Source organism: Protopterus annectens, chromosome 5.part0, assembly GCF_019279795.1.
Source record: "Protopterus annectens isolate FY-2018-M chromosome 5.part0, PAN1.0, whole genome shotgun sequence".
Lineage (NCBI taxonomy): Eukaryota > Metazoa > Chordata > Ceratodontiformes > Protopteridae > Protopterus > Protopterus annectens.
Genome location: NC_056735.1, coordinates 1340884574 through 1341028752, shown reverse-complemented (window position 1 = coordinate 1341028752; position 144179 = coordinate 1340884574).

Here is a 144179-nt window from a genome sequence, read left to right as displayed (position 1 = left end):
AGAAGTTGTCCTCATATATGTGACCTGTGGTGGAGATCATGTGAGACTATGTGATGAGTGGGATGTGCTGTGAATGTTACACATCCCCACATGACTGTCAGGTGCAGTCAGGGTTGGTGACAGCATTACCCCCAGCAGGGCTGCATAAGTGCATCCCCCACAAGCTGTAGTGTCGTATGTTTGGAGGTCAGCATTGAATGTGTACATGAGACAATTGCTCTATTGCCACATGTACAACATATCCATCATATAGACAGGCAATAGCACTGGTACGTGACGGTTGGACATGCCTGTATATACGACCATGTCTCACAGGATATGTGCGTTATGTGTGTACAACAGCTGTTGTACCATAAGCAAGCTAGAAATTTTAGGACAGCCAGTGTACCTGTGGGAAATGGTGTGGAATGGGTGCTATATTAATCAGTAGCTCATGACATGCTCACAAGTTCTGAACACATGTCTAGCATGACCATACAATACAGATAGGGTGTTGGATAATATCAACCCACAAGTGGTGACAACAGTCATAATGGGTGGCACCGCACTATAACCCTGATGAGTATGGTGTGCATGTCCATGAACCATTATCACTGTAGATGTTAGCAGTACAGATGTACAAGACAGTACGGATGTTTGATTACAAATACCTTTGTATGTCACAGGAGTGTTCTACCAGTGGCCTGTTGACAGACTCACAACTACAAAAGGTGCCAGAGTGACATGTGCATATCACACCAGTACCAGCTACAGTAGAACAGGGTTAATGTGTTGTACTCCACCCTCATTGTAGCCCATACCACACAGACAAATGTTAGGCATCTGTGTATGTAAGGATGTGAATGGCCATGACCTATGAGGAATAGCTGTGTCAGTGTTGTGAACAACATACAGAATGGGCTGTGTGGGTGAGATGTTTGACATATGTGCACATTCTGATGGATGATATCAGCATTGTCACCGCTAGGTGAACATCCCTGTACCCATTAACTACCACCTAGGCTGTAGTCAACATTATGGACACTGTGTAAGGGATGGTGATGTGTAGTACACCTCCCTGCCTTGGTGATGTCTCCAGGCCCCTTGGGTAGTCATATGAGGTACCCATGTCATGACAGGGTGCCATCCATGAGCACGGAGATCATTGGACAGGCATATACAGCACTGGGGGGACCAATATTGGATCACATATCACCTTTAAGGGGTAATGGCCATGCGTGGATGGGCGATACCAGCCTTCACAATCCTCACCTCCACTATGCAGCATGCTGTCTACCTTGCATAAAGACATTTGCTACACCATGATGATGGACATGCTACATGTCCATATCCTGATCTGTAAGACATACGTCATGGACAGCCACCATCCTAATACTAGGATCGCCACATGCTGGACAGATCCCTGTGCCATACATGTGACATACTCCCGCCAAACCATGCAACCCTGTCCATCAAAGCTGCACATGTCATCTCAGTCATACATGGTGTGATGGCCGCATGGTAGATGTAGTATCAACTGTCCGGATCAGTAATGTGGCACTGATGCACCTCGCAGTGGCATACTGGTTGTCTGTTACAGCTAGGAAACCTTGCCCGTACATGCTATGGTTGATAACCATCCCTGTGAATGATGTCCGACTAGCCATTGTCCCATGTCTATCACATGTGCAACACAGGCGATCCGTGGCAGGATGTTTAACAGCTGTACAGTGCTGTGTAGATGTATATGGCAAAACACATACATGTACAGGTGTCCATGTGTATGTGTGCATTGTCACTGCTCAAGTCCATTAAGGCTGTGTCTGTGTTGATATGTGACATATACACAGCATCAAGGTCAACAGCAGTAGAGTGGACACATCCAGGTATGTGCAGATAGGTAAGAACACCAGTGCAGGCAAATAGACATGCCCACATCAAGACAGCATTCACATGGAGTATGAACACTGTAATGAGGTGACACACATATGGTGATGATATCCAATGCATAACGAGTGTTACATGTGTGTGACACAAACACGTCAGTCGTGTCAGTGTCATGATGATTTGCAAAGATTACTGTGCAGATGTACTAGATGTCATAGAAATGTATGTGCAGCAGTATCTCTGTACATCTCTGAAACTGTGACCTGTCACCATCATTATGTCTTACAGATAATGCCTCGTACACGCCTTCCAGCGTACAGCCACCAGGAGGATGATGTCCTCATCTCGTACCTCCATGAGAACTATGAGGTGTTGTTCAGCCATGTGCCACAGCATGCCCAGCAGTGGGACAACCTGTGGCAGGATCTACGCAAGAGGGTGAACGATGTGGGTGGCCATAACTGCACCTACCAGCAGGTGCACAGACACTTCACAGACTTGATATGATATGCAAAACAGCGTGCCACTGCAATCACCAGGGAACAAGGTGGAACAGGTGGTGGGCCATCAATCCAGCCCCCACTCACACACACCGAGGAGCTACTGGCCAGTCTGGGGACACCCCTCAGAACAGCATCCACACACACTAGCTGCCATCGTAGAGGTGGGTGTCTCCCAACCAATGAGCCTGGAGTTGCCTGGTAAGTCAGTACTGCACAAATGGCTATTATATCCCATTTAGTTGCATGTGTCACTGTACATTATGTAAAGTAACAACATATGCCAGGTATGTGGACACACATGCCGCATACTACAGTATGCTACCCTGTGTATGCACACATGTGCATACTATATGCTATTATACAGGCGAATGTGTTAACATGCACAGTGCACCCTGTGGCTGTCAGACAGTCAGGGATAATGTTCATACTGCTGTGTCACCCCTATACAGGTACCTCTGGTGTGCCGCACAGACATGAGTCCATTGCAGGTGAGACTGTCATCAGTATCAGTCATGTTAAAGCATAGATCTATTTGCGATGTGGCCAGTTAACAGTTGCACACTTTTTTGTTTGTTCCAGTCACGATATACAGGTCGCATCACTCATCATTCACACAGGCCACCCATGTGCAATATATGCAAATGAAATGATACACCGACTTGAAACCACAGTAGTTGTCATTGCTACATGTGTGGTCAGCTGTGCATACAAAGGTGGAGGTGTTCTACAATGGAGGCATATGTAGTATGCATTGGAACAAGATGTGTGGTACGCAAACAGTACCACACAATGAGCTGTAATATGGGCAGCCCACAGGTGTCACCATTGTGTTATATGCCCCAGCATTGGGTGCACACATTGTGATCTGCCATCTGACATGTCCCAGACAAGTAGTGTTCTGGCTGCAATATTGTCACACTATCCCATGACCCATACCCCACATACCAAACATACAACCCATTGTCTGTATAGCCCTGTGGATGGTGACATATCTGACATCTATGGGTGTATGTCATATGGGACAACACAGACATGTGAGATAGATGGCCATCACACACATTTGGTCAACACATGTGCACACATTGCCATGGGGGATGGCCAGAGACACGTAGCCACACAGTAGATGTGATGTGTACACATCCTGTTGCACATTGTCCACACATGGTCCAATTATAGCCTTAGTTGACTGATTATACAGTTGATGTGGTACACTGGACATCCTAAAAGCCTGTGTACAGCTAGTGGAGGTGTCACTGAAGTCTACCATATAAGATCTGTTGAACATCACAACTGTGTCATAGCATGACAGTAGTCACCTGTACAGCTTCCACAGACATTGACACCACATCAGGCCACAGACACTGTACATTTCCCTTGCTGCTGTAGGACATCACCGTTAGCTGTGCACCTCGTGTGTGTGGTACATCAATGTCCTGTGGGAAATGATGAATTGACATGTCCACTATGTGTGGACATGGTTTCCAGGCAGCTAAGACCCTGTAGTTGTTGTGCAGTGGTGTCATCTGTAGGTCCTCCACTGACCTGTCACTTGATACAGCATGGTTTGGTGTGTATACACCTCAGCATCGTGGGTCACAATCCACAGTTATATTGTGGGTATGCATGCAGTTATGGCTATGCAATGTGTCCATATTATGCATTGTACAGCAATATAGATGCCTCATGATGCAATGCAATGGCACATTGTCTGTACTTCACACTGTATACCAATGTAGACGGCTCACACTACCCTTCCATGTTTATGCACATTTGCTAAACATGCATTCTGTCTGTAGGGCATACAGACAACACCGCAATGTGATGCCCATTACGATGGTGTACATGTGTCAGGACACCATTGTGTCAGAAATGTATGCATGTTAATGCACACGTCAGCAGATTACATGTCAAGGTCACGTCAGCCATGTGTACTGTTATCCTGTTCTGGTTCACATGGTGTATCACGGGGATGCATGCATACTACCATGATTGTGTGAACTGCATGGCTACTGATATGACACCTGCTTGCTGCAGTGTGCACCCCAGGAAGGTATGCTTACTAACACTATTAATGTCTGAGCTGCATGCCCTCTGCCGTATCACAGGCATGCTGCATGCCATCTGTCAAATCACATGCATGGTGTGTGTGTGTGTGTGTGTGTGTGTGTGTGTGTGTGTGTGTGTGTGTGTGTGTGTGTGTGTGTGTGTGTGTGTGTGTGTGTGTGTGTGTGTGTATGTCTGTGTGTGTGTGTCTGTGTGTGTGTCTATTGTAATTTAGAGTCTTTCTTTGCATTCACAGGTGATGTAGGTGCGTTACCCTCCTGTGGTCCATCTGATGTTAGTGTCCCCACAGATACTAGCAGTGATGAACATATGCATGAGGTACAGGCAGGGTTGTCAGGGGCTGAATCTGTGCCAATGGTTGCCATCCCAGCTATGTCCCCCTCATCCCTGCACACAGTTCTGCTGCCAACACATACCACATCACCAGTGGCCATAGAGGAAGGATCTGTTAGCATGGAACAGGAATGTGTGGTGGCTACAGAAGGTATGCTACACACCATGGTGTCAGTATAATGACTGCAGATGTGCCACACAGGCATGTGACCGGTGCTGCTCGTAGGAGGACCTCTGGCAGACATGCACCTGCAGGACAGAGCTCAGCAGCTGTGACTGTCCCACAACCTCCTGTATATGGCTGACACATGCTTTACCTGTGTATATGCAGACACACACACTTACCACAAACAGCTATGGCTATCACATACACACACCCATTGCACCACCATTGGGCCATGCAATAACCATTGTCCCTCACACACACACACCTACATGTACATTGGATGGCTCTATGACAGCTCTGGACATGTTAACACAACACCCTGTGCATATGATGTCACCTGTGCCACCACCTGTGATGTGTAACATTGATGCAGGATCTGACTAACCTGGTGCTGCTGCACATGGTGGCTTTATTCCACTGTATTGATTTTAGCGTGCTGTTAACACACAGTGTGTTACTTCCGGGTGTACTTCAGCAGGCATGATGCATTGCAGCTATGACCATCACTGTAGCATAGTTTACAGCACTGTTACTTCTGATGATGTAGTCTCGATCCATGTGCCATTTCACTGATGTGTGCAGTATTGTCAGCATGTGTGTCTGTGTGTGCAGTACGTGTGTGATGTGTGTAGTACACATGTATACATGCTTACAAACGCATACACGACATTACACGGGCTTCACCATTCGTTCACTAGCTTACTCATTCTTCCACACGTGTACACAGGCTAACATGTGAGCACACATGCTTACTCAGGCTTACTGGCGCACATGGGCGCAGACACACTGTGGGCAGGCTTGCAGGTCACATCGGTGGTATCCATGGCGTACACTGTCAGTCTCCTGACGTTCCCTAGGATAGCTCATGACACGTCTCTTCCACTGAGTACTGACAGCACATATGTGACACTGCTCCGGTGAGGTTACAGTGTTTTGTACATACACACTCATGTTGTCACCTATCTTCTACTCTAATAGTCCCCTTAATCTTCACTACACTGTAGAGGCTTGGCCCATATGGCATGACATGTTGTGATTCACTATCCTCAGCCTCACTTGCCTCACATTGCCTACACATGCTTTGTTACATCTCTGACAGAGCGCTTCCACACATAAGTACCAGTACACAGTAGCCATGTTGTCTCCAGCTTGCCATTCATCTGCATGGCATACTAACATCTAACTAAACCTACATTTTGTATGTATATTATCCATATGTCTTGTTTTGAAGTGCAGCGCGTTCTCATGGCACTGCGCTATGCTTCCACACCAGGGATCAGGGGAGGACAACTACTGGTTCATTGATATCCAATGGAGAAAGCCGCCACTGGCCTTGGACTTGGACATTGGCATGCTTCTTCGACTGTATTCATACTGTATTTGCAGCTGTCATTGCTCCATTTAGCAACGTGCAAAACATTACTCGCATAACATCCGGGTACATTTCTGCACATAACTTTGCTGTTGCACGGACAACTTACTGTTTCATGTATCGCGTAATTACCGTACCACCTGTCCCACTTTGTGAGGGACAGTCCCTCTCTGGGCAGTTGTGTCCTGCAAAAAATGTGAGAAAAGTGGCAAATGTCCTGAGAGTTTAGTACAAAATTATTTTCTATATTTTATGTTATAGTTGCATAAAACAGTTATTCTGTATCTGAAACACCTAAATGTTATAAGAAACAGAATAAGGAACTAAAATGCTATAAGAATAGACTTTTATTCAGGCAAACAACTGAAGTTCTGTCCTTTGTACTGGCCGTGGGTATGTTTTGCCCTGCAAAATCTGATGTTTGTAGCACAAATGTCCCACTTTGGGCATTTGGAAAGGTGGCAACCCTATCATGACATCATTTGCATAGCTTTCACATACAAATGGGGTATGTTGCAAATCCCAACATTGTCCGTGCAATGTTCATGTTACGGGCGGTCTTGCACCCCCCTACAGGTGTTTGCTGAATAGCCTGGCAGTCATCTTTCCTTGCTGTACTCTCACTGAATCTGGAGGCTTCATGTATCATGGCCTAGGCTTTGCTATGTGCTATGTCTATTTGTGGTGTATGCATGGCTGTGGGTATGTCCCACTGTCATCATTGGTAAAGGTGACACTCTATAGGTACTTCCTGTAGACTGCTGTGTCATTTGACATGTCAGCACATACCTGCGGATGAACTTCCTACTTTAGCGCTTTTCATACCTTCTGAGTTATCTTGCAGTCGATAATGCTGTTTCCTCAGACATGTATCTGTTTCAGATCATACCTATCACCCTCCTAGTGTAAAACATCTGTACAAAGCCTAACATGATGGGGGGACAGATAGGCGCAGATTCTACATATTGCTCTTACAAATGTAGATAGTTGACAGTATTATAGGTTTTGCATTAGTATGACCTTTCTGAGGGATTTGGGATCTTAAACACATATGTTTATCATTATTTAATGACGTCAGTTCCCTGGTATTTGGCAGACAGGTACAGATTGTGAGAGGAACACACCACACATATGAGGCATACATCTGCACATTTGCGAGGTATGTTTCTGATACTGGACATCAATTTCCTTACGCCAATACACACAATACATGGCACCATCACAGGCCAGTTACCATTACATTCCTATTGCAGGACACACCCACTCACTGGGTTATATTCCTCACACAGGCCAACAGGTGCTTATCCACACTAATTATTCCATCATGTACCTTATGTGTACGCCGGTATTTGCGCTTTCCGTCAGTAGCAGAGCTCACGTACGAGTATGGGGGACTGGACACTGTATCGGTGACACTGCATGACAGACTGAGGGACACATGTCTTTTGAGTCTACTAACCTTCCACATTGACTTTTACAGGCCATACATTGTAATTCACATTTGTGGACAAACATGCTTATGACTTGTACATGTTTTGTCATTTGTGCTGATGTCTTTCTTCTCACCTGTCCACCTAGTATCACTAGTTCTGTACATTTCATTAGGACGGGTTACCTTCATGCCTCTCACCTGTACACATTATGGGTATACGCCCTGGGGTTTGACCTGTGATTCTGTTACATTTGTCATGATAATGTGACTTTCTGGTAGATTGCTGGAAAGCCATGATGGACTGTGTGGTTAGGTAATCATGACTGACATTTCTATTTCAAGATTACTAACTCTCATAACATTCATATTCCTGACTATGCAATTATTCTATCAACGGTCTGACTTTGTCTGAGGTATATTTAATATAGTCCCTATTTGTCTGTCGTGTACTATGCCTTAGTCCAGCTGTCTTATTCTGACATTCTGGCAGGTATGGTTACCATCTTGGTCGTACGCATGTCCATCCATGATAATTGCCTACATGACACTGATATAGGTCCCTACGTCTTTCCCCAATGGTTTACACAATATCCAGTAGATGGGTTGCACCTTTTTGGAGAATGTAGGCGTGTGCTATACCCACATAGGTATATTGATCATTCCCATGGGGCGTACCTAATAGATCTGTGCCAACCAGCACCTTGACCCAATTCTGCATACCCATGATTCCCATACCTGACACACCTCCGCAGTACCCATTAGACATGTTTAATGTGAGCGATAATAAAGTGTGAGGACATTTCCGAGCACTCCCCACTCTGTGGATATCAGCTCGTATGTCATACATTCAATCGACCCATGTGTTATTACCCTTGCACCTGTTACTGTTGCATGTACACCTATATCGTAGTTGCAGGTGTGACTTCTTTTGCATCAATGACGGTTGGCACTTCATACAGGATCAATTTTTGGGGTCCTGCAAAGGACACCTATATTCATGTTTAACGTGTAGAACTTGTAGGCCCTGTCACACTGGTACTTTCCGGGCAATGGTTTGGAAACCATCGGTGTATTCTCCTTTCATGCATGTCTGTCTGTCTATCCATATTAGCTATACCATGACCTATTTATGTACATGTGTTATATGTACAGGGACATATGTTTGTTGTGTATATATCTATTCATGTATCGTGTGTGTATAGATTTATATATGTACATATATACATATGTCTGTACATTCCCCATCTCGTAATTTGCTTTGGATTATGTCTGTGGATATATGTGTATATATATCTCCATATCATACCTTTCAACTGTACAGATTTCCGCTGCATGTACAGCTGTTTGCCTCTTATCTTTGGTCCGTTTTTCATAACCTTGTGTCTATCTGGCAAGTTAGTGGCATATCATTAAAGACTGACATTGGCAAATAATGACAAACATTTCAGGTTACGACTTCATACCCTTCAGAGAATCCATGCTAGTGACACACCTGTTATTCTATCCACTTTCTATGTTTGTTAGGGCAATATCTGGGGATTGTCCCTATTTGTACCAGTTGTTGTCATGGCTTTGTCCGGTTTCGTACTTTACGGGTTTAACAGGTATGAGCCATGTACATAGAACGTGGGGAAAACACCATTCATTTTCTATTCTGTGAGCGGATTACATACGCGCAGGCGCATTTGCATATCCTTATTGTGAGTTACATGTGTTTCATAGATAATTGTACTTCCATGAACTATCATAATTCTGACCGTAACAGTTACATATCTGTATTCCAGTTTACGGACTACTGCGAAACACACGTTCACCTTTACATATTTAAATGTGTGTACTGCACGAACGCTTTCATTACACTTTCAAGTTATATGTGCAGTGGTCGTAGGTCAACCGGGACTGCATTCACGTTGGCCAGATACCGGAACCACTATTCTATTGGTGTTCTCCCTCATTGATATGCATACCCATAGTACTTAGCTACATCAACATATGCCTCACCGCTTCACCTACGACACAGGCATCCATTCTCCTGCTGGGAAAAAGGCAGTACTACATATTACACATTCCCTATTGCCTACTGCTGTGGACTCCGGCTGCATTGTTAATCACTCCGAGGATATGCAGAACACCAAGGCATATAGTCCAGCCACATACAGGTCTTTGATTGTCAGGGTGTTCATGTAGTGATCTGGATTTGGGCTTGTCCACCTGGTGAACGGAACTTCCCTGGCCGAGGTCAAATGTCAGACGAAGCATATGGACAGGGATTATCTCCCTATTTTGAGGTTTTACCTGTGTTTATAGACACAGGTGTTTGGGCACCTGTCAGCAGCTTATTCTGTTGGCATTACATATTATGGGCGGGGTTGTTATAGTCCATACTCCACGGTGAGGGGTGTTCCCATTCACATTTAACTATTACCTGTATACAGTCATACGGGGATTATTATTTTTGGACATGACATGACTACAGGTATGCAGTTGTACATTACACAAGTGTGAAGGGCTATTCCTGTAAATATGTATGGACCATACCTCTCAACCTCTTAGAGCACCGAACCTGCACAAAACCTACATGATGGGGGAACAATTAGGGACACATTTTAACAATTGCTCTTACAAGCTTAGAACATTGATAGAATGCTAGGTTTTGCATTAGCATGACTTTTCTGCAGGTTGTGGAGTCTTATACTCAGGATATTTCTCATTATTTAGTGACGTCAATCCTCAGCTATTTACCACACTGGTGCAGATTGTCGGAGGCACACACCAACACTATGGGGTGAACCTGTGGTCATTCTTAGGGTTGCCACCTTTTCAACTGCCCAAAGTGGGACATGTTCTGTAGAGATGTCAGATTTTCCAGGACAAAACATACCTACAGCCGTGCATAGTACTGAACTTTAACCTTTTTTGTACATATAATAGCTTATTCTAGTAACATTTGAATTGCTTATGCTACTTCACATAACATATTGAGGATTCATATATAAAATAACCATTTTATGCGACTATTAAAGTAAATTAGGAAATAAACTCTGAGGACATTTGCTATGTCTTGATTTTTTTCACAGGACACAACTGCCTACAGAGAGATTGTTACTCGCAAAGTGGGACAGGTGGTGACCCTAGTCATTCTGCAAATATCCGGACAGTTGAGTGGCATGGCACGGACCTCTGTAATATGCTGTTGTGTTCTGGCACGGCAGTAGCTCAGCATTAAAGACTGCAGTCAGAATGTGCTGACAGACAGTTGGGTTTCAGACTTCATACTCCAGACATTAATGCCAATGTGCAAACTGTTATTCTATCAAATTCTATGTTTCTAAGAGATATGTTTACAGATTGTCCCTGATTTTGGCCCTTTGTCTCACTTATATTCACAGCTCTGTCCAGATATCTTGCTCACACAGGTTGACAGGTATGGTCAGTCATGACTGCACACAGTCAGTGTCCCTCACACTTAATCAGGGTTGACCTGTTTATGTAGTGTCTTCCTCGCCCTCATGCCGTTTTCCACTTTGCAAATGTGTGCATTATATTCTCCCTCCTATTCGTGTCTGGACACGTGCGTCACGGGAAGGTATTTTATCCTGGGTGATAGGTTATGCATGCCCACTTAGGGCTGGACAGTGTCATGGACCTCCACTGCACGTTCTGACTTGTGTCCAGATATCTACTGGATTGGACATCATGTCGTCATACCCATTCTACTATTTACACAAGTTGGTCATCCCATGAGGGATATCCCAAAAATTGGTTAAAACCAAAACAAGTTAGATAACGGAGATTTTTTTGGCTGCACGAAAACGTGCAGGGGGTTTTACCTGCAGGGGATACATGGTTTGCAATCCTGACACTGCCTAGGATGACAATACCTACTACATATGTGTAGGGGTCACTGTGTGTAGCTGTTTCTGCAACAAACCAGTGGACCAAGAACGGCTGGATTTGGTGGACGTTCTGGTATGGTGGCAGGTTGTGTGTTGTGGAGAGTATGCTGGGTAGGCTATTATGCATCCAGGTGTGTTGCGTTTGTTATGGCCAGTTCCATCAGGACCCATCTGCGGTATGTGACGGTGCCGTATCTATACATTTGTCTCGCATATTTCCATATTCATATGTTTGTGGGATTGTGTTCTACACTATGGCCTGTCTGCTTGTCTTGCAGCTGTTTCTACATGAGGTTGTGTTTCTTTCCACTTCACCCGCTGCCCCCTCATACACCTCTGGTTCACCTTTTCTCCATACGACACAAGTATCGCCTTTGAGGAATTTACCATTAAACACACACCCCTCACACGTGAATTACTCACACCCCATAGAGCACTACTTTGGTTGTTGGCCCATGACACGGCCAGAGTTACACATTGACTACCCTACATGTGTCTGGTACCTTTATGGTTGTGTGGACTACCCTGCCATGTTTGCTTTCCACATGCTATACCTCACGCACATAGGTATATGCCCTTACTTCACTTTCATTACTTGGTTGGTGTATCCGGGTACTACCTGTTCGACTGTGTAACATGCATGTTCAGATTATACAGCTGACTCCGGAGTTTGCCAGCCTGTTCTACTCATTGGTAGGATGGCACATTTTCCTATGTCCAAGCTATTCCTTACACATGTATGACCGTTGTGGACATTGCCTCCCCACAGTCAACGGTTGTGTTTCCACCTTTTCAATTGGCCACAGTGTGACATAGGGTTACCACCTATCCCACTTTGCGAAGGACAGTCCCTCTTTGGGCAGTTGTGTCCTGACATGTAATTGTCAACATGGCAAATGTCCTGAGATTTTAGGACAAACATATTTCTTATATTTTATGTGATAGTTGCATTAAACAGTTAATTCTGTATCTGAAATAACTGACTGTTATGAGAAACAGAATAAGCAATTAAAATGCTACAGGAATACGCTTTTCTGTAGGCAAAACAGTTATGTTCTGTCCTTTGTACTGGCCATGGGTATGTGTCAGCCTGTACAGTCTGATGTCTGTACCAAACATGTCCCACTTTGGCCATTTGTAAGGGTGGCAACCCTACTGTGACAGTTGCGGTGAACACAGCATATTTTACAGGCCGACACATACCCACGGTCAGTTCGGCAGATAGAACTTACAATTCATGCCTATATCTAAGCTTATTCTTGTAGCATTTCGGTATCTTATTCTGTTTGTTATGACATTTATGTATTATACGTCCAATGAAATATGTTTAATGCAACTATTGCATGATGTCTATGGAGGAATTATGTCCTATATTCTATGGACATTTGCAAGTTTTACATGTTTGTGTCAGGACACATCTACCCACAGAGGGACTGTCGCTCGCAAAGTGGGATAGGTGGTAATCTTGGTCGACGGCACGGATCATACTGTTCCTTTCGGCCTACATGTGTCCGTGTTGTTATGGCTTGTTTATATGCTCCTTCTGTTTCGTTTACATGCATAAGCTATTTCCTATCACATTTGGTATGTGAAATACGGACATACCTTTTGTATGTGACTATTACATGGCTTGTGGGATATGATTCAGACATACGGTCACTACCTATATCTACATTTCTCCTTGTGTATTTTGTTATGGACACATCTGCACAGCTATGTTCCCTCCCTCAAATTATGGGTCGGCTGGTGACCCTCTCCATTGGACTGGACGTACCTACTGGCGGCGCACTAACATCTGATGCATTTCACTTCCACATGGTATAGCTATCAACACTATGTTGGACTACAGGCACACGGTTTTCCTGTCATTTGTTCATGGGTAGGGACCCGTTATTCCCTACCATGCATTTGTGTTTGACTCTTCATTTTCTGTTCGCAGGGACTCTGCTTTGCATACGTTTCAGCCTCCATGGACACTGATAGGTACGATTACTATTGCTGGCAGAATATAATATTCAGCAGTTTAGGTTGCTCCCCGAAAGCCGACATTGACATGCCTCCCTGCGCAACTTCGATATGCCCCTTGCACTCGCGCACATTTCCTATGCATGTGGCTGTGGTGGCTGCGCGCCTTCATTAATATGCATATGGCGCGTCTACTCCACATCTATGCCGCACGGCCGGCGCAAGCCTTACGCCAGACTTGCGCCGAGCTTCATGAATCCGGAGGACTGTGTACATATTGGTCAGTGTTCATTACTACTAGACCCCCTCCCTTGTCACTTTTCATTATTCTGAGTTTCTGATTATTTCTTATTTCCAGCAAACATTTTCTTTCATCTATTGTCATATTAAATATTTGTAACATTTACTTTTTGCTAATAGAGCTCTAATTTCAGTCTCACAGATGCTAACAAGAAGGTTTTACAAACTAAGAAACACTGGTTTGCACATTATGTAATAAAAAATTCAAATTTAACTTTCTAGTGTATTGTTTCAGTTCCAACAAAGTTCGTCCACAGTCTGCCCTTCTTGGGTACAAAATTAAGTCCAAGAGACAACACCTTAATATGCAATGAAGTTAAATGAAAATCAGATAAATTAAAAATACAAGTGTTGTCATTACTGTTTGCATTCAATTGTACATTATGATCCAGAAAGTGTTGATTCCCTGGTTCTCATGGCTCTTGTTTTCACCCCTCTCTTCTCAGTTTGAAATAAAAAGGTTTTAGACTTAGCACCATTCATTTCATTAAGTATTCCTTCATGATTAACGAAGCAATTATCAGTTTCCCTCACCATTTCAGCTCCTCTTAGGCTAGTTTCATTTGAAGTGCTGGATGTACTTATAGAATTGCCACAGGAACTACTCTGTATATTTTGCCCCCATGGAATTCTTATAGCTGATTTGTTATGAGAGCTGTCAGTCATTGTTTTACTCATAGAAGCATTTAAACGAAAATTACTGTTGGAAATAAAACTCTTCTTGTTATTGTTTTTATTTTTAACCATAGAGTAAGAATAAGCTGCTGAATTTTCATAAGCAGCTATATCCCTCACTAACTTATTATGTTTATGTGTAATAATGGCTTGTTCATGTTGTTCAACATCACGAAGACAAGCAGAGTAATAGACATTCTTACTGCTTTGGGTACATAACTATTGATCTAATTTCATAATATCAGCTCTTAGGTTATCCATAATCTTTTTTATTATTGTCTATTAACGATGCTAGCAATTTTAAGCCACCCTGGTTGAAAAAATCAACCATAACAATATAAAAAGAGTCAGTCACATTAATTCCATTAGTGCATTTAAAAAATCTTAGTCCTTTAAGTACTATTTTCAGTTCAAAACATCTTTCTAGATATTTATTCTCCAAGTCTAAACTTCTATATTTTTTCAACAGTCTGAACATTTTATCACAGGATTCTTTATATTTATTATTAATTCTGGACATGGTGTTAAAGCTAGAATAAGAAAATGGATCTTGTCTGCTATTAGGAGCTGAAGCAACATCCACATATTGGATATTTTCATGCTGTTCTTGTTCATGATTAACTGTGATACTGGTCTCTGTATTCTGGTCAGTTCAATAACTGTCACTCTATCATCTTCAGAACTGATGGCCACCTCTTCAGGTCTGCTGTTTATAGGTACCAATTTCGTTAAGGTTTTCTGAATGCCCAACATGGTATTAAGTAAAAGTTGAATAACATAAGAACTTCCGGTGCCAGAATTAGCTAATAAGGTAGAATCCATCGCAGTGTCAGGAGCAGCCTCGGCCATGAAAAGCAAAACCATGAACCACAGGAACACTTCAACCAGTATAATAACCAGAAACAAAACCAAAATACTGGCGATGGCAAGAGGAATGAAACAATAACCAAACTTCTTTAGCGTATAGTTTATTTTCAGCACTTTCATCTTACGACTTCTTCAGAACTAAAAACAGCACTTAAAAACTTCTGTACTTATATATACATACTCATTAACACTTCATTACATCACACCATTAACCAATTTCTATTTAAAGTGTCACAGTAAAATTTAAAATCTTAAACCTATAAAAAACATTATTTATTTACACACAATTTCCTATATTTCAAAAGCATTTGCTATTAATAACTTTATTCAGTCCTGGTGTTTTATCTGCCTGAAGTTGTATCTGTCACCAGGTTTCTCTTTGTTCTAAAAAATTATTAAAATCACCTCCTCTTGCATCTAACTTAACTATTTGTAAGACTGAAAAAATACATTTTTTTGTATGTCCTGCACTCGACTGTGTGCCTGTATAGTGCTTGAAGTGTTAATGAGTATATAAGTATGGAAGTTTTTAAGTGCTGTTTTAGTTATTGTTTCATTCCTCGTGCCATCACCAGTATTTTGGTTTTGAATCTCATACTGACACCAATGTTCTCCAGGAGGGGCTGACACAGACAAACAACTGGTGTCAAGGTCATGGACTAAAACTAAATGTCAAGAAATGCATAATATTATCCTTTAGGAAGTCATCCATCCCTGGTAACTATCATATTGACAGCACACCCCTTAGAGCTGACCCAGTAGTCAGGGACTTAGGGAGACACATAGATAGTAATCTAGCCTTTGATCATCACATGTCTACAGTGGTGAGGAAATCATTCTATGTTTCGCAACTTATAAACAAATGTATGGCATCTAAGTCCAAGGAAGTCATTGTTCCACTGTATTCATCATTCATCAGACCAGTCATTGAGTACAATGCCCCCTTTGTTATGTACCTAACCAGGCATATCCAACAATTGGAAAGTCCACAGACGTTCCTCACTAAAAGAATACAGAGTGTAAGTAATATGTCCTATGCAGACTGCCTCACAGCCCTATCACTGTATTCTGTCTCCTACAGGCTTTTGAGGGGAGATCTATGCCTGGCATACAGGGCATTGTCAGATACCACTCTGATGGACCTCCTGCATATACACAAAACAAGCAGTACCAGAATTATCTTGCCTGTCATATAAATAGGACCTGCTGGAGAGACAGTTATGTATCCCAGATACTACCCCGTCTATGGAACAGGCTCCCCATCCATGTGAAGCAGACTTCCTCCCTAACCCAATTCAAGTGCAACTTGGACAATTTGATGGGAAACTGGAAATTCATCCCTGGTTTGGCACCTATGTCTCTGATGGAAACAGGTAACCTGTAAATGATTCATCTCACAGGCCCATGCTTACACTTATCAAGGGTATCAGAACTTTTCAGAGATTTGGGATGCATGGCTATGCCTAAAAAGACCCTTGTGGTCTTTAGCCTAGTAAATACCTATGAACCTATATTAGCACTCTCATGTACGTCATGTGAGCAGTATGATACTGCCTGGCGGAACGGAATTGTTGTTAGTGAGAGGTAGGACGCTGCTAATATGTGTGTGGACAGCATTCTAACTGCTACCTAGTTTGGGAATATGTGCTGTTGAATTTATTAAAAGAGCTTATGATGTAGGTGAGCATTCAGTCACGTTGTTAAGTTGTTTGATGTATGGCTATGTTGATGTGTTACCATGTTTGTTAATAAAGTTGGTCAAAGTCATGATCATTGGTCTTTCTGTTCTTTATGGGTGGGAATGTTCAGCAATAAATCAGATACTTATCTCAGACTTAATAATCACTATAGTGATCATCTTTATTTGGTGTTATATTACTAACATCTGAAATGTTTTGCCTCCAGATCTAAGACAAGAAAAATGAGCATAATATTCTTAACACAATTAAAAACTGCTTTGCTCAAAATTAGATTTACCAAATATGTAATACATAATTAAAATATTATAACAATGTATGTCTTATGTATTTATTATTTATTTATTATGTTTTTGTTTACCTGGTTTGTCAGACTAGGTTCAGTCAAAAACCTGGGTAGTAAATATTTAACATATTACCAACATTTTTAAACAGAAATTCAGTAATGCAAATGAACAGACATTAAGTAATACACAATTACATGTACATTTGTGAATTAGATTCCATTCGTATGAAAATAAAGGCAAATATTACAGTAGTAAAGACACTTATGCATTAGTAGATGTTGAACATTGAGCATTTGAAGAAGTGTATTAGTGGGTTTGTCAGACTAATAGATCATTTTGTTAAGGCTTATAAATTCAAATGAAATGGAGTTGAAGGAAGTAACTAGGTAGAGCGGAAAATGTTATTATTGTAGTTAAGTGGTGGGATATTAAGCAGGTTCAGAGACAATTTTACATCGACATGATTATTGGCAAAGGTTTTATATTAGAAGTGTAGAAGTGGGGGGTGAGTTGTGCTACAAAACTATGTATATAGCTGGGTGATGCTAGTAAAACTATTCTGGTATTGGTTTAGACTGGTTTTGGGACATGGGATTTTAAATGAAGAGAAATGGTTTGACAATATGTTAAGCTGAAGATAACAATGGCATTTATCCTAGAAATGTACAGGAGCAGAAACATTGATTTGATTGGTGATGTTTTAGTTGTGTTTTAAATGAATAAGCATTTTGAATGGATTTCAGTGTTAGTGCAATGTGGTTCCATAGTTTTTATATAACTTAGAAACTGATGTAAACAACAGGTCAAATTAGACAAAATTGCATTCTTTCACTTACTTCAAGTCAAACATCACCACAATTCCGAGCAATTCTGGACAACCATAAAAACTCTGCTATCGCCTGGTCAAACCACCACCCCATCTCCTATCACAAACAATGACACAGACCCCACAGCCACCCAATTCAACATACTCTTCATTCAATCTGTCCTCTCTCTACTAGAATCTAAGCCCCCCTCCCAACTCTGTATCACACCAGCAATACTCACAATACCCCTCTCTTTTCTTTCCACCAAATTCTTACCTCAATTATCAAAAATTGCTTTCAAATATTTAAAAACACTGCATCAGCTGCATACAAATTCCCAGCCGCATACCTTAAGTTAGCTCCCTATTTCCTGCCATAACTTAATCTCAATACTCATAAACAGATCTGCCACAGAAAACTATATACCCACTATCTGGGAAAAGTCACATATTATACCACTTCACAAAGGTGTATCAGCCACAGACCTCTCCTTAGCATTATTTTACTTTCTCCCCATCCTTCTCGATGCATCGCCTATACTAACCAATGTTCAAACAATCCTACTAAATAAATTAGAGGCAGCTTTAATAAACTATCCAGGTTCACAGCTAATGTACCCTACCATACACACCACTGCTTAAGACTAAAGAAGCTCAGCTAGCTAGAAGTGCCTAATCACCTTACATTCACTCAGTATCAAATTGTCCACAAAATAATACACAAACCACACACATGTCCTTCTCTGCAAAGCATTCTGAAGCAATACTCCCCGTCACATTGCCTTCACTCAGGTAATTGGAGCCTACTATTAACTTCCAGATCCAGTGGTATAGCTGGTGACTTTCTGTACTCTTTCTATGTCACCAGACAGTGGAACTTCTTGCCTATCCCACTAAAACAGGACAGCTGTGCATTTAGCTTTAAGCACAACCAAAAATAACACAGACTCCTCCTGGCTCTGTTCTTATTCACACCCTGACTGACTCCCTCTCTCTCTCTCTCTCTCTCTCTCTCTATCTATCTATCTCTCTCTCTGTCTCTCAGACCTCTAGACTATCACCAACCCCTAACTTTCCATCTCTTTTATCTTATCATATAAATGTAAATAAATCCTATCTATATTTATAATTGTATACTGCTTTCATCACTCCCATGTAAATGCTATACATGTAAATGCAGCCTGTTTATTAGTGTATAATACTCCTACAGAAATCAAATTGTATTAACCTCTGTCTTGATTGTATTACCCATTGCGTGATTCTAAAACCCAGTTTCTGCTGACATTGTTTTTTCTCTGTAATTTTTTTGTAATTTTTGTAACTTTAATGGAGCTTTTCTCACCTGGTCTTCAGCTGAAAATGGGCATGAGTATACAGTCAGACCACCCCACCAAACAAAAGGCAATAAAATAAATAAATAAATAAATAAATAAATACATGTTTGAATACAGAGAGTCAACTGCAGTATTAGATGGTTTGGTTACAGTGATTAGTGATTTTTCTCTAGAGCATAAAATTCTTCTGGGAGAGTAGTATTGTATTACGTTGTTAAGGGATGAACAATTTTCTGGCTTATATTGAAGTCTGTATATTGTACTTAGTTAAGAAAGAGCTAGGTGATGTGGTAGTTTTAATCAGTTTAATTCTCTAAATGGTCAGTTGTTGGTTCTGTTGTTATAGTTTACTGCAGATTTGGCTATTTCATTATAAGTTTGGACAGTTGTGAGACTTGAAGGTTAGTGAAGATTGGAGCAGCACAGAGGAGAGATGGCAGTGAGAGAGTTGGGTCTGTACATCTTCGGACTATGTTAGTGAGGTATAATGTACCTAGTTTTTGATGTTTTTTTAACCACATGTGATACATGGTGGTTGAATTTCAACTGATCATCTATGACAAAACCCAATCATTTTGTGTTGTTTACATCACCATCTATGAGATGCAACCAGTGTTGTAGTATAGATAGTGGGAAAATTTTTATACATTCAGACACTGGGAAGCAGTTTAAGTTTTGTGTAACAGCGAACTGCAATAGTATGAATGCGGTATACCTGGCAACATGCAATCTCTGTTCTTGCTTCTATGTGGGCAAGATGAACTGAGAACTTCGATTCAGGATAAGACAACATCTCCTGAGCATTAAGAAGTTAGATCTGAACAATGCATTGGTTAAACATGTATCCATGAAAGGTGCTTCACATACCTTTAAATTTTTGGTTATGGAAAATATAAGAGAGAACATTAGGGGTGGAGACATAATTAACAGGACAGAAACCTCTTAGACCAGATGGATTATTAGATTACAGGCAGACAGAGGAAGAAGCTTGAATGATAGGATTCCCATTAAGCCTATATTGAGGAATAGGACACTTCATAAGTACCTGTGCGATGTGGGAAATATATAAAATATGTTATAACTGTGATATGTGTCAAGTGATTTTGGACATAAATTGATATGTTCATGTATGTTTTTTATATATATATTTTATACATCTTCTTATATATATTCATATGCACATATATACTTTTATATATATGGTTGTGCATTTGTATATATATATATATATATATATATATATATATATATATATATATATATATACAGTTTTGTATATATTGTCTTTTGGTATGTATTTTTGTGAATGCATTTAGTCTATGTAAAGTGCATTTTCTGAAGGTGTAGTGAGTCTATTGTATTAATTTGAATGTTTTAATTGCCTAATTAATGGAGTACTTTGATAGGCTGGTTTGCTTTGATTTACTATTTAAGTGTATGATCTATGTAGTTGGCTGTTCAAGGTCTGAAGAAGTGGTGCTTAGGCACCATGAAAGCGCTAACCGAATAAAATTTTCTTCATTTTAGTTGTGGCCTCTGTCATTTGGATGGATCTTTGGATGTTATTGTGTTGCTTTGTTTTTTTTTATTTTATTCATTCCTTGTTGACTAGGGTAAGGTACTGATCCAAATGGAACATTTTCAGGCTTATTGCGATAGTGTACATGTTGACACAAAAGCACAAGGTGCATGCAAGACCACATTAAGTAAAGATAGAATTAATAAAAAATGAAAATATCAAATCACTTAATCACTTAAAGAGATATATATTTTGGAGGTTAGTAACCAATAGTAGAAGAACAGAACAGTAGTAGCAAGTTAACTAATGTAAAACAAACAGAGTAAATGTAATAAAAGCTTAGATTGGCTTATGCAATACAATTTAATAAAATGTAATGACATGGATACAATTGCAACATTTTTATTTAAAGTATGCACAGGAAGAGTACTTCCAAAATAGGTGGGGCAGGAAATGGTGGTGATAGTGGATTAAGGGGCTGGTGGGGTAGAAATGAGTTAAAGTTGAAGAAGAAAGGGTACTGAAAGTTATTAAATATAAACAAAGTTGCTGAGTTTCTCACTGTTTCTAATAGAAAAATTAGGATAATATCTGATATAAAATATAGTTCTCAGTGAAAAGGAAAGCTGGAATGAGCTTTTGTATGTCTGTGAGTACCATTATAGGTTTGATTTTGAAACCACTGAAGTTAGCCTTAGGGGATGGTTGCAGTAAAGTGTAAGACAAATTATCAAATCATGACTTCAAAATGTCATTGCTGGGAAGTATAAACTGCTTGCTACAGACTGCAGAATATTTGGTATCAATGCTCCACTATGGTCAAACATCTGATAACAAAAAGTATTTTAAGGAGTGATTTCTGATAGCTGTCATTTGGAACTGCATATCTTTGGGGGGCATGCTATATATAAAAGCCAAGGGCAATTACATTATTATTGTTAGACAATCACTGATATGGCTTGTTGGATTCATGGCTTGTTGGATTCCATTGTAGGTCTATCTGACTGAGATCAACCAACTTGAGATAGGTTATTGTGGCCAACAATTCTTTCACTTTCTTTACAATATGATATCAGAAATGCACATAAACAGAAAGTAGTTATCTTTTTTTAGGGGGGGATGATTGGGCTATATGTAATGTAAGGAGCAGTTATTTGAATTCTGTTAAATGATAATTGATATGACTTTGTCATAATGAAGTTTATGTTTATGTCTGAAATGAACGTCCCTTCTCAAATGAGCGCTGGCTCTCAGTATGAACACTGATATTGGAAGACTGTGTAGTAGTATATGATAAGTTACTTATTTAGCTCATTAATGCCTACTGGCAGTGAATTAGTTAAATGTGACATTTCTGATGGCTGGCAGACTGGATTGCAATTGGCTAGAGTTGTGAAACAGAAAGAAAATTAAATATAACATATCTTTCCTATCAACAGGAAATTCAGCATTTTGGATTTCTTGTTCAGCTGACATTATTTTTTCACATTTAACATGCTTAAGCATGGCACTGAATAAAACAAATTCAGTACCACAAAAAACACTGTGTGTTCTTTACCCTACAAGCAGCATTAACTTGACTAGAACAATGTGACTCATGTAACTAGTGTTAAAGGTATGGTTAAATTCACAACATGATCAGCATTATTAGTCAGTAAAAATACAATCATGTTTAAAACTAAACCTACACTAATATATAGTCCCACCTCATTTCAGCTATGCCCATCCCATTAAAATGCTCCCTGCAGCACCATCTTACTTTAAAGTTAATAGCTGCTGGTTATACCAGTTGCTTCAATAATGACATGCACAAGGACTACAGATCTACTCTGAGAGAGAGAGCTACTACTAGTTTACATCTAGCAGAACTTACCAGAGACTAATAGAATGCTACCTGCAAAAACAACTCACCTGAAAGTGACAGTATGAAGAGACAGCAGAAGAACCACATTTAGAACAGTTGTCAACATTCCTAGAATATGTTATAATCTCAAAACATACTATGACTGTAGCAATGATAGAAAAGACTGATTAATGCATGCTGTTACTAAATGATCATGTTATTTTATTTAAAATATGAAATGTATATGTATCTCACATAACAAGCATAGTGCAGATAGTATTAATTTATATTTATTTATTTATATTTGTTTACCGGGGTAGTGCACTAATCAATATTGACCAATTTCAGACTCAGCTTGGGTGAAATGCAAAACATTTGACAAAGAAAAAGTACAGACATGTAAGCAACAGCTGAATAGTTCAGACTAATTACATAGAAATAAATGTATATATACATTCTAGGGAAAAAGCACAGTGCAATGTACAATCAAGCAGAATGTAATGTACAATATATGCATTAGTTTTTAAAGTGTGTCAATCTTCAGTGAATCTTGAGAAAGGAAGAAAAAACTCAAAAAGGAGATAGGTTAGCAGGAGCAATTGGCTTGGATAAAGAAATGCTTTTTGAGTTACACTCTGAATTTGGAATAAGTAAGTGTTGATTTCCTTAATGTCAATAGGGAGAACTTGCCAAAGACTAGCCCCAATATTTAATAAAATCTGTGTAGGCACATTATAAAGCCTACACAGAATGTCACCCATGTCCGTGTACATTGTTCCTTCTAGGCAGCACAGCATGCATATTAATGATGGTGCATTGCTAAGGGAGAGCTGAGAAACATGGGTATTGAATCAGTGTAGGGTGAGGTGTATTGCTTACTGTGTCTGGAGATGAGTAAGAGACTCCCCGGACTTTCCTTTAGTGTTATGTTATTTTGTTTTTTTAATAAAAAAGCATGTTTGCTTGGTGCTACTCAGAGTGCAGCAATGCTAAGTGGTACCCAGACAACTGCCAGACATCTAAAAATAGAAACAGGATCTATTTAATTATTTAAATGTATGTTTAAGCATATCTGAGCATGTTTGTGCAGCGAGGTACACAGACCTGCTTATAATTGGCTCAGTGTTATATGTAAAGGTATACCTGATATCTGAATATCCATGTAGCTTAATGGGTAAAGTCACGGCTCCATGTGTAGTAGGTCCAGGGTTTGAACACATGGAAGGCAAATAAGTATTTAATTTTAATATACACATTTTGTAGACTAATTTAAAATATAGCTCCACTGCCCTCTGCTAAGCTCTGCTGAGACCTGTTAAGACCTGCTAGGTGCCGCATAAACATGACAATCGCTGCCAATGTTTATGCACTGCTCGGCACTGTTTGGCTGGTTTGTGTGCTATTAAGCACCGCTAAGACTATGGCTCTGCAGTTTTTTGCACTTCTCAGCTTAGCTGTGCTGGTTTGAGCAGTGCTAAGTGATGCAGTGCTTTCTGAATGTTGCCCAATAACATGTAAGGGCAGGAAAACAGCCTATATTAAGCCCAATAGGTGGAAATACAGCAGAAGCCATTGGAGCTCTGTCTCTGAAGGGTACTACGGCTGGTGTTGGTGAAGGTGCATATTTTCAGGCACAGTGTTGGGGCATTCTGGAGTCCAGGGACATGGTTGAACTCATAGTTAAAAACCATGATGACCGGTTGCTGCAGGTAAGTTTCCAGGGCTTAGAGTGTAAGGCAGAGGCCTGGGACTGGCTGGCCAGAGAACTCACTAGTGTTAATGGTATCCCCCACACAGGTGAGCAGTATCATCATCACCATGACAGCCTGAAATGTTGAAAGGGGTACCTCTTGGACACCTGGGTCCTAGAAGTATGTAAGTCATTTTACCTGTCTTTCACCAATATCTAATCTGAATGTCTGCAAAACTGGAATGCATAATGATGTGCTTCTTGCCCAACAGCTGCAGAGGAGAGACCTACAATGTTGAGTCACATGCCAGGCACCTGGCCAGGTTACACCATGATTGTGGTGAGTATGGATGTATTATGATAACTGTAGTGAAATAAGCAAGAAAAGGTAAAGCATTAACTGCAATAAAGTATGTACAATAAAGTCTGTAGTGCAATAATTCTGGAATTAGAGCTGTTTTGCAAGAAATGAATAATGCCAACTGTTATGCAATAAAACACTAAACAATACCAGTAACTACATTAAAGTATATACAATGTAGTCTGTAGTGCAATAGTTGTGGAATTAGAGCTGTTTTGCAAGAAATAAATAATGCCAACTGTTCTGCAATAAAACATGAATTAGTACCAATAACACCAAGGAAAATGGTGTACATCCAGGATTGTCTTGTTGTAACCACTGCAGTAGAGCTGTTTGCATTCATTCTGTAAGTTAAGGTGCTGCAGTCAAGTATGACACTGGACTAGTTGTAGAATGCAAATTTAATGGCTGCCAGTTGTATTGTTTAACACGTATAGTACTGTTTAAGGCTGTTTCTAGGCCAATATTTATCACATAATGCCCTATTATCTGTAAACATCAGGTAAGTGAGTTATATGGGTGAGGTAGCCCACTCCATGATCTGATATTGTTTGTTGACTTCACAGATATTTCAGCCCACTAATAATAATGTGTGTACTCCAGCATTGTTAGACTGATATATAGCATACCTACTATCTGTGGAGTACTGCCAGGTCATATTTTGGTTCCAGTTAAGCTCTAGGAAAACATCAGTCAGTCATTAATCAGCAATTACTCAGTAGCTCAGTTTGTTAAATGCTCTTTATATAGTACATTTTGCCACACACATACCTGTGTTCGAATTTGGTGCTAGGTTGGACTAAATATTACTGTAGCAAGCATGTAATTCTCTCTCCACATGAACTAAAGGTAAATGGGTGAGGTAGCCCATATTATGACTAGATAATTGTGTATTTAGATTTCCCAGATTGTTAAAATCATAAGCAAGAATGTGAAAAATCAGCAATGTGCAGTCAGAAATAATATGTGTAATCCTGGTATGGCTGTATGCCTGGAGTGTCTGTTAAAAGTTGCTGCAGTTGCAGTCACTGCTATTGGGATCTATTCCCATGCCTGCCAACCAAGGCATGACTGTTGTTTAGTGTCTGTACTGTAATTAAGTGTCATGATTTCATGTTATATAATTAATAGTGTGTAATCTGCTTGTTACAGGAATACCATGGCAATGAGTACCTAGATTGCACAGTATCACCACTTCATCCCACAGAACACGTTGGTAGTTATATAGGTCCACCTGATGTGCAAGTGTTCTGTGTAGGTGTGTACCTGCAGTTGTTATCGTTTGGCCTATAGTGTCCCATGCATATAGCTTGAGAGGTATGTACGTGCTACATCAGCTACAGGAGACTTGTACTCACTGTAAACATAAAGAAAACACAGACCTGTAGAGTAAATAGTAGTAATGTTGTCAAGGAAGTAAGCTGCAATGTTACTAATGGACTGATTCTCTCTCTCTCCCCACTCCTTATCTTCATTTATTTATTACTGTTATTCATTGGTTATGGTTTACTGTTAACATATGTTGTTACATTAACTGTTTTTTGAGGCATGTGTCATTATTGTTATGTATTATAATGGATGTATATTAATATATCTTGTTTAATTACCTATTTTGTTAGCCTTATGCTGTAACTGTTACCGGTATGCTGTTACACTGTTCAGTTATTTATTGTTGTGGTTCACATAATTTGCATTGGTATGTAATTGCATTATTTCCAATATTCTGCCATGCTGTTATTACTAACAATGTTTTGTTAATAACTAACCTATACTTATTGCTATATCGCTATTACCACAGCACTTTGGGGTTGTCCGGTTCCTAGTGATCTGCCTACTTTGCCTCAACTGGCCATGGCACTGGGTCCTATCACATCTGGGGCCCAAGCCGGTAGTGCCCCCTCTGTTGCCCCTGCACCACCTGAGGTGTTGGATGGAACTACCTCAGGAGATGGGCCCCTGCCTCCCCCTGGGACTAGTGGCAGAGGGGCTGCAGTCACCCAGGATTAACTGTCAGTCATGGTGCACAGGATTGTTCATCAGAGCTATGGATGCTGCCTACACCAGATTGAGAGCACATTTGCTGACCTGATGGGGCAGGCTCACCCTGGCACTCAGCCTCTAGCACAGTCACCCTTGGAGCAGTGTCAACTGTCCCATAGGTGGGGGACATGAGTAAGGCTGCTGCCATCTGGAGGCATGTGCGACTTGGTTCCACAAACCCCTCCCCATCTAAGGTGCTTACCCTCCTCATGTGTCATACACTGCCCCTGTCTGCTGTCTTGTCTGTCTTATCTGTCTGCAAACCCATCCTCTCCTACCCAACTTACCTCCCCATTTGTACCTATGTCCCTTCCGCTACATTCCACTCACACCTTAAAAAAAAAGGGCACATGTCCTCAAAAGAAATATTGCCCCATACGTAGCTCTCCATGTTGCACAAGTGTCCACTGGACACCACTAATCTTTTCTAATTGGCTTGACAACACAGTTATGTTGTCCTCACCCCTCTCTCTCTGGGGTTTGAGGGTCCAAATTCATTAACAAACTCTGTCAAAATGCACAGCTGTTGCTGTATAAGATATGGATAGCTATGGGTCTTTCCTACACCATTCCTGCAAATTCCTAACTGCCTTTCACTATGCTTTTCCCCCTGCTTGCACCCATTTCACCACTTTCTTATCACCCCCTTTTTCTTTTCTTTATGTTTATTTAGCATGGGTTTGTGTGGAGCTAAGCAAAGAGGCATGCCTCGCTGCTTAGCTAAGCTTAAATGAGCTTTAATGATTAAATATGTTTATTACATAGGTTCATGGGTTCATAGTTAGGTACTAGACTATCTGCCCAAAGGCATTTATAAGCCTAGCTGGAATGTATTCGCTTTCGCCAGCACTTAGATTAGTTCCCTATGCTTCTGTGCAGCAGAGCCATTGAAGTGATTCCTGGGGTAAACTTTCTGTTTCCCATCCACTTGTCAAGGTTTCTCTTGAAGAGTGTTAGCTAGCAGCTCTGCCTAATGTAGATTGGAATCTTGTTCTAGAGCATGGGAAGTCTCGAGGACAGTAATCTATCCCTCCGGCACATTCTATTTATTGTTGTGGTGAGGTTTAGATCCCTAGAGCATGTGGCTCGAGGAGATATGGTTTTCTTTAGGTGGAGCATGTCCATCAATTCTGGGTTGGACATGGCCTTGTATGTCAGGCAGAGATCACCTCTGAGTAGGCGCATATAACCAAGTACAGCTGGAGTTTCTTCAGTCAAGCTGCATAGGGCATCTGTTTGAGGCCAGTGATCCTCTTATTGAGGTACTTCTGTGGTCTTTCCAGCTGTTGCAGGTGTCTTGTAAGGTACATCCCAAATGGGGTGTTGTACTCTATGATGGGTCTAATGAGTGATGCATAGAGGGGCACAATGACCTCTTTTGATCTGGATGCAAACCCTTTTGTGATCATGTGGGCCACATAGAAAGATTTTCTAACTACTTTGGCAATGTGATTATCAAAGGAGAGATTACTATCTACTTGGGTCCCCAGATCCCTTATTATGTCTTCTGTATTTAGGGGGCTACCACCTATGTGGTAGTTTGTGGGTACTTTGTTTTTTCCAAAGGGGATGACTATGCACTTTTTGGCATTTAGCTTGAGGCCATGATATTGACACCAGGTATCTATCTCAGTGAGACCCTTTTGGAGGATGTCTGTGTAAGCCGGAGAGTCAGTTATAGCCCCTAGTTTGCAGTCATCTGTGAACCTGGTCAGCCATAGTCCTCCTGTGCTTGCCTGTACCTCTGACAAGTTTATGCCGAACAGGAGGGGTCCTAGGACTGAGCCCTGGGGAATGCCACTTGTAACTGGTTTAGTCAGACATAGCTCCCACTACTCTTACCATGTGGGTTCTGTCTATGAGTCAGTTGGTAACCCATCTTGTGATGTAGGGGTTTATGTTCAGGCTGGTGAGCTTGTCTATAATACCAGAATGGGGAATGGTGTCGAAGGCCTTTGTGAGGTCTAGGTAGGCTGTGTAGGCCACCTTTCCCTTGTCTATAGCCTTGGTAACTGTCTCAAAGAAGTCCACCATGTTTAAGAGACATGATCTGCCCTTAACAAAGCTGAACTGGGTAGGGTCCAGTGTTTGGAGGTTCCCAATGTCTCTGTTAATGAGATCCATGATGATGCATTCCATAGCCTTGCTAGTCAGACTTAAAGGGCGATAGTTCCCGGGGTCTGTTGTGGCTCTATCTTTGTGGAGCAGAATAACCATTGCTGTGCACCACTCTATGGGCATGTAGCCTGTGGAGAGGTTGAGTTTGAACAGTGTGTTTAGGTGAGGTGTTAGTTCATTGTTGAGCTTGTGTAGGACACAACCTGGGACACTGTCAGGTCCCATTTATGCTGTGGTTTTGGCTTTGGAGAGGGCTGTTCTAACCTGAGTGTCTGTGATTTCAGGGGCAGTACATTCTTCTGATATGGTTATGGGCCGTTTTGGGGGTGAGAGGGGGGTGAAGTTTGCACTGAACCTATCTGCTAGGATGTTTTTTGTGTATTTTGTGCCATTCTGTACTAACTCCAAGCAGATCTGAGAATTGCCACTTAGATTCTTGACATAGCTAAAGAATGCCTTGTGGTTATCTTTGGAGTCCTTGACAATTTTTCTTTCGAAGCTAGACTTGGATGATTTTATGAGGGATTGTAGTTTATTGCTGATACTGATTAGGGATATCTTCCCTTCTTGAGATTTTACTCTTTTCTGTACTAGTTTCCTCCTTCTATTGTATAGCTTGTTTATGGCAGGGGTCCACCAGACTGTTTCCCTTTTCTTGGAGGAGTGAGTCTTGGTTTTGCTTGGGATAGCATGATCCATGCATTTTTGTAGGTGCCTGTAGAGTGCATTAGTAAAAGATTTTGCAGCTTGGACAGCGTTATCCTTTAGCGTGGGGACTTTGAAACTTTCCACCTTGGTCTTAAGTAACGTGAAGTTTGCTTTTGAAAAGTTTTTCACGGTGGTTTCTTTGACCGGGGGTGGGGCGGAATGTGGATATCCAGAGTGGTTAGTTCACGGTCAGATCTAACCAGCGAGGGGTTGACAACTGTAATTCACCCCATCATTTGGAGTTACAGGAGTGTACACCCTTACTCATTGTCACTATGTATTATGTGTAATCCACTAGCTTTCCTACAACGGCCAACTGTTGGAGGGATTGACAGGGATAGAGCTGAGATGTGATTAAAAATCAGGGACATTTAAGAGGCATGCGTGTAGGTGTAGGACAGCAGAGTATCACTGACATGTCATCGCCATAGATCTACGACAGGCTTACTGTTGTAATCTCTATTACCCTTACCTCCATCCTCCCACCCACATCCTGTTATATGGAGAAATCTATTATATGCCTGCTGCAGTGCAATACTCCTTTTTGAATTTTGCTTCTGGTATAGTTTTGGAAATCCACTCTCTGTGTGAATTAAGTCTCATACAGAGCTGTTCCCCATAAGCAGCTGCTTACCTTTTTAAGATACTGCTCATTAGCAGGTAATTGCCTCTGCACCAATCTGTGGCTTAGAATTGCTAACTGCCACCAAAACAACTAAATTACACTATCCTTGGCCAGTGACATTCTTCCCCAGTGCAATATATAAGACCTTCATATAGACCTGGGCCCCTTCTTAGGTGTTAAGATGGACATCGCTGAGCTGTGGAGAGTACAGTATCGCAGAGGGTAGGTACCATAACTGTCAACTGTAGAGATTTATGGGGTATGCCCACAGTTTTGTCTCATATGTGTGGTCAGTGTCCCATGACATAGTGATCATCTAGCAGTTCACTGCCAAACATTGTGGGTTGAGGTCAGTAAGGAAAGAGACACACTTGAGTGTCAGACTTTATACCCATCAGAATATGCATGCTAATGTAATAGCTGTTATTCTATTTACCTACTATCTTTGTAAGGGCAAACCGTTACACATGTCCCTATCTGTGGGCCTCAGCCCCCACCCCCCCATTACATATAGCTGTGTCTGGATCCCATGTTCTAGGGGGTTGGGAGGTATGGTAGGTCTGTAGCAGCTACCTTTACATGCAGCTTTGTATGCTACAGGCTGCAGCTGCTGCAGCCTAGTGCACATATGGAGGAATGTGGACACTTTTGAGGACAGCAAGCTGTGAATGTAACTATGGCAGCTGTGGCAGCCCTGTCATTACGGCAGAGCTAGGGTAAGGGTACCCTGTACAGTCCAATTGAGGCATGTGATTAAGGTACGTCTGTTATGCAACGGTGCCAATAACAGAGTAGTAGGCAACATATAGTTAGGCTATACGGATATTTGTAGTGTGTCCCTACTCGCAGGCCTCTGACTTGCAAAACTGGGTAGCAGTTCATTAACTAGCAGTAACCTGTGCAGATTAGGATTGCATGATTCAGTCATTATTTGCTGTCTTCACAATAATGTAATTGAACTGCTAGACAAAACTGGATTTGAACCCAGGACTGTCTGTGGCAAAATGCACTGTATCCAAGGTATTTAACAGAGTGCATGTATTTGCAAGATATATGTGCACATATACAGGCTGTGAGAAACATTTCTACATCCATCAGTATGTGCATAGCTTTATACGGCTGTATTTCTGCACCAGGGTCCCAGTTGTACATGTACTTTGCCATTGCTGCCTTAGCAGGTGTCTTTCCACAAGTTACTGATAAAAGGGTACATATACCTGTGATCACAGGCCTCACATACATCCATTATTATGTCTTTGGCTGTCTACTGTGTATTATTGCACCAGAGTCCAAGGTACACTCCCATTTTTCCCATTAGTTTTTATTTGAGTTACATGCCTAATAACTGTAAGTGGCAATCAGTATGTTTTGCTGGAAATACCTGTCACGCATCAGATCTGTGTGGCATGGTGGGTTAATGCAGTAGGCTGTAGATGACAGGGGCCTGGGTTTGAAACTTGTCAGAGATGTTTATTTTCTACATGTGGTCCTGTAATGTGTTCCCCTTTTGTTGTCTTTCAGGAACCATGTCTCAGAGGCAGGGACTGACATGATAGTGGATGGACTGAGATTGCACCACTGGATCTTGTTGTCCAGTGGGAAGCATAATAGGGAGCAGCAGGCAGCATTGTGGGCAGACCTTGTGCAGAATGTCAATCAGATTGGCTGACAGGACAGGACCTATGAGTAGGTCTGACACCGGGCCACAGACATGCATGCCAAAGGGCAGCTGATGTTGCCAGGGATTGTGCCACCATCAGTGGAGGGCCTGCAACAGAACATCCACTCACAGCCATACAGGAATTCCTGGTGAACCTAGGAACACACAACAGCTCCCAGGCATCCATCACACCATGCATCATGGAGGTGGATACCACAGTGTCCATAGCAGAGAAGTGTCCAGGTAAGCATACTGCATTCACCAGTGTAATACTGTATCAGTCATTGTGGCAGTCTGTATATACCTGTACATGGATGTTAGGTCTATCTGCATTGGGGAGGGGTGAGTTAGGGTTTATGCACAGATGTGCACACATACTCAGAATGTCAGCAATACAGCCAGTATTACAGTAAGTACTGTACATGTGGATATATGCACATATTACCATGTAGTGCTACAACATTTGGTGGTGCTGACAATACCTCTCCTTCACCTTTTCATAGGTTTGTCAGGAGTGACCCAAGCCCATGGTCCTGTACCTGGTAAGTGTGATACAGTTTTTTATGGATCATATATACCCTATAAAAGTTAAGGGCTGCCATATCGCCCTATGTAAAAATGTTGTGTTTAGCCAGAGTAGAATATTTGTATGTTCCATTCTGGAACAGATAACTACAGTTCATAGACTGGTTAGTCACTGATGTGTATTTGAATGACCATTGATGTGTCTGCACTGATAACTGTGAGTGGCTACACAACCTGGTATACATGAGGCAGTTACTCCAAGATGCTTGTTCAAACACAAAAGGGAAATGCTACATACCTGAGGCAATGACACTAGTACTGGCATATCATTCTCCAGATAGGTATACTGGGTTTTATGTGTAGATCTATCACATATAGTGTCATATTTCATACCTTACAGGCAGATTGTCCTGGCAACTTTACCTGGATGTGGCTGCTGTGCATGTTATAAAGGGCTTGATTTGCCTGTGTATGTTGGTGTGAGGTTGTCTGTTGTGCATGGGAGCAGAGATGAGATGTGTGACTGGTAATGCAGTTGTGGATCCTCATTTGTATGAGTCTGTGTGTATTAGCATACATAAAAGTGCAGGTAGTAATGTACTGCTTTTGTCTTGGCTTCACAAGTGACTGTGGGGGGTTGGAGTCTGTCCCCCTCACAACCTGATGTCAGTGTTTCATTGGACTCTGATGATGATGGTGGCCATAGTGAGGCACATGTGGGGATGTTGGGATGAATCTGTCCCAGAGGTTGACATCCCTCTTCTGCCTCCATTGTCACTGTACACACTCAGTATGCCCAAACATATCCAGTCTCCAGAAGCCACAGATATTGGAGAGTCAGAGAGTGGTGACATTGAGCAGGACAGTATGGCAACTATGACATCAGTGAGTCTAGACACTGGCCATAGCCAGAGGGCTGGTGAGCTTCCACAAAGGTAGATTGACAGGGGTACTTGTAGGAGGACTACTGTTCTTCCACAACCTGTTGCAGGTGTCACATCATGGGTCACTCAGCACATGTTTTGGGCCTTCATGGAGGCACAGGCACGTTCTGAATGCAACACCAGATGGATGCTTAGAGTTGTGGACACAGCACAGTCTGGCATCTGTGACTGCCTCCACCGCATTGGGGACACTCTGGATCAGTTCACTGATGCAGTGGACAGACAGTGGGCTGAGACAGTATCTGTCTTGGACTGCACATTGTCTATGCTGGAACATCTGGTTGGAGTTGAGCATCAGACATGTGGATGTAGGTCAGCAACACCATCTGCTGAGAGTCCACGTGGCTATGCACAGTCACGGTCCTGTAGTGGCAGTACTTCCAGTGCTACAGATGTAAGTGTGCTGTCCACACCACAATTTGGGTGGCCATGGGCACGTGGTCCTGGGTGGTCCTGTGGGGGACACAGCACCAGAATTTTGCAGTCACCATCAGGTACTAACAGCACATCTGACCTTGGGCATGGTGGTGCCAGTGCTACTCCTGGCAGAGCCAGTTTCTGTGTTTGTGGCCAGAGATGGTGAATTGTCCAATCTACCATATACAGTCCACAGCTGTCCACCATACACATATGCAGGGATAGCACTGGGGATGACTGTGTACACGCACCCACTGAACACCACTGTCACATGCAGGTCACCTATAGACACACACGGCACCTCTCCATGGCCCATTTAACTTGCACCCCTCCTGACTCACACACAGTCTGTCAATTGTTTGGCACAATCTAGGCCTCTGGCATCCCACACCACACCCTGTGCATGTGATGATACATGTGCCACATCCCTGCCATCCATGCAATCGATGCAGGGACATGCTACCATGTGTCTGATGCACAGGGTGTCTATATCACTTGACATATACTTGTGTAGTGCAGTATAGTTTGTCATGCCACTTGTGGGCCACAACAGGTACTGTATGCTGGCATGTGTCATGACTACACATCACACTTTGTGTATCTTTGTTGCATGATGTTGGACTGGCGGTAGTGTTACAGAATGACAGTTGTGTCATGGACTTGTGTATGTTCCTGTTACAGGAGTCTGAGGGGATTCACTATGAACACATGGGGTAATACAGTGGCACAGAATGGCATGGCAGCACAGCAGAAATAGGACATCAGCCAGATATGGAAGTATATGTTCATGGCACCCTCGATGCATATGTGTAGAACAGTCTATCAAGGACTATGGGGGCAGTCAGCATATTCATGCATTCATACTTCGTGATAAGGTCTGCTACCCTGGCTACATGTCACCCGGGTTATCTGAACTTACAAATTTAGAAGGTATGATGATGGAGTTGACACATCTACAGATATCCTGTGTCCAGGTCAGACAGGTGGGGGACATCAGTTCTGATTATGTATAGGAGGGCGATTTAGGGCCAGCATCTAGTCACAGGCTCAAAGAGTGCATAACCATTGCATAGGAATAAAACATAAGGCCATGTCTGTGGTGTTGCACAGGAATATATTTACATACACACACATTATTGCTTACCTCTACACACACACACACACACACACACACACACACACACACACACACACACACACACACACACACACACACACACACACACACACACACACAAACACACACAGTTGGTTGATGTGAGATTAAAACCCCTACCTATCTACAATTACATACTATAGCTTGCAGTACTTATTGCATGTCCCACAGAGTTTATCTGATATTAGATTGTCAGCCAGCACTCTTGAAGTGGATGACATCAGCAGGCCTTGTACAGGAGGCCAATATAGAGGTGATCAGCTAGTCAGAGGGACATAAAATGCATGACCATTGCACAAAATAGCCCATCTGAGCTTGTCCGTAGTGCTGCATGGGGATATATTCACACACACACACACACACACACACACACACACACACACACACACACACACACACACACACACACACACACACACACACACACACACACACACACACACACACACACACACACACACACACACACACAGTTTTCTGATGTGAGATTAGAACCCCTACCTATCTACAATTGCACATTGTAGTTCACAGTACTTATCACATGTGCCACGGGACACATCTGTTGCATATGTCATTATAGACACAGTACTTGTAGAGTATGCAAAGTAGCCTTGTGTTAGACAGCATGTGTGGCCTGCAGAGTGACATTGCTTGGTACTGTTATTGTATTTAGTGTCCTAGGAGTGGGGTATCTGTCGCTATCCCTGCTATTTGTGTACAGTTAGCAGTATGGCCATATATGACTGGTTGCAGTTAGATAGGCAAACATGTGGCCAGGAAGAGCATAACCTGTCCAAGGCATGCGTTGAACCATTGTACAGTACAGCACCTTCTCACCTGTGCCTGTCTACATGGTGACATTCCATAGACACAGGGGTCTGTGATTGAGTGGATTATGTGCTGTCACAGCCTTGGTTTGGTTCCTTTGGGCAACTGTTTTGATGTGTTAGTGCAGATAATCTCAGCATTCCGATGGTATATGGTGAAATCCATACATCACAAAAACACATCCAAGAAAAGCAAAAAAGAAACACCAAACGAAGAATGCAGCCAACTGGATAAATCTTTACTTCTTTACTTCACTTTACTAGATTCTGGTACCTCGGCCTTCGCCTTCAATGGAATAAATTACTTTGTGCAAAGCCAGTTTTTAAATACACCAGTTAATTACATAATCCAACAATTAAACAATTAAGTAAATTCATTAATTAAATAATCTTTGTTAAAGAACTTTTTCCATTTATCACAAACCAATATTACAATTCATTTTAATATAAATATGAATATTATAACCTTCAGTGTTAAATTTCATATTTAAATTTCTAAATTCATCCCATTTGGATACAGGGTTTTATAATTTATTATAAAATTTGATTCCATTCTCAATAGTTTTTTCTGAAAATTAAGGTTTGCCCCCCCACCCCCATCAGGTTTGGCCAAAATACTAAATATTAGATCTGCACATCCACCATCATGATACTGATGAAAATGATTAGCTACTGGACTATCCAATCTACCATTCCTAATATCTCCCAAATGTTCCATAATCCTCAATTTTACCTTTCGTTTTGTCTGTCCTATATACCATTTTTTAATCTCACAATTACAACCTATTATATAGATTACCCCAAAGGAATTACAATTAAAGTAATCAATGGCATTATATTTAATGCCATTTATTTTACTACCATCCAAATTCACAATTTTTCTACAAACTTTACACCGTCCACAGGCAAAAGCACCTGCATTATTAGCTCTGTCCCTCCTGCCTTTATATCTGACCAACTCTTTTAAATTGCTACACCTGCTATAGGAAAAAATAATATTATTAGGGACTACAGTTTTTAAAAAATCATCACCAATAACAATGGGCCACATATTTAACACCGTTCTTTTTAAAATGGGCGAAAAAAGTGAAAACCTATTTACAAAAAATATTTTATCTCCATCATCTGGATTACTACCACCATTATAAGTTGTTTCCAAAATTCTTTTTTACTAAGTATTGTTTCCCCACTTGTTTTACCACTACATCTTGTTCTCAAACATTGATAATCCATAGGATCCAAATTTAATTCTCTTTCCACTTTTTTCCTATGTAACATAATATTATCCCATTGATATCCTCTGTTTTTTAATTTTTCACAAATTACATCAAATTCCCTCTTAATATTCCTAACCTCTGATGTATTTCCAGCAATTCTTTTAAATTCTCCTAAAGGTAAAGAGTTGATCAAATGAAAACTATGCATACTAGTAGCATGTAAAAAATTGTTTATTGCTGTTGCCTTGTGAAAGGGTTTATGCTGTATTTTTCCATCACAACCAACATAAAACTTTACATCCAAAAACTGGATGGACCTTACATCCACAACAGAAGTAAAATCCAAACCACAAGAATTTAGTTTCAAATTGGATATAAAACCATTGAACCCCCAAAGGATCACCCTTGCACAAAAACAACAAATCATCAATAAACCTTTTATAAACAATCACATTTTTTTTAAAAAAAGTAGTAGTATACAAAAATAAATTTTCAAAATACCCCATGAAAATTATGGCATAAGAGGGAGCAAAACTAGCGCCCATTGCCGTACCTTCCTTTTGCAAAAAATATTTTTTATCAAATTCAAAATAATTGTGAGTAAGACAAAATTCCAAAAGGGAAATAATAAATGATGTTCTAGGTCCATCACCCAGAAGCTTGTGCACTGCATCCAAACCCCACCTGATATGGTGAAATCCATACATCCCCACATTTATATATATATATATATATATATATATATATATATATATATATATATATACACACACACACACACACATGCACACACTACACACACACACACACACACACACACACACACACACACACACACACACACCTTGCACACACACAAACACACACACACACACACACACACACACACACACACATATAAATATAGATATATATATAGACATATAGATATATATACATAAACACACACACACACACACACACACAAACAAAAATATATAGACACACACACGTGTGTATATATATATATATATATATATATATGTATATATATATATATATATATATATATATATATATATATATATACATGTGCATAACAGGGATGTCTCTATAAATGTTGCTGTGTATGTATGTTATGTTTATGACTTCTATAGATATATGTTGTGAGTCTATGTATCATTCTAATATATATATATATATATATATATATATATATATATATATATATATATATCGGTTCATAGATTTTTACTAGACTAACGACCGCAAGGGCCTTTTTAAGCTTAGTCATGCATCCCAAATCTCTGACAAGTTCTGATACACTTGAGATGAACCATTTACAGGTTACCCATGTCCATTAGAGACATAGGTGCCAAACCAGGGATGAATTTCTGGTTTCCCATCCAGTTGTCCAGGTTGCACTTGAATTGGGTTAGGGAGGATCTCTGCTTCACGTGGATGGGGAGCCTGCTCCATAGACAAGGTAGCCTCTGTGATACATACCTATCTCTCCAGCAGGTTCTATTTATATCACAGGCAAGGTTTAAGTCTTTAGGATGGGCAAGTATCATGCTGTTTGTTTTGTGGATATGTGGGAGTTCTATTAGAGTGGAGTCTGACAATGCCCTGTATGCCAGGCATAGACTTCCCCTTAAAAGCCTGTAGAAGACAGAATACTGGATAGGGCCTTGAGGCAACATGCATAGTACATTTTACCTTTATCCTATATTCTTTTAGTGAGGAACTTCTGTGGACATTCCAATTGTTGGATAAACCTGGTTAGTTACATACCAAAGGGAGCATTGTACTCAATGACAGGTCTGATGACTGCTGAATACAGTGGAACAATGACTTACTTGGAATTAAATACATACCTTTGTTTATAAGTTGCACAACACAGAATGATTTCCTCACCACTGTAGACACAAGATGATCAAAGGCTAGATTACTATCTATGTGTGTCCCTAAACCCCTGACTACTGGGTCAGCTCTAAGGGATGTGTTGTCAGTATGATAGTTACCAGGGATGGATGACTTCCCAAAGAATACTATTATGCATTTCTTGGCATTTAGTTTTAGTCCATGGCTCTGACACCAGTTGTTTGTCTGTTTCAACCACTCCTGGAGAACATTTGTGTCAGTGTGAGATTCAATGAAAGCTCCTAATTTACAATCATTTGCAAATTTATTCAGCCAGAGGCCACTGACATTGGCCTTGACCTCTGAGAAGTAAATGCCAAAAAGGAGCAGTCCAAGGACTGATCCCCAAGGGACGTCACTTCTGACTGGCCTCTTTGTAGAGGTGGACTCCACAGTTCTAACTTCCTGGGTCCTATCTGTGAGCCAGTTGGCTATGCACTGGGTGACATATGGGTTTGTACCTAACCTCTTGAGTTTGTCAACAATGCCTAAATAGGGTATTGTGTCAAATGCCTTGGCCAGGTCAAGGTAGGCAATGTGAATGATTTTGCCCTCATCCATTGCTTTGGTGACCTTCTCAAAGAAGTCCACCAGGTTGAGTAGGATGATCTGCCCTTGATGAAACCAAATTGGGTTGGGTCCAGTGTCTTGAGGTTTATTATATCTCTATTGATCACCTCCCTGATAATTTTTTTTATGGCTTTACATATAAGACTAGTGAGACTTATGGGTCTGTAGTTTCCGGAGTCTGTAGATGGCCAACCTTTGTGCAGAGGGATGAATGTTGCCTTTCTCCATTCATGAGGCACAAAGCCTGTTTGCAGGCTACAGTTAAATAGTAATTCCAGAGGCCCTGATAGGTCATATTTCATGCTATTTAAAAGGCATCCTGGGATATTGTCTGGGCCCATTGATGCAGTGTTCTTGGTCCTAGAGAGAGCATTAAGGACCTGTTCCCTAGCGATAGTAGGGGCAGTTATATTTGATGATATTTCCTGAGAGGCGGTCGGGAGAATGGGTAAAGTTGGAGCAGAATCTATCAGCCAGGAGGTTTGCTATATCTTCTGTCTCAGTATAGGTGGATTCATTCACAATTAGCTCTGCACACAATTGTGTATTGCCTTTGAGGTTTCAGACATAGCTAAATAATGCTTTATGGTTGTCCTTGGCCTGGGAGGCCAAAGTAACCTCAAATTTGGCTTTGGTAGACTTTATTTGTCCACTGAGTTGTTTGTTTAGTTTGATGAGTGTGCTTTTATCCTGCTGGGTGCTGCACCTCCTAATTTTTGCCATGACATTCTTCCTCCTGTTATAAAGCCTATTGATTTTGTGATTCCAACAGGGTGGCTTGCTTTTTGAGTTAGTTCTGTACTTCTTCCTGGTGGGTACAGCTGCCTCTATGCAGCTATTAATATGCTTGTACAGGGTTTCAGGGAACAGTTCTGCATAGGCAGCAGTGTTCTCAGGGTTTATGGGGGCTTGACATTTTGCCAGGTACTCACTTAATAGCAGGAGGTTAGCCTTAGAATAGTTCCTGAATATTCCAGGTTTAGCTGGTGGTCCAGGTTTTATTTTTACTTCAAAGGAGACCATTTTCTGCTCTGACCTTATCAGGGAAGGCAGTACAGTTGGGGGTTTGCAGCAGTCCCTCATATTGTTGAGGACTAGAGCAAGTAGGTTGCCCCCCTGGTTGGTGTATTGACTATCTGGTCCAGGAAGTTTGTGTTTACAAAATCCAGAAATCTCTGTGCATGTTTGTTTGGTGTTGTATGGGATTCCCAGTTAATAGCAAGGTAATTAAAGTCATCTATGAATATGGTATTGGGTTGGATGCTTATTGTTTCTAATACGTTTAAATACATGGTATGGGTTTCCTGGGCCATAAAGGGGGATCTATAGCTTGCAAGGAAGTGTATTAGATTTTACCTATGGTGATCTGAACATGGAGCAGCTCAAGTGCATTGTCCTGTTTGACCAGCCTTGAAGTATATTTATTTTTGATGTAAACAGAGACACCTCCACCTTTAGTCCCTGCCTGTGAAGTAGCGGGCCTAAATGTGTGGAAGGCATTATAACCTTGCACTGTTGGTGTGCTTTCTGCAACTTTAAACCACATCTCAGTGACCACACAGATGTCAACATTCTCTAGGGTAAAGAGAGCTTCTAGGGAATGGAATTTCTTGTTTAGACTCCTAGCATTGAGCAGTAATACCTTTAGATTTTCTTGGTTTTGATTTGCTATGTCAGAAGTACTTTCAGTTTGGCATTGCCTAAAAAGGCACTATGGAGGAAGACAATGTTTTAGCTAATATTCAAAAGCCTAGACAGGAGAGGTACAGACCATCCTTGGCAAAGCAGTGTGGTCAGTTGACCATCTCCTTCCATGCTGACAAATATTGCACCCCCTTAGAATGACACCAGAAACTAAGCCAGTTATTAAAGTCAATCATCTTTTGTTCATATTGTGGCATCATCTTTGGAGAAGGTGAAATACTGCTCACTGCTAGGCTCAGACCAGCCTGAGACAAATATTCCTAGAGCTCCATGATATGTCTCTTCATATAGTCTAGGGAGGTACGTCTCAGGTCATTTACTCCCACATGGACTTTGAATGAGTCATATTGGCAAATGTGGTCCAATGACCTGAGTACATGCACAATGTGGTGAATCCTAGCCCCTAAGTAATTGACTGTAACTTTCTCCTTACTCAACCTGGTGAAAGGGACATCAGTGTGTGTCTCACAATGGAGTCTCCAATGACTAGAATGTTGGATTGTGTGTGGGCTTGCCTTATGAGCTTAGAGGTAGAGGCACTATGAAATGTAGCTCTATCTGTTGATGAGGGTGTTGTTTTGAAAGAGTGAATTTGGGGCTGCTGAGGGTATTTTTTATGTGTACTTCATCTAGGAGGTCTTTGTGGTTTAGGGAGGTTACATGTAATTGTCTCAGCATATGTGGGTTGATATGTCTGTGTTGAACTGTGTGTGATGGTTGCAGCATGTGTACTACTGACAACCTTATTGACATTGGGAGTACTTTTATGTGAGAGCTTTGCCTCCAGTGACATTGTGTAATACATCTCTCACATACCATATCAGTTTGTTTGAGAATTTACTGATTGTCAGTAAACATGAGGCAATTTCTCCATTGCCTCAGGATGCCCATATCCACCAAGCCGTTAGCAGAGACAGTAGGAGAGTTCATATCCATGACAACAGATGCTTTTTATTGATTAGACAGTTGGAGTTAAAATATCAATCACTGCCAGGAGTATCCAGTTTGCAACTATGTGGAGAGTGCTTGTCACTGCAAACTAATTGTCCTGTGTGCAACTAGGTACTGGAGAAATTTAAATTGTGCTTTTACAGGAATGTCACTCAGGGTGTCTGAGTCTGTACAGAGCACCGCCAAACACTTGAGGGGGAAACTAATACATAGACCCTAAAAATTTATGGATGAAATATTTAGGCAGATATTCTGAAGTTAGAAACAAATCAAGCAGTACTTACTGAAAACAAATAATTAGCTTGTCAAGAATGATGAAAAGAAGAGAGTCACATGAACGGCTACTGCTAATACTGGTCTCACCATAGCTTCACTCTGTTGGGATACAATGCTCCTTTGTTTCTTCTCTCAGCATCAAGGTGTGATAATTAAACAACCTCCCACCTGTGCAGATGAGTACACTACACAGTGCACAAAGGTAGAAGGTAGTGTAAAGCACAGTCCAGGTATATTCCAAATAGCTTAGGTTTAGGAAGCACAGAGGTCACATTGAGAGGTCTGGAGCAGTCATGGGATTTGCTCAAGCCTAGACACCAAGCAGGATAGGTTGTGGCATGGACTGTTATGGCATGAGTAGTGCAGTCTGAAGGCTACTAGCTTCCTTATGCCCACTAATAATCCACTGACACTACTATGGTGACACATGCGCATGCAGCAATTAAACTGAAGAACACTTCCATGCAACACAAGCAGTAAGTAAATCAGTTTTATAAGTTACTGTTTTCTCAGTCAATGAGTTACATGATAGAGAAAATGCCAGATACGAGTGTGTCTAGCACAACTGCCCCAGATGCCATAATTTAAAATGTAATTTATTAGCTCCTGTTACATTGTATGTCTATTGGAAGTTACCCCCTCCTGTAGCCAATGGTTGTTCAATGTAGTGAGGAGTTTATAGGTTAATAACAGGCTAACTGCCATGAAGGGCCAATTTAATTCTAATGAATTAGGTGTTCAAATTCCCCTTATCACTGTTTCCCGTTTGTGAATGAATGTTTTTGGAGTCATACCACTGAGTTTTGAAAGGGGACCCTGCTGCAGGATAGGGCATTTAGACATTGCCATTGTCCATTAGTAGCATAGGGTGCAGACGCTGCCATTGTACATTAGTAGCATAGGGTGCAGGCGCTGCCATTGTACATTAGTAGCATAGGGTGCAGGCACTGCCATTGTCCATTAGTAGCATAGGGTGTAGGCTGCCATTGTACATTAGTAGTATAGGGTGCAGGCGCTGCCATTGTACATTAGTAGCATAAGGTGCGGTCCTGCTTTAAATTACATTATTTCCATCCATTAATCTATCATGTGTTTGAATCGTGGTATCATCTGGGATTTCTATCTGTCCCTCCAAACTGTTCTGCTTATATTGCAGAAGAGGCTGAGGTCTCTGGCTTGTGTATTTCTGAGACCATTTGACTTGTGAATGTGCAGTAGGACCATTAGTACACGGTCAGAGGATGCCTTATACACCAGAGGCAGGTCACCTATTAAAAGTCAGTAAGAGACCAGTTGCAGTAATAGGGCTTTGAGGTGGTCCATGTAGGTCATGTGCTTTAGTCCTTGTATTCTGTTTGTGAGGAACTTCTGTGGGTACACTAGTTGCTACATATGTCTGTATAGGTCCATAACAAAGGAGGCATTACACTCAGTGATGGCCCTGATGAAGGCTGATTACAGTGGGATAATGACATCTCTGGACTGAGATGCTGTCCCTTTGCTTATAATTTGAGCAATATAGAAGGACTTCCTCACAACAGTAGATATGTGTTGGTCGAATGCTAAGTCACTGTCTACGTATGTTCCCAAACCTATAACTCAGGGATCAACCCTTAGGGGTGTATTGTTAATGTGGTAATTTCCTTGGTTTCCCATTGGATACAATAATGCATTTTTTGGCATTTAGCTTTAGTTCATGACTCTGGCATTACTTACTTGTTTGGGTCAAGCCTTTCTGGAAAATGGTTGAGTCTTTTGAGGATTCAGTGACTGCTTCCAGCTTGCAGCTGTTTGCAAACTTGGATGATCAAACATCCTGGATGTTTGCTTGGATGTCTGGGAAGTAAATGCCAAACAGGAGTTCCTAGCACTGAGCCGTGTGGGATCCCACTAGTGGCTGGTATTTTTGTTCAGTTAGCTTGCCCTAGCTTGAGTTCCTGTGTCCTATCTATTAGCCAGATGGCAATCCAGTGGGTGACATATGGGTTTATTCGTAATTTAGCAAGCTTTTCTACAATGCCTGAGTGAGGTATTGTTTCAAAAGCTTTGGCCAGGTCTGGGTAGGTGGTATGTACCATCTTGCTTTTATCTATTGCTTTGGCGAACCCTTTCAAAAACGTCCACAAGGACAGAAGAATCATTTCTCTGTTCTTGCTCAATACCAGTATAAGCTATAGCCCTAAATGTGAACAAATATGTATTCATACCTTACATCTCCTTACTCTAACTGTATAACTTACTTCCTTAATTCTATCAATTTCAATTAAGTTCTAACCTTGTCTAGTACCACAAACTTGTACTATTCACAGTAGTGAAAGTATTGTGATTTACTACATGGTTTGTGTCCTCAAGCTCCAATGCATTGAGTTTTTACCTTTCTGGATTGGTTCACTTAATTACCTAATCTCGTATAACCTGTGCTCAGCTGCACTCAGTGCAATGCCACAGGATTCACTTCACTGTGGGGAGTTTACTCTACTACACATTTTGTTTCCATAAGATGCCTGCCTAGTCAAACTGGCTTCAGTATTTTAACCCTGTAGCTATTGTGAACTGCACTGAGCATAAATAAGATGCTCTAATCTGCATAAAGTGCACCAAGTATAGTAGTCCTTCCAAACCATGATAACTAAGGTACCTCCCCACAAAAAATTAGTCACCCCAGACTATCTATCCCATCAAGTAGAATCATCCTTGCATCCAGAATCTAACGTAGCTACCTACCCAAGTGGGTATGAACTTGCCCTCCCCCAAAATTAGACATGTTGAAACCAAGAACCAGCACTTTCCTAGAATTTCTTTACCTTGCTGTTTGAGATATGTATCTTAAGTCAATGTAAGAATTGTTTCATGCTGTCTGATCGCTACCTATTATTCAAGCAGCATAAAACAGTGTTTGGGAAATGTACATATATAACGCCACTGGGGACCCATATCTTACTCTCAGACAACACTGATACCCTCTGTTCACCCCCTCTATACCCTGAACTCATCCTGAGCCCTGACCTCTCTGATTCAATTTCTCTAAACTTTCCCACTCTTTCTCTATACCTTCTTACACTTGCTCACTCATGCCTCTGCAGCCTAATACACTCTATTCACCCCCTCTACACCCTGAACTCACCACCACTTTGCTTTGAACCCTATGCACTCACATGTATATACATACTATTTTCCTGTTCAACTCTTATACACTTCTAAGTTACTACATTCTTCTGTTTCCACTAATGCTCTCACTTTCAAAATGCTTCTGCTTTGTATGGAATATTAACGTCATGTCTGCTATTTTATCTATGCCTATCAATTGTATGTAGTAATTTGTTTATTAATTGTATGTTGTAATGGGTTCATTTTTTAATTATGTATCAACAATGTTTTATTAGTTAAATGTATGTAACAATGTAGAGCTTTTCTCCTCGGGACTCCACTGAAAATGGGCTCCTCTAGGCTCAGTGAACTTTCCAGGTCAACAAATGCAATAAATAAATAAACAAATAAATAAATAAATAAGTATTGCCAGCAGTTCCCCTCAAAACATACCTTCCCACATCCTGAATAAAACACATAATTTATTCATTTTATTTTTCCTTTTGTTGACTGAATTAGCCCTAAGGGGCTAATAGTCTCTTTTCAGGGAAGACCTGAGGTGGTAGTTATACTCGTAGGGGAAATTTGGTCAAGGCATTGGAGAACATCCCCTACTCTTTTCAATAGGTGTTGTGGGATCTTTTACATCCACTTGAGCTACCACCAGCTCTTCCAAAGGATGAATCTACCAAATGCTAAATTTCTAAAGCTTAACTTGCCCAAACCACAAAGACCTCTGAAACATAACAAAGACATTAAGCTCCCTCAGATATACTCCAAGACTGCACAGCCTAGTCCTTCACAAAGTGTTAAGGGTCTCAGTGTCATGAATGCTGAGCCCATGCAGAGGCATCTACCCAGCCAAATATTGGAGTCATAGGTCACTCCACTTTAAGACATTCTAATATACCAGTCATCAGGCTAACTAAGGAAAGGATGACAGCCATTTGCTTATCTGGTGCCAGGATTTATCAGATCATGCATGCACTCATCAATCATTGTGACCAAACCAACAGTTACCTAAAGAATTTGAGTTTTAGTCAATGTATCAAATACAGATGTAGCAGCGCATACATTCTGAATGCACACAGTGTCTTGTGAGACACCTGGCATGTCAGGGACAGTGAGTTTTCCCAACAGATACTAGCACTACTCCTGGCAAGCCAGATCTATCACAGGTTGTACACACAAACACACACACACACACATATATACACACACACACACACACACACACACACACACACACACACACACACACACACACACACACACACACACACACACACACACCCACACACACTGATATTCACTGCACCACTGTGCCAATGATCTTGATCCTAACAGACCACAGGGATAGACACTTGTTATATGGAATGCTGATGTTTATGATAGAAACTGAAAGAAACTATGGCTCAGTTGTTACTCTTAAATACACTTTAACTACCCCCACACACACATACACACACGCACACACACACACACACACACACACACACACACACACACACACACACACACACACACACACAAAAGCATAAACATAGAAATATTAGACTGTACTGTTTGCAGCAAATTTAATTCATTGCGAGTCACTACAGTCATGCCACATCAGTGATTATTGTTTAGCAGTAATCAAGCAACATCAGGTATAAATCCCTTTATCTATAGATAGCCTATGTACCTATTAGTTACAGGTACTTTATTAACTGTGTACATCCCAGATGTCTGTAGTTCATAGGCTCATAGGTTCATAGGTTGGTACTAGGCTATCAGCCCTAGGGCCTATATAAGCCTAGCCATAACAATTCCCTAGCTATTTCTTCCCACACTATTTACTTCCCTGGACCCCTGTCTAGCAGGGGGACTGACGTGTTCCCTGGGGTGAATTTCCTTTCTCCCTTCCAATCGTCAAGGTTCCTTTTGAAGAGGGCCAAAGAGGCACTCTGCTTGACATGTATGGGCAATCTATTCCAGAGTCTGGGGAGTCTCTGGGTCAGGAACCTATCCCTCCAGCATGAATCTAATAGTAAAAAATAAATAGACAATAAAAAAAATTGTTAAAGTAATGTACTTTCACATAAATACAAGGTACTTAAATAAAGTTGTCCATCATCATGTAGCTGCACACTAGTCCTACACAGCCAGGTTTGTGACTATTTAAAGTGAGCAAGTGACAAGAAATAATCAATTACTTTTACCCCACCCAACAGTTCTAACCATGTTTGTGTACACTTAAGAAGTTTGTGATAAAAATGAAGGCAATGAAATGTATTTCAACTTGCTTCTTTCAAATATATATAACACATTAACACATTAAAGGATTCCAAGTTGTTTCTAGTATGTAACATTAGTACTGTAAAACCAGAATAGTGAGAAAACAACAACATATCAACACTATTTCAGTAACATCAGTATTAAATCAACTACTTTATATGTCTTTTCACCTGTGATTATGTCATCCTGAGGCAGTAAAAATATACCTTTACCTTTTCCCTCTTTCACATCAGCAATCTCTACAATCTCTCTACTACTGATTAGGTGGGCAATTAACAAGGGAACTAGAGTACAGTCAGTTTTACTTTGTAATCTCTTGAAAAGACTCAGGCTTCTGCTGGATGTTTTATTCTACACGTATCAGTCATGTCCTGGTCTTCTGTTATCTCCAAGACTTTTTCCTAAGCCTTTAAATGACGTTTTAGTTTATTATTTAACATATCCATGCCCAGGTTTAGTGGGTACATTAAAATAAACCTGTCAAGTGCCCCTATTTTAAAGGACCATTCCCGTTTTCAGGCCTCATTTAGGATGTCCTTACTTTTGAAGGTGTGTCTTCATTTCTAGGCTTAATTTACCCATTCACACAGTTTTATAAAGCCTCCTCATCTCAGGTGATTTTTGAAACTGTCAAGACCATAGAAATCCACACTACATGACTAACATACTAGTGGCACCAATAATTTAAAGAAAGAAGCCACACATCTTTGTTCCTATTTCCAATGTCTGCAGGTTGAGTGGTATGCATTAAAATATTCCATAATCACCATTCAATTCTTTCCAGCAGTATGCGCTTTGGTTCTATTAAAAATGTCTTAAAGGGATACAGAGTCATTTGTATTTTGGGTATATTGTTTCCCCATTATACATAACTGCAAATTTATTTTTCCTACCCACACAGTCTTCTGTTTCTCCTACTTGTAGGGGTTTCTTTAGTGTATTTTCTTAGACAATGCTTGTAAAGAGTAGACACTCCCTTTTCACTCCTTCCATAGGATCTTCAAACACCAAGAGGAATTAATTCTTGAGTTATTATCTTTTTATTTAATTTTATTTTTGGTAGGATTTCTTACATGCATACCACTTTATATTTTTCCTTAATAGTTTTTTCTTTTTTCCCCTTTGATTAAATGCGAACATCTGCTTGTACTCCACATAAGCAGTATTATTTTGTCTGACTCTGTAATTTTAAGACGGAAATGAACTTTATTAAGTAACATTTCACCATCGTTCAAAAAATGAAACATTATAAAAACATATAATACAAAACAGTATTGCACAAAAACTATTTATACCAGTTAATTCAAAATAAAATTACATTATTCCCAATGAAAATTTTCCTTATTTTTTTCCACGTTAGGTCATAAATAAAGTGTATGATAAGCACCTTTCTAATTCGAAATTGCCAAGGAACCTCAACTCATAAGCTATTTACAAATGGTGTCATTTAGTAACAAATTACCCACATATTAATCATTACCCATATGTATCTAATCTGATGGGAGGTTATCCACCCAAAACACCCATATTTTACCATTCTTGTCCTAATACTGGAGTGTTCATGTGCCAGGTTATTATTTCATTCTTAATATAATATACATCTGTCTGAAGATACTGGAGGACCCTTTTCCCTTCAGAACCTGGAGATTACTTTTCCTGCACCAATACCAAAAGCTGTAACAATGACTGATCTTGTTTAGGGAGGTGGTTCAGTGGTAGGAGTACAATGAAAAAAGGGGCAGAGTTACTATCACCTGATCTGGACAAAATGTTTCAGAAACTTTTTATATTTCAGTCTTCAGTATACTGAGTTCTGAACACTCTTAGGAAACTTGGTACCATGTGCCAAGATTACCGGTAGTACAACCAATACATATTAGAGAACCCAGGAAAAATTACTCCCAGTTTGAGGGGGTGTATAAAATACCTGATAAACACTGCCATCAAAAAAAAATAGGATCTCATTGCATACCTGAGTAATTGCATCAAGCGTGCTAGACCTCATTTAAGTCCCACTGTCTTCCTAAGCTGTACTTTTGAGTGAGTTGTGCTGTAGGAGTAATCAATAACTGTAAACCTTTGAGACAACACCCCTCAGCAGGAGATGACCACGCCTGATTTCCACCCACCATTTTACCCACTTCTTGATTCTTCCCATTTTTGGCTCACAAAGTAAGAGCGGTAACTTGTCTACCTTAGGTTTATACCTATCTTACAGTTGATCCAAAAATGTTTGATCATCGTACCTCCTCAGTAGAGCCTTAAGGTCAGAAGTGAGAGCATTCTGGGGTCCTGGTTGAACTGGGGAGAGATCACCCACCGAGGCCAAGGTGTTAGTGATTTTAAAAGCCTGTGAAATGTCCTTATTTAAATCTTCTAGCATGGAGGTTATAAAATCCTTCAGATGAGTACCGGCATGTAATATAAGCTTATAAAATCTTGCACAACACCCTACCAAACCAATACAATTCCCTTCTAGACAGCTACATTTCCAGGCAAGAGAAGTTCCTGTATAATGTCAGGTGAGCAGCTAGGCAGTAAAATTCAATCTCAGGGAGAAAATATCTCCCCACCCCCATTATCCAGGGAGAGTACATATTTCCCACTTAATTAGAGGCTTTTGACCTAGCTTCAGAAAGTATGTAACCATGCTTCTTTGGGGCATCTGAGTCACTGGAGGGACCTTGACAAGATGGCTTTGGCTGTGTATAAAACTAATGGGAGAAAATTACATTTATTGGCTACCATTCATTGATGAATGCCCAGATAAAGGCTTCTCCAATGTAAAAAGTAAGTTTTATCATTTTGAATAATATTGTTCATAAATAGGGGATGCACAAGCCAATGCATTTCTTTGTGCTGGTCCCAAGCATGGATAAATGGGGAGGGTTACATCAGGAAGGGCATCTGGTGTAAAACTTTTGCCAGATAACATATATGGACAACAATACGTATTCAATACTGGATCGGTCAAGGCCTGGGTTAACAATGGCCACCACCAGTACTGTTAGCCAACAGGGTGTTGGTGGAAATTGGGCTACTGCTGGCCGAAGGAGAAGAAGAGGGGGAAGGCATGCCTGAAGGCAGGAAGAAAGGAGGAAGGTTAGGAGTGTAGTAGTGAGGGTAGGAACTTTGAATGTTGGCAGTATGATTGGTATAGGGAGAGAGATCTAGCTGATGTGATGGAAAGAAGGAAGGTTGATAGATTGTGCGTGCAAGAACCAGATGGAAGGGAAGTAAGGCCAGGTGTATCAGAGGAGTTTCCAATTGTTCTATCATGGTATGGATGGGAGGAGAAATGGGGTAGTGATTATCCTAAAGGAATAGTATGCCAAGATTGCTTTAGAGGTGAAAAGAGTGTCAAGACAGAGTGATGTTTATGAAGCTGGAAATTGATAGAGTGTTGATGAATGTTGGGTGTGCAATGGATGAGAAAGAAAAATTTTGGAGTGAGTTGGATGAAGTGGTGGTGAGTGTACCCAAGGGTAAGAGACTGATGATTGGAGCAGATTTCAATGGGCATGTTAGTGTGGGGAACAGAGGGGATTAAGGAAGTGATGGGTAGGTATGCTGTTAAGGAGAGGAATGCAGAAGGTCAGATGATAGTAGATTTTGTGAAAAGGAAGGCCATGGCTATGGTGAATACATATTTTAAGAAGAGGGAGGAGCATAGGGTGACGTACAAGAGTGGAAGAAGATACACACAGGTGGATTATATCCTATGCAGGAGGGCCAGTCTGAAGGAGATCTGAGACTGTAAAGTGGTGATAGAGAAAAGAGTAGTTAGGCAGCATAGGATGGTGGTCTGTAGGATGAAGTTGGTGATCAAGAAGAGGAGGAGGAAAGTGTGGGCAGTGCAAAGGATCAAATGGTGGAAGTTGAAAAAGGATGATTATGAGGTGGAGTTCAGGGAAGAATTAAGACAGGCACTGGGTGTCACTGAAGAGTTAATGAATAGCTAGGTAACTACAGCAGAGCTGGTAAAGGAGACAGCTAGAAAGGTGCTTGGTGTGGCATCTGGACAGAGGAAGGAGGACAAGGAGACCTGGTGGTACAACAAGGAATTGCAGGAGACTATAAAGAAAACGAGGTTGGCGAAGAAGTGGGATTGTCAGAGAGATGAAGAAAGTAGACAGCAGTATAAGGAGATGAGACGTTTGGCAAAGAGAGAGGTGGTGGAAGCAAAGGATAAGGTGTATGGAGAGTTGTATGAAAGGTTGGACACTAAGGAGGGAGAAAAGGACCTGTACCGATTGGCTAGACAGAGGGACTGAGCTGGGAAAGATGTGCAGCAGGTAAGGGTGATAAAGGATAATGAGGGAAATGTACTCACAAGTGAGGAGAGTGTGTTGAGCAGATGAAAGAGCACTTTGAGGGGTTGATGAATGAAGAGAATGAGAGGGAGAGAAGGTTGGATGATATGGGGATAGTGAATCAGGAAGTTCAATGGATTAGTAAGGAGGATGTAAGGACAGCTATGAAGAGGATGAAGAATGGAAAGGCTGTTGGTCCAGATGACATACCTGTGGAAGCATGGAGGTGTTTAGGAGAGATGGCAGTGGAGTTTTTAACCAGGCTGTTTAATGAAATCTTGGAAAGTGAGATGATGTCTGAGTAGTGGGGAAGAAGTGTTTTGGTACTGATTAAAAATAAGGGTGCTGTACAGAGCTGTAGTAACTACAGAGGGATAAAATTGATCAGTCACAACATGAAGTTATGGGAAAGAGTAGTAGAAGCTAGGTTAAGAAGAGAGGTTTCATGACAGGAAAGAGCAGTACAGATGTGATGTTTGCTCTGAGGGTGTTGATGGAGAAGTATAGAGATGGTTGAAGGATTTACATTTTGTGTTTGTGGACTTAGAGAAATCATATGACAGGGTGTCTAGAGAGGAGTTGTGGTATTGTATGAGGAAGTCAGGAGTGGCAGAAAAGTATTTAAGTGTGGTACAGGACATGTACAAGGGTAGTGTGACAGTGGTGAGGTCGGTGGTAGGAGTGATGGATGTGTTCAAGGTGGAGGTGGGATTATGTCAAGGATCACTTCTGAGCACTTTCTTATTTGCAATGGTGATGGACAGGTTGATAGACAAGATGAGACAGGAGTCCCTGTTGACTATGATGTTTGCAGATGACATTGTGATCTGTAGTGAGAGTAGGGAACAGATTGAGGAGACCCTGGAGAGGTGGAGATTTGCTTTAGAGAGGAGCGGAATGAAAGTCAGCAGGACTAAGACAGAATATGTGTGTGTGAATAAGAAGGAGGATAGAGGAATGGTGAGGATGCAGGGAGTCGATTTGGTGAAGATGGATGAGTTTAAATACTTGGGATCAACAGTTCAGAGTAATGGTGAGTGTGGAAGAGAGGTGAAGAAGAGAGTGCTGGCAGGGTGGAGTGGGTGGAGAAGAGTGTCAGGAGTGATTTGTGACAGACAAGTACCAGTAAGAGTGAAAGGGAAGGTCTACAAGAGGGTAGTGAGACCAGCTATACTACATGGGTAGGAGATGGTGGCACTGACAAAAAGACAGGATTCAGAGCGGCAGATGGCAGAGTTAAAGATGTTAAGAGTTGTATTGCATGTGACGAGGATGGACAGGATTAGGAATCAGTATATTAGAGGGTCAGCTCAGGTTGGACAATTTGGAGATAAAGCCAGAGGGGTGAGATTGCATTGATTTGGACTTGCTGAAGAGGGATGCTAGGTTTATTGATAAAAGGATGCTAAGGATGGTGCTGCCAGTTAAGAGGAAAAGAAGAAGGCCTAAGATATGGTTTATGGATGTGGTTTGAGAGGACATGCAGGTGGATGGTGTGACAGAGAAAGATGTAGAGGACAGGAAGAATGGAAGGAGATGACCTGCTGTGGCAACCCCTAACATGAACACCCAAAAGAAGAAGAAGTTCATAAACAGATAAACTATGGTATACAAGTCACTAGGAAGGGTAACCCCCAAATAACTAATGACAAAACTAATGACATTTGTGTTGGGAAACATTGGAATTTATTTAACAATCTTAAGGAGGGAGCATCGTTAGGCATAGTTTATTCTAACAATCGGAGTCTTAGATCCATTAATTCTATATGCTAAAAGTTTACTAAAAGTATTTAGTTCTGCAAATGCCACTTTCAAGTCTCTCTTTGCTTGGCAAGTGTTAAAACAAATTATCTGTATACAGTGAAACAGAAATTTGAAAGTTTCCTTCCTGAAAACTGGAAGCAAGGATTCTTATCTAGTTTTTTTGCTAATGATTAAAGGTAAAGCACAAATAGTAAAGGGGGCAGTAGATGACTCTTTAATTCTGTATTACTCTGATGTCCTCCTCCTCCCTTCCAGCATTTTCCACAGTCATATCCTAGGCTGCAAATCACTATCACATAGGAAAAGCAAGAATCTAGTGACTAACACAAAGCAGCACCCATAATCTCCCTACTTACTATATATAACAGATTAGTGCATCACAACGTTAACATATTCTCTAAACAAGCACAGTGTCTGCATATGGTATCACAGCTGTATGTCAGATATAAAAACTCCATACATAGCAAGAATAAGAAAAAAAGAATTCTAGTTACAATTTTTTTTCTAGTAACTTTTTATTGAAATTTACACTACCAACTTATAAGAAAAAAAGTAAAAGCAAGCAAGGTATAACAATGTATAAAACGTCCATTCTGGGGTTTCATTAATGCTGTGGGTGCATTGTGGCCAAACAAACACTATTTACATTCCCAGCACAGCAAACAGCAGTGCTACTCAGATATGCATGTAGTCAGGCTAGTACGTATGATGAAGAGCCTCTCATTGTGGCTGCAGCATTGACACATTGTTAGGTTGCAGTAGCACCACCTTGTGGTCACATTGAAATACAGTCAGCTGAGGTAAACACTGAAGGTCACAAGCACACCCATGTAGGGAATGTGAATGTGCATGCATAGTGATCATAGGTAAAAGAGAGCTGTATAATGTTGATGTAATCAGCAACAACTAATTCATGCATACAGAAATGTGCAATGGAAAGGAAAGTACCACAGGTGCTGAGGCTGGAGTAGAGGTTTCTATAATAACAGAATCCACAGAGATAGACAACATAAAAGTGTTAACAGAGTTCTAATCCCAAAAGGTGTCATAGTCAGCTCAAGCAGGCAATGAACCCAGTGAAAAGAACTTTAATAAAATAAATAAAACAAAAAAAAGTTAAGCGCTTCCGTCCATCCCAGGATTTCATCAGAACTCTGTGTTGTTCATGCTGCACATTCATTTAGTTGTTAACAGAGTTGCATAACAAAAGAATGGATGGAAAATCAGAATAAGGAATTTGCCATTACAATATGACACTTATGAAGTATACACGGAAGAGGTGGGATGTAATAAAGTAACATGATAACAACTTATGCAAAACATAACAATATCAAAGTATCAGTCATGCACCTGTACTAGTTAATGTCATGAAAAAAATATATATTATCCTGAAGGCAGTCAATAAATTAATTCAGTCCACATGCCAGTATATCCATAACAGTTTACTAGCAATGGGAACCACTGCAGAAGTCAGAGTGCAAGGCTAGTGCCATAGTGTATTGTGTTTGCCTTCATCTGGCATGGTTATCCCCTACTGCTGGCTCCTCCCCTGACTCTTCATCTGTCTCAGCTGGTGCTGAATGTGCTGCTGGAAGCTGCAGTAACTGGCCACTGCCTCCCTATTCTAGATGCTTTTTCAGTATATTATACTATACAGGATGGCACAAACAGAATTTTTGCATATGTGGCATGGCGGTAGTGCAGGGCTGTACCTGATGCATCCAGACAGTGGAAATGTGAGTTTAGCACCCCAGCATATACTCTGTGATGCTCCTGGTTGACAATAGGTGATATTTTCAGCCTTGCTCTGTTGGCTTATTTGGATTTCACACTGGGGTCATGAGCTAAGGTTCTAAGAAATACCCGGCATCACCCACTAAATGTCACTGTGGGAAGTCATCCCTAGCAAGCTGTTGATAAATGTAACACATGCATGAGGCATGGAAACTGCCTGAGTGGCATACACTTGTTCATTGTAGATAGTAACTTGTGCATTACAGACCAGCAGGTATTCATTAGAGTCATATGTGTGGTACATGTACATCCTTCCCAGTTCAACAGATGGGGCCTTTATTTCTATGTGGGTACAGTTTAGGACTCCTGTACTTTACAGAAATGGGCTATAATATAGAGGTCCTGCATGGTGTTGCCTATCTCTTCTGGGGTACATAGGAACCACATATGTACCCCCACATGCTGAAGTATGGCATGCCTGGCATACCCCAAATATGTTCCCAGTTGGTCACTGAAATGTCCCTGTGGCTAATATATGTAAAGCCATACATACCCTAGCATCTTCTGGGATAAGTACTCCATAGGTTCAATGAGGTTGCAGACAAGGCCAGCACATACAGTACCCACTGTTTATTGCATGGTGTCCCTGTTCCCTGTCCACATGGTAGTGGTCAATTATGCCAGTGTCATGGCAGGCATGAAATGTTAAGTATTGCAGACGACTCAGTACCTCCATGGGAGAGGTGCATCATTGGCATCAGCAGCTGCTATGACAGCCTGTTTCAGATGCAAGTTTACATTTCTTAATTAGAGGCTTTTGACCTAGCTTCAGAAAGTATGTAACCATGCTTCTTTGGGGCATCTGAGTCACTGGAGGGACCTTGACAGGATGGCTTTGGCTCTGTATAAAACTAATGGGAGAAAATTACATTTATTGGCTACCATTCATTGATGAATTCCCAGATAAAGGCTTCTCCAATGTAAAAAGTAAGTTTTATCATTTTGAATAATATTGTTCATAAATAGGGGATGCACAAGCCAATGCATTTCTTTGTGCTGGTCCCAAGCATGGATAAATGGGGAGGGTTACATCAGGAAGGGCATCTGGTGTAAAACTTTTCCCAGATAACATATATGGACAACAATACGTATTCAATACTGGATCGGTCAAGGCCTGGGTTAACAATGGCCACCACCAGTACTGTTAGCCAACAGGGTGTTGGTGGAAATTGGGCTACTGTTGGCTGAAGGAGAAGAAGAGGGGGAAGGCATGCCTGAAGGCAGGAAGACAGGAGGAAGGTTAGGAGTGTAGTAGTGAGGGTAGGAACTTTGAATGTTGGCAGTATGACTGGTATAGAGAGAGAGAGCTAGCTGATGTGATGGAAAGAAGGAAGGTTGATAGATTGTGCGTGCAAGAACCAGATGGAAGGGAAGTAAGGCCAGGTGTATCAGAGGAGTTTCCAATTGTTCTATCATGGTATGAATGGGAGGAGAAATGGGGTAGTGGTTATCCTAAAGGAACAGTATGCCAAGATTGCTTTAGAGGTGAAAAGAGTGTCAAGACAGAGTGATGTTTATGAAGCTGGAAATTGATAGAGTGTTGATGAATGTTGGGTGTGCAATGGATGAGAAAGAAAAATTTTGGAGTGAGTTGGATGAAGTGGTGGTGAGTGTACCCAAGGGTAAGAGACTGATGATTGGAGCAGATTTCAATGGGCATGTTGGTGTAGGGAACAGAGGGGATTAAGGAAGTGATGGGTAAGTATGCTGTTAAGGAGAGGAATGCAGAAGGTCAGATGATAGTAGATTTTGTGAAAAGGAAGGCCATGGCTATGGTGAATACATATTTTAAGAAGAGGGAGGAGCATAGGGTGACGTACAAGAGTGGAAGAAGATACACACAGGTGGATTATATCCTATGCAGGAGGGCCAGTCTGAAGGAGATATGAGACTGTAAAGTTGTGATAGAGAAAAGAGTAGTTAGGCAGCATAGGATGGTGGTCTGTAGGATGAAGTTGGTGATCAAGAAGAGGAGGAGGAGAGTGTGGGCAGTGCCAAGGATCAAATGGTGGAAGTTGAAAAAGGATGATTATGAGGTGGAGTTCAGGGAAGAATTAAGACAGGCACTGGGTGTCACTGAAGAGTTAATGAATAGCTAGGTAACTACAACAGAGCTGGTAAAGGAGACAGCTAGAAAGGTGCTTGATGTGGCATCTGGACAGAGGAAGGAGGACAAGGAGACCTGGTGGTACAACAAGGAATTGCAGGAGACTATAAAAAGAAAGAGGTTGGCGAAGAAGTGGGATTGTCAAAGAGATGAAGAAAGTAGACAGCAGTATAAGGAGATGAGACGTTTGGCAAAGAGAGAGGTGGTGAAAGCAAAGGATAAGGTGTATGGAGAGTTCTATGAAAGGTTGGACACTAAGGAGGGAGAAAAGGACCTGTACCGATTGGCTAGACAGAGGGACCGAGCTGGGAAAGATGTGCAGCAGGTAAGGGTGATAAAGGATAATGAGGGAAATGTACTCACAAGTGAGGAGTGTGTGTTGAGCAGATGAAAAGAGCACTTTGAGGGGTTGATGAATGAAGAGAATGAGAGGGAGAGAAGGTTGGATGATATGGGGATAGTGAATCAGGAAGTTCAATGGATTAGTAAGGAGGATGTAAGGACAGCTATGAAGAGGATGAAGAATGGAAAGGCTGTTGGTCCAGATGACATACCTGTGGAAGCATGGAGGTGTTTAGGAGAGATGGCAGTGGAGTTTTTAACCAGGCTGTTTAATGAAATCTTGGAAAGTGAGATGATGTCTGAGTAGTGGGGAAGAAGTGTTTTGGTACTGATTAAAAATAAGGGTGCTGTACAGAGCTGTAGTAACTACAGAGGGATAAAATTGATCAGTCACAACATGAAGTTATGGGAAAGAGTAGTAGAAGCTAGGTTAAGAAGAGAGGTTTCATGACAGGAAAGAGCAGTACAGATGTGATGTTTACTCTGAGGGTGTTGATGGAGAAGTATAGAGATGGTTGAAGGATTTACATTGTGTGTTTGTGGACTTAGAGAAATCATATGACAGGGTGCCTAGAGAGGAGTTGTGGTATTGTATGAGGAAGTCAGGAGTGGCAGAAAAGTATTTAAGTGTGGTACAGGACATGTACAAGGGTAGTGTGACAGTGGTGAGGTCGGTGGTAGGAGTGATGGATGTGTTCAAGGTGGAGGTGGGATTATGTCAAGGATCACTTCTGAGCACTTTCTTATTTGCAATGGTGATGGACAGGTTGATAGACAAGATGAGACAGGAGTCCCTGTTGACTATGATGTTTGCAGATGACATTGTGATCTGTAGTGAGAGTATGGAGCAGATTGAGGAGACCCTGGAGAGGTGGAGATTTGCTTTAGAGAGGAGCGGAATGAAAGTCAGCAGGACTAAGACAGAATATGTGTGTGTGAATAAGAAGGAGGATAGAGGAATGGTGAGGATGCAGGGAGTAGAGTTGGTGAAGATGGATGAGTTTAAATACTTGGGATCAACAGTTCAGAGTAATGATGAGTGTGGAAGAGAGGTGAAGAAGAGAGTGCTGGCAGGGTGGAGTGGGTGGAAAAGATTGTCAGGAGTGATTTGTGACAGACGAGTACCAGTAAGAGTGAAAGGGAAGGTCTACAAGAGGGTAGTGAGACCAGCTATGCTACATGGGTAGGAGATGGTGGCACTGACAAAAAGACAGGAGTCAGAGCGGGAGATGGCAGAGTTAAAGATGTTAAGATTTGTATTGCGTGTGACGAGGATGGACAGGATTAGGAATCAGTATATTAGAGGGTCAGCTCAGGTTGGACAATTTGGAGATAAAGCCAGAGAGGTGAGATTGCATTGATTTGGACATGTGCTGAAGAGGGATGCTAGGTTTATTGATAAAAGGATGCTAAGGATGGTGCTGCCAGTTAAGAGGAAAAGAGGAAGGCCTAAGATATGGTTTATGGATGTGGTTTGAGAGGACATGCAGGTGGCTGGTGTGACAGAGAAAGATGTAGAGGACAGGAAGAATGGAAGGAGATGATCTGCTGTGGAAACCCCTAACATGAACACCCAAAAGAAGAAGAAGTTCATAAACAGAGAAACTATGGTATACAAGTCAGTAGGAACGGTAACCCCCAAATAACTAATGACAAAACTAATGACATTTGTGTTGGGAAACATTGGAATTTATTTAACAATCTTAAGGAGGGAGCATCGTTAGGCATAGTTTATTCTAACAATCGGAGTCTTAGAGACATTAATTCTATATGCTAAAAGTTTACTAAAAGTATTTAGTTCTGCAAATGCCACTTTCAAGTCTCTCTTTGCTTGGCAAGTTTTAAAACAAATTATCTGTATACAGTGAAAAAGAAATTTGAAAGTTTCCTTCCTGAAAACTGGAAGCAAGGATTCTTAGCTAGCTTTTTTGCTAATGATTAAAGGTAAAGCACAAATAGTAAAGGGGGCAGTAGATCACTCTTTAATTCTGTATTACTCTGAAGTCCTCCTCCTCCCTTCCAGCATTTTCCACAGTCATATCCTAGGCTGCAAATCACTATCACATAGGAAAAGCAAGAATCTAGTGACTAACACAAAGCAGCACCCATAATCTCCCTACTTACTATGTATAACAGATTAGTACATCACAACGTTAACATATTCTCTAAACAAGCACAGTGTTTGCATATGGTATCACAGCTGTATATCAGATATAAAAACTCCATACATAGCAAGAATAAGAAAAAAAGAATTCTAGTTACAATTTTTTTTCTAGTAACTTTTTATTGAAATTTACACTACCAACTTATAAGAAAAAAAGTAAAAGCAAGCAAGGAATAACAATGTATAAAACGTCCATTCTGGGGTTTCATTAATGCTGTGGGTGCATTGTGGCCAAACAAACACTATTTACATTCCCAGCACAGCAAACAGCAGTGCTACTCAGATATGCATGTAGTCAGGCTAATACGTATGATGAAGAGCCTCTCATTGTGGCTGCAGCATTGACACAATGTTAGGTTGCAGTAGCACCACCTTGTGGTCACATTGAAATACAGTCAGCTGAGGTAAACACTGAAGGTCACAAGCACACCCATGTAGGGAATGTGAATGTGCATGCATAGTGATCATAGGTAAAAGAGAGCTGTATAATGTTGATGTAATCAGCAACAACTAATTCATGCATACAGAAATGTGCAATGGAAAGGAAAGTACCACAGGTGCTGAGGCTGGAGTAGAGGTTTCTATAATAACAGAATCCACAGAGATAGACAACATAAAAGTGTTAACAGAGTTCTAATCCCAAAAGGTGTCATAGTCAGCACAAGCAGGCAATGAACCCAGTGAAAAGAACTTTAATAAAATAAATAAAACAAAAAAAAAGTTAAGCGCTTCTGTCCATCCCAGGATTTCATCAGAACTCTGTGTTGTTCATGCTGCACATTCATTTAGTTGTTAACAGAGTTGCATAACAAAAGAATGGATGGAAAATCAGAATAAGGAATTTGCCATTACAATATGACACTTATGAAGTATACACGGAAGAGGTGGGATATAATAAAGTAACATGATAACAACTTATGCAAGACATAACAATATCAAAGTATCAGTCATGAACCTGTACTAGTTAATGTCATGAAAAAAAATATATATATTATCCTGAAGGCAGTCAATAAATTAATTCAGTCCACATGCCAGTATATCCATAACAGTTTACTAGCAATGGGAACCACTGCAGAAGTCAGAGTGCAAGGCTAGTGCCATAGTGTATTGTGTCTGCCTTCATCTGGCATGGTTATCCCCTACTGCTGGCTCCTCCCCTGACTCTTCATCTGTCTCAGCTGGTGCTGAATGTGCTGCTGGAAGCTGCAGTAACTGGCCACTGCCTCCCTATTCTAGATGCTTTTTCAGTATATTATACTATACAGGATGGCACAAACAGAGCTGGATGTGGCAGGGTTAAAGATATTAAGATTTGCAATGGGTGTGACTAGGATAGACAGGAATAGGAATCAGTATATTAGAGGGTCAGCTCAAGTTGGACAGTTTTGAGACAAAGCAAGAGAGATGAGATTGCGTTGGTTTGGACATGTGCTTTGGAGGGATGCTGGGTATATTGGAAAAAGGATGCTAAGGATGGAGCTGCCAGGTAAGAGGAAAAGAGGAAGGCCTAAGATAAGGTTTATGGATGTGGTGAGAGAGGACATGCAAGTTGTTGGTGTGAAAGAGCATGATGCAGAGGACAGGAAGAAATGGAAACAGAAGATCCACTGTGGCGACCCCTAATGGGAACAGCCGAAAGAAGATGTTGATGATGATGATGATGTCTGCTATTATTTATTAGCTTTTTCCTTGAGTAATAAGAAGTTGAGACATATGTTTTGGAGGACTTGGCAGTAGGTTGCACTGTATTCTGACAACAGTGAGGTGAAAAGCTGATAAATTCCTGTGTGATGGTTATTTTTATATTTGATAATTCATTTGATTGCAGTCAAAATATTATATATAGTTATATATTATATATATATTCATTATATTATATATTTTATATATTAAATATAGTTATTTATATATTTGTTTGTTTGATTGCAGTCAAAATATCTGAGGTGTACAGTCTCATAAAAGTAGTTTAATTAATGGTCATATCTACATGTGTGTAGGAGGTTAAAATAAATTATTATTTCTATTGTATTACATTCTTATATCTATGGTAAATTCAGTCAATAATGTTAGCTTTAATTGCTGGGTTGCTGGGTACAGGTTTGCAAAGGTAGTGGACATAATTTTATTTAACTTTACATCACAGTAAAACATCAACATTAAACTCAGTTGTCTGTAGGCAGCCACAGTTTTTTTTCCTTGAAAGGAAAAAATAAGACTGAATACCTTCTTTCCTCTCTCGTTTTGTTCATGCCATCATTAAATCAAAAAAGTTGTAAAAACCTTTAAGATTCACCGCAGAGCATGTAAAACTGTATGACGTCTGGGGTTATAGCAGCTCTCAGACCCCTGGATTAATTCAGTTACTTTTTCCAGACTCAATCACAGTAGATTCTTTGCTCGTTAGAGTGTGTTAAAAGCACGGGGGACCTAAAAAGCAAGACAAACTGTTAAAAAGCAAGAAAACAAGTAATGTATCTGGATTGTGTGGTGGTGTGGGCTAGTATGATGGCAAAACAGAAAAATGTATGGGGTAGTACAGAGGGGACTAGAGGGCTAGTGCAGGGGGTACTAGTAAGCAACAGCGAGCATATGAAGTCCTTTGAATAGGGCTCTACTTTATCAAAGGCTAGCCTTATAGATTAGAATTGTGGATGAAAGTGAATGACCCCACCTGTTGCCTGACCACAATTAATGGTCATTGGCCTACTATAATAGAGCCCCACACCACTGCATTTATATCCACACATTCATTTGTTACATGGAATACCCCACTTTGTTTTGAATTCAGCACCCACCACTGGTACATGTGCATATTCATCAGTGAGAAAAACATATGTGACTAGTGCACAAGGAAAAAACTCATTCAAAAGTATGATGAATTAAACATAAAGTCAAAATAGCACTCTTTTCATGGGGCTGCAAAAAAAGTCAATATTTAGGGAAGTGTGTAAAATGTATGCACAATGGTTTTATAATGTGTTATTAGATTGCTACATTGGTTCATTCTAGTCTCACCCTAGCATGACATGTCTTCTGTTTCAAATCATGGCAGTTTTTCTGAACTATTAAAGTTGTATGTAGTCTGTATAGTCTCCTTAATATTTATTTGCTGTGTTGTAAGCCAAGTACTGGTACAAAACATCATTTGATCAGCTCTTTCTTTCAGTGTATAGTTTTCTTACTTTTAATTCTCATATGATTTACATGTGGTATTCTACATGACTGATTTCTATTTAAACGTGAATACCCGACTCTCTTTTTATTTTAGAGGTATATATATATATATATATATATATATATATATATATATATATATATATATATATATATATATATTTATATATATGTGTGTGTGTGTGTGTGTGTGTGTGTGTGTATATATATATATACATATATATATATATATATATATATGCTGTTGGAATTGGTGCTAACCAGCAATTATTTTTCTTTTAATGAGAAAATATATCAGTGATTACAGGGTATGACAATGGGGGCAAAAATGACACATGCATATGCCAATGTAGTACTTAGCTGGTGGGTTAATTGAAGATATATTTTTTATTTAGCAGGGTACACTGGAAGATTTAGCTATATTATTTTGGAATATAAATAATAATATTGCATTTCTTAGTTTTACTATTGGATATATGGGTAAGGTAATACTTTTTTCAGATCATGAGGTAACTTTGGAGCAGAAAAATAATTGCTTTCACTCTACCATTTATAGAAAAAAGACATTTACTAATAATTATTTGGACTTTTTTAGTCAACATCCTAAATTTATGAAATTCAATATTGCAAAGGGGCTGCTTATGAAGTTGTCAAGAATTGTAAGTAAAGATGATGGGCCGGATTCATGAAGGCTTGCACGGAGTCTAAGAATAGGGTAAGACTCCAGACATCCAATATGTCTGCCGAGCGAACCAGGAACAGCCGGCAGGGGCCTGCATGAGAGCTCCTAAAACGATTCTTGCATGGACAGTGTTAGGTTATGCAAATTACCTCATTTGCTGCTGAAAGCTATGCAAATGAGGTAAATTTGCAATCCAGGAAACACTAACCTGTCCGAGTAAGAGTAGTGTTATTTGTAGAAATGTACTTGGTTGGTAACTGAGTACCTTTCTGCAAATAGGAAAACGGAGCAATGACAGCTCCAAATAAAGGATGCATCCAGTTGAGGAAGCATGCCAATAGCCAAATATAAGGCCACTGGCATTTATATGTGTTGCAAAATAATAAAAATATTTTTTCCCCCCGATCTCCGATGTTTAAGCATAGTGCAGTGTCATGCAAATGTGTTGCACTCTAAAAACCATAAAAAAATAAATAAAAGCCAAAAATAGGCATTTTATTAAAAAATCCATCTGCCATGCAAGTGAATGGCAGGCTGAAGACAACATGGCTACTGAGTAGTGGTTGCTAAGGGAGGAAGCTCAGTGTGAGAGATGTAACCAAGCATTAGTAGGCAATCTTATGTAAATGAGTATAAGGACAGTGAATCCCAATTTTCTCTTGCCATGTGAACCATGTCCCTAGAGTGTAAGAGTAGGATTAGGGGAGTAACAGAGTAGGAGATAGGTGACATCATGAGGGGGGTATGTATCAAAGACTGTAAGCTTATTGGAGCAGAGTGGCATGTGTTTGCTGTGAGTTACACAGGATTGGAAGAGGTGTGTCTACAGTTGTCTGAACTGAAACCAAGAAACCGAAGGTGTACGCTGTGGCTACCACCCAAGTTCTTGCAAAAATGCTTACACTGTGTGTGCATGTGTGCACCCGTGTAAGCCTGTGTAAGGCTGTCTAAGCCTGTGTGCGTGGATGTGCTCCTGCCTAAGCCTGTGTTTGGCTGTGTGTGTGCATGTGTGCTCATGTTCGCATGTTTGCGCTTGTTTGCATGGCGCCTCCCCCTGTGGAAACAGAAAAGGGAAAAGGAAGGAAAAGTAGTAGTAGGAAGTTAACCAAGGAGAACTAGCAGAGCTGCCAGGTGAAATCAATCAGAATCAGCCAATTACACAGACAGTACACTAGCCCAGCCCAGCACTTAAAACTCTGCAAACAACATTGCCCCATGTTTTACTCAGAAACACTGCAACACTGCAGTATACAAAGAGAAGTGGAAAATTAAAAAGCTTAACAGAGAAAAAAAATGTTAGGGGCTGCCATTGCTATTATAAGGCAACATGTGCAAGATGCTATGGGTGGTGCCATTGCGGATGTTGCTGAGCAACCCACAGTGAGGAGACGGAGAAGAGTGTACAGACCCAGGGTAACCTACCAGGGGCTACATGAGCTGGAGATAGTGGAGCATTATAGAGTGGACAGAGAGCTCCTGCAGCAAATTGTTGAGCTGTGCAGGCCACGCCTCACATACAGAACCAACAGAGGGGAACCCATCCCAGTGGAAACCAAGGTATGTGTTGGCCTAAGAATACTAGCAACAGGTACCTTCTAGAGACCAACTGGTGATATGATGGGGATTTCACAGGCATCAGCATCCAGGGTACTGCACCAGTTCCTCAATGCCATGTCAGCACATGTCGGTGATCATGTATATTTCCCCAATTCCCATAAGGTATTGGCCAGCAATATGCGTCTCTTCCAGCAAATAGTGGAATATCCTGAGGTAGTGGGTGCAATTGACTGCATGCACATACATATCAAAGCACCAGCTGGTGAGCGGGGTAGGGCCTACATCAACCGCAAGGGCTTCCACTCTATCAACTGCCAGGTCATGTGTGATGCCCAGGGCATAATACTGAATGTGTGTGCTGGCTGCCCTGGAAGCTACCAAGATCCCCATATCTAGCATCTGATGCAGCTGTACCAGACATTTGCCAATGGAGACATCCCTGACGGTCACCTAGTGGGGGATGCTGGATACACACTGGAGCCGTGGCTGATGACACCCATCAGAAATGCACACACACCTGAACAAGAACTCCATAATGAGGCACACGCACAAACATGAAATGTAATCGAGCGTGTGTTTGGGTTTACTCAAGTCACAGTTCCAGTGCCTGGACACATCCGGTGGAGCCTTGCAGTACTCACCAACTACATGTACCCAAATTGTCACGGTATGTGCCATGCTACACAATATGATCCTGTGAAAACAGCTGCAGCAGTAACAGCATGGGGCAGGGCCAGACAGCCCCCCACCATTGCCAAGGCCTGCACAGGCACAGTGTGACTCGGAGGAGGAACAACCTGAGCCTACCCCAGTAGGCAGAAGGAGGTGTGCCCAGTATGCCTTGGCCTTGGCGAAGAGGCAACACATAGCACATACACTGGCTCAGTAGGAACCCTGGAAATTATACCTCTCTCTGACTTGCACATAAAATAAAAGGGATGCCTAACTTGACACTACCTGTTCCCAAACATATATAGGGAGTGAAGTATGTGCATCTGACATAGGCAGCCCTGCAGCACCACCGGAGGCATGATTGCCATGTTTTAAGCAATATAAAGCAGTGCTAAGCAGCATTTACCAATATTTAGTATATGTAAACAAAATTGCCCATGCTAACTAGCCCAATGTTGGGCAACATTGAGCAATGTTGGGCAAGGTCGGGCAAAGTCGTGCAAAGTTAGGTAAACATGCTCATATTTGCTTTACTGTTCCTTAAGCAGTCTGGTCTGCCCAGCATGAAAATAAAAAGCAGTGATAGGGCTCGAACCCAGGATACTGTGCACTATAGTCACAGTACTGAACCACTAAGCCACAATAGCATTTCAGTGGCATAGACACAGCAGGACAATTGTACAGTAATGCAAACACAAAGAAATGCTGTATCATGTCCCTAAAGAGGCATATGGGTAACCTCTCCCACAGGCGTGTAGGCTATGAAGTCACAATCTAATATACATGACATTGGACGCTAGGATCTGTAAAACAGTAGTATGCCTCAAGCCAGTATGATAGGCAACAGTACAGACTGAAATGGTGTACCATACATAGCAGTGCAGGCATAGCAAATGTGTATAAGTGTCAGGTGAAACCCTCATCCTATGTACACCCACAGTAACAATCAAGTGTGCCCCTGGGTAGAAATGCACAAAGAATAGCTGCCCCCTTTGTATGTAGAAATGTTGATAAGTCTATGCAACGTGTCCATGGAAACCCTGCAGGCACAGCATGATCCCTGTTGATCTATGACACAAAGGTGAGCCCTGCTGTAAAGATACAACTTGACTTTCCATACACATATAGTATAAATGTCTATACTGGGAGTGCTCACACACTCCAACAAATGTAGTGGATTTCATTCAGCATCACAGAAAGGTCATACTGGGCATGCTCACACACTCAAAAAACTAAACAAATTTCAGGCAACAACATACTGAAAGGTCATACTGGGCATGCTCACACATTTAAAAAACGAAGCAAATGTCAGGCAACAGTATACTGAGAGGTCATACTGGGCATGCTCACACACACATGCCAAATATAGAGGTGATAATAAGGGATCTATGGACAAATGTGGATAGACATCTCTACTTCCAGAAACACATTCACAAAGTTGTCAGAAAAACATGCTATGTATTCACATAAACTGCCAAGGTCTGTGCATGTAGGTCAAAGGAGGTTCCCAGTACTCATCAGTCATCAGACCCATCAGAGAGTACCACATCACACTTGCGATGAATCAGACTAGGCACATTCAGCAGCCAGAAAGACCACTGAAGTACCCTAACAAGAGGATTACTGGCCTCAAACAGTTGCCCCATGCAACAAGACTGAAAGTAACCCAATCTGTACTCTGTTGCATACTGTCTACTCAGGAGATCTCTGCCCAACAAACAGGTCCATGTCATGGCTACACTCAGATCTGTACTGAGTTACAGCTCAATGGCACTAAATATACAGACCCAACTGATATTGCCAACATCCTGGCAGATAGGATCAGTGTTAATTGTACCCCCCTCTCACCCATGAAAGAGCACATCTCTATAATAGAAGACTGCAAAGTTGCTGTCATCACGGCTGCACAGGTAAAAAACACTCTCCAAAGCCAGTATCACAGCAGCCATGGGACCAGATAACTTCACAGGCTGTGTTCCACATAAACCACAGAACGAACAGGCACCACACTGATGTACCATGTGCAGTCATAGCCTCACCTCATGCTTTGTGCCTGTTGAATGGTGCACAGTGACAGATATCCCACTACACAAGGGTGGAGAAACCACGGACCCCAGAAACTAGTGCCCCATTAGCCTGACGAGCCCGCTCTTCATGGTCATGGAATGTATCATCATACAACATATAAACAATTACAGTTGTAATCCCCAAACCCTGGACCACAACCATGTTGGGTTTGTAAAATGTAGATCATGTCACCTAAACCTAATAGATGACATTGAAGCAGTCAACAGAACTGTCGACAAGGGTAAGGTGGTTCACACAGCCTATGTTGATCTTGCCACGGTTTACAACACCACCCCACACTCTGGAAATATAGATAAACCCACTAAACTAGGTATAAATTGCTATGTCACATGATGGGTTGCCAACAGGCCTACTGACAGAACACACACTGTGAAAGTAGCAGACTCCAAGTATGACTTTGGACCAGTGATGAGTGCAGTAACACAAAGTCCAGTCCTGTGTCTTGTCCTGTTTAGTATCTACTTCCCTGAAGTAAATGTTAACATGAAAGGTCTGTGGCTACAGAAGTTACTAGAAGACTGCAAACTAGGAGCCATAATTGTAAACACTAAAGATGTGGACATCCTACAAAAGGGCCTCACTGAGACAGATGGCTGTTGTCAAAGCCATGGGCTCTAGCTCAATGCCAAAAGGTGCATTGTCATCCCCTTTGTTAAAACCTCTGTAGCCAAGAACTACAACATAGGTGGTAGTATACTTAACACTGAAAGTGTGACAAGAGACCTTGGGTCACATGTGTACACTGGACACAAGTGTGATAATCACATCCCCACAGTAGTCAGGAAACCCTGCTATGTGGCACACCTAATCACAAAATGTGTCTCATGCAGAATAGAAGAGGACATTGTTCCCCACTACTCATCACTCACTAGAACTATAACAGAGTACAACGCCACTTTTGCTATGTACCTCACAAGACAACTACAACAACTGTAAAGCCTGCAGCAATACCTCACAAAGAGCATTAGTGGCCAGAAATACATGCCATACACAGACCATCTCAAAATGCTCCATCTGTACTCCCTTGCATATTGCCTACTCAGATGTGTTGACTGCCTAACATACAAAGCTATGTCAAATGCAGAGCTGTTGGACATGCTTCACGTAAAACACCCACAATCCCTCTGACCTTCGGATCCAAAACCACGAGTGAAATACAAAAGGAAGGGGTGTACCCATTTACCTTATGGATACCCACACCTTCAGGTTAGTGGCACAGCATGAGGCCTTGGAGACCATGCAAGTGCAACTAACATTGGGCAAAGCTGCTCATCAGATTGTAGTCTGCTACAGATCACCTACCTTGTCACATGAACCTCACTCAGTATTCCTGAGAACAGTGGAAAATATAGAGGTCCTATCAAACACCATTATATGAGGTGATTACAACTACCCAAACAATAAGTGGGAGAATTACTTGTGTGCAACGTCCTTTGCCCAATGTTTCCTAGAGTTTAAAAGGTCTGACACCCTGGAACAGCTGGTCACCATGCCCACTAGAGGTGACACCATACTGGACATGATCATCACCAACATGGGGTACCAGTGTTCCACAACCGAGATAAAGCCCTCGCTGGTAATATCAGATCATAAAGTAATCACACTGGACATCCACATCCCAGCCCCCCACCCAGTTAATGAAACCACTGTGAAGACATTTTCAAAAGCAAACTGCACATGTCCCAAGACAAAAGTGGAAAGCTCCAAAGACCTCTTGCTGCAGGATAATGGTATACAATCTGCCAAATCAATTACAAGTGAATCCTATGAGCATCTACAGGTTTGCATGGATTGAGACATCACAAATAAAACCAAGATGCACTCCTCCAAAAATAAGAAAACAATCTGGTGGTCATTACCCATAAATAAGCTAGACAACAGAAGGAGATAACTAACACCTGATAGAGCCAATTTCACTAAAGGAAAGGCATCACTGATCATTATTATGAAGAAGCAATGATCGCTCATAAAATAATTCAAGGACACTTTCAAAAGACAAATTGCCAAGGACTGTAAGAATGACAACCACAAAGCCTGCGGTAGCTATGTCAGACATGTAGGTGTCAACTTCCAAATATGCTGTCAGCTACTGACAAATGGCAAGGAATACACTGAACCAACTTTCATTACCCACATCCTGGGGGACAAGTTCAGTGCAAACATCCCCCCCATCACCCCCAAAAGGGCCTGTGTCCATCACAGAAGGATGCAGAGCCCCAGATGTCATGGACATTCAGGTAAAGACAGCCCTCTCCAAAGCCAAGAACACAGCATCAATGGGACTGGATGGTGTCCCAGGCTGCGTCTTACACTAGGCCCAAAAGGAACTACACCCTCACCTACATTCACTGCCCAGACTCAATTGTACCACAGGGTATGCACCCAAAGAATGGCATACACTAACATTCATCCAGCCCCACAAAGGGGGTGCCACAACAGAACCTGGAAACCATTGCCCTATATGTCTACTCAGCCTGGTGTACAAAGCTATTGAGCAAATTGTCATGCAACCCATAAACAGTGACATTGGGGACCACCAGACACTGGATGCTACACAACCCTGCCTTGTTAAAGGCAGATCCTGCCTCCTAAACATAGTTGATTTACTACAAACAGTTACCAAGGACATAGATGGAGGTGAAAGTAGTCCACACAGCCCACCTGGACCTCACTAAGGACTCTTTACACCATTCCCCACTCTGTCATCATGGACACGCTTACCAGCCTGAACATCAACAGCTATTTCACAGGATGTGTGGCCAAATGGCTCACAGATCAAACACACATGTTCAGAGTTGTGGGTACCATGTCTGACTCTAAGACAGTCACAAATGGCATCCCACAGGTCTTGGCCCTGGGACCCCACCTGTTCAGTAGACACTTCTCAGAGGTACAGGCAAGCACGGGAGGAGTATGGCTGAACAGGTCTGCAGATGACTGCTAACTGTGATCCATAATCAACTCTATGGCTGACACACACATCCTCCAGAAGGGGCTTACAGAGACAGATACCTGGCGTCAAAACAATGCTCCAAGAAGAATGGCAAAGAATGCATAGTCATCCCCTTTGGCTAAAACAAAGTGCAAACAAATTACCACATAGGTGGTACTCCAGTATGTATGGAGAAAGTCATGAAGGCTCTGGGGACACAGTTAGATAGTACACTCTTCTTTGATGATCACATGGCCAAAGTGTTTAGACATTCCTTCTATTTAGCCCACCCAATGTCACCTAATGTAACCTACTTTGTCTAGTCTGATGATGTCACCAGCCTACAAATATACCTGTGGAAAATAGAACTCACAGTAATGTGTGTAGCATGCTGTTTAAATGCATACGTTTGTAGTATCATAAACCAGTTAAGTAGAGGTTTCAGTCTTGCACTGGGCATGTCTGTTTCTGTGTTATCTCCTTAGAGAGGAACACCCTTTTTGGAGAGTACTCATACACCTTAAAAGTGGTATACTAATCTTTGTCAGGTCTGATGATGTCACCATCCTACAAATAATCCAAAAAGTAGATGGAAATACTGGAGGTCTTCAGTTAAAACACAGTTTTATTTGCTCACTCCACTTACAAAACGCTGACAAGACACAAATAGCGAACTGGAACAAGAATAAAAATATCCACCACAAGCAAAGGCATAAACGCTGTTCTTTCCATACGTTTTCGTCCTATTACAGACTTCATCAGATAATTTACTAAATTCTAGCTTTGCTTTATATATCCTTCTAGTTAATTAATTGATTCAATTTAATATATCAATTAGTAAAGTTTAAAACAGAAGTAGGGGAAAACAGAAGTGAAAAGTTCAACCCCATTTTAAAACAAACATTTTTCTCTGTTAATTCTTAATGTGTTTAAGTCAGCCACATTGGTATTCACTTTAAAACCTTTGTTTAGAGAGTACTTTGTAAATCTTTTTAATATTAATATAATTAAATCATATAAAGCATGTAAAACCTTTTAGGACACATTAAATAGACCAATAAATCCACCATAATGAATGCCATCTAGTGGCAGTTTGTTAAAATTACATGTATAAATACAACTTGCATATAAGAAAAAAATGTTAAAACCACCTTTTTATGTGTAAATCTTCTATCCAAGACAAATGGACTATATAAATAAATAAATAAGTAATTAAAAAAGTGAATGAGTGAATATATAAATATATAAATAAATAAATACGTTAATAAATGTTATTATTGAATTTCTCTCCCTAAAAAAGTAGAGGTCTGGATGACTGTTAAATTCATTATAATATTAAATATAAAATATAAAGATATAAAAGGAGAAGAATATAAAAAATGCACTTTATAAATAGTATTCATATGAAATTTTAAAAAAGTATACATATATATGTCATAGATCCATCTCATAGCTTAGCTGCTCTTAGTTTTAAAAGTGGTGCTATACTTATATGTTCATTTAAACCTGGAAATTTATATGCTTCCAAGGACATCTGCCATCATAATTCACGATATTCTAACCTTTCTTCCCAGGGCCCCCCACGTATATTCCTTTCTGTGTGTTCTAAAACTGTAAACTTGAAACTAGATTTTTCACAATTTTTACTGTGTTTATATAGAGCATTTGTTTCTTTACAGTTTTTTTATATCATTTAAATGTTCAAATATTCTTCTTTTTAATTTCCTCTCAGTTTTCCCTATGTAAAAAGCTTGGCATTCATTGCACATACTTAAATATACCAAGCCTGAGGAGTCACAGTTATAGAAGTTCTTATCATTAGTTATAACTTTGTTTCTACTACTTATATGAATACTGTTACTATTAGAAATATTTACACATTGGGCACACCTACCACATTTATATGTGCCTTTTCTTCTTCTATCCTGTGACCCCAGGGTATGTTTATTTTCTAATAGATTTTTTATACTTGAGGTTAGAATATCGTGAATTATGGTGGCAGATGTCCTTGGAAGCATATAAATTTCCAGGTTTAAATGAACATATAAGTATAGCACCACTTTTAAAACTAAGAGCAGCTAAGCTATGAGATGGATCTATGACATATATATGTATACTTTTTTAAAATTTCATATGAATACTATTTATAAAGTGCATTTTTTATATTCTTCTCCTTTTATATCTTTATATTTTATATTTAATATTATAATGAATTTAACAGTCATCCAGACCTCTACTTTTTTAGGGAGAGAAATTCAATAATAACATTTATTAACGTATTTATTTATTTATATATTTATATATTCACTCATTCACTTTTTTAATTACTTATTTATTTATTTATATAGTCCATTTGTCTTGGATAGAAGATTTACACATAAAAAGGTGGTTTTAACATTTTTTTCTTATATGCAAGTTGTATTTATACATGTAATTTTAACAAACTGCCGCTAGATGGCATTCATTATGGTGGATTTATTGGTCTATTTAACGTGTCCTAAAAGGTTTTACAAGCTTTATATGATTTAATTATATTAATATTAAAAAGATTTACAAAGTAATCTCTAAACAAAGGTTTTAAAGTGAATACCAATGTGGCTAACTTAAACACATTAAGAATTAACAGAGGGAAAAATGTTTGTTTTAAAATGGGGTTGAACTTTTCACTTCTGTTTTCCCCTACTTCTGTTTTAAACTTTACTAATTGATATATTAAATTGAATCAATTAATTAACTAGAAGGATATATAAAGCAAAGCTAGAATTTAGTAAATTATCTGATGAAGTCTGTAATAGGACGAAAACGTATGGAAAGAACAGCGTTTATGCCTTTGCTTGTGGTGGATATTTTTATTCTTGTTCCAGTTCGCTATTTGTGTCTTGTCAGCGTTTTGTAAGTGGAGTGAGCAAATAAAACTGTGTTTTAACTGAAGACCTCCAGTATTTCCATCTACTTTTTGGATTATTTGTGACTTTGCGCACCTTTATTCATTCTGGTTTTGACATCCTACAAATAAACCTGTGGAAAAAAGAACTCACAGTAATGTGTATAGCGTGTCTTGTAAATGTGCACTTCTGTAGTATCATAAACCAGTTAGGGAGGGGTTTGAATCTTGCACTTAACAAGTGTACGTGTGGGATTTCTTTGAAGAGGAGCAACCTTTTTGGAGAGTACTCATACACCTTAAAAGTGGTATACTAATCTTTGTCAGGTCTGATGATGTCGCCATCCTACAAATATACCTGTGGAAAAAAGAGCTTGCAGTAATGTGTGTAGTGCGTCATGTAAATGTGTACTCCTGTAGAATCATCAACCAGTTAAGTAGGGGTTTGAATTCTCCACTTGACAAGTGTGTGTGTGATCTCCTTAGAGAGGAGCAACCTTTTTGGAGAGTACTCATACACCTTAAAAGTGGTATACTAATCTTTGTCAGGTCTGATGATGTCACCATCCTACAAATATACCTGTGGAAAAGAGAGCTCACAGTGATGTTTGTAGCACGTTGTGTAAATGCGTACTCCCGTAGTATCATAACCCAGTTAGGTAGGGGTTTGAATCCTGCACTTGACAAGTGTGTGTGCAATCTCCTTGGAGAAAAGCATCCTTTTTGGAGAGTACTCATACACCTTAAAAGTGGTATACTAATCTTTGTCAGGTCTGATGATGTCAATATCCTACAAATATACCTGTGGAAATCAGAACTCACAGTAATGCGTGTAGCATGTCGTGTAAATGCATACTCCTGTCGTATCATAAACCAGTTAGGTAGGAGTTTAAATCCTGCTTTGAACAAGTGCGTGATCTCCTTGGAGAAAAGCATCCTTTTTGGAGAGTACTCATACACCTTAAAAGTGGTATACTAATCTTTGTCAGGTCTGATTATGTCACCATCCTACAAATATTATATCTGTGGAAAAGAGAGCACACAGTAATGTGTATAGTGCATTGTGTCAATGCGTACTCCTGTAGTATCATAAACCAGTTAGGTAGGTGTTTGAATCCTGCACTTGATAAGTGTGCCTGTTTGTGTGTGATCTCCTTGGAGAGGAGTAACCTTTTTGGAGAGTACTCATACACCTTAAAAGTGGTATACTAATTTTTGTCGGGTCTGATGATGTCACCATCCTACAAATATACTTGTGGAAAACAGAATTCACAGTAAAATGTGTAGCGCATTGTGTAAATGCGTACTCCTGTATTATCATAAACCAGTTAGGTAGGGATTTGAATCCTGCACATGACACTTGGGTGTAATGACCTTGGAGAGGAACAACCTTTTTGTAGAGTAGTAGAACACCTTACAAGTGGTATACTTATCTTTGTCAAGTCTGATGATGTCACCATCTTACAAATATACCTGTGGAAAAAAACATCCCAGTAATGTGTATAGCACGCCGTGTTAATGTGTGCTGCACTAGTATCATAAAGTAGTTAGGTAGGGGTTTGAATCCTGCACTCGGTGAGTGTATGTCCTCCCTGTGTGAGGCACTATTGGTTAATGTGCAGTGGATTTTGCTTTTACTACTGTATGACATATCAGTATGCATTGCACATGCGAGGTAGCTGTGTGGCAAATACATATACGTACATGTTAACTCAATTATTGCATGTGTGTGAACCCTGCTTTCTCCAAGAACACAACTGTCATCTTTGCCCAACTGTGCTGCTGCTTCTCAGACCTTAGGTCACATTTGTATGCTTGTGACAAGGCCAGCCACTGCAGTGATCCCTGGCCTAGGTCATCCATGTCACACACACTCATTATGGTTTCTATTGAATTGTGTGAGTGAGGGTTTATGGCAGAGGTATATGTTAGACCTGTTCTAATGCAGCAAAGTCTGTCAGTGATGACTATTCATTATAGGTGTACAACAACCTTTGTGGATATGTATGCAAACCCCTTATTGCTCATGTGATCCACCGAGGTATTTCAAAATACCTTAGGAAATATGATTATCAAAGGAGAGATGATGTAATACTTGGTTGCATGTACACATTGTTACCTATTCATCATGTTGGTGGCTGCTACCTATGTGGTACTGTGGGGATACTATGTTCCGTAAAGGTGGATGACTATACTTATTATGGCTAATAGATTTACAGCATGGGTTTGACAACAGTTATCTGTCTGTATGGTACCCTTGTGGAGGATGTGTGTGTCATCTGGAGAATGCATTATAGGCCACATTATGCATTACCAGACGTGGACGGACATATCCCTACTGTGATTGCTTGTACCTAAGAGAACTATATGCCAAACAGGAGTGGTCTCAGTAATGGGTGCAGGTGAATACCACTAGTTACTGGCATATTATAGTACCCGCAGGATCCAAATGTTGCTGTGTGTCTTACAGCTGTGTGTCACTCATGAAGACATCATCTAACGATTGGTTATGGTCAGGCTGTTGAAGTTATGTATACTACCAGAATGCAGAACAATGACAGATAGTAACAGTATCACCCACATCACAGTGTCAAACCATGTCATACACACATGTGTAGTCAGGTTCTGAAATGTGTGTAGTACAATGCATACTGGCCACCAATAGAAACTATGTAGTGTTACTGTGTAATACAGGGCATGTCACCCTGCCCATGTGTCCACCATGCACGTACATGCAGACAGTTCACCTCCACCATGTTCACAGATGTACACCAGCAAATCTATGCTACACACATCCCACACATACTGTCCACTCTCTAACACATGCTGCCAATACTACACACATCAGCCAAGTGGCACGTGGGCGGACAATACACTATTTTAAATAACACTGGTGTAAACAATACTACAATGACAATCATAGCTTTAATGCATCATGCCTGCTCAGCTACACCTTCAAGCATATCATTACACTCTACTGCTGACAACATGGTAACATTGCTATCCTGCTATAAAGTCACCCTGTGCATCAGCACCATGGTAGCCTGTTCCTGTATCGATGTTACAGATGACAGGAGGTAGCACAGGTTTCATCATATGCACAGGGTGTGTTGTTGGTTTGCCAGAGGCCTACAGTGAGCCATCCAATCGACATGTATGTGTGTGTGTGTGTGTGTGTGTGTGTGTGTGTGTGTGTGTGTGTGTGTGTGTGTGTGTGTGTGTGCATGTGTGTGTGTGTGAGGGGCAAGAGTACTGCTATGGGCCAATGTTGATGTAATGTGTGTGGGTATGTGTTAGCCCTAGATGTCTGGTTCATGTGTGGTTGTGTCTGCATGTACACAGTTCCGCCATGTGGCTGCCATATACAGGTATTTGTGGGATAGCCACAGACTGTACCTGCCAGGCTTTACAGATCACCATCTCTGGCCACGGATATGGTACCTGTGCCTGGCAGGGGTGCTACTGACACTATCAGGTACTAAGCCAGACTGGGTACTTTCCCCAGAGGTAGATGGATGTACACTGGACCCAGGTCCCTGCTGGGACTGTCCAGAGCCACATGCACGTGGTCTTCTAGGACGTTCTATGGACAGCCCACCCCCAACATTGCTGGGGCTGGTACTGGCACTATGGGAGCAGCTGTGACTTGAGGGACATCTGTGGTGACTACCAGCTGCTGATGTTGCTGGCATATGTCCACGTTGATGACTCAGCCATCCTGCACTGTTCTGACACATGGACATGACATTGTGGAGGGCATCTAATGTCTCTCCCCAAAGTCTATATGTGACCTCAGTGTAATGATGGATGGCACCTGCTAGGTTATGGATACTGTCAATTACGGTGGTGTTATGTGCCCTCTGTGCCCTTAGTCCCTGTCTGGTGTACCATTCCATACATGCCTGTGCCTCCATGACAGCCTGGAACATGAGTGACGTTGTCAGAACTGTGGCATGTCTGCCAGGGGCATGATGAGCAGCAGTGCTCCGATAAGAACCCCTGGACATCTGCCGATGTGGTACCCTTCCAAACATCTGGGTATGGCTGTTGTGTTGGGATGCATGTGCCATGGATACCACACTGTCCTGGCCAATGCTGACTATACGCTGTCCCTCAGCTAAGGGCATTGGTAATGAATGTATTGGCAGTATGACTGTGTGCATGGATGGGGTGGACACTTGAGTACTGTTGATTGGTGGCCCAATGACAGACTCTGGCAAACATGCCTGTGCCTCAACACACCTATCATCATCATCACTATTTTGCTCAGTGAAATTGGTTTCCCTGCTGCAGTGAACCAGCCCAAAGTCAGCACCTGTGAGAGGAAGACAGGAAACACACTCTACGACCTGTACATGATGTTGGCACACATGCACACATGAACACATGAACACATGAACACATGAACACATGCATACATGCACACATGCATACATGCACACATGCACACATGAACACATGAACACATGCATACATGCACACATGCATACATGCACACATGCACACATGAACACATGCATACATGCACACATGCACACATGCACACATGAACACATGAACACATGCACACATGCACACAGTTGCACTCCTCACTAAAACAGACACACACACACATACACACACACACACACACACACACACACACACACACACACACACACACATACACACACACACACACACACCACCAGCAATCCAGAACATACTCAATAGCAGGTGATGGTGGGGTACAGTATCACAAGGCAAACAGTTATATCACACGTGTCACCATGCAGGACGTGTGTTGCTCAACAGCATGCAGTGCTTGTGTAGACAGCCCTTGCTAATAACAGTATACATGGCTTTGATGCATGTGTGTTGTTGTTCAGTGATCATCCTCACTCTGGAACGCAATGTGTACCTGGACACAACATTGCTGTGCAAGTATTAAAAGCTCTGCAATGTCCTGTGCACCATCACTCACAGGTATACATACCATGGCTGGATGTGTATCTGTATGTCACATAGATATCCATTTCTGATTAGAGCGTCTGTGTCTTTAGCAGATGATTGTGGACACAGGTTTAGCACATGCATACTATGTATACACACAGGATGAGTGGTGCATGTATACCTGATGGAATACCATTGCTCAACATAGCCATTGTACTGTGGTTATAGTGAGTGTAGGACATATTGTGGACATGCCAGTGTCAGCCATGACATGGCATGCTACAACACAACTGCAACATTAAACTTCACACATACACAGTGTGTGTCATGTGACCTATACATTCAATAGCATTACAAGACATATATGTGTCACTTTGTACAAATGGTGATTGCTATGCATAATGTGTATCAGTGCATATGTTTGCCAACACATAACATTGAGGTGCATAGCAGTTAATGTTATGTGTGGTACTGTGGTCACTATAACTGGATGGGGTGTAGTACCATGAGCCATCATGCAATATCATGTGGTCACTCAAGGCTACTAATGTGTGCCAGACTGGCACATACCATGCTGTACCGGAACTGCAGTACCATGGCTACATTCACCATTTCACAGCCAGTTGTTACATGGGTTTGTATGGTGCCCAGTAGGGGCATTGCCTAACATGAATGTGTGTTATGTGTTGAAGAGTGTCGCACAGCCACATGAGAGGCATATACCCCTCAGGTATATTATGTGTACTGTGTGTATGACATTTGGGACACTGGAGTGTAACCTTACAGCGGGTGTCTGAATACGCCATGTGTAACATGTTAATGTGTACTGTGTATGACAAAGTTGTGTGCATGTGTATCGACTCTGCCTATCCAACGTCCACTGCAGTGTTTCCACAATTGTGTGGGATACTCTGTGTATTGTATGTGTTTTAGGGAGCTACCCACATTACTGGGATGTGCATAGTCTCACAGCAAACATGCACAGCATGCCTTATGCACAGGTGTGATACGTGCACATGGCCTACACCTCACCTAGGACATGCACATGTAATTAGCAATTTTAAATGTAGAACACACACACCAGCATGGGTCTGCTGCCTTGCTGTCACACCAGAGGGACCTACAAGGATATGAGACAGTTTGTCAGTGGCAACAACTGTGGCATTGCTACTGTGTGTTTGCAATGTTACAGTAGTACAACGGTTGACAGTCACAGGCCTACAGATTATATTCCAAATTATTAGTATTGCACAATACTAGCCACCACATCTTCTAACTACACAGCACACATCTCACATAAGTATGCTCTAACAATAGAGGTAACAGTAGTCTGCAGCTATGCCATGTTACCTGCATGCTCCATGTCAACTTGCTGTGTGACTCCAGCCTCCATGATGATACATGTTAGTTGTTGTTGGCCAGGAGCCACCTGGCTCAGGAGCAGCTCCTCCACTCTGGTGAGGGGGGATGGATGGCTACCCCACCACCTGTGGCAAGCTGTTGTCCATGGATATCAGACGCATGCTGCCGGACATGTCTAATTAAATCACTGCAGTGATGGCGTACCTGCTCATATGTCTGGTTATGCATGCCTATGTCATTTACCCTACGGACAAGATCTTGCCACAGTGCAGTCCACTCATGCTGATCCTGGCTGGTTCTGGAGAACAGCAGGGCATAGTGCTGCACCAGGCTTGTTATTATTATTTCCTCCTCTGTCAGGCTATAGCTGGGGTTATGATGGTGGGACATGATGCTGGAAGACAATGAAACAATATGTGTGAGCAAGTCATGTGGCACACTTAACATTCTAAAGTACAGATATCAATAAACTGCCATATATAGCAACCTATTGGCTGTCAGAGGATACACTCTTTCAATACCACATATCAGTGCTCAGCCCACAACTGCCTGACAGTGCCTGGCACACCCTACATATCAAACCATGTTTTGCACAGCAACAAAGATAAACCAGTATGTAAGACTATAAACAGTACATGGCACACTGTATGCAACACAATGCACCACCTAGCCACAGGAGGTATATATCAAGCTAATGCATCAAGATATATGTAATCCATTGCAATGATTGTACAGTCCAGTTACTGTATTACCAGTATACCACACTAGTCATTGATGGCAAACCCCTGCCTAACAAATGTGCACATTTGTTAATATAGGTGGCATACTGCTGTATTGCACTATACATATTGCTAGATATGCACCTATATCCTGTAACACACATATGACCGAGGCCATGGTACAGGCATACCCACACACACATCAGACATACATACCAGACACAAAGGTATGGCAACCCAGATGACCTTTACCTGTGTACCATAGAGTACTGTGTGTCAGTAGTTATGAAAAACTTATGCCTGAGGTATGTAATCTGTGAGGATTATAGGGAACACACAAAACAGTGGTCCCAAGAAATGTGGACATACACCATACTGTGCTGTTTAGGCATACAGCTTCAGGTAGTACTACAGTTTATATAGGAGTTGTATTCACCAGCAGTAACACTCAATAAGCATACATGTACTGCTTTAGCCTACAATGGGACACCCCAGTCGACACCAAGGGACTACGACAGACCGTATGGCGTACTGCTTTTTCTGCCTAGCAATTGCATACACATCTTTTGCTGGGATCACAGCTAGGACACATAATACCATGACAGAAACAGTTTCTCACTAAGCTATCACACATATACAGAACACATTCACCATCACACTCAGTCAACCTCACATAGCAATTATTGCAACAAGTACATGTGGGTGTGTATCGCTTCATAGGTAGGTAATAGGTTATTGGCCCTAGGGCCTATAGAGGTCTAGCCATACACTACCCTGGCCTTTGACACACAGGTAATTACGTTTCACGTGGCCCTGAAAAGCAGAGCCACAGAGGTGATTCCAGGGGTGTATTTCCTATCTCCCATACAATCATCAGGATTATTTATGACGACTGCTAATTAGGAGCTTTGTTTGCTATTGATAGGTGGTTTGTTCCAGAGTATGGGATGTCTCTAAGATAGGAATCTATCCCTCCAGCATGTGCTGTTTATTGAGGTCACAAGGTTTAGGTCCCCTAGAGTGTGTAGCTCATAGGGATTGTGATCTGTTTACGTGGAGCATGTCCAACAGCTGTGGGTCTGACATAGCTTAGTATGTTAGGCAGAGGTCACCTCTGGGTATGCGGTATGTGACACAGTCTAGCTGTGTGTTTGTGAGACGGTCTGCATAGGGCATCTGTTTGAGGCCAGTATTACTCTTTGAGAGGGCATTTTACTCTATAATAGGCTTTATGTGTGATGAGTAGAGGGGAACACTGACCTATATTTCCCTGGATGACACACCTTTTGTGATGACGTGTGCCACGTAGACAGATGACATGACTAGTGTGGTACTGTGATTATCAGAGGGGAGACTACTGTTCACCTGTGTCCCATGGTCTCTTATCACACCTTCGGTGTTTAGTAGACTACCACCTATGTGTTAGTTAATGGGTACAGATTTTTTGCAAGAAGGGATGCCAATGCAGTGTCAACATTGAGCTTGAGTCCATGGCTTTGTCACCAGGCATCTGTTGCAGTAAATATGTCCCTCTCTCTCTCTCTCATATATATATATATATATATATATATATATATATATATATATATATACACACACACACACACACACACACACATACATATAAACATCCACTGGTGTACATATATATATATATATATATATATATATATATATATATATATATATATATATATATATAGGCACATATACAGTCCACCTTTCATGGTGGGGATATCACTTATGTGAAGGTTGTGAGGTATAAAGTTATGTCATAATATTGCACAGTGTTGTGCGGAATGCATTGAAGGTGTTCTCAGCCCATGTAGCTTTAGCAGGTCTCACTGGCTGCAACACTGCAAACCTGACGAATCATACCCACAGCGTTTAACCACCACATATCATATACCAGCACTGTATGCTGTCTTGTTTGCCACACACTACGACCTACATAGAAATATGCACATAAAAACCTTCAACAACATATATATGTCCACCCTTCACAAACAATTGCAGTATGTCCCTTGCTCTTTGCACATGTACAGATGCTAATATATCTGACACAGACAGATCTCTCCATATGTGTGTGCAATAAACACACAAGATCCACAGTGCTGTAAGTTCATGTACCTCACGGCTGACCTGTTGGGCCTTGCTGCAACATGAATAGGTGTCACATGTGAGCACACAGTAATATTAGGGGGTGTATATATAGCTGCAAATGCTAGATTAGCATACTAGCCTGGTACAGCTGTTGCCAATGCTAAGCTACACATTAATATTACTATCATGCATTTGTTACTCTGTCGCATCCATGTTTAGATAACCTTATGTGCTACTACCCCAAACAGACATTGTACACACTACTGTACAGAACACAGATAACATGGATCAGATGTTTGACATTTAATGCTGAACTACATATGTCACAGTCATATCCCACTGCACACAGCTGCACACTGATTTCTCCATGCCTAATAGTTATGCAGGGCATCTGTGCATAGATACGTACTGCTGCCACATATGGATGATTCAAACTATGTAGAGTACTCTTCATAAACATCTACTACATGCCGGTAAATGCATAGCTGTTACATACCTTTCCTTTGTATGTGTTCGCATTTTTCATTTCCGTGTGTTTTCTAATATATGTATTTATTATATCTCACTTATTTTTTGGGATATATTTATCTTTTTTCAATTTATATATATTTTTCAATATATTATTTATTTTTCAGTATATTAATTTTTTTTTACAATATATTTTTTTCAATATATATATCTTTTTTCAGTATATTTTTTAGTTTTCAATATATTATTTTTTTCAAATATATTTTTTTCAATATATTTGATTTTGTCTATATATTTTTTTCATTATATTCTTTTCTTTTTTCTTTTTTTCTTTCAATATATAACTTTTTCTTTCAATATATATTTTTTCTTTTTTTTCTGCAGCTGTTGTCTGCATCTGCATCCATGTCTCTCTCTTGCTCTCTCTCTCTCTCTCTCTCTCTCTCTCCCCTCTGTAGCTGCAATGAAATGATTGCATGTGTGGACAGCAAATACAGCCTGCTTTTATGAGTATCTGCACAGCTGCATGTGATGGCCTCTGCACCAATTGGTGGCCACCATTTGGCAATTGCATGCAGCCTGTACTCACTGTCATAGCAACCCAGTGCTATAAATTGCTACGTCAGGTAGGCGTAGCCCTTTTAGCTTTCCGAAGTGGGGACCGTGCTTGTTTGCTGTGGACACAGTTGTGTACGTCAGAAAATTGGTATACTTCTTATAACTGATGCTAGGGGTGTAGCCAGTGATTTGAATGTTGTACTTAGACCTAACTGTTGCCACTTCCAGTACACAGTTGACAGTGTAGATTTGTACTCACCCCTACATATGCTAACACAAGATAAATGGGAGTATGTAGTTTCTTTTCTACTTATACAATTAGCTGCCATACATACATAGTTATTGAGATGCTTTCATTTGGCACATGAACTGTTTGTGAACTGCTATACTGTGGAAATTAATGTACTCACTTCTGCATAGTTTGTGTTTTTTTTTTTGTTGACATTAGCACAGGATGCTTATGACAACTGGACAATTCCAGTACTGAGTATGCCTACCTACATCCTTGCTGGACCTTGAACACACAGGTATTTTGTACATTTGGGTGGGGATTGTCCTGCTATAATACTGTGTGGGGGTTGTAAAGTGCTGATGTAACATTATTTACTGCTAGAATGGCTGGTTCTCTTATCACAGTCATGTAATGCAATTCCACACCAACTGCTGGTAAAGATCCACAGAACAGGTTGTGTGTTATGGCATTCCTATTTTTCCTTTACATTCACTCATTCTGATGCATGATATATCTATTTCAGCAACAACCTGCTGTATATCTACTGTGGCTTAGTGGTACTTCATGCAGTCTAGTGTGTCCAAGGTCAGGGATTCGAGACTGATGTTGGTGTGTTATTTCGCTGCTGAGCAGAATAAGGCCCCTCACATGCAGGGTAACTAAGGCACTTTTAAGCAGTTGTAAGCGGGTTTGCGCAACGCTTAGCAATACTTAGCTAAGCACACCCAAGCACACACTCGCGCAAACCCACTAACTACTGCTTAAAAGTGCTTACTCCCGCTAAACCCCGCACTCATTTCTTTGAAAGAAAAGAAAATGGGGAGATAGGAAAGTAGTGAAAAAGGGGCACAAAGAGGGAAAGACAGTAGGGAAAACAGCTCGGGATATGCAGGATGGGTGTAGGGAAGGTCCGTAGCTGCCCATTTCTTTAACAGCAACAGCTGGTCATATACTAGTAATTTGGATGGAAATTTGAAACCTTCCACCCATGAGAGAGGGTTGAGGACAACAAAGTATGTTGTGCTGCCATTTCAATTTCAGTTTATGTGTCCAGCGGACATGTGTGCAAAATGGGCAGCTATGGGGCATAATTTATTTCTGGGAGCAGATTGCCCATTTTTTTTTCAGGTGAGAGTGGAATATGGGGTAGGGGAAGTAGGTATATTTGGGGAGGTAGGTTGGGGAGGTAAACAGACAAGACAAACAAGATGCATACAGGGGTGGAATATGACACATGGGGTGGATGAACACCATTGACGGGGAAGGGTGTTTGGAAATCGCAAGCCCATGAGCCCACAGATGACAACAGTGGAACTGAGATCCCCATCCATGGGCAGTCACCACTGCACCTTCAGAGCCCGGAGGGTGGCTGTGCAGGGGCTGTGTAGGAGGGGCAGGCTCATCCATGAGTCGCGCCACTCTTGCCTCGAGCTGACATAGAGGATCAGCGACTGAACGCTTGATCTCCCTACACATCACAACCCGGACCATTCGGAGGGTGATAGGTGGCCCTCCTCCGGCCATGCTTGCACAGAGGGGATGAGCCCCATCCCCTGCAGTACTTCCACTTGAAGGTGGCACAGGACCAATGGAGGAGGAGGTCCCGGGCTGGGCACCGGACCTGCTGGTGCCAGGTGCCATCGCCATCTGTGGTGGGACAGGTGGGTCCACTGGGACCGGCCTTCCCATACGTTCTATGTTTAGGAGGATTTAATGACAATATGGGTTAGTAATAGCCAACAGCATTCCAATTTAGTTGTAACAGCATACAGTAACATTCCCCTTAACCCAACACACCAGAGTTCCAACAGTTGAACAGCAAGCATAACACATGCATATATAGAACAACAGTGGACATTCCAACAGCATGCAGGATTGATTGGTGAAAACAGGCCACCAAGATTGTGGTATGTGAACAGGGCACATGCATCAAAGTAGATGCAGATATTTATAAACCAATAGGACATGTGTCCCAACAAATGTTATGAGACTAGACATACCCATTGAGGTGTGGAATTGCATTGTTTATGCACATACAATAGGGTGTAAAAAGATACCTCCATTAACAACTTATATATACTTATAGTTTATACTACATTCCTATTGACTGCAGTTATATATCCCCTACATGTATTATTACACTGGGCAATGTCCGTTGAATTGTAAAATGGGTTTTGCTAGTTCTTGATATACCTGACCTGTATCTGACATACAAACTGTCCTGGATGCAGATGTTACTGCTACAATTTTATATATTTCATTTATATTTATATATCTACATATCTGGATGTGTTCAGGTGACATTATCAGGTATATGTTGACAGCCCCCTACATTTCTAGCAACACACTGACATTTCTGGGGAACACAATAACAAGTTACTCATATGCCAGATTAACCTGTACATGCCGGCCATGAACCGAGAGTTGAGGACTGTATATATGCTTAACAGCTACTGGCACTACCTTCATCCAATTTATATGGGCCTACTCATGTGTGGGTTGACTGCGCTTAATACAACAGTACTATTTCTATAATGCAAGGGTACAACAACATATCGAAGAAAGTGACACGGATACACTCCAGGAATTATACCTTTATTAATTACATTACACACTTTTCTAGTGGCTCTCTCATTTGATATATCAGTGCATGCAGAGGTCTTTTATTCAACACTCATTATACCTTTATTAATGGGTTACAACACTCTTTCTCAGGCTCTATCACTTCTTTTATATGACAACACATGCAGAATAATTACTAACCTGCCTGGTGGCACAGCCTTAGCAGCCTATCTGCATAGGCTTGCTGATTCACAGCACGGACACCTGCAGCTGTGGAGTAAATGAAGGGATATTGAGACATACCTATCCATAACATAGACTACAATAGCAATTCTTACATACTTCATTCCATGGCTACATACTCAGTAGTGGGGCATTTTCCATTTCACAGGCCTCATGTATCCACTGGTTCAGTCGGTCCTCCTTGCGTCTCTTCAGGTCTGAGAAGTGGTGTCTGACCTGCTCACCAGTCCGAGGGACACCTGTGGCACTGGTGAGATCATGTGCTAGATGGTTCCAGGCTTTCGCTTTGTACTCAGTGCCCTGAAACTGGCCCTGCAGGAGTCTTGCATCATGTTGATGGACGAGGAGCCCAACCATTACGTTTGACTCCTCAATGCCCCACCGTTGCGCTTGAAAGCGAGAGCCCTCTCCAACACCAGCCATACTGTCTGCAGATGGGAGCTACAAACAGTTATGGCAATTATTCCCACCTATGGAGCTTAAATATGCCTCATTTCCCGCACTTATTTGTGATTGGCTGGTTTTGAAAATTCTCACCTAAAAGCAAACCTGCTTAGAAATGGGTAAATTTCCATTGATATATATGAGTGTGTTGGTAATGCATATACTGTGGTTATGGTGCACAGTATCCCGTGTTCGAGACCTGTCATTGCTTTTTATTTTACTACTGGGCAGACCGGCTAGGAGGTGTGGCTGTGTTTAGCCGACTTTGCTCAACTTTGCCCAACGTTGCTCGACGTTGCTCTACGTTTCTCTACGCTGCCCGATGCTGCCTGACACTGCCTGACGTTGCCCAATGTTGCGCTAGTTAGCAAGGTGCACAGCTCTGCGCGAACATGTTTTGTTTGCGCTAGTTGGCGTGACGCGCAGCTCTGCACAAAACTATTGCACTAGGTAAAGCAGTGCTCAGCTATGAGCAATTGTACTTAACTGTGCTTAATACTGGTAAACTTTGCTTAGTAGTGCTTCACATTGCTTGAGATATGTTACTTATGCATTTATCAGTATGCATGACCATTCCACCTTCTTGTATATATATAAAATATTGTTCACTACCACATAGGCCATTTAAATGCATTTTACTGAAATTTAAAAGGTAAATGTCAGGAATTATTTTTATGCACACATTTTCTATGGAAAATAGGTAGGGGAGTGGCAGGACTCGAATCAGGAATGCCTCCTCTTTGTGCGAGGGCTCTACCACTACACTATTGCTATTTGGTTTAATTTGCATATAAATAGTTTATTATCTTCTTCGATGTCTACACTGCTAACTGTAGCTAAGCAATGGGCAAACCCACGCATGCATGCGCAAATACGGGCAGCTAAATTGGGAATAATAAAAAAAAAGAAAAAAGGAAACCTTTACATTATAAACTTGTACAGGGATTTAGAATGTGGGGGAGTGTAGTGTTGGGTATGTGGACATTTGAGCGGACTTGCTCATTTCAGTTGACATTTGCAGTTTAGGCACTTGCAGGGGCATGGATATTTGGACTGCTCTGCAGTCTGACATGCCCCCTGCACTCGTGCATGCTCCGTGTAAGCCTTAGAGTTGAGTCAGCGCACCCTCATGAATATGCATGACACGCTAACATCATACTCTTAGACTGCAGTTTCTGTGTAAGACTTAGTTAGTCTTACATGGAGGATTAGTGAATCCCGGCTGATGTTTTTGAAGAAGAATATCTCATATCAAAAAAGCTATTCCAGGATCACAATTATCTGGAAGAAAGTCTTGATAAATTAATTGAAGAAGTGAGGAAGAATAGATATAACAAAATTTCCCCTATTCTTAATTTTTTTTTTATTTTTAAGAATAAATCTGAATGACTATCATTTAAGTTTTCCATTACCTATTAATAGAGACACATTGCCCATTAAAAATATTATTATGAATAATTGGAAAATCGTTCAATGCAATCAAGATTTATATAAAGTGGTGGGGATTAATCCACAGTTTTGTTATAAGAAAACAAAATATAGGCAAGACAATGTGAATGAAAAAGTAAAATTTAAATATCCATTAAGTAATGTATAAGTGTGGTAAATATAAATTACGTAGATTCATTTATAATTCTACAAATTTTACTTTTAGACCTAATGGTTTTGAGATTAAAATTAAAGGTAGGTTTTATTGTACTTCCTCTAATGGAATTTATCTTGCAGTATGTGCTTCTTGTCAGGGGTTTTATATGTGTAAAACCACAGTACCCCTGTCTAAAAGAATATATGAACATAAGATGGTCATCAAGAAAAAAATAACAAATATGCATTGGCTAAACAAAGCTTGCTTGATAAAGATTTCAGGAGATTAGAATTTATTGTACTTGAGCAGGTTAATACATTTATAGGCAATGTTAATAATTTATTAGAAATAAAGGAATTGAAATTGCAGCTTTGGTTGGTCATGGATGTATTTTGTGGTATTAATGAAAATATTAACATTAAATATATTTTAACTTGGTTTCTGTAAATAGGAAGTAATATCTGAATTATTTAATTGTTCAGTTAATTAGATATATAACTGATGTATGTATATTAGTATTTAAGTATGTGGCTTCAAGTGGAATTTTTTCTGATGAAATTCTGTGATTAAAGAACAAAAACACTAAAATATCTGAGTTTTTTAAGAGGTTTTGTCATTTACTTGGTTTAATTGTATCCTAATTGAGGTTTTTAGTTTATATATAAAACTGCAATCAACAAGAGTGAATACTTTTTAATGATGCAAAAAAAAGTGAATGCTCATGTGACTGAACGGTCTTGTTAATGGTAGTTTTTCCAGCAGTTTTTTTGATGAAATTGCACTGCAGCAGAGTAAGGGCAAATTCCTGTTGTGGGATCTCAGAGTTGGTGCATATAATTAGCAATGGATATAGAGCATTTAGGGGGTTTTAGTTTGTGTAGTTTTCAACAATTTTAGATTCACTCTAAAATTATTAGTCTTTTTCATGTATTCTTTTAAGCAATTGATATTTCATGAGACAATCATATGTATATGTATATATATATATATATATATATATATATATATATATATATATATATATATATATATATATATATATATATATATATATATATATATATATATATATATATATTTATGGGCAAACTGAATTTCATTGAATCCACCTTTAGCTGACATCTGTTTAGTTGACCAAATTGAGTCAAGTGCGCAGATGGTCAACAGGTGTGTGAGACTGCAAAATTCTTTGGGTTGGGAAATATGCCCTTTCTCTGATGCTGTTCAGTTTCAGAGTTAGTATGTATAATTAGCAAGTTTTGTGAGGGTACAGAGGGGCTTGTCCCCCCTACAAAATGATGTTTTATTCTATTATTTTTAATTTATGTTTTGCATGAGTAGAGATCATTGCTCAGTTCATGATCATGAGTAGTAGTGTGTCCACGTTTGCAAAGTCTCCCTTTCTGTTCTATTTTTTTTTGTGTGCATGTGTGCGTGTGTATGTGTGTGTGCATTATATGTATATATATAAATATATATATATATATATATATATATATATATATATATATATATATATATATATATATATATCTGTAGATAGATGTAGATATATATAAAATCACCAATACAAAAATCTGTGTCCAGTTCTGTAAAAGGTGCACAGACCAAAACTTTATCTCCAACAAAAAAGATGATCCAACACATCAGAAGAGTTTCAATGTTCCAATTTATTTTTCCAAGTTTTAGATTTTTTCTTTTCTTATTAAGCAGCTAATGTCTTTCATCATAAAAAGGCATAGTCTGCTTAATACAAATGAAAAAAAATATATATATATATATATGGATAATAAATAGAGGGGTCCATTTTTAAACCTGGCCTCAAAGAGCATTTGTAGCATGTCTTTTGAATATTTATGCCAGGATTTTTTAATGTTTTTATGATATTTTTTTTCAAGTTTTGTTTGCAGTTTAATGCATATGGAGCTCTTTCTTTAAGTGTGATGTGAGTGATGAATTCAATATATGGTCAAATGACTATTGAGTAAAATACAATTATTTGTTCCACATGAAATATTGCATTGCTGATGCTATAAGCAAAACCAGTCTGCAAGTGGGCTTTAGAGTACTCATGGTGATCAAGTATTCATTAGTTGCCATATGGTATTTCTTAGAAAAATAAACAGGAACATTATGAACTATTGTGGTATGCTGTACCAGCCTTTTGACTGAGATTATATGTAATAATCAAACAGTCCACTCCAGCGAGTTATTCTAAAAAGGTGCTGTATAATACTTTATCCTTTCACTCCCACTGGACTTCATCAGACTAATAAACATTTTAAAACACAATAGATTTTGAAGTTTGTTGCAAATCACAAGTTTACTTTTTAACCGATCTACACCCATTCTTACTTACAAGCCCTTGACTTCCTGTAGTTTAACGTATTACAAATATATCTGTGAAAATTTCACTTGAAATAAAATAACAGCTAAGTTCAACATTATGTTAATATTATATTAGAAACTAAACCTCAAACCTTATGCTTGTAAAACTAATCCCCCGGATTCACGAATCCTCCGTGTAAGACTAAATAAGTCTTACTCGGATGCTGCAGTTGAACGGTATGACGTCAGCATGCCATGAATATTCATGAGGGCATGCTGACTCAACCCCAAGTCCAACACGGACCGTGCAGGCAAGCAGGGGGCGTGTCCGACTGCCGAGCAGTGTATAGGTCTACGCCCGTGCAAATGTGTGAAAAAACAAAATGTCAACACAGAAGAGCGAGTCTGCTCAAATGTTAATGTACCCAACACCACATTCCCTGACACTATAACCTCCAGCACAGTTATAAAAAGTAAAACATTATTTTTTTTTCTAATTCCCAATATAGCTGCCCGTATTTCCGCGTGTGTGTGTGGGTGTGCCCATTGCTTAGCTGCAGTTAGCAATCATGACATGGAAGAGCATAATAAGGAATGTTCAGGCAAATTATGCCAAATAGTAATAGCATAGTGGTAGAGCGTTCACACAAAGAGAAGGCATTCACAGTTCGAGTCCCACCACTCCCCTTCCTATTTTATGTTCCAAATCAGTATATGAAATAATTCCTGACCTATATGATTAAACTTTTACTAAAAAGCATTCAAATGGCTTATGTATCAGTGAACAAAATGTATATTTATAAAGGAACCTGACATATAATTTCCTGCAGTTAAGCAACACTGAACTCAGTGCAATATAGTTGCCCATAGCTAACTCGCGCTTTACCCAACGCAATGTAGTTGCTCATAGCTAAATCGCACTTTACCCAGCGCAGTCAGTTTGCGCTGAGGTGTGCAGCGCGCCAACCAGCGCACCATCGGGCAACGTGGAGCAACGTAGAGCAAAGTTGCTTAAACACAGCCACACCCCTAACCTGTCTGGACAGTAGTAAAATAAAAAGCAATGATAAGGTTTAAACCCAGAACACTGCGCACCATAATCAAAGTACTGAACCACTAAGCCACGACAGCTTGGAATAAACATCCACTGTTCACAAATATACAGTAATAAATGTTAGATTAACAATTGCTAAGCAGGTCTGCAGTCAGCTGAGAATATTCAAAAATGGCCAATCACAGAAAAGTGCGGGAAATGCGGCATATTTAAGCTGCATAGGCGTGAATACACGCCATAACTGATTGTAGCTCCCATCTGCAGTTAGAATGTCTGGTGCTGGAGAGGGTACACACTTTCGAGCGCAACGCTGGAGCATCGAGGAGTCAAGATACATGGTTTGGCTCCTAGTCTATCGGCATGAGACTCGACTCCTGCAGGGCCAGTTCCAAGGAATGGAGTATAAGGCAGAGGCTTGGAACCGGTTGGCTCATGAACTCACCAGTGCCACAGGCGTACCTCGGACTGGTGAGCAGGTCCGTTACCACCATGCAGACCTGAAGAGGCAGAAGCAGGACCTTCTGAACCAGTGGATCCAGGAGGCCCGTCAAATGCATGATGCCCCACTACTAAGTAGGTAGCCATGGAATGCAGTATGTAAGACAAGCTAATATAGTCTAAATAATGGATAGGTATGTCTCAATTTCCCTTTATTTACTCCACAGCTGCAGGTGCTCATGCTATGAATCAGCAAGCCTATGCAGATAGGTTGCTAAGGCTGCACCACCAGGCAGGTTAATAAATATTCTGCATGTATTGTTACTTGATATATGTGAGTGAGAATGACAAAAGTGTTTCAGCCCAATAATACAGCAATAAAATGTCCTGAATAAATCCTCTGCATGTACTGTCATATAACAAACATCAGTGAGCCAGAAATAGAGTGTACTAACCCACCAATCAAGGTAAAATAAGTCTGGAATACTATCCCTGCATGTACTGTCATAACATATAAGTGAATAGGCCTGAAAAAGAGTATTGTAACCTATCAAGAAAGGTATAATATGTCCTGAATGTGTCTTCCATATGCACTGTAATAACAAGTAAAGGAGAGAGTCTGTAGAAAAGACTGCTCAATGTAATTAATAAAGGTATAAAACTTGGAGTGTGTCTGTGTCACTTACTTTGAAATGTTGCCGTACCCTTGCAATAAAAAATAGTATTGTTGTATTAGGTGCTGTCAACCCCCAGTTGTGCAGTCCCATAGGAAGTGGATGAAGGAAGTGGCAGTAGCTGTGCCGCATAAAACATTCATTCCCTGAATAAATCCTCTGCATATACTGTTACATATCATAAGTCAGATAGCCAGGAATAGAGTGTAGTAACCCATGAATAAAGCAAAAACATGTCTGGAATAGGTTCATAGGTTCATAGGTTTGTACTAGGCTATCTGCCCTAAGGCATTTATAAGCCTAGCCAGAGTGTATGTGGCTTACACCACCCCTTAGGATGAGAATACTATGCCCTTTTAGGGTTTAGTTTACTATGCCTCTGTCTAGTAGTGACACAGAGATGACCCCCTGGGTAAACCTACGATCTCCCATCCACTCGTCGAGATTTCTCTTGAGTAGAGTCAGTGAGGGGCTCTGCCTAACATGGACTGGGATTCTGTTCCAGAGTGTAGGGAGCCTCTGGGTTATGAATCTGTCCCTCCAGCACGTCCTATTTATTTCTCTGTTGAGGTTTAAGTCACTTGTTCTCGTGGCTCTGATGGATTTGGATTTTCTGAGGTGGAGCATTTCCATTAATTCAGGATTGGACATGGCCGTGTACGTCAGGCATAGATCACCTCTGAGTAGGCGGTATGCGACTGAATAGAGCTGGAGTTTTTTCAGTCGGGCAGCATATGACATATGTTTAAGACCCTTTATCCTCTTGGTGAGGAACTTTTGGGGTCTTTCCAACTGCTGCAGGTGTCGGGTGAGATACATCCCAAATGAGACATTGTACTCAATCATTGGCCTGATAAGAGAAGAGTACAGGGGCACAATGACCTCTCTTGATCTAGATGTGAAACCCTTCATGATAAGGTGGGCAATATAGAAGGTCTTCCTAACCACTTTGGCAATGTGAGTGTCAAATGAGAGGTTACTGTCAACCTGGGTCCCTAGGTCCCTGATTACCTCTTCCGTACTTAATGGATTACTGCCTATGTGGTAATTTGTCGGTGCCTTGTTTTTCCCAAAGGGTATGACTATACATTTTTTGGCATTCAGCTTAAGGCCATGGCTCTGGCACCAATTATCCATTTCTATGAGGTCTCTCTGAAGGATGTTTGTGTCGCTGAGTATCAATTAGGGCACCCAGTTTGCAGTCATCTGCGAACTTTGTCAGCCACAATCCTCCTATGTTTGCGGCAGGATCGCGCCCTTGACAAAGCATTGGGTAGGGATCAAATGTCTGTAGGTCCCCAATGTCTTTGTTTATGAGTTCCATAATGTCCCCCATGATTGATGCTGTTTTAGCTTTAGGGAGGGCGGCTCTCACCTGGGCATCTGAGATGTTAGGAGGCTACACTCTGCTGGGATAGTTATTTCACCTTTGGGGAGGAGAATTTGCACTGAACCTGTCTGCCAGAATGTTGGCAATGTCAGTGGGTTCAGTGTATTTTGTGTCATTTTGGACTAACTCTGAGCATATCTGGGAGTTTCCACCCAGGTTTCTAACATAGCTAAAGAAGGCCTTGTGATTGTCTTTTGTGTCTTTTGCGATTTTTCTCTCAAAGTTGGCCTTGGATGATTTTATGAGTGATCGTAGTTTTTGCTAGTACTGATCAGAGACGCCTTCCCTTTAGGGATTTTGCTCTGTCATGTAGTAGCTTCCTCCTCCTGTTGTAAAGTTTGTTTATGGCTGGGGTCCACCAGACCAGGTGCCTGCCTTTGGGGAAATGGGTCTTGGTTTTATTTGGGATTGCATGATCCATGCATTCTTGAAGGTGCCCATAGAAGGCATTTGCAAAGGATTCAGCAGTGTGGGTTGTGGTTTCCACTGGCCCAGGGACCTTGAAGGATACCACTTCAGTCTTAAGAAGTGTGAAGTTTGCTTTTGAGAAGTTCTTCACTGTGGTCTTTTGTGCAGGAGGTGGGGGCGGGATGTGGATTTCCAGTGAGATTAATTTATGGTCTGATCTTACCAAAGAGGGATATACTTCTGGTGTGGAGCATTTTGTCCCCATGTTTGTGATGATCAGGTCTAGTATATTGTCTCCTCTTGTGGGAATGGTGACTAGTTGTTCCATTGCATTTGAGTTTATGAATTCTAGGAACCTTTGGGCTAGGGTGTTGGGGCTTGAGTAATGTTCCCAGTCTATGTTTGGGTAGTTGAAGTCTCCCAAAATGATGGTATTTGGAGAGACATTCATACTCTCCAGTGTCTTCAGGAAGGCTGTGTTGGGTTCCTGTGTTTGAGAGGGTGCTCTGTAGCATGCTACAAACTGTAAGGCAGTTTTGCCTATGGTTAGTTGCACCTGGATAGTCTCCGATGCTTTGTGCATTGCCACTAACCTGGAGGTGTGGGTATCTTTGATGAAAATGGATACTCCCCCTCCTTTTGTGGTTCGGTCCAAGTTTTGGGGCCGGAAAGCATGATATGAGGTAAAACCTGATAGTGCTGGGCTGCTCTCAGGAGCCTTGAACCAGGTTTCAGTCACTGCACAGACATTGATGTTCTCCATACTGAGGAGGGCTTCGAGGGCATGCATCTTGAGGTTTAGACTTCTGGCATTGAGCAGCATTACCCTTAGTTTTTCCACTTGTGTTTTCTAGGGAGGTAGGTTTGTCATTTGAGCCTTGCCTAAAAAGGCACTATGGGGTGGCAAGAGCCTTGGCCAATATCCAGAAGCCAAGGTGTGACAGGTGCAAGCCATCCCTTGTGAAGCAGCATGGCTTGTCAAGCATGTCATCCCAAGCAGACAGACAATGGATCCCCTTAGAATGACACCAGTAATTAAGCCAATTGTTAAAACTGATCATTTTGTCTTTGTACTGTGGCATCATTCTTGGTGAGGGTAAGATGCTGCTCAGGGTCAGGGTCATACCGGCCTGGGCTACATAATTAGAGAGCTCCTCTATGTCTCTTTTCATGTAGTCCAGGGAGGTACGTCTCAGGTCGTTCACACCGGCATGTACAATGACTGAGTCATATTTGTACTTGCTGTGGAGTGACCTGAGTGCTTGTGTTATGTGCCGGATTCTAGCTCCCAACAGGCAGCTTACTGTGACCCTTTCCTTGTTCAGTCTGGTGAGTGGGACGTCAGTGTGTCTGACTATGGAGTCACCTATTACGAGTGTGTCTGGCATGTTGTTTGGCCTTAACGGCTGTGACTGTTTAGCACACTGACTTTGTGAACTATGTGTTGCATGTGCTATGTCTTGAGGTGGTGGTTGCTTGGGTGTCTGCTTTGGAGGCCTCTGTTGTTTTGGTAGATTTTTAATCAGTGCCTCCGAGTATGTTTTTGTGTGTTTATGTGTTTGGTTTGCTGTTTTGATAGTTCTATGTGAGACTGGGCTTGTGGTGTGCGTGGTTACCTTCTCCTCCTGACTGGTCTTGCCAGTTCTGAATTGAGAGAGCTCAGCCTCCAGTTTGGCTATATAGTTGCATCTCTCGCATATATTTGTATTTGTTGGGAGGAGGAGAGGGTTGTCTGTGTACATGAGGCAATTGTAACATTGCCTCAAGATTCCCAGATTCACCAGCTGAACAGGAGAGGACGCCAGCAACTGACCCTTCGACATGCTAGAAATAGTGAAAAAGATTGCTGTGTAACTGAGTCAGAAAGGACCTATAGGGAGATGTGTACTCAACAGAATTTAGGTGAATGAAGTACTTTCTTTTGTTTAACAGTGCTTTACCTGTATAAAAATGCTTTAGGAGCAAGTGCTGAGCTTTTCAGATAGAGTATAGGCTGTTTAGATTGCAAGTAGAACAGTTCTAAGGGAAAAATTGAAGAGCAGACTTGGCAGAGCCAGAAAAAGTTTAACCTTGTTTAACCAAGTTTAACCTTGTTTAACCGGCGCTGCGCTATGCGCACAACTGCGCAAAGCCATGCAAAGGCGGATTTTAAGCACTGAACTACAAAAGAGCTAGGAATGGTCCCAAACAACCAATTACTACAGCTTCTTGTGCTGAGGTCACTTCCCCCAAGGACAGGTAGGCTGCTCAAGGCTCCCCACTCCCACTGGTGAGCAAAGAAACTTCCTTCTATCCAAGTAAGGTAATGGACAACACAGGAACTACACCACAGCCCAGAATACAGCAATGCCTGTATACTGGTCTAAACTAGTCGAGAAAGGCAGGAAAACAAGGATTATTTTTTGTTTTTTTTGTTTTTTTTGTGGAAATACACAGAAATACAGAGACAGTGATAAATTAGTTACACAGGCTAGCACACTTTAGTGGGCAGCCTCCACAGTTAAATTAAACAAACAAACAAGCAAACTTTCGATTAAATTAGACTAAATGTAACTTTAAGTGCAGATTGAAAAATAAATGCAGTAATCAGGAAAAAAAAACAGTTCAGGCTAGTTTAAAGTAAGCAACAGAAGCTATTTCCAGTGAAAAAAAAGCAAATATACTTAAATCCAGAAGGTAGTCGCTTTTTCGAGTTCCTTGCTGCTAGGACCACTTTGTAAACCCACGTGGAGCTTGTCTGAGCAGTATAGCCAGAAAAAAACACCCAGAGGTGGATTTTAAGCAGTGAACTACAAAAGAGCGAGGAATGGTCCCAAACAACCAATTACTACTACTATCTCTGCATGCACTGTCATAGAAAGAAAGTGAGTGAGCCTGTAACCTATCAATAAAGGTATAGTATGTCCTGAATAGGTCTACTGTATGCAGTGTAATTTCAAATAAAGGAGAGAGCCTGTAGAAAAGAGTTTTAATGTAAATAAGAAAGGTATAATACTTGTAGTGTGTATGTGCCAGTTACTCAGAAATGTTGTTGTACCCTTGCAGTGAAGAAATGTTACTGTTGTATTAAGTGCTGACAACCCCCAGTAGTGCAGTCCCATATAAAGTGGATGAAGGAAGTGCCAGTAGCTATGAAGAATGTAACAGTCCTCAACAGTTGTGAAATGGCTGACATGCATAGGTAAATCTGGCACACGAGTAGCCTGTCAAGGTGTTTCCCAGAAATGTTAGTGTTACCTGAAAAGTAGGGTTGTGTAGAAAACAAGTGAAAAAGGCACGTGAACACATCCAGATGTGCAGATACATAAACAAGTAAATTTAATACAAGTATGTAGCAGTAACATCTGCATCTTGGACAGTTACTATGTCAGATATAGGTCAGGTATATAATGAAGTAGCCAAACCCATAACGCAATCAAATGCATGTTGCCTAGTGTAATAATACATGTAGGGGATATACACCTGCAGTCAATAGGAATGTAGTGTACAGTTAAAGTACTAATAAGATGTTAATGGAGGTTTCTTTTTACACCCTACTCCATGTGCATAAACAATGCAATTCCACACCTCAATGGGTATGTCTAATCTCATAACATTTGTTGGGACATATGTCCTATTGTTATATAAAATCTGCATTTACTTTGATGCATGCCCCCTGTTAAAACACCACAATCTTGGTGGCCTGTTTCCACCAATCATCCCTGCATGATGTTGTAATGTCCACTGTCGTTCAATACATACATGTGTTATGCTTGCTGTTCAACTGTTGTAACCCTGGTGTGTTGGGTTAATGGGAATATTACTGCATGCTGTTACAACTAACTTGGAATGCTGTTGTCTATGTTGTAATTAAGCACACCTAATCACAGAACTTATGGGAAGGCCGGTCCCAGCGGACCCACCTGTCCCTCCTCAGCTGGCAGTTGCACCTGGCACCAGCAGGCCTGGTGCCCAGCCCGGGCCGCCCTCCTCCGTTGGTCCTCTGCCACCTTCGGGTGGAAGTGCTGCAGGGGATGGTGCTCACCCCCCCTGCAAGCGTGGGTGGAGAAGGGCCTCCTGTCACCCTCCAAAGGGTCCGGGTTGTGGTGCATAGGGAGATCCAGCATTTATATGCTGATCCCCTACACCAGCTCGAGGCGAGAGTGGCGGAACTCGCAGGTGAGCCTGCCCCTCCTATGCAGCCCCCAGAACAGCAACTCTCGGGTCTCTGAAGGTCCAGTGGTGACTGTCCATGGGTGGTGATCTCAGTCCGACTGTTACCATCTGTGGGCTCATGGGCTTGCGATTTTCAAACATCCATCCCCGTCAATTGTGTTCACCCACCCCATGTGTCATACTCTGCCCCTGTATGCATCTTGTTTGTCTTGTCTGTTTACCTACCCAACCTACCTCCCCAAATATACCTACTTCCTCTACCTCACTTTCCACTCTCCCCTGAAAAAAAAAAAAAAAGGGCAATTTGTACCCGCAAAAAAATTACGCCCCATACATAGCTGCCCATTTCACACACATGTCCATTGGACATGTAAACTGATAATTATAATTGGCAGTACAACAAACTTTGTTGTCCTCACCCCTCTCTCAGGGGTGGAAGGTTTCAAATTTCACTCCAAATTTGCAACATATGTACAGCTGTTGCTGGTAAAGAAATGGGCAGCTATGGACCTTCCCTACACCCATCCTGCACATCCCAAGCTTGTTTTCCTACTGTCTTTCCCTCTTTGTGCCCCCTTTTTCACCACTTTTCTATCTCCCCATTTTCTTTTCTTTCAAAGAAATTAGCGTGGGGGTTAGCGGTAGTAAGCACTTTTAAGCAGTAGTAAGCGGGTTTATGCATGTGTGCGCTTAGCTAAGCATCACTAAGCATCACACAAACCCTTGCAAACCCACTTACAACTGCTTAAAAGTGCCTTAGTCACTCTAGGTCAGGGCCCTTGTTCTGCTCAGCAGCAAAATAAAATACCTTTGTTAGTCTCAAACCCCAGACCTTGGGCACACAAGACTGCATGAAGTACCACTAAGCCACAACAGACAATCATTAACTTGGTGCTGCAAAAAATATATCATGCATTACAATGAGTGAATGTAAAGGAAAAATAGGAAGGCCTTAACACAAAGCCTTTTCTGTGGATCTTTACCAGCAATTGTTGTGGGATTGCATTACATGAGTGTGATGTGAGAAACAGCCAATCAAGCAGAAAATAATGTTGCAGAGGCACTTTACAACCCCCACACAGTATCATAGCAGCACATACACTGGCATATCTGAGTAAGGCAGAGGACATACCTCCTAACTCAGTCAACTTTCCAGGGATGTCCTTGATTGGGAAACATATTTTAGCTGTGTCCCTCAGTATCCCTCAGAAAAGTACTGACGTCAGTCAGAATGGTGGGCTATTACACACGATGAATACTGACAATAACAGTAGACACTGCTTTTGTGTCATGAGAGGAGTACTAATCCATATGCACTGCTTCACTGAAGTATACACCTTCTGTTCCTATTATGTGTAAGGTGTACCTCACTTTCAACTACCTATCCATGACACCATGCAAAGATGTATCTGACTGTTCCATATGCCCGGCAGAGACCCAAACACACAGGCATATAGGCTATACTGCTGTTACACACTCTGCAAATAGCTTTCTTGGACCTCTCCAAGCATACCCTTATGTATGAGTATAACACAGAAATACCAATGGATGTAGCCATGTACTGGTAGTAACTGAGTGTAACAATGCCATTGTAACAGTGCTGAAAACACCTGTGAGTTGCACTGACAAAGAATGACAGTGTAACCTCTGGCTACCATCTGGGTAGGTTCACAGGTGGGAACCATGCAGACAGACAACTTGCCCTGATAAACACAGGTACACACCAATCCTGCAAGTCCAATAAGATAATATTCACATATTAATGCATAATGCTCTCAGTATGTAAGCCTCCCCCCCCAATTAAAAGATACTTGTGCGTTTAGGGTCTACCAAGTGTGTAGGTAGGCATACTCAGTACAGGTATTTTCCAGTTGTCCTGTGAACCTTGTGGTAATGTCAACAGTAAAAAACATAAACCCTGCAGAAGTCAGTACATTAATATTCCCAGTATAGTCACATAAATGTTGTATAAGCATTTGTAGTGGTGAGTAAAACTCTACACTGAAAGCTCAGTATTGGAAGTGGCAACAGTCATGTCTGAGTACAACATGTACATCACTGTCTACACCTCTAGCTTCATTTATAAGATGTATACCAACCTTCTGACTTACACAACAGTCTCCACAGCAAACAAGCATGGGCCCCACTCTGGATATCTGAAAGGGCTACACCTACATACCTTAGCAATTTATAGTATTGGGTTGCTATGACAGTGAGTACTGCAATTACCACTCAGCAGGCTGTATGCATTTACCAAATGCTGGGCAACAATTGGTGCAGAGGGCATCACATGCACATGTGCAGATACCTATAAAAGCAGATAGTACTTGCTATCGCCACATGCAATCATTACATTGCAAGTTCAACATAGTGAACAACACCAAGCAGGAAAAAAAAAAAAACAAAAAAAAACCCAACAGTACATTTCAGTACCAAAAAAAATAAATAAATAAAACATACACAGACGGAACCGGAAGGGACATACAGGTATGTAACAGTTTGTAGTTACCAGCAGGTAGTAGATGGTTATGGTTAGTACTGTTGATCCTCTGATACATGCATATGTGGCAGCAGTAGGTATGTATGCACTGATGCCATGCATAAATATTGTCATGGAGAAATTGTTGTGTAGCTGTGTGCAGTGAGACATAAGTCTGACAGCTGTAGCTCAGCAGTACATGTCAAACATCTGAACATGTTATCTATGGTCTGTACAGTACTGCATTTAATGGCAGTTTTGGGGAGTATTGCAAACACCTAGATAAACTTGGATGTCACAGAGTAAGACATGCATGATAGTCACATAATGTGTAGCTTAGCATTGGCAACCACTGTAGCAGGCTAGCATAGTAATGTATCATTTGCAGCTATGTATACCCTTGTACTATTACTGTATGCACACATGTGACAACTGTCCATGTTGTAGCAAGGCCCAACAGGTCATCTGTGAGGTGTATGGACTTACAACAGTGTGGACCTTGTGTCTGTATGGCACATACATATGTCAAGATACATGTGTGTCTGATTTATGAGCATCTGAACATGTGCATAGAGCAAGGGACATACTGCAACTGTTTGTGAAGGGCAGACATTTATATGTTGGTGCAGGTTATGTGCATATATATATATATATATATATATATATATATATATATATATATATACACGCAGGTTGTAGTGTGTGTCAAACAAGACAGCATACAGTGCTGGCATATGACATGTGTTGTTCAAATGCCGTGGGTATGCTTTGTTAGGTATATAGTCTCCCAGATATGGGGTCCTGCTAAACATATATGGGCTGAGAACACCTTCCATGCATTCTGAACAAGACTGTGCAATATCATTACATAACTGTATCCCCCTCAACCTTAGCATTAGTGATATTCCCACCATGAAAGGTGGACTGTATATGTGCTGAAATGCATATCAATGTGTACACCAGTGGATATTGAAATGTATGCTCCAGCTGAATGTTGTACATGTATTACCATCCCTGTTGTTAAAAGCCCTGTACCCATGAACTAACACATAGGTGGTAGTGTACTCAACACCGAAGGTATGATAAGAGACTACAGGACACAGGTGGACAGTAGTGTCCCTAATGATGATCACTGTGCCACACTAGTCATGTAAACCTAGTACAGTCCACATGTCATCAGTAAATGTGTGTCACCCATGGAAACAGAGGTCAGGGTTCCACTCCACTCATCAGTCATAACACCCGTCATAGAGTACAATGTCCCTGTTGGTATGTACCTCAGAAGACACACACAGCAACAGTAGATGCCAGACACATACCTCACAAAGAGTATTACCAGATTCCAACAGATGCCTTATGCTGACTGTCTTACCAAACCACAGCTACACTGTGTCGCATACCACCTACCCAGAGGCTACCGCTGCCCAACATACAAAGCTATGGCAAACCCACAGGTGTTGGACGTGCTCCATGTAAACAGATGGAACACTAGACAAGATACACACTCTACTGATCAACACCTTGTAATGTAAAAAGCAGAACATGCTCGACTGGCACATCATCATCACAGACACATACCATACTGTGGAACCAACCACCTATCAACAGCATATGAAGGTCCTCATTAGCAGTTGCCATCAATAACCATGATGATTGCATGTGAGATAGGAAACACAACCCGGTAATCACCCCTGTGGCTCTGCATGACAGGGGCACAGGAACCTACATTACATGTGTGTTGTAGTGCAGGGTACCATATGTCTATGCTTCCATAGGCCCTATGGATAACAGCCTATCAGCTACCTAGGACACGATACACACACGCATGTACCTGTTGCAACACATGCTATGTGAGGTTGACTGTGTGTGATGGAGAATGTGTATATGTGTGATAGCCTAGTGGGAGTCTGTATACCATGGTATGTAGTGTTGTAGCTCTAATCCCATCAAAAGATCTGTATGCTATTGCCAGGCATGAAAATCACTATGGCATACGGTGTGACGTAGTCCCATGTTGTCAAATATTGTGTGCCTTTGTAGGCTAAAGCAGTACATGTATACTTATTGATTGTTAACACTAGTCAATATAAGTCACGTATGGACTGTAGTACTACCTGAAGCTGTATGCCTCAACTTCACAGTATGGTTTATATCCACGTGGCTTGGTAACACACTTTTGTTTGTTACCTGTAGTCCTCACACATCACATACCTCAGGCATGAGGTTATGTATGTGCTGACACACAGTAATGTATGGTACACAGGTAACTGTAATCTGTGTTGGCATACCCTTGTGTCTTGTAGGTATGTCTGATGTTTGTGTGGGTATGCCTGTAACATGTCCTTGGTGGTATGTGTGTCACAGGATATAGATGCGTATCTAGCAACATGTATAGTGTAGTACAGCAGTATGCCACCTATAGTGGTGAATGTGCACATATGTTACTGAGGGGTTTGCTATCAACAAGTAGTGTGGTATACTGCTAGTACCATAACCATACTGTACATAGATTTAAATGGATGACAAATGTCTGTATGCATTAGCTTCATATACACCTCCTGTGGCTAGGTGTTGCATTGTGTCACATACAGTGTGCCATGTAATGTTGTATAGTCCTACATACTGGTTTCACTTTGTGGCTGTGCAGAACATGGTTTGGTATGTAGCATGTGCCAGGCACTGTCAGGCAGTTGTGGTCTTAGCAGTCATATGTGTTATTAAAAGTGTGTATCTGCTGATAGCCAATAGGTTGCTATATATGGCATTTCAATGATGTCTGTACATTAGAATGTTGAGTGTGCAACATGGCTTTTTCACAATTACTGTTTAATTGTCTTCCAGGGTTATGGCACACAACAGAAAGCCATCCTATGAGGAGGAGGAAGTTATCAGAGATGCACTCATCCAACATTATAATCTACTGTTTTCAAGATCCTGCCAGGACCAGCATGGTCGCACTGCACTGTGGCAGGATGTTGTCCATTGGGTGAATGATGTAGGCATGCATAACCAGACTTATGAGCAGGTACGCCATCACTGCAGTGATTTAATCAGACATGTCCGGCAGCATGCCTCCGGTGTCCACAGACAACAGCTTGCCACAGGTGGTGGTGCTACCACACATCCCCCACTCACCAGAGCGGAAGAGCTGCTCTTTAGCATGGTGGCTCCTGGCCAACCAGTACAACACACCTGTGTCATCATGGAGGCCGGAGTCACCCAGCACAGCGACAACGAGCATGCAGGTAACATGGCATATCCGTAGACCACTGTTATCCAAAGTGTTATAATATGCATTAATCAGATGTGTACTGTGTATGGAGAATATGTGGAGCCTGGTGTCATGCAATACTGATAATTTGAGACATTATCTGTATGCCTGTGACTGTCACCCCATGTACTACTGTATAATTGCAGACTCACAGCAGCAATGCCATAGTTGTTGACACTGACATACTGTCTCATATCCTTGCAGGTCCCTCTGGTGTGATAGCAAGACAGGAGACCCATGCTGGTGAGTGGGCTGCAGTCATTATAGCATATAACATGTGCATGTCATAGGAGAGTTGTAGGCCATATACACATGTTAAACACCTATGCATAGTGCATGCTCTGCATGTTCTCCATGTGACTATGCATTTCACAATGACATGAGTAGCTGACTCATACACATGCAACACACAGAGCATCACAAACAAGTGGGGTACACTGTAGTGGACATTGTATAGGCATAGTCAATACACATGCACACAACATACACCACTTTGTCATATGCAGTATGTGTTAATATGATACACATGGCGTATGTAGACCTGCTGTAAGGTCATACTCCAGTATCCCATATGTCATCAACACAGCACACATACTATACCTTGGGGTAGAGGCCTATCATGGGGCAGTGTGACATGCGCCAACACACAACACAGTCATGTTAGGCAATGCTCCCTATTAAACACCTGACATGCCCATGCAGCGACTGTCTGTGAACTGTTTAATGTAGCCTAAGTGGTGCAGGTCAGGTACAGCAAGATAGTTGCCAGTGTGACATGCATCAGTGTCCTTGAGTGACCACATGATGCTGCCTGATGATGGCTCATGGTACTATACTACATCCAGTTACAATATCTGCAGTACTACACATAGCATTCATTGTTAGACACCTCACAGTTGTATGCATCTGGAAATGGTTTGTATACCTATGAGTAATGGTGCACATGACATTGGAAAGTGTTTCAGACTTGCAGCGCAATGTTGTGTCCATGTACACATTGTCTACCAGGGTGAGGGCAATCAGTGAACAACACACATGCATCCACAACATGTATAATGTTAACTACAAGGACTCTCTACACTCGCACTGCATGCTGTTGAGCAACACACATCCTGCATGCTGACACATGTGAGAGGACTCTTTGTCTTGTGATACTGTACTCCACCAACCACTAACGACTATGTTCCATATTGCTGTTGGTGTGTGTGTGTCAACTTGAATGTGTAGTGTAGTGTATTAGTGTGCATGTGTTCATGTGTGCATGTGTGCATGTGTGCATGCGTTCATGTGTTCATGTGTTCATGTGTGCATGTGTTCATGTGTTCATGTGTGCATGTGTTCACGTGTGCATGTGTGCATGTGTGCATGTGTTCATGTGTTCATGTGTGCATGTATGCATGTGTTCATCTGTGCATGTGTGCATGTGTGCGAACATCCTGTACAGATGGTAAAGTGTGCTTCCTGTCTCCCTCTCACAGGTGCTGAGGTAATGTTGGATGGGTGCAGCGGGGAACCTGAGGTCACTGCCAATAATAGTGATCATGATGAAACATGTGTAGTGGCACAGGCATGTTTGACAGGGTCTGTTGGTGGTCCACCAATCGACAGTACACAGCTTTCCACCCCATCTATGTGCACATACGTACTGCCATTACATCCCTCAACACCAATGGCCTTAGGTGAGGAACAGCATACGGTAGGCATTGACCAGGAAAGTGTGGTATCCATGGCACATGCAACCCCACACAGCAGCCATGCCCAGACACATGGAATGGTACCATGTAGGCATATGTCCAGGGGTTCTCGTGGGAGCATTGCTGGCCATAATGCCCCTGGCAGGCATGCCCGCACAGGTCTCACAACCTCAGGTATGCTCCAGGCTGTGATGCAAGCACAGGCATATATGGAACGGTACACCAGGTAGGGACTAAGGGCGCAGAGGGCTCATAACACAGCGATCAATGACAGTATCCGTGACCTTGCCGGTGCCATCCGCAGTCACACCGATGTCATTGATAGACGTTGGGGGGAGACACTAGATGTCCTCCGTAATGTTATGTCCATGTTCCAGGACAGTGCAGGATGGCTGGGACGTCAACGTGGACATATGCAAGCAACATCCTCAACTGGCAGCCATCGCGGATGACACCCAAGTGCCAGCCGCTCCCGTAGTGCCAGTACCAGCCCCAGCAATGTTGCGGCTGGGCTGGCGGTAGACCGTCCGAGATGACCACGTGCATGTGGCTCTGGCCAGTCACAGCAGGGACATGGGTCCAGTCAACATCCCTCTGCCTCTGACGATAGTACTCAGTCTGGCTTAGTACCCGATACAGTCTGTGTCACCCCTGGCAGGCGCAGGTACTGTGTCCGTGGCCGGAGACAGTGACCTGTACAGCCTGGCAGGTACAGTCTGTGGCTTCCCACAATCTCCCATATTTGGCAGCCACAAGGGGTACTGTGTCCATGCACACACACACACATACTACCAACATGTAGGGCTAACACATACACATACACATCACATCAACACTGACCCATCCTGTACTGTTATATCAACATTGGCCCATGCTGTACTGTTGTCCCTCACACACACACACACACACACACACACACACACACACACACACACACACACACACACACACACATACATGTTGATTGGATGGGTCATTGTCGGGCTCTGGAAAACAATTACACACCCTGTGCATATGATGAAACTGTACCACCTCCTGTCATCTCTGCCACTGATGCAGGAACAGGATAACATGGTGCTGATGAACAGGGTGACCTACTAGCAGTGTAGCAATGTTAGCATGTTGTGAACAGTAATGGGTAATGATATCCTTGTAGGTGTATCTGAGCAGGCATGATGCATCCCAGCAGTGATTATCAATTTTGTATTGTATACACCAGTGTTAATTACAAACATGGATTGTCCACACATGTGACAGTTGGCTGATGTGTGTGGCACTGGCAGCATGTGTCGTTCAGTGGATGTAATGTCTATGATGTGTGCTGTACAGATTCCAAGGTGTACATTTGTGAACATGGTGGAGGTGCACTGTTTGCATGTATGTGCATGGTGAGCACATGTGAAGGGTGACATGCCCTGTATTACACAGTGTTAATACTTCATATTTCCTATTGGTGTCCAATATGCATGTCACTACACATGTCACAACTTGGGTACACGTGTGTATGACATGGTATGACATTATGCTGTGGGTGATACAGTTGATATTGGTCATTGGTTAGCATTCTGGTAGTGTACATAACCTCAACAGCCTGATTTTAACCTATTGTTACATGATGTCTTGACAACTGACACACAGCTGTAGGATGCAAAGTAACATTAGAATCTTTCTGGTTTTGTACTATACTAGTTACCAGTGGTAATGACCACCACACATTCCCGTGACCACTCCTGTTTGGCATGTGTCCATCCTAGGTACACGCAGACACACTAGGGATATGTACATCCACATCTGGTGATGCATACAATGGCCTACAAAGCATTCCCTGTATTAGACACCTATCTTCCACGAGGGTATCATACAGACACAAACCTGTTGACAAACACATGTTGTGAAGCTATGATCCAACAGCAGCATAGTCATCCACATTTGCTACACATAGTATCCTGTTTGTACCACATTGGTAGTAGCACACAACGTGTAGCAGGGGTACCAATGTGTACAGACAGCCACATGTGATTTCATCTGTCCTTTGATATCCACATCCCCAAAGCTATGCTGATGTCCCTCAGTGTATCACATAAGTAATAAGGTGTCTGTATGCATATACACGGGGTTGTTGTATACCTACCATGAATGGCCATTATTGACAGACTGTGTTGTGCTTGGGCATGTCTGTCATATGCCACAGGCATACACCCACACTCACACTATTCTATAACAACTGTCATGTGTGTGTGTGACACAGATGACCTAGGGCACAGCTCACTACATTGGCTGGACTTGTCACATAAATACATATGTGAGCTATGGTCCAAGAAACAGCAGCAAAAACTGTCAATGGTAACAGATGTAGTTGTGTTGACAGCAGACTTCACACCTATGACGTGAATGAGGTCACATGTACATATATGTCTTGTCCAGACAGTTACCAATTTAGGTCACATGTACATATGTGTATTTGCCACACAGATACCTGCAGTGTGCAATGCACATACTGTTGTTTTACTGATATGTCATACAGTAGTAGTAGCAAAACACACAACACTTTGCTTAACTGTGTCACATACACTCAACAATTGCAGGATTCAAAACCCTACCTACCTATGTCATGGTACTAGACACATATGCATTACCACTATGCGCCATATGCTTTACTGGGAGTTTTCATTTCCACTGCTGTTTTTGTGGGATGCTGACATCATCACACTTGGCAAAGAGGTATTCACCTCTCCTAATGTGTTTCCACAGTCTCCAAAAAGGCCACTCCTCTCAAAGGCAATCTCACACACACACATTCATACTCTGCAGTTGCAGGACTTAAACCCCTACCTAACTATGTTATGGCACTAGTGAGATACGCATTAACATGACATGTATTTGCTTTAGTGGGAGCATTCATTTCAAAAGTTGTATTTGTGGGATGCTGACATCATCACACTTGGCAAAGAGGTATTCACCACTCATAAAATGTTTCCACAGTCTCCGAAAAGGCCACTCTGCTCAAAGGCAGTCTCCCACACACACACAGCATTTACAGGATTCAAGCCCCTACCTAAGTATGCTATGACACTAGTGAAATAGACATTAACATAACACGCTATTTGCTTTATTGGAAGCATTCATTTCCAAAGTTGTATTTGTGGGATGCTGACATCATCACACTTGGCAAAGAGGTATTCACCTCTCATAATGTGTTTCCACAGTCTCCAAAATGGCCACTCCTCTCAAAGGTTATCTCACACACACACTCAGCAATTGCAGGATTCAAACCCCTACCTAACTTTGTTATGATACTAGTGAGATACGCATTAACACGACATGCTATATGCTTTACTGTGGGGTTTCTATTCTCATGCTATATTTGTAGGATGCTGACATCATCAGACTGGACATGGTAATGTGTGTGCACTTAGTGTTATGCAGTCCCAGGAATGAACCTTGTGGGTCAGCAGGTGTGAACATCTTGAACAGGAATCCACAATTCATAGCTTGTGTGATCTATCTGTGGACAAATTACCATTCCTTCATATGACAATACATATTCATGCATGGATTGTTGGTTTTGTGGATACAACATGTGTCTGTGATGTTGGTAAAGGGCTATTCAAAGTCTATGTCGGACCTGTGTTGCTCCTTTCAGTGATGTATGTCCTGGGTGGCTGCCTTGCAAGAAATCTAGCAGGTTTGGGGAACATGATGTACTCATTAACATACCACAGATGTTTGGGTTGTGTGTTTGTTGGTTTACAATAGCTCTGTTCCTGACTGCAATCATGATGGACTCCATGGACTAGCAGTTCGGACTTCATAGGCTTATGGGACTATAGTTCCTATGGTGTCTTGTGCACCAACACTTGTGGGGTGTGCCACATGTTGCTGCAACACATTCAATGGTGTAAGATCCTGTAGAGAGTGTGAGGCACAACAGACTGTTCAGGTGCAGAGTCTGTTTGTTCTGTTGTTCACTTATGACACATATGGGGAAACAATGTTATCCACGTGATGGGATTCATTTGGCTTTGGGAGGACCAGTTTACACATTCTACATGTGATATCTCCTGGTATGAAGATAGGGCCTTTTGTCACTGGGAGGTAGGTATGTATGTATGGGCCTGTCTGACAGGATGTCGACATTGTCAGTCAGGTGCAGTTGACCCTGACTCAGGACATATATGACTGTACATTGATATTTCTGACATAGCTGAAGAAGGTATGACGTTTCTGTCTGTACTCCTTCACAGATTATCTTTCCAAAGCAACAACAAATCTGCAGACTAAACCCCTGTTATACTCTTTTATACACTTCACACACTACTGATCCTTTGTGACCAGTTGACAGTGTATGTCATCATTATATCCTGACATGTCCAAAGGTCGGTTTCATGTGTACTCTCCAGTCCAGCTGGTGCATCTTGGAATTTTGACGCATTGTTACAACTACCTTATGTAACAGGGAGCACTGTCCTCCTACCAAAAAACTCAGATATATGTGAGAGGTGCAACTGTAGAGACAGACAGAAGGCTGAGCTCTCCCAAGCCATGACTGGCACAGTCTATCAGGTGGTGAAGGTAACCACACACACCACAAATCCAGTCGCACATGGACCTATGACAACAGCAAACCATATACATTGACACACAAAGACATACTCGGAGCATCTAAATATACTCTGCCTAAGCAGCAGAGAAATCCAAAGCAGACACACAAACAATTGCTAACCCACAACCATACACACATATCACTTAGTTCACAAAGTCATTGTGCCACACAGTCACTGCCCTTAGGCCTGCACAACACACCTCATACACTTGTATTAGGTGACTGTAATTGTTGGTCACACTGACATCCCACTCACCAGGCTGAACAAGGTGAAGGTCACTTTGTGCTGTGTGTCGGGTGCCAGGATCTGCCACATGACACATGCACTCTTATGAGTCCACTGCAAGTACAAATATGGCTCCATCATTGACCATGCTGGTGTGTAAACCCTCAGACGTTCCTCCCTGGACTACATGACAAGAGACATAGATGAGCTCTCTGATCATGTAGTCCAGGCCAGTATGACCCTGACCTTGTGTAGCATCTTACCCTCACCAAGTACTATGTCACAGTATATAGACAAACTGATCACTTTTAACAGTTGCCTAACATATTGTTGTCATTCAAAGGGGATCCAGTGTCTGTCAGCCTGGGATTACATGCTCAACATGCCATGTACATTTGCTATGAACGCCATGCACCTGTCACCCCTAGGTTTTCACAGACTGGCTTAGGCTCTTGACACACCCATAGTGGCTGTTTGAAGTGAGGCTCAGAAGACAAAACCACAGCCATAGATGTTACAGGGTAAAGGAAACGGAGAGTGATGGTGCTCAACAACTGATGTCTAACCCTCAGAATGCATGCACTCAGGACTCACATCAGTATGGGGACTGTCGCTATATGTGCAGTAACAGAAACCTGGTTCAGGCTCACAAAAGCACAGCAGCACTACCAGATTTTACTTCATACCATGGTTTTCGGACACAAGACTCAAACTGGACAACAACAATAGGGGGGGGTATCCATATACATCATTCATACACACACCTCCGGGTTGGTAGCACTGCACAAAACATCGGGGAGCATACATGTGCAGCTGACAGTGGGCCAAACTGCATTTCAGTTTGTAGACTGCTACAGACCACACTCCCAAACTCAGGAACAACACTCGTTATTCCTGGGAACACTGGGGAATGTGAAGGTCTCTCCAAACACCATTATATTGTGTGACTTCAAATACACAAACATTGACTGGGAATACTACTCAAGCACTGACACCCTCGCACAACAGTTGCTAGGATTGTTACACTCAAATGCTATGGCAGACCTGGTCACCACAACCACAGGGGGTTAAAACATGTGGGACCTGATCATCACCAACATGAGGACTCTATGTCCCACACCAGAGGTATACCCCTCATTGTTAAGGTCAGAACATACATTCATCTCACTAGACATACATATCCCATACACACACACATTCTAGGTGATCTCAGTGACTTACTTCTCATGAGCAAACATCACACTTGTACAAACTGAGGTGGTATCCCTTAAAGACCCTGAGACAGTGTTAATTACAGCTCAGACCACTTAATCCTTTACAAGCCCATTGTATGGACAACTACTGGAATGCATGGATCATGCTATCCCAGATAACTACAAGACTCACTCCTCCAAAAGCAGGGGGCCTGTCTGGTGGACCACGGCCATTAATGAGCTATACAAGGACAGGAGGAGACTACTACATTATAGAGCACAATCACAATCAGGAAGGCATCTCTGATCAGTACTATGGTATAGCTATGATCACTTGTTGATTCATCTAAGGCCCACTTCTAACAGACACTTGCAACAGACACTATGGACAATCACAAGGCCTTATTTAGTTATGTCAGGGACCTGGGTGGGAACTCACAGATATGTTGTGAGTTACTGCATAATTGCAAATGATACAGTGAACCCACTGACATTGCGAACATCCTGGACAACAGGTTCAGTGGGAATGTTTCCCCACAATCCCCCCTGCAGTGCACATGTCCATCACAACAGGGTGTAGCCTCCCTGACATCACAGATGAAAAGGTGTGTGCTGCCCTCTCCATAGCAGGCAACACAGCATCAGTGGGACCAGATGGTGTCCTGGACTGTGGCTTACACGAGATTCATGATGAACTTCACACTCACATTATGTCACTGTTCAATATCAGAGTTACTACAGGACATGTACCCATGGAATGGCATACAGCTATGGTGTACCCGCTCCACAGTGCTGGTGCCACAAGAGACCCTGGAAATTATCGCAATATATGCCTAACTATCCTGGTCTGCTAAGCTATGGAGTGTATCATCATGGAACACATACACATAGACATTGTGAACCTACAGACACTGGACCCTACACAGTTTGGGTTTGTTGTGGGCAGATCTTGCCTCTTGCACCTGTTTGATGTCTTTAAACAGTTAACATGTCCATAGACATACAGAGGGTTGTCCACACAGCCTACCTGGAGCTCGCACACCAGTTCAACACAATACCCCACTCAGCCTTTATACATTAGATCACCGGATTCAATATCTACACATATGTTACAAGATGGATTGCTAACTGGATCATGGATAGCACACACATGGTCAGTATTGCAGGTGCCATGTCTGACTATACACCAGTTACATGTGGCATCCCACAGGGCTCAGTCCTGGGACCTCTCTTGTTCTGTATATATTTCTGAGACGTACTGGCTAACACAGGAAGAATATGGCTGACCATGTTTGCAGATGACTGCAAACTGTGTGCCATAATCAACTCCACAGCTGGCACAAGCATCCTCAGAAAGGGTCTCACAGAGATGGATGACTGGTGCCAGAGCCATGGCCTACAGCTACCTTCCTTTAGATGCATAGTCATCACCTTTGGTAGTAACATCGTGCTCACACATTACCACATAGGTGATGATACATCACGTATAGTGTGTGTGATTTGTGATTTGGGGACATGAATAATTAGTACTCTCGCCTTTGACATTCACGTTGCCAATGTTGTTGGACACACCTTCTATTTAGCCCACCTTATCCCATAGGGTTTTACATCCAGATCAGGTGGGGTCATTGTGACCCTATACTCATCAGGCACATGCTTGGATACAATGCCCCATTTTGGATGTACCTTACCCAACACCTGCAGCAACTGGAATGTACACAAATGTACATAACCAAGTGGATCTAGGGACTCACACAGATGGTATGCACAGTTTGGCTATGGTGACCCCAGCTCTCCTCAGTTGCTTACTGCCTACTTGGATGCAGTCTGTGCCTTTTGTTTGAAGCCATGTCCATCACAGCATTAATGGACAGGCTCCACATGAGGATATCAAAGTCCCTTACAGCTACATGCTCCAGGGACAGGTATGTCAGCAATGATGTTAATAGGACATGCTGGAGGGGCAGATTCCCATCACAGGGGCTACACTCACTCAGGAATGTGATCACAGTCCCACATACGCACAGACTCACGCTGACCACCTACAGGTGACATCTTCACAGGTGGATGGGTGATCATATGTTTAGCTCTGGGATATGTTATGGGTCCCTGCTAGACCGAGGCAGAATGAAATGAACATATGTGAGATATCCTGTGTGACCTACTATTCACAGGCACAGTCTACTGATCTAGCGGGGTTGCAAAATACAAACACACTGTGGCTAGGCTTCTACATACCCTAGGGCAGATAGCCTAGTGTCAACCTCTGAACCTATAATAATGTTCGGGATGCACATTGTTCAGTGATGGTACTGATTGCAGGTTTTGTTTCTTCTTTGCTTTACCACTTTCTATGAACAACCTAGGTATCTGCATAACATATTTGATTGTGACAAGATTTCACTATATTATATATGTGTCTGTTGTCATATCACTGTGTGCACATGGCAGATTAGTGAATAGTGCGAGGTTCCTGAGTTGACACATGCAACTGACGGATATGGTTGGCCCACTGCTGTCTTCAAACTTGCCCTAAGTGTGTGAGCATGCCCAGTTCAGACTTTCAATGTTTTGTTGCCTGACATTTGTCTCATATATTCAAGTGTGTGAGCATGCCCAGTATGACCTTGCAGTATGTTGCTGTCTGTGGTCCACTACATTTGTTGATGTGTGTGAACATTACCAATATTAACATTTATACTATATGTGTGTTGGATATCAGATTCTATTCTTACTGCAGCCCTCACCTTTGTGTCTTAACTCGACAGGGATTATGCTATGCCTGCAAGGTTTCCATGAAATACTTAGCATTGACTTATCAACATTTTTTCATACATACTGACCATTGACATACTGTCATGATTTAGTGGTTCTGTACTATGACTATAGTGCACTGTATCCTGGGTTTGAAGACTGTCACTGCTTCATATTTTCATACATGCCAGAACAGACTGCTTCAAGAAAGTTGAAGCAAATATGAACATGTTAACCTGCTTTTGCTGAACTATGCCCACATTTGACCAGACTTGCACAACATTGCTCAATGTTGACCAACATTGCTGAACAGTGCACAATATTGCTCAACATTGCCTGTAGTTGTGCTACTTAGTGTGTGCAATTTTGTTTACATATAATAAATAGTGGTGAGAGCTGTTTAGCAGTGCTTTATATTGCTTAACACATTGCAGTCATGCCTCAGGTGGTGCTGCAGGGCTGCCTATGTCGGATGCACATTTTACACTCCCTATACATGTTTGTTAATAGGTAGTGTCAAGTTAGGCATCCCTTTTACTATATGTGCAAGTTGGAGAGATGTATCATTTCCAGGGTTCCTACTGAGCCAGTGTATATGCTATGCCTTGCCTCTTTCCCAAGGCCAAAGAATACTGGGCACACCTCCTTCTGCCTACTGGCGCAGGCTCAGGTTGTTCCTCCTCCGAGTCACACTCTGCCTGTGATGGCCTTGGCAATGGTGGGGGGCTGTTTTTCCCGGCCCTATTCTGCTCCTGCTGCGGCTGTTTGTGCAGGATCATATTGTGTGGCATAGCACATACCATGATTATTTGGGTACATGTAGTTGGTGAGTACTGCAAGGCTCCACCAGATGTGTCCAGGCACCAGAACCATGACTTGAGCAGCCCAAACACATGCTAAATTACATTTTGTGTTTATGCATGTGCCTTATTATGGCATTCCTGTTCAGGTGTGTCTGCATTTCTGATGGGTGTCATCAGCCACGGCTCAAGTGCATATCCAGCATCCCCCACTAGGTGACCATGAGGGATGTCCCCATTGGCAAATGTCTGGTACAGCTGTGTCATATGCCAAATATGGGAGTCATGGCAGCTTCCACGGCAGCCAGCACACACATTCATGATTATGCCCTGGGCATCACTAATGACATGGCAGTTGATGGAGGGTAACCCTTGCAGTTATAGTAGACCCTACCCCGCTCACCAGCTGGTGCTTTGATGCAAATGTGCATGCAGTCTATTGCACCCACTACCTCAGGGTATTCCGCTATTTGCTGGAAGAGACCCATATTGCTGGCCAATACCTCACGGGAATTGGGGAAATATGCATGATCACCAACATGTGCTGACATGGCATTCAGGAACTCGTGCAGTACCCTGAATGCTGATGCCTGTGAAATCCCCATCATATTGCCAGTTGGTCTCTGGAAGGTACCTGTTGCTAATATTCTTAGGCCAACACATACCTTGGTTTCCACTGGGATGGGTTCCCCTCTGTTGGTTCTGTGTGTGAGGTGTGGCCTGCACAGCTCAACAATTTGCTGCATGAGGTCTCTGTCCACTCTATAGCACTCCACTATCTCCAGCTCATGTAGCCCCTGGTAGGTTACCCTAGGCCTGTACACTCTTCTCCGTCTCCTCTCTGTGGGTTGCTCAGCACCATTGAAATTGTCACCACCCTCAGCATGTTGCATATGTCGCCTTATGACAGCAATGGCAGCCCCTAACATTTCTTTGTCTCAGTAAAGCTTTTTCAGTTTTCACTTCTATTAGTTTACTGCAGTGTCTCTGAGAAAAACATACTGGAAAGTTGTTTGCTGAGTTTTAAGTGCTGGGCTGGGCTGGGCTAGTGTACTGCCTGTGTAATTGCCTGATTTTGATTGTTTTCACCTGCTAGCTCTGCTAGTACTCCCTGGTCAACTTCCTACTATTTGTTGTGCTTCCTTTTCCCTTTCTGTTTCCTCAGGGGGCAGAGCCATGCAAACAAGCGCAAACATGTGCACACCAGCTCACCCGCACGCACACATGCTTACACTGGCTACAACTTGCTTATTCCTGCTAACATGCATGCACATAGGCGCAAACGTGCTTACACGGGTTTCAACATCCTTTCACTTGCTTACTCCAGCTTAAACACGCGCACACAGGTGCACACGCGCGCACACAGGCTTACTCGGTTTTACAGGTGCGCACACGCGCGCATACACTGTGCAGGCATTTCTACAAGAAACTTTGGTGTTGTTCACGGCATACACCTTCAATTTCTTGCCTTTAGCTAGGGTACCTGTTGACACACCTCTTCCAGTGATTAGTATCTGACAGCAGACACATGGCACTCTACTCCAATGAGCTTCACTTCTCTCAGACATACCCCTCTTATGATCTCACCTATCTTCTACTCTGTTACACCCCTTATCCTACTCCTACACTACACTGACTGTGCTCTTTTGCTATGTAAACTTGTGATTCACTATCCTTACCCTCATTTGCATAGGATTGCCTACTAATGCTTGGTTACAACTCTTAGACTGAGCTTCCCCCCTTAGCAACCTCTACTTGGTAGCCATGTTGTCTTTGGACTGCCATTCCCTTGCATTGTATATTAGGGATTACTGTAAAATCCACATTTCTGCTTTTTAATTATTGGTTTTCTGGTTTTTACAGCACACCACATTTGCGCGGCTCTGCGCTACGCTTAAACATCGGCGATCGGGAAAAAAAAAATTTTAATTTATTTTATTTTTGCATCGGTGGACATTGCCAATGGCTGTATTTTTGGACATTGGCATGCTTCCTCGACTGGATGCATCCTTTTTTTGGAGCTGTCACGGCTCTGTTTTGCTATTTGCAGAAACGTACTCAGTTGTCAATGGAGTACATTTCTGCAAATAACACTACTCTTACTCGGACAGGTTAGGGTTTCCTGAATCGCAAATTTACCTCATTTGCATACCTTTCAGCAGCAAATGAGGTAATTTGCATATCCTAGCCCTGTCCGTGTAAGAGTCGTTTTAGGAGCTCTGTTGCACGCCCCTACCTGTTGTTCCTGGATCGCTCGGCGGACATGTTGGCTGCATGGAGTCTTACTCTACTCTTAGACTCCGTGCAAGCCTTCATGAATACGGCCCAATATGTTAACCAATACACAAGATGAACATATAACTATTTCACTATGTTATTTTTCAAGTCTAGCTTGATGCTAATAAAGGGAATGCATCAGACAAAAAAAAAGATTAACAACAAATTCTAAGACCAATGAGGTTGAAGATTTGGAAGATAAAGACTTTTTTAGACATCAAGACCAAAAAAACCCATTTGTTTTTCTAGGTTAATGGCAAAGAGACAACATCATAGCCAGAATCATGGAAGAAGCTATTCACAGAGAAGAGAAGTTCCAGTCACGAAAAAGTACTCAATCTCCAGAGCAGACCATAGTCAGTGTGAACTGTTTGGTTATTTTATAATGAAAAAATTGCAGTCAGCAGGGAACTGTGGTTTTGGTTTTGTGTATGTGTCTATATGCACACACACACACACACACACACACACACACACACACACACACACACACACACACACACACACACACACACACACACACACACACACACACACACACACACACACACACACACACACTTGCGTGCATCCGCTCACACACATGTTTTTGTGTGTGTGTGTGTGTGTGTGTGTATGTGTGCATCTGTATATATGTGTGTGTGTGTGTGTGTGTGTGTGTGTGTGTGTATATATATATATATATATATATATATATAAATATAAAGATTATACCAAATGGTTAGTCTTGACTGTGCAGTCCATGATCCATATTCTCCTGTCTAGAGCATGCTGTGCATCATAGTTGATGCCCAAAGCAGGTCATCTGTACAACTCTTTCACCAACAGGCATCATCTAAAGTTTGTGCTGCTGCCCACAATGATGAGTTTGAGGTAGAAACACTCAGCACATTTTGCAGAGTTGGAAGGAATCTCACAGAGACACAGGAGAACATGCAAACTCTGTGTAAGTTACCAGTGGTCAGGATTGAACCTTATACTTTGTAGGCAAAGATCTTAACCAGGATGCAGTCTAAAGAACACACATTTCTGATAGCGTGTGTGTAGTAGTTTCACTTTCAAATTTCTACTGCACTTCTATAAAATATTCTCATGTATTGTATCTTATTGTATTTCAAACATTACCGCAAACATTCAACTCATTTAAAACGTGTACTGTCTTTTCGGTATGGGTGCTCCACATTAGATTGCAAAGTTACATAAATATAATGGCACAATGATGTACTTAGGTTTGCTCCTTTAAGAGACATGCATTGCCCTCCAGCAGTCTTTATCAATGATTATTCAACAGAGATCATGTATCTTACCTTAGGTTTCCCACCAACCCTGTGGACCCTGAAAAACATAGCCACATTCTGTACACACCTGATACCTCACAGAGAAGAAGTAATATGAAAGATGTATTGTGATTTAGTAATATGTTTTAACTTGTGTTGGACACACACTGCTCTGTAACAAGCCATATCAATGATTGTAGTCATGTAATTTCCCTGTGGTTTCATACACAGTATGCCACCTCACTATAACCTCCAAATGATAGCCAGCTTTTACATGTACCTCTGGTGCTTGATAGTAGAAAAAAGGAAAGAAGGAATGATTACAGTAATGCATTTTAACTTGCTGCTATTAAATACCCATGTAGTACAACTCCAACAAGGCATACCAATGATATTTTCAGATGGATCATGTACTTACCTGTACCTTCACACATAGCCTTTCCCATGCAAAAAAGCCACTTTTTTTCACATGTATGATTGTGAGGAAACTGAAATATATAGTGACCACAATAATGAATTTCAGCTTGCTGCTTGCAGACACATACACTGCCCTTAAACTAGCCATATCAGTGATTATTCAACAGTGATAACTGCTCTGTGCTTTCATAATCAGCATGTATCCTCACGACTACCTCCAAAAGATAGCCAGATGTTGCATACAGCTCTGGTGCTTGACAGTAGAAAAAAGTGAAAGAAGTAATGACCACAGTAATGCATTTTAGTTTGCTGGTATTAAATAAACATATAGTACCACCCTAACAAGCCATAATGACATTTTCACATGGATCATTTAATTACATCTGCTTCCACACATAGCATTTTCCATGTAAAAAATAAAGTGTAATATTTAGCAACCTCAGTAATGAATTTCATCTTACACAAGCCATAGCAATGAATATTTAACAGTTGTCACGTAACTGCCCTGTGCTTTTATGCATAACCCATGTTCTACCTCTTCCTCAAAGATTGGCACTTTCTATAAATCTCTTTGATGTTAGGTTAAGATGAAAGTGAAGAACTCAATAACCAGTTATAAGATTTTTTGTTTTTGTTGTCAGACACTATGCACTACCCCAAACATCCAAAATACCACGGTAATTATCACGTCTCTATGAATACATAACTGACCATTGCTTTTATGCACAGGTTGATCACACTAATAGATAACCACTTCTTGTGATCACCTCTAATGTTTGCTTGTAAGAAATAGAAGAAATACTGGCCATAATAATTTAGTTCAACTTGTTGCTACAATTTACCCACCTCAGTGGCTGTAATAAAAAAATAAATAAGAAAAGAAAAAAAATGAATTAATCATGCTGTGTGCAATGATCTTATGTTTGTAGCTGTCAAATGAGATTACCAGTCTTAATAACCACAGGGGGTCTTTATACACTTCTCAAACACATCTGAAAAGTAACCCATTGGTGTGGGTGGTCAAATATTTATAGGCTGCCTCTGTCTACTAGAGACATAGGTGCCAGATCAGTAGTAAATTTCTAATTCCCATTCCACTAGTACAAGTTGGGTTAGGGAAGCACAACTTCACATGGATGGGGAAGGCTGTTCCAGATAAGAAGAGCTCTCTGAGATGCATACCTGTCCATCTAACATGTATATTTATGTTGTAGCCAAAGGTTAAGTCCTTATGTTGGGTAATTCTGATGCTATTTGTTTTGCAGATGTGAATCAGGTCTACCAGAGTGGGATCAGAGGGTCCTTTGTAGGCCAGGCATAGATCACCTATTAACAGTCTATAGGAGAACTAGTATAGGGATAAGTCATTGAGGTGGTCTCTTTAGGACATGTTGTTTATGCACTGCATTCTTTTTGTGAGGACCCTCTGTCAGTACTTCATTTGTTGCTTATGAGTAGGCAGTTGCATACTGAAGGGTACGTTGTACTCAATGATTGGTTTGATGAGGGCTGAGTACAGGGAAAGAATGACATCCTTGGACACAGATGCCATATCATTGCTTATAAGTTGCATAACATAGAATTAGTTCCTTACTACTGTAGACACATGGTGGCTAAAGGCCAGGGTACTGTCTATATGTTTCCCCAAACCACTGACCACTGGGTTTACTTTTATGGGTGTATTATCAATGTGTTTTTTTTCTATGGGTAGGCATCTTCCCAAAAAATACTATTATGCATTTCCTGGCACTGAGTTTTAGGCTGTGGCTCTAGCACCAGTTGTTAGTCTGTGTCAGGTGTCCTTGGCGGGTATTTGTGGCTTGGAGGATTCTGTGACTGTGCCTAGTTTGCAGTCATCTGAAAACCTTTTAAGCCAGAAGCTCTTGATCATAAGCTTGACTTCAGACAAGTGGTGACAAAAAGGAACGACCTCAACATCGAGCCTCAAGTGACTGTGCATGTGACTGGCCCCTTATTGGAGGTAGAGTCCCCTATCCTGACATCTGTTTTGTATATGGAAAGTAATACTCACACTTCAGTACAGTCAGAAAATCTGGAAAGCAGAACTTTTAATAAGAGAAATTAATCCACCTGCTCGGCTCGTTCACCCCCCCCCCCACCTTCCCTACCCATGACTGGAGATTGGAAGTTACAAGCCAAAGCATTCTCTGCTTACTATGACATCCAAATGAAAACACACACACACACACACACACACACACACACACACACACACACACACACACACACACACACACACACACACACACACACACACACACACACACACACACACACACACACACACACACACACACACACACACACACACACACACACACACACACACACACACACCTCGTTCCTTACTTGAGTGTCTTGGTTGAGGAACATAATCCAGTCCCACAAACTGCTGCTAATTTTTTATTTTATTTTATTTATTTAACATTTGTTGACCGGGAATGTCCAACTAGGTTCCACAGATCCTGTTTGCAGTGGAGGCCCAGGGAGAAATGCTCCAGAAGCATGTCTTTAGAATGTGGGAGGAAATCGGAGTACCCGGAGGAAACCCACACGAATGCAGGGAGAACATGCAAACTCCACACAGAAGGCACCCCAGCCAAGAATCGAACTGGAGAACCTCTTGCTGTGAGGCAACAGCATTAACCGCTGCACCGCTGCACCACTGCACCGCCCATAATAAAATCCATTAACTGCTGCCGCCAATAAATCCAAACACACTGTTCGCACAGATAGATCCATTAACTGCTGCCATTTGTTCCCGCTCGCATGATAAATCCATTACCATTACATGCTCACATTTGCAGCCGTTAACTGATGCTGCTTGTTCCCGACCGCATTTTCAGCTGACCAGCTGGAAATGACGTGAGCTCCTTGAGCTGAATTCCGACTGGCTGGTTGCCCTGATAGAGCTGACATCATCGCGCATGTGATGACGTCAGCTCCGACAGTGCGAAAATCAACAACAAAAGGAAAAAATCAGAAATAAAAGGGTGCCACTCGAGAATCGTGGCACTCCTTCATTTGGACCACAAAACACGTTAAAAACCGAGTAATTCGGGACTGTTGGGAGGTATGCTGTGCAAGTGTCGACACATTCAAACTACATGTACACATTACAACATGACTAACTAGGTGTGGACACATTCAAACTACATGTACACATTACAACATGACTAACTCTGCAGGTGTGGACACATTCAAACTATATGTACACATTACAACATGGCTAGCTCTGCAGGTGTAGACACATTCAAACTACATGTACACATTACATGACTAACTGTGCAAGTGTAGACACATTCAAACTACATGTACACATTACATGACTGTGCAGGTGTAGACACATTCAAACTACATGTACACATTGCAACATGACTAACTGTGCAGGTGTAGACACATTCAAACTACATGTACACATTACAACATGACTAACTGCAGGTGTAGACACATTCAAACTACATGCACACATTACAACATGACTAACTGTGCAAGTGTAGACACATTCAAACTACATGTACACATTACAACATGACTAACTGTGCAGGTGTGGACATGTTCAAACTAAATGTACACATTACAACATGACTAACTGTGCAGGTGTAGACACATTCAAACTACATGTACACATTACAACATGACTAAATGTGCAGGTGTAGACACATTCAAACTACATGTACACATTACAACATGACTAACCTTGCAGGTGTAGACATATTCAAACTACATGTACACATTACAATATGACTAACTGTGCAGGTGTAGACACGTTCAAACTACATGTACACATTACAACATGACTGTGCAGGTGTGGACACATTAAACTACATGTACACATTACAACATGACTAACTGTGCAGGTGTGGACACATTCATACTACATGTACACATTACAACATGACTAACTGTGCAGGTGTAGACATGTTCAAACTACATGTTCACATTATAATATGAGTAACTGCACAGGTGTGGACACATTAAACTACATGTACACATTACAACATGACTAACTGTGCAGGTGTGGAGACGTTCAAACTACATGTACACATTACAACATGACTAACTGTGCAGGTGTGGACACGTTCAAACTACATGTACACATTACAACATGACTAACTGTGGAGGTGTGGAAACATTAAACTATGTGTGCAAATTACAGTATCACTAATTGTGCCACCAAGTCCCCATACAGACAGCACTCACAAATCTAGCACAGATCCTCTGAAAAGAGGCACTTGTGACTATTGGGCTTATCTTGATAACAAATAATAGGAAAAGAAGAAGAAGAAGAAGAAGAAGAAGAAGAAGAAGAAGAAGAAGAAGAAGAAGAAGAAAAGATCATTCATAGGATATCACTGATAGTTTACCATAATACTGTCTATAAAATTGAAAAGTGTATACTTTATTGTTGTGGATTCCATTGTACATATCACAATTTTAGATGGAATAGTAATATATATATATATATATATATATATATATATATATATATATATAGAGAGAGAGAGTTTGTGTCACAATGTATTTCACTTAAAATAAATATTTTTTTTTATTTAAGTCCAATAAAACTGCAGAAATGGAAACATTATTCCACTAAGAAAATATGGACATAGGAATTATTACTGAGACATGGGTCAATGGCAAAGTGAAATCATTATTAACTATTGGGGGATATGTGGGACACCACAGTTATAGAGCTGATTCCAAGGGTGGTGGTGTCTAAGTATTTGTAAAGAACAGCAGTAACTCCCTAACACAACATAAGAGTGTAAAGCTGAAGTTGCATCATTTTCTCATGTGGGGAGTAAGTTCTGCAATACAAATTGTAGGTGTCTATATGTCTCCTTCACAGAGTAGCAAAGAACTTGAAATGTTTTTTAAGGAATTAGAAAAATGTATAAGTCATTAAAATGTGGTGTTGGGTCTTGACGTAAGTGCATCTATCATTACGCGGTGATATGATAAGTATGAGTAAAATTACAAGGCTAATTCCATTACATAAAGGCAGGTCACCTAAGATGATTGATAAGGTCAGATGAATAAGTGTATCAAGTATTAGTGGGAAATGTTATAAAAACATATTACTAAATCAAGTATTACTGGGAAATGTTATAAAAAAAGTATTACTAAATCAAGTATTACTGGGAAATACTATGAAATGCATTACTAAATCAAGTATTACTGGGAAATGTTATAAAAACTTATTACTGAATCAAGTATTACTGGGGAATATTATAAAAATGTATTACTAAATCAAGTACTACTGGGAAATGTTATAAAAATGTATTACTAAATCAAGTATTACCGGGAAATGTTATACAAATGGGCAGATTTACGAAGGCTTGCATGGAGTGTAAGAACAGTGTAAGATGGCAGACAGGCAATATGTCTGCTGAGCGATTCAGAAATAGCCAGTAGGGGCGTGCATGAGAGTTTCTAAAGCTACTCTTGCATGGACAGTGTTATGGTATGCAAATTACCTCATTTGCTGCTGAAAGCTATGCAAATGAGGTAAATTTGCGATCCAGGAACCACTAACCTGTCCGTGTAAGAGTAGTGTTATCTGCAGAATTGTACTCCGTTGGTAAAGGAGTACTGTTCTGCAAATAGCTAAACGGAGCTATGACAGCTCCAAATAAAGGATACATCTAGTTAAGGAAGCATGCCAATGGCCAAATATAAGGCCATTGGCATTTGCAAATGTTGTCAAGCCTCAAAATCCAATGTTATTTTTTTTTTCTGATCGCCGATGTTTAACAGTAGTGCAGCATCGTGGAAACATGCTGTGCTTAAAATTAAAAGAAAAAAAGGGAAAACTATTCACAAATGTGCTTTTACACTAAAAAGCTTGTCCTGCCATGCAGGTGAATGGCAGGCTGCAAATAATATGGCCACTGAGTAGTGGTTGCTAAGGGGGGGAGCTCAGTGTGAGAGATGTAACCAAGCATTAGTAGGCAATCCTATGCAAATGAGGATAAGGATAGTGAATCCCAACTTTCCCTGGCATGTGAGCCATGTCCCTAGAGTGTAAGTGCAGGAGTAGGGTAGTAGTCGAGTAGAAGATAGGTGACATCATGAGGGGGTATATCTGAAAGACTGTAAGGTGATTGGAGCACAGTGGCATGTGTTTGCCCTGAATTGCTCAGGATTGCAAGAGGCGTGTTTACAGTGGTAGTAACTGAAAACAAGAAACCAAAGGTGTACGCCGTGGATATATCAGAAATTTCTTGCAAACGGGCACACAGCATGTGTGTGCATGTAGGTGAGTGTGCGCTAGTGTGTGCGCATGTGCGTTTGTTTGCACACCGCTGCCCCTTGTGGAAACAGAAAGGGAGAAAGGAAGGAAAAGAAGTAGTAGGAAGTTAACCAAGGAGAACTAGCAGAGCTGCCAGGTGAAATATATCACAATCAGCCAATTACACAGACAGTCGACTAGCCCAGCCCAGCAATTTAAACTCTGCAAACAGCAGTCTAACCTGTTTTTTCACAAGAACTCTGCAACACTGCAGTTTAGAAAGAGTGAAAACTCAAAACGTTTAAGGCTGACAAAATGTTAGGGGCTACCATTGCTATTATAAACCAACATGTGCAAGGTGCTGAGGGTGGTGATGTTGAGAATGCTGCTGAGCAACCCACAGTGAGGAGACGGAGAAGAGTGTACAGACCCAGGATAACCTACCAGGTGCTACATGAGCTGGAGATAGTGGAGCGCTATAGAATGGACAGAGACCTCCTGCAGCAAATTGTTGAGCTGTGCCGGCTACGCCTCACACACAGAACCAACAGAGGGGAACCCATCTCAGTGGATACCGAGGTATGTGTTGGTCTATGAATACTAGCTACAGGTACCTTCCAGAGACCAACTGGTGATATGATGGGGGTTTTACAGGCATCAGCATCCAGGGTACTGCACCAGTTCCTGGATGCCATGCCAGCACATGTCAGTGAGCATGTATATTTCCTCAATTCCAGTGAGGCATTGGCCAGCAATATGCGTCTCTTCCACCAAATAGTGGAATACCCTGAGGTGGTGGGTGCAATAGACTGCACGCACATACACATCAAAGTACCATCCGGTGAGCGGGGTAGAGTCTACATCAACCACAAGGGCTTCCCCTCCATCAACTGCCAGGTCATGTGCGATGCCCAGGGCATAATAATGAATGTGTGTGCTGGCTGCCCTGGAAGCTATCACGATTCCCACATCTGGCATCTGACGCAGCTGTACCAGAGATTTGCCAATGGGGACATCCCTGATGGTCACCTAGTTGGAGATTCTGGATACGCACTGGAGCCGTGGCTGATGACACCCATCAGAAATGCACACACACCCGAACAAGAACTTCATAATGAAGCACATGCACAAACAGGAAACATAATTGAGCATGTGTTTGGGTTGCTCAAGTCATGGTTCCGGTGCCTGGAAACATCCGGTGGAGCCTTGCAGTACTCACCAACTGCATGTACCCAAATTGTCATGGTATGTGCCATGCTACACAATATGATCCTGCGAAAACAGCTGCAGCAGGAACAGCATGGGGCAGGCCAAACAGCCCCCCACCATTGCTAAGGCCTGCACAGGCACAGCATGACTCAGAGGAGGAACAACCTGAGCCTACCCCAGTAGGCAGAAGGAGGCATGCCCAGTATGCCCTGGCCTTGGCAAAGAGGCACATACAATAAAAGGGATGCCTAACTTGACACGAGTGTATTATGTGCATCCGACATAGGCAGCCCTGCAGCACCACCTGAGGCATGATTGCCCTAAATTAAGCAATATAAAGCAGTGTTAAGCACATTTTACCAGTATTTAGCATATGTAAGCACAATTGCGTGGAGCTGTGCGCCACGCAAAGTAGCGCAACATTGGGCAACGTTGGGCAATGTTGGGCAAAGTCAGGCAAAGTCGGCTAAACACGCTCACACCTGCTTTACTGTTTCTTAACCAGTCAGGTCTGCCCAGCAGGAAAATAAAAAGCAGTGACAGGGCTCAAACTCAGGATACTGTGCACTATAGACACAGTACTGAACCACTAAGCCATGACAACATTTCACTGGCACAGACACAGCAGGGCAATTGTAGACTAACGCAAACACAAACAAATGCTGTATCATGCCCTCTGAACTCCCCCCCAGGCCTATGCAGACAGATAACAGCAGGCCAGGCAGTGTGATATGGGTTGAGTAGGCTATGAAATCACAAACTAATAAACGTGGAATTGGAAGCTAAGTTCTGTAGTACAGTAGTATGCCTCAAGCCAGTATTATAGGCAACAATACAGACTGAAATGGAGTACCTGACATAGCGGTGCAGGCCTAGCAAATGTGTATAAGTGTCAGGTGAACCCCTCATCCAAAGTACACCCACAGTAACAATGAGGTGTGCCCCCTAGGTAGAAATGTGCAAATAATAGCTGTCCCCCCTGTATGTAGAAATGTTGATAAATCGACTCATGGAAGCCCTGCAGGCACAGCATGCTTCCCATCAATGTACAACACAAAGGTGAGTCCTGAAGTAAAAAACAACTTGATTTTTCACACATATATAGTATATATGTCCATACTGGGCATGCTCACACACTTCAACAAATTTAGCAAATCCCAGTCAGCAACATACTGAAAGCTCACACACTTAGGCCATGTCTGAGTACAGCAGTGGGCCACACATATCTGGCAGTTGCAGTTCTCACCCCAGAAACATGTCACTATCCACCAATCCTGCCTTGCACACACAGTGATATGAAAACAGACCCATACAATATATTTGACTCCTGTCATAATCAAACTATGTACTACAATTACTGAACTTGTTCAGAGAAAGTGAAAATTCAAAGAAGACCAATAAATCTCCGATCAGTATCATCAATAAACAATGAGCACTCCTAACATTATCCAATCCATGTTCTGGCAAAAATATTGTCAAAGAGTCCATAGAGAACCATGAAGCTTTATTTCGCAATGTCCTAAATATCAATGTAAACACATATATGTTCTGAGTCAGTGCAAACTGTAAAATAATACATGTACATGACTGACACCGCCAACATCTTGTCAGACAGGTGCATACATATTTACTCCCTCTCACTGACAAAAGGGCCCATTATCATACCTGGAGACTGTGAAAACCCAGAAATCACATATACAATGGTTAAACAGCACTTTCCAAACCTAAAAAACACGGCATCTATGGGATGACATGGCTTCCCTAGCTGTGTCATATGTGAACTCCAAAACAAACAGACCCTGCACCTGAACAGTCCGTTGAGACTCACCCTCTGTACAGGATATGAAACTGTCGAATGTATTACATCAACATTTGGCACACCCCACAAGTGTTGGTGCACAACAGACCATAGGAACTATTGTCTTATAAGCCTATTAAGCCTGATCTGCAAGGTCATGGAGTCCATCATGATGGAACTCATAAACAGAGCTATTGTGAGCCTACAAACACCCAACCTTACCAATTTTGGTTTGGTCGGGGGCAGATCATGGTTCCCAAACCTGCTAGACTGTTTTCAAGGCAGTCACCCAGGACATACATCAATGAAATGAGCTACACACATCCCACATAGACCTTGGAAAGCCCTCTTTCAACATCCCAGACACATGTCATATCCACAAAATCAACAACCAGTGCATAAATATGTATTTCATCTGATGGATTGCCAACTGGGGCACAGATAGATCCCACAAGGTAAGAATTGTGGCCTCCTGTTCAAGCTGGTAACAACTGCTGTCCCCCATGGCTCAGTCCTGGGACCCCTCCTGTCTGGTGTATACTTTTCTGAAATACAGTCAAACACACAAGGGCTATGTTTAGCAAAGTTTGTGGATGACTGCAAAAAAGTTGTCATAATCGATGTGTGGGACAACAGAGACATCCTTAAAAAGGGTCTCAGTCAGACATATGTGGTGTAACAATTATGCCCTTGAGCTACAGTCGTACAAATACCACATATGTGCCAACACCATAAATTTGGAGGTGATAATAAGGGATCTATGAACACATGTGGATAGTCATCTCTACTTCCAGAAACATATTCACAAAGTGGTTAGAAAATCATGCTATGCATTTCCACAAACTGCCAAGGACTTTGCCTGTAGGTCCAAGGAGGTTCCCTCTACTCATCAGTCATCAGACCCATCAGGGTGTACCACAACACACTTGCAATGAATCTGACTAGGCACCTTCAGCAGCTGGAAAGACCACTGAAGTACCTCAACAAGAGGATTACTGGCCTCAAACAGTTGCTCCATGCAACCAGACTGAAGTTAACTCAATCTGTACTCTGTTGCATACTGTCTACTCAGGATATCTCTGCCCAACAGACAGGTCCATGTCCAATGCAAAACTGATGTACAGGCGCTATCTGACGTAAACCCAAGCTCACTGTACCACATGCTTTAGGGATATCATCATCACAACATTAGATAGAATATATTGGAGGGATACATGACTAAATCACAGACTTCCTTTGCTTTGGAACAGGCTCCCAACTGACATTAAGCTGAGATCCTCACTGACACTCTTCCAGAGGAGTCTTGATGAGTGTATGTGAAACTGAACTGTCACACCATGGATCACTTCATCAGCTCTACTACACAGAGGCCTAGGGAACTAAGTCTATGGGTGGTGATAGCTGCACACTCTGGCCATACTAATATATGCCTTCAGGCAGATAGCCTATCACCTACCTATGTACCTATATATATATGTAGGGGGAACACAGTATAATAAGCAAATGATGGATGGGCAGAGATGTGTGTAAGAGGGTGACCATGACAGGGAGCCATCCAGAACTGTCCCACACAGCACACACCCCAATGGCATGAAAGACATGAGGTGCACATCTCTCCCACTGTACATAACAGCCACCAGTATCTGTAAGCATTACAGTGTATGTGGTCCATGTGCATGCTGTACAACATGACTGTACAATGAAGTGCACATCTACTATCAGTAGACATTTACCTGTCACATAGGTCCATAGGTATGTAGTAGACTATCTCCATGAAGGCATATATCAGCCTATGCAAGTTGTGCAGCTTTCACCACACCGTTGGGTAGTCTCCCAAGACCTAGTTCTATTAGCTAGTACCCTAAGCCCCTTTCTAGTGGGGCTGCTGATGTGATGCCTGGCATGAACTGTCTGTTTCCCATCCACTCATCAAGGTTCCAATTGAAGACTGTCAACGAGAGGTTCTGTCTGATGTACATTGGGACTCTGTTCCACAGTAAGGCAAGTGTCTGAGATGGTACTATATCCCACCAGCATGCTGTATTCATCATCCTGATGAGGTTCATATCCCTGGAATGTGTAGGGTGACTCAATGTTGTTACGTGTAGATGGAGCATGTTCAACAGTCATGTGTTGGACATGGCTCTGTATGTTAGGCAGAGTGTGCCTCTGAGTAGGCGGTATGCAACGAAGAACAGATGTAGTTTTACCAGTTGTGTTGCATAACACAACTGTTTGAGGCCAGTAATCCTCTTGGTGAGGTACCTATGTGGTCTCTACAGCTGCTGGATATGCTAAGTCGAGTACATCCAAAATGGTGCACTGTACTCAATGATGGGTCTGATGATGTAAGAGTAGAGTGCCAACACTACCTCTTTGGATCCTGATGCAAACATGGTTGTCAAAGGAAAGATGACTATCTACTTTTGTCCCCAGATCCCTTATAACCTTGTCATTTTTAAGGGGGTAACACCCATGTGGTAGTTTGTGTGTATTTTGTTTTCATCAAAGAGGATCACTATGCATTCCTCCACAATAAGCTTGAGGCCATTATTCTGACACCACACATCTGTCTCATAGAGTCCCTTCTGGAGAATATGTCTGTCTTCCGGGGAATCTATTATGGCAAACACTTTACAATTCCCAGGAAACGTAGTCAACCACAACTCTCCTGTGTTGGCATGTACATTTGAGAAGTCTATACCAAACAGGAGGGACCCCAGGACTGAACCCTGGGGGACACCAGACATTACCGGTGTAGAGTCTAACATGCAGCCAGCAATTCATAATGTGTGGGATCTATCTGTGAGGCAGTTTCCAATTTATCCTGTGATGTATAGATTCATGGCCAGGTTGGTGAGTTCATCTATGATATCTGACTGGGGAATGGTGCCAAAGGCCTTATCGAGGCATAGGTAGGCTGTGTGGATCTCATTTCAATCATCCATAGCCTGGGTAACTGTCAAAGAAATCCTCCCAATTCAGGAGGTGTGTTCTGCATTTGACCAAGCCAAACTGTATGTGCTCAACTGTGTGAAGGTTCCCAATCTCTGTATTGTTGACTTCCATTATGATTGGCTCCATTGCCTTGCAGAACACAATTGTTAGGCTCATAGATCATGAATGCCAAGGGGTTTTCATGGCCCCACCCCTGTGAAGTGTGAATAACGTTGCTGTGCAACATTCTATGGGTACATATCCTGTAGAGAGCATGTAGAGAGAGGTGTAGGTATCCTTGATGAATATGGATACATCCTCACCCTATGTGCTATGATTCAGGTTCTGATGTTGGAAGGTATGGAATGAATAGTATCCTGTTAGTGCTGGTGTGCTGTCTGGAGCCTTGAACTAGGTTACCGATACTGCACAGATATCAATATTCTCCATAATAAGAAGTGCCTTGAGTGTGTGCATCTGGAGGCTGAGACTTCTGGCAATGAGTAGCATTTAGCTCACTTTGTGGTTATTTGTGTTGGTTATGGGGTTTGGTTTGTCCTGCGTGACTGGTGTTCCACACCTGATGTCAGCGCCTCATTGGTCCCATCTGACCATAAGCTAATCACCCTACATATCCACATTCTGGACCCACACCCCCATTAAGGAAACCATGTAAAATAATTTCTCCAAAGCCAATGTCATGCTTCTTAAGACAGAAGTGCTGAACTGCAGGACACACATGCAAATGGAAAATACAGTTATGACTACTTAATCCTTCTCAATTGCACTTCATAAGCACTTACATGACTGCATGCATCGTGCTATCCCAAACAGAACCAAGACACTAACCTCCAAGAAAAGGAAGCCAATCTGGTGTTACCCTGCCATAAACAAACTGCACAACAGAAGGAAAATACTGTTGCAAAACAGGGTAAAATCCCATGACGGGAGGAGCTCCATGGTCTACATCAGTAAGAAGCTGTGATCCATGATAAAATCCTCCAAAGCTAGTTATGAAAAACCGAATTGACACTGATTCTAAAGACAACCACAAAGCATTCTATAGCTATGTCAAGAATCTCAATGGCAACACTCATATCTTCTCTGAGTTACAGCACAATGGCACTAAATATACAGACCCAACTGATATTGCCAACATCCTGGCAGATAAGATCAGTGCTAACTTTACCACCCCTCACCCATGAATGAGCACATCTCCATAACGGAAGACTGCAAAGTTGCTGTCATCACGGCTGCACAAGTAAAAAACACTCTCCAAAGCCAGTAACACAACATCCATGGGACCAGATAACATTCCAGGCTGTGGTCTACACAAACTACAGAATGAACAGGCAACACACCTGCATACCATGTTCAGTCATAGCCCCACCTCAGGCTTTGTGCTTGCTGAATGGCCACAGTGATGGTTATCCCACTACACAAGGGGGGAGACACCATGGTCCCCAGGATCTAGTGGCCCATTAGCCTGATGAGCCTGCTCTGCAAGGCCATGGAATGTATCATCATATAACTTATAAAAAAAGACATTGGTAATCTCCAAACACTGGACCTCAACCATGTTGTGTTTGTAAAAGGCAGATCATGTCTCCTAAACCTGATAGACATCATTGAAGCAGTCACCAGAACCATAGACAAGGGTAAGGTGGTTCACACAGCCTATGTAGATCTTGCCATGGCTTTCAACACCATCCCCCACTCTGGAATTATAGATAAACCCACTAAACTAGGTATAAATCGCTATATCACAAGATGGGATGCCAACTGGCTAACTGACAGGACACACACTGTGAAAGTAGCAGACTCCAAGTACGACATTAGACCAGAGACAAATGCAGTACCACAGGGTTCAGTCCTGGGTCCTGTCCTGTCTGGAATCTACTTCCCTGAAGTAAACTTTAACATGGAAGGTCTGTGACTAATGAAGTTTCCAGATGACTGCAAACTAGGAGCCATAATCAAAACTACTGAAGATGTGGACATCCTACAAAAGGGCCTCACTAAGACAGATGCCTGGTGTCAAAGCCATGGCTTGAAGCTCAATGCCAAAAAGTGCATTGTCATCCCCTTTGGTAAAAACTCTGTAGCCATGAACTACAACATAGGCGGTAGTGTACTTAACACTGAAAGTGTAATTAGAGACCTTGGGTCACAGGTGGACAGTGGATACAACTGTGATAATCACAGTAGTCTGGAAATCCTTCTATGTGGCACACCTCATCACACAAGGTATCTCATGCAGGATAGAAGAGGACATTGTTCCCCTCTACTCATCACTCACTACATCCATAACAGAGTACAACACCCATTTTGCTATGTACCTCACAAGACATCAACAACAACTGGAAAGGCTGCAGAAATACCTCATAAATAGCATTAGCAGCCTGAAATATGTGCATATACAGACCGTCTCAAAATGCTCCAGCTGTTCTGTCTCGCATATCACCAACTCAGAGGTGATCTCTGCCTAACATACAAAGCTATGTCAAACACAGAGCTGTTGGACATGCTCCACGTAAAACACTCACAATCCCTTGGATCTTTGGCCCCAAAACCCAGAGTGAAATGCAAAAGGAAGTGGTGTATCCATTTACCCTATGGATACCCACACCTTCAGGTTAGTGGCACAGCATGAGGCATTGGAGACCATGCAAGTGCAACTAACATTGTGCAAAGCTGCTTATCAGATTATAGCCTGCTACAGATCACCTACCTTGTCTCAGAAACCTCACCCAGTATTCCTGAGAGCAGTGGAAAATACAAATGTCCTACCAAACACAATTATATGAGGAGAGTTCAACTACCAAAGCACTGACTGGGAGAATTACTTGTGTACAACATCCTTTGCCCAATGCTTCCCAGAGTTTAAAAACTCAAATGCTCTGGAACAGCTGCTTACCATGCCCACTAGAGGTGACAACATACTGGACCTGATCATCACCAACATGGGGTACCAGTGTTCCACAACAGAGATAAACCCATCGCTGGTGATATCAGATCATAAAGTAATCACACTGGACATCCACATCACACACCCCACAGTCAAGAAAACCACTGTGAAGAAAGTTTCTAAAGCAAACAGCACACTTCTCAAGACCAAAGTGGAAAGTTCTAAAGCACCCTTGCTATAGCATAATGCTATACAACCTGTAGAATCATTTACAAGTGCATTCTATGACCATCTGCAGGGATGCATATATTGAGACATGCCAAATAAAACCATGATGCACTCCTCCAAATATAGGAAACCAATCTGGTGGTTGTCACACATAAATGAGCTATACAACAGAAGGAGGGAACGAACACATGATAGAGCAAACTTCACATAAGGAAAGGCATCACTGATCATTATTAGGAAGAAACAATGATCACTCATAAAATAATCCAAGGCCAGTTTCTAAAGACAAATTGCCAAGGAATGTAAGAATAACAGCCACAAAGCCTTCGTTAGCTATACCAAACATTTAGGTGGAACTCTCAAAAATGCTGTCAGCTACTGCAAAATGGAAAAAAGATACACTGAACCAACTTACATTGCCCACATCCTGGGGGACAAGTTCAGTGCAAACCCCCCCCCCCCAATCATCCCCAAAAGGGCCTGTGTCCATTGCAGAAGAATGCAGAGCACCAGACTTTATGGACATGCAGGTAGAAGCAGCCCTCTCCAAACCTAAGAACACAGCATCAATGGGACTGGATGGTGTCCCAGGCTGCAACTTACACCAGCCCCAAAAGGAACTACACCCTCACCTACATTCACTGTCCAGACTCAACCTTACCACAGGCTATGTACCCAAGAAATGGCATACAGCAACAGTCATCCAGCTCCACAAAGGGGGTGCCACAACAGAACCAGGAAACCATTGCCTTGTAGGCCTACTCAACCTGGTCTGCAAAGATATGGAGCAAATTATCATGGAACCCATAAACAGAGACATTGGGGACGTCCAGACACTGGACTTTATCCAACTTGGCTTTGTTAAAGGCAGATCCTGTCTCCTAAACCTAGTTGACTTATTTGAAACAGTTACCAAGGACATAGATGGAGGTGAATGTAGTCCACACAGCCCACCTGGACCTCACTAAGGCCTTTCGACACCATTCCCCACTCTGGCATCATGGACAAGCTTACCGGCTTGAACGTTACCAGCTATGTCACAGGATGGGTGGCCAACTGGCTCACAGATCAAACACACATGTTCAGAGTTGCAGGTGCCATGTCCAACTCTAAACCAGTCACAAATGGCATCCCACAGGTATTGGCCCTGGGACCCCACCTGTTCAGTAGATACTGCTCAGAGGTACAGGTAAGCATGGGAGGAGTCTGGCTGAACAAGTTTGCAGATGACTGATAACTGTGGTCCATAATTGACTCCACGGCTGACACAGACATCCTACAGAAGGGTTATACACAGACAGATACCTGGTGACAAAACAGTGCCCTCAAGCAGAGTGCCAAAGAATGCATAGTCATCCCCTTTGGATAAAACAAAGTGCACACAAATTACCATATAGGTGGGAATCCAGTATGTACGGAGAATGTAATGACGGCCCTGAGGACACAGGTAGACAGTAAATTCTCCTTTGATGATCACATTGCCAAAGTGTCTACAAATTCCTTCTATGTAGTCCACCTGATGTCACCTAATGTAACCCACTTTGTCTAGTCTGATGATGTCACTATCCTACAAATATACCTGTGGAAAAAAGAACTCCCAGTAATGTGTATAGCACATTGTGTAAATGCATACTGCTCTGGTATCATTAAGTAGTTAGGTAGGAGTTTGAATCCTGCACTTAACAACTGTGTATGTGTGCCTCCTTGTAGAGGAGCAGCCTTTTTGGAGACAACTGCAACATCTTAAATGTGGTATACCCATCCTTGCCAAGTCTGACGATGTCACCATCCTACAAATATACCTGTGGAAAGGAAAACTTTCAGTAATGTGCATAGCGTGTCATGTAAATGTATACTGCTCTAGTATTATTAAGTTGTTAGGTTGGGGTTTGAATCCTACACTTGACAACTTTATGAGTGTGTGTGTATCTCCTTGTAGAGGAGCAACCTTTTTGGAGACAACTACAACACCTTAAATGTAGTATACCCATCCTTGTCAAGTCTGATGATGTCACCATCCTACAAATATACCTGGGGAAAAAAGAGCTCCCAGTCATGGGTATCACGTGTTGTGTAAATGTGTACTGTTCTAGTATTATTAAGGAGTTAGGTAGGGGTTTGAATCCTGCACTTGACAACTGCATGAGAGTGTGTGTATCTCCTTGTAGAGGAGCAACCTTTTTGGAGACAACTACAACACCTTAAAAGTGGTATACTTATCTTTGTCAAGTCTGATGATGTCACCATCCTACAAATATACTTGTGGAAAAAAGAACTCCCACTAATGTGTATAGTGTGTCGTGTAAATGCATATTGCTCTAGTATCATAAAGTAGTTAGGTAGGGGTTGGAATCCTGCACTTGATGAGTGTGTGTGTGACACAGCTGGTGACTGTGTTGTGGGTTTTGCTTTTACTACTGTATGACATATCACAATGACAACAGTATGTGCATTGCATGTCAGGTAGCTTTGTGGCAAATTCATATAAGTACATGTGACCTCAATTATTTCAGAGGTGGGAACCCTGAGTTTTCCATGAACACATCTGTTATCTTTGCCAGAGTGTGCTGCTGCTTTCCAGACCTTAGGTCACATCTGTATGCTTGTGACAATCCCAGCCACTGCAGTGATTCCTGGCCTAGGTCATCTGTGTCAGGCACACTCATTCCAGTTTCTATTGAATAGTGTGAGTGAGGGTTTATGCCTGAGGTATATTTCAAACCAGTTAAAATGCAGCAAAGTCTGTCAGTGATGGCTATTCATTATAGGTGTACAACAACTTTTGTGGATATGCAGGCAGACCCCTTATTGAGTTATGTGATTCACCAAGGGATTTCGAAATAGCTTTGGAAATGGGATTACCAAAGGAGAGATGATATAACACTTGGCTGTATGTACCCATCGGTACCTGTCAACATGTTGGGGGCTACTACCTATGTGGTACTGTGGGGATACTATGTTTTGTAAAGGTGGATGACCATGCTTTAGTTGGCTTATAGTTTTACAGTATGGGTTTGACAACAGGTATCTGTCTGTATGATACCCTTGTGGAGGATGTGTGTGTCATCTAGAGAATGCATTATAGGCCACAGTATGCATTCCCAGACGTGGACGGACATATCCATACTGTGTTTGCTTGTACCTAAGTGAGCTATATGGCAATCAGGAGTGGTCCCAGGAATGGGTGCAGGTGAACACCACTGGTTACTGGCATAGTATAGTTCCTGAATGGTACAAATGTTACCGTGTGTCCTACATCTGTCTGTCAGTTGTCAAGACATCATCTAACGATTGTTTATGGTCAGGCTGTAGAGATTATGTATACTACCAGAATGCAAACCAATGAAAGATAGTAACAGTATCACCCACAGCACAGTGTCAAACCGTGTCATACACACATGTGTACCCAAGTTCCAAAATGTGTGTAGTACAATGCATACTGGCCACCTATAGAAACTATGGAGTGTTAACACTCTGTAATACGGGACATGTCACCCTGCCCATGTGTCCACTATGCACGTACATGCAGACAGTGCACCTCCACCATGTTCACAAATGTACACCTGCAAACCTGTGCTACACACATCCCACACATACTGTCCACTCTCTAACACATGCTGCCAATACTACACATATCTGCTAAGTGGCACGTGGGTGGACAATACACTATTGGGATTAACACTGGTGTAAACAATGCTACATTGACAATCATAGCTTTAATGCATCATGGCTGCTCAGCTACACCTTCAAGGATAACATTACACTTTACTGCCGACAACATGCTAACATTGCTATACTGCCATAAAGTCACCCTGTACATCAGCACCATGTTAGCCTGTTCCTGCATCAATGTTACAGATGACAGGAGGTGGCACAGGTTTCATCATATGCACAGAGTGTGTTGGTTTGCCAGAGGCCTACATTGAGCCATACAATCGACGTGTGTGTGTGTGTGTGTGTGTGTGTGTGTGTGTGTGTGTGTGTGTGTGTGTGTGTGTGTGTGTCTGTGAGGGCCAAGAGTACTGGTATGGGACAATGCTGATATAATGTGTGCGGGTATGTGTTAGCCCTAGGTGTCTGGTTTATGTGTCTGTGTGTCTGCATGCACACAGTTCCACCATGTGGCTGCCATATACAGAGATTTGTGGGACAGCCACAGACTGTACCTGCCAGGATTTACAGATCACTGTCTCCGGCCACGGATACGGTACCTGTGCCTGGCAGGGGTGCTACTGACAGTATCAGATACTGAGCCAGACTGAGTACTATCCTCAGAGGTAGACATATGTACACTGGACCCAGGTCCCTGCTGGGACTGTCTAGAGCCATGTGGACATGGTATTCTAGGACGGTCTATGGACAGCCCACCCCCAACATTGCTGGGGCTGGTACTGGCACTACGGGAGTGGTTGTGATTTGAGGGACATCCGCGGCGACTTCCAGCTGATCAGTCAGAGGATACACACTTTCAATACCACATATCAGTGCTCAACCCACAACTGCCAGACAGTGCCTGACATGCTCTATATATTAAAACATTTTCTGCACAGCAACAAAGAGAAGCCACTATGTAAGACTATGCAACAGTACATGGAACAATGTATGCAACACAATGCACCACCTAGCCACAGGAGGTATATATCCAGCTAATGCATAACAAAATATGTAATCCATTGCAATGATTGTAAAGTCCAGTTACAGTATTACCAGTATACCACACTAGTTGTTGATGGAAAACCCCTGCCTACAATATGTGCACATTCGTGAATATAGGAGGCATACTGCTGTACTAAACTATACATGTTGCTAGATATCCACTTATATCCTGTAACACACATATGACCGAGGGCATGTTACAGGCATACCCACACACACATCAGACATACATACAGGACACAGAGGTATGGCAACCCAGATGAGCTTTACATGTGTACTATACAGTACTGTGTGTCAGTACTTACAAATCCTTATGCCTGAGGTATGTAATCTGTGAGGACTACAGGGAACACACAAAACAGTGTTTCCAAGCAATGTGGACATACACCATACTGTGCTGTTTAGGCCTACAGCTTTAGGTAGTACTACAGTTCATACAGGGGTTTGATTCACCAGCAGTACCAATCAATGAGCATACATGCAATGCTTTATCCTCCAATGGCACACCCCAGTTAACACAAAGGGACTATGTCAGACCATATGCCATACTGCTTTTTCTGGCTAGCAATAGCATACACATCTTTTGCTGGGATCAGAGCTAGGACACATAATACCATGACAGAAACAGTTTCCCACTAAGCTATCCCACATATACACAACTGTGACACATTCACCAACACATTCACCATCACACTCAGTCAACCTCACATAGCAATTATTGCAACAAGTACATGTGGGTGTGTATTGGTTCATAAGTAGGTTATAGGCTATTGGCCCTAGGGCCTATAGAAGCCTAGCCAGACGGTACCCTGGCTTTTGAAGCCCAAGTTATTTAGTTTAATGTGTCCCTGTCAAGCAGAGCCACAGAGGTGATTCCCGGGGTGTATTTCCTATCTCTCATCCAATCATCAAGACTATTCATGATGAGTGCTACTGAGGAGCTTTGTTTGCTATTGATAGGTAGTTTGCTCCAGAGTATGGGATGTCTCTGAGATAGGAATCTATCCCTCCAGCATGTTCTGTCTATTGAGGTGACATGGTTTAGGTCCCTAGAGCGTGTACCTTACAGGGATAGTGATCTGTTTATGTGGAGCATGTCCAACAGCTCTGGGTTTGACATAGCTTTGTATGTTAGGCAGAGGTCACCTCTGGGTTGCTGGTATGCGACACAGTCTAGCTGTGGTTTTTTGAGACGGTCTGCATAGGGCACCTGTTTGAGGACAGTATTACTCTTTGTGAGGTATGTCTGTGGCCTTTCCAGTTGTTGTAGATGTCTTGTGAGGTACATACCAGAAGGGGCATTGTACTCTATAATGGGTTTTGTGAGTGATGAGTAGAGGGGAACACTGACCTCTTTTTCCCTGGATGACACAGCTTTTGTGATGAGGTGTGCCATGTAGACAGATTACATGACTAGTGTGGCACTGTGATTATCAAGGGTGAGACTACTGTCCACCTGTGTCCCATGGTCTCTTATCACACTTTCGGTGTTAAGTTGACTACCACCTATGTGGTCATTCATGGGTACAGAGTTTTTAGCAAAAGGGATGCCAATGAATTTCAGACATTGAGCTTGAGGCCATGGCTTTGTCACCAGGTATCTGTCGCACTAAATATAACTCTGTCTCTCCCTCTCTCACTCTCTCTCTATATATATATGTATATATATATATATATATATATATATATATATATATATATATATATATATAGATATACACACACACACATACATATAAACACCCATTGGTGTACATATAGATATACATATGGGCACATATACAGTCCACCTTTCATGGTGGGCATATCAATTATGCGAAGTTTGTGAGGTATACAGTTATGTAATGATATTGCACAGTCTTGTGCGAAATCCATTGAAGGTGTTCTCAGCCCATGTGATTTTAGCTGGCCTCACTGGCTGCAACACTGCAAACCTAACAAATCACACTCACAGCGTTTAACCACCACATGTCCTATACCAGCAAACAGCCATTGTCCACACTACTGTACAGAACACAGATGACATGGTTCAGATGTTTGACATTTAATGCTGAGCTACATATATCACAGTTATGTCCCACTGCACACAGCTACACACTGATTTGTCCATGGCAATAGTTATGCAGGGCATCTGTGCATAGATATGTACTGCTGCCACATAGTGATGTTTCAAAGTATGTAGAGTAGTCTTCAAATACGTCTACTACATGCCAGTAAATACATATCTGTTACATACCTTTCCTTTGTATGTGTTCTTAGTTTTCAGTTTGCTGTATCTTTGGCTTTATTTTAATTTTTTTCCCACTGGTGTGGGTGGAGGTGTGTATCTCTCTCTGCCTGTCTCTGTCTCTGTCTCTCTCTCTCTCTCTCTCTCTCAGCATCTGCAATGGGATGATTGCATGTGTGGCCAGCAAGTACAGCCTGCTTTTATAGGTATCTGCACATGTGCATGTGATGGCCTCTGCACCAATTGGTGGCCACCATTTGGTAAATGCATGCAGCTTGCTGTGTGGTAATTGCAGTACTCACTGTCATAGCAACCCAATGCTATAAATTGCTATGTCAGGTAGGCGTAGCCCTTTCAACTTTCCAAAGTGGGGCCCATGCTTGTTTGCTGTGGACACTGTTGTGTAAGTCAGAAGGTTGGTATAGTTCTTATATCTGAAGCTAGGGGTGTAGCCAGTAATTTAAATGTTGTACTCAGACCTGAATGTTGCCACTTCCACTACACAGTTGTCAGTGTAGAGTTGTACTCACCCCTACAAATACTAACACAAGATACATGGGTGTATGTAGTTTCTTTTCTACTTATACAATTAACTGCCATAAAAAAGTAGTTATTGAGATGTATTCATTTGGCACATGAACTGTTTGTGAACTGCTATACTGTGAATATTAATTTACTCACTTTTGAACAGTTTGTGCTTTTTTAGTGTTGACATTAGCACAGGTTGCTCAAGAAAACTGGACAAATTTCAGTACTGAGTATGCCTACCTACATCCTTGGTAGACCCTGAACACACAGGTTATTGTACATTTGGGTAGGGGTGCAGAAGGACAGAGAGCATTATGTATTAGTGTGTAAACTT